The sequence below is a fragment of the Rana temporaria genome (genome assembly GCF_905171775.1).
Source record: "Rana temporaria chromosome 4 unlocalized genomic scaffold, aRanTem1.1 chr4x, whole genome shotgun sequence".
In the NCBI taxonomy this organism is placed as follows: domain Eukaryota; kingdom Metazoa; phylum Chordata; class Amphibia; order Anura; family Ranidae; genus Rana; species Rana temporaria.
In genome coordinates, this window is record NW_024404460.1 from 144247 (window position 1) to 288425 (window position 144179).

Consider the following 144179-nt stretch of genomic DNA (forward strand, 5'->3'; position numbering starts at 1 on the left):
CGCCGAATGATATCATCCCCACTAAACTGCTGAAGGAATGCGCCGACATCCTGGCACCTCCTATCACGCAGCTTATCAACCAATCCTTCAGGGAAGGCATAGTGCCCTCACAGTTGAAGGAGGGTATAATTCGACCAATCTTGAAGAAACCCAACCTGGACCCCAAGGACCCACTCCACCGTCGGCCTAAATGTACTCTCAAAGGTAATGGAAAAAGTAGTGGTACAACAGCTGCAACAGCATCTAGATATCCACAACCTACTTGATCCATTTCAATCGGGATTCCGGCCTGGACACAGGACAGAAACCGCATTGCTCAAAATATGGGACGACGCTCTCAAGGCCGCAGACGAAGGAGAATCTTGTCTTCTGGTTCTGTTGGACCTAAGCGCAGCCTTCGACACAGTAGACCACAAGCTTTTATTGACTCGGCTAGCTGAAGTAGCCATAGTCGCAGAAGGCGATTTATCTTGGTTCTCCTCTTTTTTGGAAAACCGATCGCAAATAGTGAAGTTAGGACCTTTCACTTCTGAGAAACGCACATTATCGTGCGGAGTCCCTCAAGGATCCCCCCTGTCGCCGGTGTTATTCAACATCTATCTTCGCCCTCTTTTTGAGATTATTAGCAGTCAAAAACTGCTCTACCACTCATATGCAGACAACACGCAACTATATTTCCATATTTGCAATAAAAAGGATCACCACCTCAATCTAGAGACATGCCTCTCTTTGATAGAGGACTGGATGACAAAGAGTTATCTTAAACTCAACGGAGCCAAAACAGAACTTCTCCTGTTTCACGCCAAGCGTATGAATCAACCTGCAACAACTTGGACCCCCCCGCCCATTCTGGGCAAAATCATCACCCCTAGCGCCAAAGTCAAAAGTCTTGGGGTCATCTTTGACTCTCACATGACATTGGAGGCACAAATAGGGTCAGTAGTCAGCGGATCTCACCATCTGCTGCGCCTACTACGCAGACTTATTCCCAAGGAAGACATAGCGGTCGTGGTGGGAGCAATTGTAAACTCCAGATTGGACTATGCAAATGCCCTTTACCTCGGACTCCCCAAGAACCAAATCGCTCGTCTACAAGTCGTTCAAAATATGGCCGCTAGACTTGTGACTGGGAAAAAACCATGGGAATCAATCTCACCTTCACTGAGAACCCTTCACTGGTTACCAGTAAAAGACAGAATCACTTTTAAAGCACTCTGTCTAACGCATAGATGTATCTATGGGAATGCTCCCCTTTATCTATGCGAAAAAATAAAAGCTCATAATCCCAATCGCGTTCTGCGTTCCACCAATCAAAATCTCCTCCAGATACCCAAAGCCAGATACAAGTCCAAAGGAGAAAGAAGATTCGCGGTCCAAGGTCCCAGACTATGGAACGCTTTATCAACCAGCATTCAGTTGGAGGAGAACCACTTGACGTTCAGGAGAAAGATCAAGACTCATCTCTTTTGATACCAAACGAGACAGGAACAACAAGCGCCCAGAGGCGATTAAGTTCGCATGTGCTGCGCTATATAAGTTTTCATTCATTCATATGCATTAGAGGGGGAAGGTTAAATGCCCTTTTATGAGGAGCTGGCGAGAGTATTTTTACATAATTATAACAAGGTAACACGCTAACATGACCTGTGTGCAAATATCCTTAGAAATAATACATAAAAGTTATTTACTAAGATTTTGCCGGCGCAGTGAACCGGCGCACTTGAACGTGCGCAAATGCCACTTGCGCATTGCACAAATAGACCTCACACAGTTCTAAACATACAGTGCAGTTGTTACTAAACTTCCTCACATCGCCGCATTATATTGGCACTTGCAGCTTCTTTTAATTTTGATTTGAAGATGCCATGCGCCAGGTCCATAATGGCGCACTGAGCGCCTCCTCCCGTGTGCCGAGAACACTTTAGTAAATGGGGAATAGCGCTGCGTTACCGGCGCAAATGTTTTATAAATACCAAAACAGTTGTTGCGCCTCGGCGTGCACAGCAATTCAAGGCGCAAGCGGTTCGTAAATCAGCCCCAATGTGTTCACAGGTTGGTCACCCACAGGAAGTGAGGTGGTGAAAACTTTATTCTACCCACTTGGTCATACTTGTCTTGTACAATTGCTATTTGGTTTGTACTATAAAGAGAAAATTAACAGAATGATCAATAAAGCTGATGATAAAGCCTGGGCAATCTTATTTCCAAAGTAATATGGAGGAAATGATCATATTCATGATAAAAGAGGGGATTGAATGGTTAATGACGTCTCTAGGCTGTTTCTGCTCTGTATATTTCCATGTTATTTCTATTATCTGAGTTTGACTTGGAATGTGTTTACTTGCTAGAAATGTTTAGGCTAATAGATTGCCATGGCTGGTTTCTCAGGCTGAGGACGGCCTCACCTGTACTTTTTACCAAAAATATTATGGGACTGAACATCATATGGGAGGTAAACATAATTTCTTAGGCCCCTTTCACGCGGTAAGACCGTTCAGGTCCACCTGTAAGTTTTGTCGGCGGACATGAACGGTCACTCCATACATCTCTATGGAGTGTCGGATGTCAGTGGTGACATGTTCGCTGACATCCGACCCGATCAAATCAGACGGATGGCGATATGTTGCCATCATTCCATGGTGGATCGAATCGGGTGACATAGGAGACAGTGGCACTGGACAAGCCCCTCCCCACTCCGTGAGCAGAGAGGGACCTGTCCTCTGCCGACTCAGCGGAGAGATCTCCCGCTGAGCTGGCGGACAACTGAAAGCGGATCCGTCCCCATGTGGAAGGGGCCTTAGAATTGCCATCCTTTTTCTTTTTAACCAACCCATAAATGTATTGTAATCCATCCTTCCTTTATTTTGTATAAAACAAAAGGACATTCCCCTTAATAAACAGACATGTTTTTGACCTCATCTGGTGTGTGTCATTTGGGTGTCCACAGGATCCTGGTGGAAGTTATCCAGCTGTCCGGTTCAAGTCCCCGACACCCCCCTGTGAGATCTCTGATGTGTGTAAAGACTGGACTTGTCTGAAAAACATTTCCCACACTCAGGACAGGAATACGGCTTCTCTCCCGTGTGAGATCTCTGATGTGTGGAAAGACTGGACTTGTCTGAAAAACATTTACCACACTCAGGACAGGAATATGATTTCTCCCCCGTGTGAGATCTCTGATGTGTGGAAAGACTGGCCTTCAGTGAAAAACATTTCCCACACTCAGGACAGGAATACGGCTTCTCCCCCGTGTGAGATCTCTGATGTGTGGAAAGACCGGCTTTCTGTGAAAAACATTTCCCGCACTCAGGACAGGAATACGGCTTCTCTCCTGTGTGCACTCTCTGATGGCTGAAAAGATGGTACCTACGTGAAAAACATTTTCCACACTCAAGACAGGAATGCGGCTTTTCCCCCGTGTGAGATCTCTGATGTGTGTAAAGACTAGACTTCTGTGAAAAACATTTCCCACACTCAGAACAGTAATATGGCTTCTCTCCCGTGTGAGATCTCAGATGTTTGTGAAGACTCAACTTGTCTGAAAAACATTTACCACACTCAGGGCAGGAATATGTCTTCTCTCCCGTGTGGGAAATCTGATGTCTGTAAAGATTGGCTTTCTGTGAAAAGCATTTCCCGCACTCAGCACAGGAATAGGGCTTCTCCCCCATATGGGAATTCTGATGTCTATAAAGATTGGACCTGTGTAAAAAACATTTCCCGCACTCAGAGCAGGAATACGGATTCTCCCCTGTGTGAGATATTTTATGCACATTAAAACCAGATTTAGAATGGAAACATTTCCCGCACTCAGGACAGGAATACGGCTTCTCACCTGTATGAGATCTCTGATGTGTCACTAGATCTGATTTTCGTCCAAAACATTTCCCGCACTCAGAACAGGAATACGGTTTTTCCCCCTTGTGAGATCTCTGATGTCTGTATAGATTGCACTTATGTAAAAAACATTTCCCGCACTCAGGGCAGGTATGTGGCTTCTCACCTGTGTGAGATATTTTATGCGCATTAAGTTTGGATTTAAACCGGAAACATTTCCCGCACTCAGTACAAGAATAACTCTCATCTGTTGGAAGGACGGCACCGCCCCTCACAGTCTGAGGTTCCTCAGGATAAGAGAAATACGATGGTCCATCTACACTGTGTGGTGCCGGATGGACATTTGAGGTAGTCAGGTTTTCTCCTGGACTATACTGTGTGATGTCCTCATCTTCTACTTTACAGTCTGGAGAAAAAGTGAGACAATCCTCTGAGGTTTTCCTCATCTCCCGTCCATCTACTAAAATAGAAATACAAAGATTATTACTAGACATCAGCTGATTGGTTCCCCTAAACCAGGACTCCGCCCACATCAGGCAGCTTTGTCTCTGAGGATCTTACAATTCCCCCCCCCCCCCCCCCCAAAGTAAATAGTAAATGGCTCCTCTGATCTCCTACCAGATAAATTCTTTATTCATGGACCTTAGTCATAGAGTGAGGAAACAACGAGAAACGTCTTTTATAGGAGTGACAGTGATGAGGGGATTATAGGACAAGTGTCCCCACCCCCTCTATCACTCAACCATCTTCCCAACACAAGAAGTCAACACAAGAAGTCCTGCACTTCCTTATTTAGCCATGAATAACAGCGGGGCTGATCCCCACCAGAGGTCAGAGAGTGAGGATGGGGGGAGAACAACCAAGATGAAGACTGGACTGATCCTGAAGACCACCATCATTGGGTTATTGACTCCTCCCCCTCATTATCACTTTCTGTTTAAGGTTCCAAAGTTTGAGAATATTATCGCATTATTATCACCATGTAAAAGTCTGTGCTCCAATCACATCATCAGATATAAAATGTCCAGCTGGTAGGAAATGGGTGTAAGAAAAGAGAATACATATTATGTGTATACCGTATTTATCGGCCTATTGCGCGCTCCGGCGTATAGCGCGCACCCCTACTGTGGACTTGAAATTCCTGTTTTTTTTTTTTTTATTACTTACCGTTTTGGTGTCTTGCCCGCGGCCTTGTCCGGTCCGGCATACATCTGCAGCCTTCGTGGTGTCCTCCCCGCTTCTCCCGCGCTGGTCTCTGAGCCGATCGCCGCTTCCCGTGCTGTGTTTGAATGCCGCCGCCGACATATACCTCCTCTCGGCTTCTCTCGCATAACCGGGAGGGGAGCCGAGCATGGCCAAGTGTACCCGAGTGTACTGCGCTCGGTATATGTCATCGGCCGCGTTCAAACAGCGCGGGAAGCGAGTATCGGCGTATATCGCGCACCCACGATTTTGCCCTGATTTTAAGTGAGCGGTATACGCCGATAAATACGATATATAGCAGTGGGTAGAGGGGAGAGAGCAGAAGTCAGGACTATGTAATGTACAACATATTGTATAAGATACAACAGATAGGACTATATAGTATCAGAATAATGTAATGTACAACAGAGTATATAGTGCAGGGGTCAGGAGTATATAATGTACAACATAGAGTATATAGTGCAGGGGTCAGGAGTAGGGATGACCTTCAAGTTTGAGACAAACATGAGTTTGACTCGAACATTGCCTGTTCGCCCGAACAGCGAACTATTTGGGTTGTTCGCGACAAATTCGAAAAGCCATGGAACACCCTTTAAAAGTCAATGGGAGAAATCAAAAGTGCTAATTTTAAAGGTTAATATGCAAGTTATTGTTATAAAAAGTGTTTGGAGACCCGGGTCCTGCCCCAGGGGACATGTATCAATGCAGAAATTCAGGTCTGGTATGGATTTTAAGGAGAACCCTGCACCAAAAAAAATAAAAAATGGCGTGGGGTTTTCCCCCCAAAAATCCATACCAGACCCTCATCCTCCTGAACTGTACCAGGCCACGTGCCCTCAACATGGGGAGGATGTGTGTCATTCCTCGCTGGAGAATTTATCATCGCTGGACAGACTGCATTACATCACTGGAATGTTTTTTTTTTTTTAATAAAGGACTTTTCCCAACTGTGTCTGTGTGGTTTTTAACATTTTTGACACTTTCTTTTGTGAAATGTACAATGTACCTCGTTACCAATTCACATTGGGGGGCGGAATAATAAGCCACCCGCCCGCAGACCCCCACAACCACCGGGCAAGGGTTGTGGGGATGAGGCCCTTGTCATCCTCCCCATGTTGAGGGCATGTGGCCTGGTACGGTTTCAGGAGGGGGGGACGCTCTCTCGTTCCCCCTCTTTTCTCCCCTTTAAAATCAATTTTTTGGGGGGAAACACCACAACAATAAAAAATAAAAAAAGGCGCCTGATATGGAATTTGGGGAGGCCCCCCCCCCCCAACGCTTTTTTTTTAAATTCTGGTTCGAGGTTCCCCTTAATATTCATACCAGACCCAAAGGGCCTGGTAATGGGCTAAGGGGGACCCATGCTGTTTTTTTCAATTATTTTTGTAATGGGAGGAGGGGGGCGAGCACCGCCGGCAGGCGGGGGTTGAACGGGAGCCATTCTCCCAGCCAGGGAAAGAGAGGAGAGTAAGAGTCGAGCTGGCCGATCATCAGAGGGCGGGGATTGCCCACTGTAACAGCTTTCATTCTTAATACTGCGTTCCCGGTGCCACTCACTATCACATACAGCCCTTCCTCTCCCAGCACTGCTCGTGTCACACAGTGCCGCCTCCTCACCCGGCACATTTTGTAGGCAGAACACCAGTCCAATGCTGGGAGGTGCTGGGCAAGGAGACGAGACTGTGTGCTGTGAGTGGTGAGGAGGCAGGACTGTATGTGATGGTGAGCGGCACTGGGAACCCAGCCATTCAAATGAAAGCTGTTACAGTGGGCAATCCCCGATCTCTGATGATCGCCCAGCTTGACTCTTCCTCTGCACAGGTGAAGCTGTATTGATGGGCACTGGTGAGACTGTATTGATGGGCACTGGTGAGACTGTATTGATGGGCACTGGTGAGACTGTATTGATGGGCACTGGTGAGACTGTATTGATGGGCACTGGTGAGACTGTATTGATGGGCACTGGTGAGACCTTATTGATGGGCACTGGTGAGACTGTATTGATGGGCACTGGTGAGACTGTATTGATGGGCACTGGTGAGACTGTATTGATGGGCACTGGTGAGACTGTATTGATGGGCACAGGTGAGACTGTATTGATGGGCACTGGTGAGACTGTGTTGATGGGCACAGGTGAAACTGTATTGATGTCAACATAAAAAGTGAACAAATATAATACCACACTACACTCTAAAATATGAAACAGCAGCTAACACGGCAAACAGACAATTGTAATAACAGTAGTGGAGGTAAAATTCACGTGAACGTAGACCATTTGATAGGTCTCACAATGATCAATGCAAACGATGTAAAGACGTAATTGAATAGATACACCTTAATTCTACATTGAAAAGAAAAACATAAAGTCCTTAGGTGAAATAAAAACAAGTGTGTGGTGAGTCCAAATGATCCTTAAAGCAGACCTCAAATTTTCCACTCGCCTACTCGCATTTTGCGAGTGGAAAATGAGGTCTGGCGAGGAGCTGGGCTGCCTGGGAGAGGGGGGGCGAGCACCGCCGGCGGACGTTGTTGATCGGGAGCTGTTCTCCCAGTGATCGTCTGTGGCAGAGAGCATTGAGTTAGAGGAGGACCGCGGTATAGCCCACTGTAATAGCAGAACATTGAACTTTTCTCTGCTCTGCTCGTTCTCACACACAGCCCCGCCTCCTCCTAACCCCGCGCCTGTATGACAGAACGCATCCCAGCATTGGACACGCATTCTGTATATTACAGGCGCAGGGTTAGGAGGAGGCGGGGCTGTGTGTGAGAACGAGCAGGGCAGAGAAAAGTTCAATGTTATGCTCAGGGTGCTATTGTCAGGCATCCAGGGCATGTACAGGTAAGGCATACTGTATGTTGGTGGATGCCCCCGGTCCCAACCCCGCAAATGCTCGTATTTTTTTTTCCGTTCCTGTTTTGCTTCGGGAAGACGCTCCTGTCCCCGCCCCCGCCTGTCCGATATGGGTAGCACAGAGCCGAGTGAATCGTTCCAGATCTCCACACTCTTCAGCTCTGTGTTCTTGGCGCCATTGTAAGTTCCGCTGTGTTGGGGGGAAAAAACGGCACATGCAGCACATCTAGCACAGATGTGCCAGCTGCACCCCACAAGGCTCTTTTGAAAAGGTGAGAGAGGGCAGTGGAGGAAAGTGGGGGCCTTTGCAAAGAGGTCAGAGGTGTAGTGCAAAAGTGACAGCTGGGGGAGTGGGGAGATTTGTTAAAAGGTAAGAGCTGTGAAAAAAGAGGGGGGGATTTATAAAGAATAGGGGGCATTTCTGAAGTGTGGAGGGGGGCATTTCTGAAGTGTGGAGGGGGGAATTTATAAAGAGTGGAGGAAGTTTCTGAAGTGTGGAGGGAGGAATTTGTGAAGAATGGGGAATTTGTGGAGAATGGGGGAAGTTATAAAGAATGGGGAAATTTGTGAAGCGTGTAGGGGGGGTTTATAAAGAATGGGGGGCGTGTGAGAGCGAACAGAGCGGAGGAAAGTTCAATGTAAGCTGTTACAGTGGGCTATACCGCTCGGTGATCCCGCAGCTCTCCTCTTTCTCCTGTCATGATCTGGCCAACAATGGGGGCACAGTGAGTCCGCAGTGGAGGTACAGTGAGGCTGCAATGGGGGGCACAGGTGAGGCTGCAATGGGGGGCACAGGTGAGGCTGCAATGGGGGGCACAGGTGAGGCTGCAATAGTGGGCACAGGTGAGCCTGCATTGATGGGCACAGGTGAGGCTGTACTGAGGGGAACTGATAAAGTTAATATTTATTTTTGTAACCTAATTCTGCATAAAACATTTAAGTGTAATTTCAGGAGATAATTTATGAGGGCGTGATTAGCGGCAGAATTAGGGGCAGGGCATGGTAGGGGTTGGGCGGGGAAACTGGTGGCGAGTAACCCTTGAGGCCTGGCTAGTGGCTCAAAGCTTGAAATTTTGAGCCCTGCTTAAAGGGACATGAGCCAAGTGTTCATGACATCAAAATTAGTGAGTGGATGGTGAAACAATGTGTAAAGGAGAGTAATCTGCCACCGATAGGATGAAGGTTTACCAAATGGTTTGAACTCAAAAGCACGTACGTCCTATGAGTCAAACAAGCTTGGATTGGCAAATGCCAGAGTTGGAAACATCAGACCCAGAAACCTTTTGATGGGTAACCCTTTTTACCTGTCAAAAGGTCTCCGGATCTGATGTTTCCAACTCTGGCATTTGCCAATCCAAGCTTGACTCATAGGACGTACGTCCTTTTGAGTTCAAATCATTTGGTAAGCCTTCATCCTATCGGTGGCGGATTACTCTCCTTTACACATTGTTTCCACTCACTAATCACACATCCACTCACTAATTTTGATGTCATGAACACTTGGCTCATGTCCCTTTAAGGATCATTTGGACTCACCACACACTTGTTTTTATTTTACCAAAAGACTTTATGTTTTTCTTTTCAATGTAGAATTAAGGTGTATATATTCAATTAAGTCTTTACATTGTTTGCATTGATCATTGTGAGACCTATCAAATGGTCTACGTTCACTTGAATTTTACAGAGAATGTACTGACGGGCACAGGTGTGACTGTACTGATGGGCACAGGTGAGACTGTATTGATGGACACAGGTGAGAGTATACTGACGGGCACTGATCACTCTACATTGAGGGGCACTAGTTACGCTGCATTGACGGGCACTGGTCACGCTGTATTGATGGGCACTGGTGAGGCTGTGCTGAGGGGCACTGATAAAGTTGTTGTTAATAAAGGGATTTTTATAACAGCTTACCTGTAAAATCCTTTTCTTGGAGTACATCACGGGACACAGAGCAGCATAGTAATAACTATGTGGGTTATAGAGCCTACCTTCAGGTGATGGACACTGGCACTCAAAGACAGGAAGTTCCCTCCCTATATAACCCCTCCCACACAGGGAGTACCTCAGTTTTTTTTATATACATCCAACTGGTAGAATTTTGTAAATGTGTGGACTGACGACCAGGTCGCCGCCCTACAGACTTGAGCCATGGAGACCTGATGGTGCACAGCCCAAGAAGCGCCCACTGCCCTAGTAGAGTGAGCCCTTATAGATACTGGGGGATCCTTCCCCTTTAATCCGTAGGCCTGTGAGATTGTCTACCGAATCCATCTGGAAATAGTGGCTCTAGACGCAGCCTGGCCCCGCTTAGGACCCTCTGGCAGGACAAATAAGACCTCAGTCTTTCGAATCTGGGCAGTAGCCTTCAGATAGACCATAATCACCCTTACCACATTTAAAGAATGTAGTAACCTTTCCTTCCCAGAACTTGGAAAAAAGGATGGAAGGATAAGATCCTGGTTTAAATGAAAACCCAACACTACCTTCGGGAGGAAGGATGGATGAGGCCGCAAAACGACCCTATCCTTGTGGATGACCAAGTATGGTTCCTGACAAGAAGGAGCAGCCAACTCTGAAACTTCTGGGCGAAGACATGGCCCCCAGGAACACCAGCTTCCTAGTTAGCAAAACTAAGGGAATCTCTTTCAATGGCTCAAAGGGCTGTTTCTGTAGAGCCGAGAGGACCAAGTTTAGGTCCCAGGGACACAATGGGGTTCTTATCGGGGATTAATCCGCAAGACTCCCTGCAGAAAAGCCTTGACCAGAGAGTGGGTAGCCAATGGCCTCTGAAACAAAACGGACAAAGACGAAATTTGCCCTTTAATCGTGCGGACAGCTATATTCATGTCCACACCAAGTTGAAGAAATTCTAGAATTCTGCCAATGACAAACTTACGAGGGTGCCACCTCCTGGCTTCACACCAGGCCACGTAAACCCTCCAGACCCTGTAATAGATTAGTCTAGAGACAGGCTTTCTGGCATTAATTAGGGTGGCAATCACCGGATTGGAGAGCCCTCTCCTTCTTAAGATATATGATTCAGTCGCCAGGCCGTTAAACCTAGCGACTGTAAGGAAGGGTGGAATATCGGGCCCTGGGACAGTAGGTCTGGCCGGAGTGGAAGGGACCACGGATCCCCCACTGACATCCTTACGATTAGCGTATACCAAGACCTCCGGGGCCAGGCCAGGGCTATCAGGATCACCGGCTTGCGTTCCACCCAAATCCTGCGAAGGAGCCGGGGTAATAGTCGCACAGGTGGGAAGGCGTAAATCACGGAGAACTGGGTCCATGTGCACACCAGAGCATCCGTCTGGCACGCCAACGGGTCCCTTGTTCGAGATACAAATGTGCCTAGTCTTGCATTGAACCTGGGTGCCATAAGATCGACATCCGGCGACCCCCACCTGCTGCAAATCTCTCGGAATACCTGGGGATGGAGGCACCATTCCCCTGGAGAGATCTGTTGGCGGCTGAGGTAATCCGCCTGCCAATTCTCTACCTCGGGGATAAATACTGCCGAAATGCAGGGCACATGTGCTTCTGCCCATGTGAGGACCTGATCGGCCTCCCTCTGGGCCGACCGGCTCCTTGTGCCCCCCCCGGTGGTCTATGTATGCCACAGCTGTGCCGTTGTCCGACTGTATCCTGACTGGAAAACCCAGCAGCTCCGCCGTCCATGCCCTTAGAGCTAGCCGAACTGCCCGGATCTCCAGTTGATTGATGGGCAGAGGCCCTTCTGAAACTGACCACCTTCCCTGCTGGGTCAGGTTCCCCATCACTGCCCCCCAGCCCGTTAGGCTGGCGTCCGTCGTCACTATCTTCCAAACGACCCGGCTGAAGGATTTCCCCTTCTGGAGATTCCGGGGGGTCATCCACCAACACAGACTCCGCCGGACTAGAGGAGAGAGAGACATGGGGTAGTCCAACGTTTGAGGCTTTCTGTTCCAAACAGAGAGGATGGCTGCCTGCAATTTCCTTGAATGGAATTGAGCGTAGGGTACCGCCTCGAACGTGGCCACCAGTTTTCCCAATAGTCGCATACTGAGGCGAATGGCTGGTCTTTCTTTGCTCAGGACTGATCGAATTAACACCCTTATAGCGTTGATCATTGGTTGCGGCAAGAAGATCTTTTGGTTTTCTGTATCGAACAACATGCCGAGATATTCCAATCGTCTTGTTGGCTGTAAGGTCGACTTGGCCTCGTTTATGACCCATCCGAGTGACTGGAGATACTGTACTGTCACGCGAACTGCTCTCCTTAAGCTGAGGGCTGAATGATCTATCAACAAAAGATCGTCTAAATACGCTATCACAGAGATCCCCTGGGTTCTTAAATTGGCCAAAAGGGGTACCAAGATTTTTGTAAAAACTCTGGGAGCTGTGGCTAACCCGAAGGGGAGGGCCACGAATCGGAAATGGCGCTGGCCTACCGAAAAACGCAGGTACTTGTGATGACCTGGAAATATCTGAACTTGGAGGTATGCATCTTTTACGTCGATAGATGCTAGGAAATCTTCGCCTTGTAACGTAGCGGCTACGGACCGGATAGAATCCATCCGAAAGGTCTGGATGTTCAAATACCGATTCAGGCCCTTCAGGTCTAATATTGGCCTGACGTCGCCATTTGGCTTCGGATAATGAAAAGGTTTGAATAGTATCCCTGGCCTTGCTCTTGCACTGGCACCTCTACGATCACTCCCTGACCCAGGAGCCGTTCCAAGGCTGCCAAGAGAGAATCTCTCTTTCCCAAGTCGTTTGGCATGTTTGAAACAAGAAAGCGAGGAGGGGGGAACCCTCGAAACTCCAGTTGTTAGCCTGAAGAGATCGTGGAGAGGACCCATCTGTCGGGGACCTTTTCTTGCCAGACCTCTGAAAAGAACCGGAGTCTTCCACCCACCCGAGAGAGTGGGGGCGCCCCTTCATAGGGACGCCTTTGGGGCCGGCTTGCCTGGCTTACGGGTCCAAGGTCTCCTGCTACCTGGGGCCTGACCCTGTGGTTTATTCCCCATGCCCAGCTGACCTGTAGGCCGTCGATACTGCCGGGAGGCCGAGGTCCCCGGGGCCGGAGAGGTAGGGCGTTTAAATGTGGGACACCGGATCCTTTTCTTTACCGGCAAAAGGGTACTTTTCCACTTGAGATCTTCTGAATGTACCTATCCAGATCATCACCAAATAATCTTTCACCATGAAAGGGAAAACCTGCCAAGAGTTTCTAGCAAGGAGTCTCGGCTGACCAATTCCTCAGCCATAGGAGAATCCGCATATGAACCAATGCTAACGAGAGACGGGAAGCCTGCTGGATGGAATCTTTGATGGCATCCACGGCAAAGCACAGGGCTCTTGGTAGGTCAGCCAAGTCTTGAGCCTGCTGGGCCGGAATATCCCTCAGGACCTGCTTTGCTTGGTCCTTTAAAGCCTGGCAGACCCCTATAGCTGCAAAGGTCGGCTGAATCACTGCCCCAGCCATTGTAAAGGATGCCTTTAGTAAAGTCTCCAACCGCTTGTCGGCAGAGTCCTTAAACATTTGGACATTATCCACAGGGCAAGTGAGGCTTTTATTAACACAGGACACTGCCGCATCTACTGCGGGAACAGCCCACTTTTTTGTGAACCTCTCTTCCATTGGGTAGAGTACTGCAAACCTTTTAGGGGGGACAAAGATCCTATCCGGGCAAACCCAATCCTGATACATCAGATCCTCTAACAGAGGATGGATCGGAAAAACTGAACTAGACTGTGGAGCCTTCAAGGATCCCAAAGAGGAGACTGCGCTCACCGCCGGTACAGGCTGGGGCAGCTTGAAAGCCGAGCACACCATATCCGCCAAGGACTGGATCCAAAGCCTCTCTGCCTGAGTGGCCGAGAAAGGCTCCTCTAGAGTTGATTCCTCAGATTCTGCCCCCTCTAGGTCCTCTCCCACCTGGTCCCCCCAAAAACACGGCTTCCTCTAGGGAACAATGCTCCCTGTCCAGGGACTGAACTTCAGGAGAGGGGGACCTAGCCCGTTTCTTCTCGAGCAAAGCAGCAGCAATTAAGGCCGCCAACCTCTGTTCCAACCCCCCTAGGGTGGAAGCCAAAACCTCCTCTGTTACATAGACAGGGGGTGCCTGAGTGGGACCAGCTGCAGCCCCCAGTGACCCCAATGGCTCAACCTGAGGACCAAACTCTGGTGTCTCGGGGGAGTATGGCGCCATAGAGGTCTGCCCAAGATCCTCCGAGCCCGATGGGGAGCCTTTTTGCTTCTTCAAATTTTTTGCCATCTTAGCAGTCCCTGACCTCTTAGGAGCCATGCTATAGGGACACCCACTATTCCAGATATAGCAGAGGAGGAAAACACTCCAAGGGTTAAACCCTGAGTTAGATATACCTCCCTGTCACTGGACAGTTATAAGCAGATTAGCTGGTCACTGCTGCTGGAGCTACAACAGCTGATTCAAATACAAATTTGCTGAGGAACAGTATGTTCAGGGTTAAGCTTAGCTTGCACTTTGGAGAGCCACTGCCTTGCTGAGTCCCACACCAGTCACCGCTCCAAGAGCTCTAGCCCATCCGACTGCAGTGAATACTGCATGCGCACTGTGTCCCACCTGCTGAATGAACCACCAACCTTTTTAAAGTGTGGCTGCTAACATCTGGATGGGCGTCCAAAGACATCCCTCCCCCCCACCGCACGCACGCCCATGCCAGTGCAGGCGCAAGCAGATGCACGCGTGCCCGGACACCCAGCAATGGAGGACAGCAGGAGGAGAAGGGGGCCGCAGCCCCAGGCAGGGGGAACACAGCGCTGTGGGGACCCAGCAACTTTAACCCAGGCTGAAGAAGAGAAGACATACAGGTAACAGTTTCACTTACATACAACCTGACAGCACAATGTAGGAATCAGCAAGGGGATACAATCTATATGGGTATATTATCAGCCATCCTGTCTATAGTAGACATAGTGGTCAGAATTGCCCATGCATAGAAGCATAATATAGGCCACCCATAGACCCCGAAAAAGATGGAAGACCTACCCTCGAACAAAGTTCCGTAGGTACCTCCGCTTACCTTTCCACGCCATAGGGTGTTGCATATGCAAGAGGCCCAATCTTCACCCCTCACCGTAGGTATTTGTCAAAGACCTTCAGGGACCGGGGTCAATGGACAGGAACACCACTCCCCCCCTGGACCTATATAGCACCCTGGCAGCAGAACATTTTTAGCCGTGTAATTGACTAAAGTACTGGAGCCCAGAGTCTAGCTCTCTAAAGAGAAGCATTATAGGCCAAACCTCGTTCTTCTTCACCGAGGCCCGGGTACCGTTATTTTGGCTATGAAGCACTTCGAACGGATCCTGGTTCCTAGCCTGCTCCAGTCCTAAAAGGACCCATAAGCAAAGCTTTCACGAACGTGACCAACACCTAAGACACTGGCGAAAAAACCGGGCTCTCCCGGTATGGGAGGGGTTATATAAGGAGGGAACTTCCTGTCTTTGAGTGCCAGTGTCCGTCACCTGAAGGTAGGCTCTATAACCCACATAGTTATTACTATGCTGCTCTGTGTCCTGTGATGTACAATAAATAATTTTTTTTAACTTAATTCTGCATAAAACATTTAAGTATAATTTCATAAGATAATTTATGAGGGTGTGTTTAGGGGCGGAGACTGGTTAGGTTGGGTGGGGCAACTGGTGGCGAGTAACCCTTAAGGCCTGGCTAGTAGCTCAGAACTTGAAATTTTGAGCCCTGGTGTAAGGGTCAAGACTCATAATATTGGTATTCAGTAATCAGTGGTGGATGAAATGTTTACATGAGACAAGTTGCAGAGATCCCACACCGCTGCCTCCCATCTCCTGAGACTGCACTCAGTGACTTGGGTCTGAGACTATACAGACATATCCCTCCACCCGGCACAGATAGCAAATAACAGAGCAAGTAACCCGGGAGAATTGTCTGTCAGAGATCATGCTAGACCCGGGTATGGGGCATGAACATTTTGGGGGGTAATGAACATTTTGCTGCCAGCTGAACCCCAGAATCTCCATAAATCCAGTCTAGAGACATACATTGTGTCTGCAGCACAGAGAAGGAAGATTATCCGAGAGAAATACAGGAATACAGGACGAGGAACACAGCTCAGGAAAGTGACCAGGGATTACAGGCTGATATCACCCAGTCCCCGCCCTACTCTGGACCAATCAGTGAGCAGTATGGGTGGAGGAATGGATTTAGTGTTAACCACTTCCATACCAGTCCATTGTAAAATGACGTCCACAACGGACCTCTAACGATCCGGGTGGACGTCATATGACGCCATGGGCTTTGCGGGTGGATATCTGAATGATGCCTGCAGCTAGAGGAATTATTCAGATATCCTTCTCTTGTGCCGGCGATTCTGCACAACATAAGAACGATCATAGCGGCGGTTCCGCCGCTAGATCATTCTTACAGGCGGCGGGAGGGAACATCCCCCCCCTCCCGCCGCCTTTCGGTGCTTCTCCGGGCTCTCCCGTGCCATCGGGGGCCCGGAGAACGAATCGTCCGGCGCTGGCAGGAAGCATAGAGATGAATGGTGACCAGATGGTCACCAGTCATCTCTATGACCGTCGGAGGACCCGGGCGCGATGTGATGACGTCACGCCCGGGTCCCCGTAAGTAAACAAAGCCGCAATTGCGGCTGCTAAGCAACAGTAATCATGAGATCGGTGAATTTTTTTTTAACCGATTTCATGCTTTCCAGCCTGGATGAGAGATGTGGGGTCTTATTGACCCTGCATCTCTCCATAAAGAGTACCTGTCACACACATTCCTATTACAAGGGATGTTTACATTCCTTGTAATAGGAATAAAAGTGATAATAAAAAAATAAAAATAGGCCTGGTAGGGATGTGTGTATAACAGCCCGGTATGGAAGTGGTTAATGACCCACCTGTACTGATCTCTGTAGGAGTGTCCTCCTCTATAAATGTCCCCGTTATTCCATCCTCCTCCATAGACTGCTGATCATCCCTCACATACGTCTCTTCTTCTTCTGATTTCACCTCAAATTCTATATCGATTGGATCTCCACTCTAAACCAAGAGAATGAGAGAGAATATCATCTGTAAGATATAAGCTTTATTATTGTGACATCATATAAAAATCCACACATCCCCCCACAAGTCCATGTCTAGATGATCCGTCCCACCAACCTTTAAATAAGGAGGGATGGTGTGACCTTCCTGTGTGGAATCCCGGGAATACAGAGGACGGGGACATCTCTCTGGTGGGTTCCTGGTATTAGGTGGCTCCATTATATCCTTGTGTCCTTCTGAAAACTCCTCCATCACTCCATACTCCTCATCCTCCTCTTTATACTCTTCTTTAACATCAATATTATAATCCCCGAGGTTTCCACTCTGAAAGATATAATAAAACATTCATTTTAATAAACATGATGTGTATAAATCAGAACTACCAATAATTGTTACTCATCTACCTGATGATGGTGGGGGATGGTGTGACCTTCCTGTGTGGGATCCCGGGAATACAGAGGACGGGGACATCTCTCTGGTGGGTTTCTGTAGCTGGATGACTCCACCATGGTGTCCTGGTACAGATCTTTGTGTTCTTTTAGAGACTCTGACTCCTCCATCACCCCATCCTCATCATCCTCCTCTTTTATCTCTTCTTTAACCTCAACTTTAGGATCTCTCAGGTTTCCACTCTGAATATAGAATAAAAATGACATCAATGGTAACAATGCAGATAATGTACAGATCCTAATGATACTATCAGTGATTGTTCCTCATCTACCTGATGATGGTGGGGGATGGTGTGACCTTCCTGTGTGGAATCCCGGGAATCCTGAGGACGGGGACATCTCTCTGGTGGGTTCCCATTACTGGATCCATCTGTAGGAAACACACACACTGACTGAATACATTGTTTCTATGTGTTTATCAGATGATGGGGGATCTAGGTGGAGCCTCCGTACTGCTCTCTCCTTTACAATAAAGTCTCCTCTTACCCCGTGATGTGAGGGGCGGCTGATTGTCCATCATGACGTCCTTGTAGAGATCCTTGTGTCCTTCTAAATACTCCCACTCCTCCATGGAGAAATAGACAGTGACATCCTGACACCTTATAGGAACCTGACACACACAATGATACAGTCACCATCCAGACACAACCCTTGTCTGTTACTGGATAATGTCCCAGAATTCCCAGAATCCTCCTCACCTCTCCTCCATCATCTCTCTGGTGACTTCTAGAATCTTCTTTGTATTTCTCTATTCTATCAGGGAGGGAGGTGGAGGCAATGTGATGGTCATATGATCTCCAGTAAATGTGTATATAGACTGCGCTGCCAAAAATATAAATAAAGATTATTAAACAGTTTGCCACATGTAAAAAATAAAGAAATGAATGACACCAGAAAACACAACTAATGTCCAATGTATCAAAAAGTCCCCTTCAAATTTTAGTTGCATGAAAAACAAGAGGTAGGTGATCAGGTGCTGTGTCATTAGTAACAGATAAACACGTGACCACTTCCAGGGGACCCCACATGGATGACACTCACCACAATGGATGGATCTTCTATTACTAGATAGGTCTCACTGTGCATTTTGGTTGGACCCGCTGTGTATCTTGTCACCAACTTGACCATTCATATCTATCTGGATGTGATTTCTTCCAATGCCATACACTGTCACACCCCCACTAATAGAAGTGGTATAATCTGTTTAGTATAGACCAGTGGTCTCCAAACTGTGGCCCGGGGGCCGATGCGGCCCTTTGCTTACCTTTATCTGGCCCTTGCGGTACTATTCCATCCACTGACACCAACTATGGGGAATTAAATATCCCACTGACATTAACGATGGGGCACCATTCCTTCTTACTGACATCAATGATGGGGCATTGTTTACTTCCACTGGACATTTTCTTCTCCCACTGGCCCCTCTAAAGTCTAAACTGGCCCTTTGTTTAGGAAGTTTGGAGACCCCTGATGAAGACTGATGAGGTGAGAAGGTGATTGGTGGGAAAGGTGACACATCTCCAAAATGGTGTTTTCCGGCCCTGTAAGTGGGGAAATGTTCTGACCCTGAAGGGGTTAATCTAGGTCTCCACACTATATATGTGCGTATCATCATCTGCTGGAGATAAAAGACGTCACAGTGACTATGGAGGAAGAGGACGGACATGACGGGGTTACTGGGTGTAAATAGAAAATAAGATCTTATTACCTCCTCTGCTGCCTCATCCAACAATGTCTTCTCTCTATTTCCTCCCGACTCACCTCTCCCCCGGAACTTCCTGTCTGTACCTGACATCACTTCCTGTCTTTCATAGAGACGTCCTGTGTATAAGTGAGATCACCATCTTGTGGAGATCAGAAGAACTGCAGTCCAGAGAAACATCTCGTAGTGTGAACACGGCCTTGTGCTGTGTGTGTATGTACTGTATATCCTTATAGATGGGTCATCTCCACTCCCACCAAGGGGGATAGAAATCTATTACTGACTAGTCCGGCCTTTATCAGCCAGGGATCCTCCAAAGGTTTTTAGGGGTTCCCTCAGAATTGATCAATTTCTGTCTTTCAGTAACAACAATTTCATGATAATGTAAAAATGTCCTTCTTTCACTGATCACTGATATGAGGGGATCCTTCTCCCATCGGTCACCAATAAGGGACCAATAAACAGATCACTTGTTTGGTTCTGTTTGGGTTTGGAGTGAATTTGCCCTGTTTGGGGTGAGATAACGGCGGCACTGATTGGGTATTCAGCCAAGATGAACCTTCAGTTGCAGTATGACTACCAATGCTAAATGTGCAGCTTCTCACCTCAGTGAGTGCAGATTTTAGTATTTCCTTTTAATAAAAAGTGTTACACGATGTGGGATTCCCCTTTCTCTCCTCCCTGAGTGTGTATGAAGAGGCGGAGCTCTGAGTGTGTATGAAGAGGTGGAGCTCCTAAATGTGTATGAAGAGGCGGAGCTCCTGAGTGTGTATGAAGAGGTGGAGCTCTGAGTGTGTATGAAGAGGCGGAGCCCTGAGTGTGTGTGAAGAGGCGGAGCCCTGAGTGTGTGTGAAGAGGTGGAGCTCCTGAGTGTTTATGAAGAGGCGGAGCTCCTGAGTGTCTAATTAAAGAAGTAGGTGTAAAGTGGATCTGCAGGGAACATCATCCTGAGTACAAAGCTCTTTATGTTGTATATGAATTTGCACATGGATCAGTTTACTTCATTTATTGATAAACACCATAAGATGAATGAAGTAGATGTAAAGTGGAGGCAGTAGATCTGCAGAGAATATTATTGGGGCCCCTAGCACTTTATATATGAATGTCTCCACATATTTTAGTGTATGTGTGATAATTGATGGGCGGCACACACAATAGGACAGCGCTGTGACACATAATGCTCTTCTAGGTGATAAAGGGAAGACTTACCTTTGTTACAGCAGCAGTCCGGTAGAAGTTATTTCTGGAGGTATTTGAGTTGTTACACATAGCGCAGGTTTTTTTCTATTTATATTGGGGAAATAATTGCCCAAATCTGGGGATCAGGAGCCATTTCCACCCTTTACTCTCGGCTGGGGTTCTTTGTATCCATATAACAGATGTTCTACATGACTAAATCTCACATCAATTTTACTGCAAAATCAAAGGGGCCAAAATGTCTCCCCCCCCCCTCCCCCGAGCAGTAATATATTTCTATCCCCCTTGGTGGGAGTGGAGATGACCCATCTATAAGGATATACAGTACATACACAGCACAAGGACGTGTTCACACTACAAGACGTATCTCAGGGCTGCAGTTACTTTGAGCTCCACAAGATGGCGAACCAGACTGGAAGACAGGAAGTGATGTCAGGTACAGACAGGAAGTTTTGGGTGAGAGGTGAGTCGGGAAGAAGTAGAGAGAAGACGTTGCTGGAAGAGGCAGCAGAGGAGGTAATAAGATCTTATCTTCTATTTACACCCAGTAACCCCGTCATGTCTGTCCTCTTCCTCCATAGTCACTGTGACGTCTTTTATCTCCAGCAGATGATGATACACACATATATAGTGTGGAAATGTAGAATAACCCCTTCAGTGGGCAATCCACACATTGGAGGGGGATGGGGGAATCCTCCCCGCTGCACTATTGTATTCTGACAATGGGGGGCGCTCCTCCGCTCTCAGAATACACAGATCAGTGATGAATCTATTGGCTGCAGCTGCTGATCGAGTGACTTTTATCCGGCAGTGACCACACATGGATGGAAATGTGACCGATCCCAGCTGAATCAGCTGAATTTCCATGTATATTTTGCTCAGAAGTTGCTCTATTTCTTCTCTGTTCACTTCCTGCTTGTCTGATTGTTACTCACCACCGTGTTGGGAGGCTTTATTGCGGTGGTCAGTGACCTGCTCGCCCCCTCCTGGGAACTACATCTGTGCGGCAGAATGCTCTCTACGTGTTAGAGACTTCAAGGAGGTGTGAATTACTGGGCGTGCCGCAATGCATACTGGGAAATTTAGTTCTTACATGAACGAGCGCCGCAAACCAGGAAGTGAATGAGAAAACAAACTAGAACGCCGGAGGTGATATAGATGAAGCAATTTAATAGGTATTTACTTGTTTTTTAACAGAATCATTACACTATTCTGTCTGTCTACCTTGCAAACATAAATTTTAGGCAAAAAATGTTTTTCCTTTACAACTCCTTTAAGTGACTTCCTCCCCTCCCCCTCATCTCCTTCATTATGTAAGTCATGCTGAGATGATCTCCCATTGGCTGAGCAATATTCTCATTTGTCTCTGAGCTCCTTCTTGCTATTCCTCGTCCTGCCTGTTGTTTCCTTGGATTGATTTTCTGTGTAGTGACCCCGGCTTCATCTCTTGGATGCGCTCGTCTGTTGCTTGTCCTGACCTTTATCCTGATTCCTCTCTATCACTCCTTCTGGCAATTGTGTCCTCTCTCTTTCCTCCACCCCTCTTCTCCTCCCCACACCTTATATATATCGCCCTCCTTTCTGTCCTCTCCCTATTACTGCACTCACCCGCTCCTGATACTTCTACACCCACATGCTGATAAATCCTCCAGGACGCTGGGCCATGTCCCTTCATATAAATCACACTCCCACATCACCTCCCTCACCCTTCTGCTTCTCCTAACCTCTGGTGACAGGGCCGATCCTAGGGCCACAGACGCCTGGGTGCAGAAATATTTATGGCGCCCCCACATGGGCGTGGTCATCTTAAACTCCTCCCCTCTACACATGTTTCTATGGCAACAACAGAGATGCTCCCCTAAGAAGTCTTTGTTAGCCTGGGATCCTCCCATGATCTTTTAACAATAAAGAAAATATAGGAAGAGTGTACACTAATGAAACCTGGATGGAGTCTCTCTGATGCACACAGAGGGGGATTCTGTTAGAGAGTCTGTTAGAAAGAGTCCCCAGACATGGTACAGGAGAAGGTCAGAGACTGCAGACATGATACAAGCGACGGTCAGAGACTGCAGAGATAGCACAGGAGAGGGTCAGAGACTACAGACATAGCACAGGAGATGGTCAGAGACTGCATACATAGCACAGGAGATGATCAGAGACTGCAGACAGTACAGAAGATGGTCAGAGACTGCAGACATAGCACAGGAGATGGTCAGAGAGTGCAGACATAGCACAGGAGATGGTCAGAGAGTGCAGACATAGCACAGGAGATGGTCAGAACCTGCAGAAACACTACAGGAGATGGTCAGAGACTGCAGACATAGTAGAGGAGATGGTCAGAGACTGCAGACATAGTACAGGAGATGGTCAGAGACTGCAGACATAGTACAGGAGATGGTCAGAGACTGCAGACATAGTACAGGAGATGGTCAGAGACTGCAGACATAGTTCAGGAGATGGTCAGAGACTGCAGAAACACTACAAGAGATGGTCAGAGACTGCAGAAACACTACAGGAGATGGTCAGAGACTGCAGAAACACTACAGGAGATGGTCAGAGACTGCAGAAACACTACAGGAGATGGTCAGAGACTGCAGAAACACTACAGGAGATGATCAGAGACTGCAGACATAGTTCAGGTGATGGTCAGAGACTGCAGACATAGTACAGGAGATGGTCAGAGACTGCAGAAACACTACAGGAGATGGTCAGAGACTACAGAAACACTACAGGAGATGGTCAGAGACTGCAGAAATGGTCAGAGACTGCAGAAACACTGCGGGAGATGGTCAGAGACTGCAGACATAGTTCAGGAGATGGTTAGAGACTGCAGACATAGTACAGGAGATGGTCAGAGACTGCAGACATAGTACAGGAGATGGTCGAAGACTGCAGACATACTACAAGAGATGGTCAGAGACTGCAGGCATAGTACAGGAGATGGTCAGAGACTGCAGACATAGTACAGGAGATGGTCAGAGACTGCAGACATAGTACAGGAGATGATCAGAGACTGCAGACATAGTACAGGAGAGGGTCAGAGACTGCAGACATAGTATAGGTGACGTTCAGAGACTGCAGACACACTACAGGAAATGGTCAGAGACTGCAGACATACTATAGGCAGGGCGTTTTTTCTCAGAGAATAAGTGCAGGACCTTAACCACACCACCGCCGCCTAACAGTGGGAGAGTCTTAATGGGGCATTGCTAAATACTAGTAGTGCATTCTGAGGTGTATTTAGGTTTTGTGCTGCCCTAGGCCTGACTAAACTCATGCACCCTTTAATTTGCTATCATGCTGTATTCACATTTAAAAAATAGTTATTAAGCGTGGTGGCGGGGGGGGGGAGGTGTTAGACATCAGACATCATGCTGTATTCACATGTAAAAAAAAGTTAATAAGCAGGGGGGTTAGACATCAGACATCATGCTGTATTCACATTTAAAAATAGTTAATGGGGGGGGGGTTAAGACATCAGACAGCTCTCATCGATTTGTACCTGTTATTAGATGATGATCTGAGTGCTGCTTGAACTTGGTTTTCCTCCACGGTCCACACCGTTCACCATCATTCTTCTCCTCTCTCTCTCGCTCCTCCTCCCGTCCCGATGCTATGATGCCGCGCGGAGGCTGGGAGGCGGAGCATCCACCAGCTAAACAATGTGCACTGGCAGTCGCTCCCCACAGTATGCGGCGGTGACACACACAGAAAGGCAGCTCCGCGGCAAGCAATCTCAGCGGGTGGCTGCCTCTGTATTGGGAAGACTTTTGGTTTTTTTTTCGTGCGGGGGGCCGTGAAACGCCGCCCCCGCAAAGTGCCGCCCTAGGCCAAGATACATGTCTGGCTGTATGTATAGCATTGCATGATTACATTTATTATCTGACATCCCTTTAGCATCCCCATGGGTCCCCTCTGCTCTTAAACTTTTAGGAGACATGGCAGCCTCTGCACCCTCCTCCCCCTTGGTTGCAGGTTGCTAGCTTTTCTTGTTATCCACGGTTTCCTTCTTGTTTGAATGAACACATTTTTTTTTTTCAGATTTTTTGTGATCGTTTGGTAAGGGCAAGTTGCTGGGGTCTGCCTTTATTCCTATACTGTAAGTTCCTCTTCCAGTCTTGCTAGCTATTCATGTTATCCATGGTTTGATTGAACAAATGTTTTTTTTTTTCAGATTTGGCTTGATCGTTTTGTGACCATGACCCCCACCAGAAGGCCCAGGGGTTTGAGGCTGTCAGGCCGTGGTGCGGCTGGAGGCAGGAGGGGTAGATTCTCCTTATGCCCAATGGTTCCTGCAGAAAGAATGGCGCCAAGCCTGGAGTCGCCAGGGGAGGGTTCATCCCAGCACATCGAAAGGCCACAAGGGCGTTTACCCCCCTTTTCCGAGGAGGAAAATCAAGTCCTTGTTGCAAGTTATTTCCAAAGACACTCCCAAATCCGGGGCCTGGGCATCTCCCGTGCGAGTGCTCCCGAAAGAGAACGCCTATGGGAGCAGATCGCTGTGGCAGTGAGTGCAGTGGGAGGCCGTGCTCGCCGTACCTCTGACAAGGTGCAGAAGCACTTAAATGACCTGGTGGGGCGGCTCAGGAAGTTACTGGGCACGTGGGCTCGCCAGGGGTATGTGACCAGGTGGGGTGTGGCTCCATCCCATCTGAGCCAGCTCAGGGAATATCAGAGGCAATTGCTGGATATCATCAGCCTGGAGACAGTTGTTGGTGCCGCTTCTCAGGATGACACTGATGATATCCAGCATGGTAAGTTAAAATCACATGTATCATTTTAAAAGTGTGTCTTGATGAGGAAACATGTTGGATTTGTTTAAACTTTATGTGCTTGAATTGCAGCCCAAAGTCCTGTGTCATCTTCCCCTGGCAGCCCCTCTGGCCAGCAACAACCCGAAGAGCCGCCCACACAGACTGAACAGGTCTCCCCTGGTAAGTAATCAAATGAGCTCTGCTTTGTTTGCCAAAAATACAACCGTAAGAGGAAACTTTACATTTAACCTTAAAAAATATCTTCACAGCAACACACCAGCAGGAGGATGAGGCAGCGGCGCCGAGCACCTTCCCACTGCAGCGAACCCAGGAGGAAGATCTAGGTAGGATGTTTTTAATCACTTAAGGACCGCTGCACGACGATATACGTCGGCAGAATGGCACGGCTGGGCACATCAATGTATATGTACGTTGCCCTTTAAGCCCAGCCGCGGGGTCGCGACGTGGTCCGAAGATCCGTGACTGCGGGACCCGCGGACCCAATCGCCGCTGGAGTCCCGCGATCGGTCCCCGGAGCTAAAGAACGGGGAGAGCTGTATGTAAACGCAGCTTCCCCGTTCTTCACTGTGGCGGCGTCCTCGATCATGTGATCCTTTTTATAGGGGGACACAATCGATGATGTCACACCTACAGCCACACCCCCCTACAGTTGTAAACACATATTAGGTCACACATAACCCCTTCAGCGCCCCCTGTGGTTAACTCCCAAACTGCAACTGTCATTTCCACAGTAAACAATGCATTTTTTGCTGTGAAAATGGTCCCAAAAATGTGTCAAAATTGTCCGATGTGTCCGCTATAATATCGCAGTCACGAAAAAAATCGCTGATCGCCGCCATTAGTAGTAAAAAAAAATAATAAAAATGCAATAAACCTATCCCCTATTTTGTAAACGCTATAAATTTTGCGCAAACCAACCGATAAACGCTTATTGCCATTTTTTTTTACCAAAAATATGTAGAATACGTATCGGAATGAATGAATGAATGAATGAAAAATTTATATAGCGCAGCACATGCGAACTAAATCGCCTCTGGGCGCTCGTTGTTCCTGTCTCTCTTGATATCAAAAGAGATGAGTTTTGATCTTTCTTCTGAAGGTCAGGTGGTTTTCCTCCAACCGAATGCTGGTTGGTAAAGCATTCCATAGTCTGGGACCTTGGAGCGCAAATCTTCTTTCTCCTTTGGACTTGAATTTGGCTTTGGGTATCTGAAGCAGATTTTGGTTGGTGGATCGCAGAACGCGATTGGCGTTATGAGCTTTTATCTTGTCGCAAAGATATTGGGGAGCCTTCCCATGGATGCACTTATGTGTCAGACAGAGTGCTTTAAAAGCAATTCTGTCCTTTACTGGCAACCAGTGAAGGGTTCTCAGCGAAGGTGAGATTGATTCCCAGGGCTTTTTCCCAGTCACAAGTCTGGCGGCCGTATTTTGTACGACTTGCAGACGAGCGATTTGGTACTTTGGGAGTCCGAGGTAAAGGGCATTAGCATAGTCCAATCTGGTGTTCACAATTGTTCCCACCACGACTGCTATGTCCTCTTTGAGGATAAATGGAATAAGTCTGCGTAGTAGGCGCAGCAGATGGTGGGATCCGCTGACTACTGACCCTATTTGTGCGTCCATTGTCATGTAGGTGTCAAAGATGATCCCGAGACTTTTGACTTTGGAGCTAGGGGTGATGATTTGGCCCAAAATGGGCGGGGGGGTCCAGGTTGTTGTCCGTTGACTCTTACGGCTGGCGTGTAACAGAAGAAGTTCTGTTTTGGAACTGTTGAGTTTAAGATAACTCTTGGTCATCCAGTTTTCTATCAAAGAGAGGCATGTCTCTAGATTTGGATGATGATCCTTTTTGTTACGGATGCGAAAATACAGTTGCGTGTCATCTGCATATGAGTGATAAAGTAGTTTTTGGCCACTGATGATTTCAAAGAGAGGGCGAAGGTATATATTGAACAGCACCGGTGACAGGGGGGATCCCTGGGGGACTCCGCATGAAACAGTGCGTTTTTCAGAAGTGAAAGGTCCCAATTTCACTATTTGTGATCGGTTTTCCAGAAAGGAGGAGAACCATGCTAAATCACCTTCTGCGACTCTGGCTACTTCAGCTAGCCGAGTCAGTAGCAGTTTGTGGTCTACCGTGTCGAAAGCTGCGCTTAGGTCCAACAGAACCAGGAGACAGGGTTCTCCTTCGTCTGCGGCCTCGAGGGCGTCATCCCAAATTTTGAGCAATGCTGTTTCCGTCCCGTGTCCGGGACGGAAACCCGATTGAAATGGATCAAGTAGATTATGGGTGTCCAGATGCTGTTGCAGCTGTTGTACCACTACTTTTTCCAATACCTTGGAGAGGGTGGTTAGGCCTGTTATGGGGCGGCGGTGAGTTGGGTCCTTGGGGTCTAGGGTGGGTTTTTTCAAGATGGGCTGAATTGTGCCCTCTTTCAGCTGTGAGGGCACTATGCCTTCCTTGAATGACTGATTTATAAGCTGCGTGATAGGCGGCGCCAGGATATCGGCACATTCCTTCAGCAGTTTAGCGGGGATAATATCATTAGGCGCTGTGCTGTTTCGCAAAGCGCTGATGATATTTTTAACGGCATCGATGGAGATGGGTTTCAGAGTGAACTTTGTAGATTCTACCAAATCTCTATGGGTGTTGTGTGAATGATTGAGAGGGGGGTTCAGGGGGGTATTGATTTGCTGAATGCTTTCCCGGATTCTCTCGATTTTATTGATAAAGAAATCCGATAATTCATTACAGAATTCCTGGGTGTTTGAACTGGGGGGTTCAAGACATCCTGGATTCATGGTCTGAGTGACCAGTTTGAAGAGTTCGCGAGGGCGGTTTATGGCGTTAGTAATGGCATTGGAAAAGTGATATTTTTTGGCTTTGAAGATTTCTTTATGGTATTTTCTTGTTATTGCCTTGTAGATGGTGCGGTTCTCCTCTGAAGCGTTTCTTTTCCAGGCGGCTTCCGCCCTTCTGCGCTCTTGCTTCAGTAACGACAGCTGGTTGTTAAACCAGCCGGAGTTGTTTTTCCGGATGCAGGTCTTGCGTTTCGGCGCTATTAAGTCGGCTGACTGTAATAGGGCTGTATTTATGGCGTCCAGTGTTTCAGAGGCTGTTTGAGGTGGTTGGATTATTTTTATTTTATTACCTAAGGTAGATTTGAAGAGTTCCGAATGGAGCTTCTTCTGAGATCTAGCCCAGTGTGTTATCACCGGCTTAGGTATTTTTATTAATGGTGGAATTATGGAAACTATGAATTTAATTGCATGGTGATCTGTCCATGGCAATGGTTCATTTTCCAAAATGTTTATTTTCAGATCTTGTCTGAAAATCAGGTCGAGCGTGTGACCGGAAATATGTGTGGGCCCACATACTAGTTGCTGCAGACCTAGTCCTTCCAGATGGTCAATGCAGGTGTCGGCCACGGGATCCTGTGAGGAGTTTGCCCAGAGGTTGAAATCCCCGAGTAGCAAAAGGTGTTTGATATTTAGGGTGAAAGTGGACATGAATTCTGTCCAGGGTGAGAGAAACTGCGATTTTGGACCCGGTGGTCTATAGCAGAGAAGAATATGGACGGTCTCCTGGGGGTTTGTTTGTAGTTGCAGGGTGAGGGTTTCCATGAATGGAAGTGAGTACTGAAGGGCTGGTTTAGTGATCGCGAGGTGAGTCTTATGGATCACTGCCAGGCCTCCTCCTCTTTGCCCCACTCTGTTTTCTGTTATAATGCGATAATTTTCTGGCACCAGTTCACCTAGAATGGTGTTACAGTCAGCTGTGAGCCAGCTTTCTGTAATAAAGAGACAGTCTAAGTCGCATTGTAGGATGAAATCATGGATTTCCAATCGGTGTCTTACTGCTGATCTTGTGTTAACCAAAGCGCATGATATTCGCTTGGGCTGCGGTAAGTGGATGTAATTTCGCCGTGTCGATCGTCGATCGATTCTAAAAATATGCTCAGTCCTTAGAGCTTTTTTGGTGGCGGCTAATAATCCTGAGGCAAATGGCTGTAATCTCCGTATAGTTTCTGCAGAGTATTTCAGCTTGGCCATTGTCGCCACAAGGCGTGGGGAAATGTTGTCTATTTGGGATGGGGGGGTATTTCAGGAGGATTCACCGAATCCTTCCTTCCTATTTTTTTGATCCAGAGGAAGGCAAAAAACCCCTACCTGTGCTGTGCCAATATGCTAAGGATAGGGGAAAAAATTCCTTCCTGACCCCTCGGAGGCGATCGGACGAGCCCTGTATCAAAAAAAATGTGAGAAAGCTGTGGTTGTTAGGGCCTAATGAATAGGGGGGGGGGGGGGAATATACTCTCTCCTATGTCCTATGTCCAGTAGGAGCAGCTTGTGGTTATTGGGGGGGGGGGGGAGGGGGTTCAGATAGCCCCTGATCAGGGGTCCTGGTCTGGATGGCCTGCCGCTGGATGGTTAGTTTGAGCGGGGGGGGGGGGAGAAAGTTAGAGGGGTGTCTAATGAGGGGGGAGTCCTCCTGTGGTAAGAGGGGGCTTAGTATAGGTTGAGACGGGTGCTGGCTGTTTTTGGTGCGGCGAGCCGCTAGGCCGCGGATGAAGCCGCGGTCTTTCCTAAATGCGGCTGCCGCGAATTGTTCCACGAGGTGGCGCGAGGGCCAGGATCCGGTTTGTTGGCTGTCGGAGGCCGAGGGGGGGTACCTCAGGTTCCGATTGGTGGTCGAGGGTCCGGAGATGGGGGGTGAGAAGGAGGGGGGCCGTTTCCCCGATGGTGAAAGCTTAGGCCGCCGCCGCGGCTTGTCCTGAAAAGGACGGCCGCTTGCGGGCCCCGGGGAGGTGTGGATAGCTCTGAGTAGGAGCCTACCTTGTGAGCCTCCTGGGGGTGAAGCCTGCGGAGGGGGAGAGGCGGCCAGGAAGAAGGTGGATGGTCCTGGAGCCAGGCGTGCTGCGGCTGGAAGGTGGAGACCCTGCCTGTCTGGAGCCCAGGAGCCACAACGTCCTACTGGTAGGTACGTGCGCCGATTACTGCTGGGACAGTTCTCGCCCTCGGGAGGGTCACTCTTTCAGACCCAACAGGAAGAGCTCCTGGAACACACTGGAACATGCACTAAATGTTTGATTTGGAAGGGAACACATGGGAATAAACTGAGGAATTTTTTTTTATCTATTTTTGGGGGATATTTATTATAGCAAAAAGTAAAAAACATTGCATTTTTTTCTAAATTGTCGTTCTATTTTTGTTTATAGCGCAAAAAATAAAAACCGCAGAGGTGATAAAATACCACCAAAAGAAAGCTCTATTTGTGGGAAAAAAAGACGCTAATTTTGTTTGGGAGCCACGTCGCATAACAGCACAATTGTCAGTTAAAGCAACGCAGTGCCGATTTGCAAAAAGGGGCCTGGTCCTTTAGCTGCATTTTGGTCCAGGGCGTAAGCTGGCTACATTTGTGACAAACTTATTTCTATGGGAAAAGGACAGGACCAGAAAACGGTGTAGGCATAATTAAACTAAGAAGAACATAGTGGTTTGTGTTAGGCAACAAATGGCCAAATACATCAACCACATAACTGCCAACGCCCCATATGCTTGTAGATGAAAAGAAATTTGGTGGTGGTGGGGGGGGTTAGGTGGGTGCTCATGCTTTATATCCACAATTCAGTGAATAGGGTGTCCTCCATTGCAAAGCAAACACTCACACATATATTGAGGGCAAAGGCCTCTTTACTGGTGGTTTAGGGCTGGTTTGCCAGTGCCAACATTTGCATTTGAAGCCTTTGCCAAGCAAGGTCACATTGAAATCTTTGTCCACATGATTCACGTAGACAAACTGGGCAAAATGTTTGTTTGTAATGAAAGAATATTTTGGATGTTTACTTACTTTTGTTTGTTTGAACTGCAGATCCTCAGTTGATTATGGCGGCTGCTGGAGTGGGGGGTGATCCTGCATCCAATGTGGGGGTATGTGTAAGTCAGAAAATGTGTGGGGAACATTGAAAGGAGTCCTATGTACTTGTTGTAATGCCAGACCTTTTTTTTGGGGGTTTTAGGCTTTTGAAGAAAATGCAGCTGCTTCTGCTGAGTTTCCTCCACGGGTGGTAAGTTCAAATAATGAATCTTCTTTGCCACAAGTGTTTACACATAACCCTTATATTTGTTGCTTGCCCACAAATATACCTTGGTAATTGTTCCATCAAGTTGCTTTTATCAAGGGTTGACATCGCCATGGAAACTAAGGGGTTGATTTTCTTAAATGGGACAGTGTCTAATCTGGAGCATCTGGGCAAGTTAATCAATCGTATTCTAAATTCATCTTGTTCCAAACCTTTTGTTTGAAAAACTCGTTATTTTAGCAAAGTTTTTGTAAAAAGTTCTGTTGAAGTCTCCTGTGCCAAGTAACGCAGCCTTGAACATGTTCTATTCTTCGGGCAAATGGAACCCACTTTTACTACCGTTTGTGTTCAGCAATGCAAATGATTTGTTTCCTAATTGAATCTTTTTTCTTTTTTTGTGTTTCTTTCCAGCCCACATTGGATGCAGCAGAATCGGCACCCCTGCCACCTGGGCGAAGGCAGCTTTTCGAATTTGGTGAAAGGTTGGCTGCCCAGGCGGATAGATTATTGGAGCAAGGTAGGCCTTCTACACAAATTAATGATGTAGAAAGGACACTGGAGCTCTTACAGCAAGACTTGAGCCAACAAGCTCAGGACCGCCAGCAATTGCAAGAACAATTGCAGCGTAGGGACCAGAATCAGGCTTCACAACTTCTAATGTTGACTATAGCTATTAACAACCAGACTGTAGTCCTCAGGCAAAGTGGTGAAGAGGTTCGGGCCCTGCGTTTAGCGGTACAGCAACTAAATGCAACAATCGCCAGACGCTCTCACAGCAGTGGCAGTGAAGAGCAAGGTGTTGTGTTGCTACAAGATGAGCCTGTTGCCAGGCCAAGGACTGAAAGCCAGGGGGTGGCTGATTCTGAATTACCCCCGGTGGACCCTCCCTCCCAATTAGATACTCTCCCCACTTCCTCACATGCCCCCACAGACCAAAACACCCAAACACACCATTCTGATCCTTTACATCACACAGCATCTCCCTGTTCCCATAGTTCTACCATGCCCCCACCCGACCAGCCTATATCAACTCGCATAGCACCTACCTCCACTCCACTTTTCTCCTTGCCCTCTGCCACACACACCTCCAGACAGGCTCAACCCGACCTCTCCCCTTATTCAACTTTCACTACCCCTCTTCCTGAAAGTCCAAATCCCCAAATCCGTTCTCATTTACCAGCCCAAAATGTAATTCCCTCTACTTTACCCCTTTTTAGCCTCCCGATCAACCTTGCCCCCCAAAGTTACACTCGCCTCCCTGGTTTCACCTTTTCCCTCTTGCCACAATCCACCTCTCATACCTTCCCCGCCCCTCAGGCACAACCCCTGTCCAGTAACCCACTCCAGCAGATAGCCATACAACTACCACAGCAGCAGCAGATGGCCATGCTTCTGCACCAGCAGCAGGAGCAGATGTCTCTGCTTCTACAGCAACAGCAGGAGCAGATGGCCATGCTTCGGGAACCATGCCAAGAACATTAATGCAGCCCCTGCTTTTTTATATTGTTTTCCGATCTATTTTCTGTTAAAAGTCATCCTTAAATTTACGTTTTGTTTGAATGTTTTTTTCAAATAAAATGTTGGTTTGAATAGGAGGCTTCCCTTTGTTTGTTTGTTTTTAAAATAGATATTTCACTCTGTAAATGAAAGTCCACATACACACTATTCGATTTTCAGAATATAGATATTTATTTCTTTTAACAAATGATATACCGTATTTATCACGTTATAACGCGCTCCCGCGTATACCGCGCACCCCTAAAGTTGCCCCCAAAATTCCTGTAAAAAAAAAGTTATATGATTTTATTACTTACAGTTTTGGTGTCTTCCCAGCGTCCATCGTCCGGTCCGGCGTCCGTCTGCGGCCTCGATGGTGTCCTCCCGGCTTCTTCAGCGCGCGCCTCAAGTCGAGTCCCCACTTCCCGCGCTCAGTTCGAACGCCTCCGCCGACATATACAGAGTGCAGTACATTCGGCAAGGCTCGGCTTCGCTCGCGCTCACGCTCTGTGACGTTTATGCGTGAGCACGAGCAAAGCCGAGACTAGCCGAATGTACCCGAGTGTACTGCACTCGGTATATGTCGGCGCAGGATTTCAAACTGAGCGCGGGAAGCGGCTATCGGCGTATATCGCGCACCCACGATTTTCCCCTTATTTTAAGGGGAAAATAGTGCGCGATACACGCCGATAAATACGGTAATATGAGCACAAAGCTTAAAGGGGTTATAAAGGTTTGTTTTGTATTGTCAAAATAGGTTCCTTTAAGCTAGTGCATTGTTGGTTCACTTACCTTTTCCTTCCATTTCCCTTCTAAATGTTTTTTTCCTTTTGTTTTCTTTGTCTGAATTTCTCACTTCCTGTTCCTCCTCAGTAAGGTGTTTAGTAAGCTGTTCTAAATAACTTTCCACCGCTTGGATGATGGTGGAAAGCTTACTGAGGAGGAACAGGAAGTGAGAAATTCAAACAAAGAAAAAAAAATTAGAAGGTAAATGGAAGGAAAAGGTAAGTGAACCAACAATGCACTAGCTTTAAGGAACCTATTTAGAAAATGCAAAACAAACCTTTACAACCCCTTTAAGAGCTTCAATTTGTATGCAATATGGCAGGCCCTTGCACTACAGTACATGTTTTGGGTAAAGATGCATTCCAAAATCAAAAGATTATCAAATTGTGTGTATGGGGCCTAAGTCTGCCATTGTGCTGGAGTGTTCAGGAGGGGAAGATAAGATTGTGCCAGCTAGGCACACATTGAGCAGAATACCATAGGAGCCTAACTGACCCTTTGCCAGTCTTATTAACAAATACAGTTGGGCCCCGTACACACGACCAGATCTATCCGCTGGGATTGATCCGGGGATCAGTTCCAGCAGATAGATCCGGTCGTGTGTAGGCCCAAGCGGACATTTCCCAGCGGATAAAAATCCAGCCGAAGGATTCCCAGCGAATAAAAATTTCTTAGCATGCTAAGAAATCTATCCGCTGGAATCCAGTCCAGCGGACTGATCCGATCGTCTGTACAGACTCACCGGATCAGTCCGTCCGCTCCCATCCCTCGCATGCGTCGTAATGATTTGACGCATGCGTGGAAGTATTTACCTTCCAGGGTCGCGCACGTCGCCGCGTTATCGTCACGGCGGTGGCGCGGCCACGTCAGCGCGGATGTATTCCGCAGGGATTTCGATCTGATGGTGTGTAAAGCCATCAGATCCAAATCCGCCAGAGGATTTGTCCACTGGAAACGGTCCGCCTTCCTCTCGTCTGTACGAGGCCTTGGAGTTGTTCATAAAAGGTCAATCCTCTTTACACTACAAGTGCAAACTGCACTTGGAAGTGAAGTTGCTGTAGATTCAAGTGGGACATGCTAGGAAACGGAAAAACAGCATTTTAGCTTGCAAATGATTGTATAAGAACTTCAGCAGAGCTTCCCCTCATTTCAGATCTACAGCGACTGCACTTGTAGTGCAAAGTGGATTTCACTTTCATATACAACCCCTTTTGACCACTGAGGAGTCTTCCCAATCTTGCACACACCAAACCTAACCTTTGACAAAGATTTTTGGCAAACTTGATCCCTGGCAATTTTTAGAAGGAGACAGAAGCACTTTACAATTGTTTTTCCCTGTTCGTCTTTCAGGACAGGTACTGTAGAGAGAGACACAGGCTCCTCCCCTCTCAGGAAACACCGCCTTCCAATTAGGAATTTAAGCCTCATCCTCCCTCAGCTCCTCAGTTTATGGTGTTTCCTCCGGCAGGGGAGACACCGCTGGGGGCCAAGGGCCAGACAGCTGGGGAAACTGAGGCCGGTATTCCTGAAAGGGGGACCCGCTCCCCCTGTAGCTCAGGTCCGTTTGTTTCACGGCGTCCCAGTTAGCTGGTGAAGCTACATACCTGGACACTTGCCGTGTTAGCGTCCCGTGGACATTCCTGGGGATGATTCAACCGTGGAGGTCTTTTTCACGAACGCACAGGGGTCGCGCTGCAGGCGGTGTGCTGGCTCCCTGTGTAATTCACAGTCGGCCAGGAAGCTGGACCGGATGACGAGTGACGTCAGTTCCGGGGGGGGGGGGGGGGGCTCTCTTCCGCTGGATACGCGTCACTGGTCCCAGACGCTGCAGTAGTGAAAAGGCCAGGCGCTGGGCTGGTGCGGCCTCTCTTTCAGCCGTAGGGTCAGCGTTTTTGGAAGTGGAGACTTCACGCGCACCTCCGGATGACGACAGCACCAGCCACTCTAAGGTAAGGAGAACCCTGGGGTGGTGTTCACTTACCCTGCTAGCAGCTTCACTGGTGGTTTTTTCTCCTGGTGGTCGGGGAGTTTTTGGTAGTGTATCTGGGACCCTGGTGGTGGCTGGTCCTGGGGGAGCACTCCTGGTGGATGTCTGTCTCTTTAAGCGCTGGGCTCCCTCTCATGGTACCCTCTACTCTCTTCTGTGTTTTTCAGAAATCCACAGAAAAATCAGCTCACAGTTCTAAGAAGAAGTGTCCTTCCTGCAGAACTTCCCTTAGTGAGAGTTGGAATAAAGTACTTTTCAGGAGATGCATTGAGGGGCTGAATAAAGAGAGAGAGAGGCAGAGCAGGGGTCTGAACTAGCAGCATCTATGAAAGAGCTTTCTAGCACCTTTCAATCTTTTAAAGATATTTTTGCAAACTTTCAGTTACCCCAGAGCAGCCCTTCTATAGCGCAACAGTTAGTTCCACCTAGTCCTGGGGTACTTCCCTCTGGGAGTAGAGAAAAACCTGAGGACGTCAGAGAGGACGCTGAGGAGGAGCAAGACAGTGCCGCTTCTATGTCCCAAGGGGAGTCGGATGGTGAAGGGACGGAGGGGGGGGGGGGGGTCCTCCAGGGTCTCTCGCTACAAGCTTTCCCTTGAAGAGGAGGAAGAATTATTGGAGGCTATCCACACTACTTTAGGGATAGTTGAGGAGAAGAAGACACTGTCACTCCATGATCAGATGTACAGGGGCCTGGGAGAACAAAAGAAAAAAGTTTTTCCGGTCCATGAGGTCTTGATCAATGCCATCAAAAAGGAGTGGCAGGACCCGGAAAGGAATCCTTTCTTTTCAAATGCTTTGAAGAGAAGGTTTCCTTTTTCTGAAGAGGAAGCTCTGGTATGGAACAAATCTCCCAAACTGGATGCTGCCTTCTTGCAGGTATCCCGTCATACGGACTTGGCGTTTGAAGACATGGGGGTGCTTTCAGACCCCATGGACAGGCGGATGGATTCGCTTCTAAAAAAGTCCTGGGATGCTTCCCAGGGGAACCTAAAGCCAGCTATGGCAGCCACAGTGGTAGCCCGTAATCTGGAGCATTGGCTCACACAGATTAGGGCACATATTGAGGCTGGCACTCCTAAAGAGACTATACTGTCTTCTTTTCCAACCTTGCTAAATGGCGTGGGGTATTTAGCAGACGCTTCAGCAGAATCGGTCCGCATGTCTGCCAGATCTGCAGCCCTATCTAATTCTGCAAGAAGGGCTTTGTGGCTCAAGACATGGCAAGGGGATAGCGCTTCAAAGGTTAAGCTGTGCGGGATCCCCCTTACAGGAGATTTGTTATTTGGGCCAGGCTTGGAGGCTGTCTTAGATCATACAGCCGACAAGAAAAAAGCCTTCCCCATAAAGAAAAAGTTGGGGGGACAGGCAAAGAAAAAATTCTGGACCCAAAAGAAGGTAGAAGTCTCAAAACCTGAAGGAAAGAAAAAGTTTTGGGGACAAAAGGGTAAGGGCCGTGGTGGAGCGCTTTTTCGTGCTCCTGAACAGCCCCAAAACCACAGTGACGGAGTCAAGGTGGGAGGAAGGTTGGGGGCCTTTCTCCCACAATGGGAGATGATCACCAGCAATCAATTTGTGCTGGGGATCATAAGGAGAGGATACAGAGTCCCCCCCCATTCAGGCTTTTAGTTACCAATTTACCACAGTGCAAAGAAAAATATATGGCTCTTCTCTCCTCTCTTCAAGAGTTGGAGGATCAGGAGGTGATGGGTCGTGTTCCATCAGAGGAGACAGGCAGGGGATTCTACTCCCACATTTTTGTGGTCTGCAAGCCCTCCGGGAAGTTCAGGCTTATACTGAATTTGAAGCCTCTAAATACTTTGATCACGTACAAAAGATTCCGGATTGGATTCAATCTACTCCGTAAGGACTCTTCTCCTTCCGAACTGTTTTATGGCATCAATAGACCTGAAAGATGCCTATTTACACATCCCTATAGCAGAATGCCATCAAAAATTTCTCAGACTGGCCGTAAGATCCAGAGAGGGGATGTTTCACCTTCAGTTCAAAGCGCTTCCCTTAGGGCTCTCCTCTTCCCCCCGCATCTTCACCAAAGTAATGGTGGAGGTACTGGCTTTTCTTTGTCTCAGGGGCATCTTAGTGGTGGCGTACCTGGACGATCTGTTGTTTTTTGCATCTTCCCCGGCACAGTTATCCCAGGACCTCCAGGTAGCAAGGGAGATCCTGGAGAACCTAGGATGGCTCTTAAATCTGGAAAAATCCAGTTTGACGCCCTCCCAAAAGGTCACATTTCTGGGTTATGTACTGGACTCAACCAGGCAGATGATTTATCAGAAGGTGGACAGTGCAATGTTACTACTTCAGAGCAGCTGCCAGCTCCCTATAAGGAAAGCCATGTCAGCCTTGGGGTTGCTGACGTCCACTCTTCCGGCAGTACAGTGGGCAGGTTTGCATTTTCGGCCCCTACAGCTATTCATACTAAGCGTTTGGGACCACAAACCGGGCTCTCTGGACTCCCTGATATCCATACCGGTCCATATCAAGAGGACCCTTTGGTGGTGGAGGAAGGGGGCGAACCTGTTGCAAGGTCTGGATCTCCCCAATTTCCAGAACGGTAACAAAAGATGCCAGTGGCACCGGCGGGGGAGCACACCTGAACTCCCTTCTGGTACAGGGTTGCTGGGAGAAAGAGGACTCACAGAGATCCTCAAATTGGAGGGAGCTGAAGGCAATAGATCTAGCTCTCAGGGCCTTTCAGAAGGATCTTCAGGGCCAGCATGTTCGGATCCGGTCGGACAACTCCTCCGCAGTAGCTTATGTCAACAAGCAGGGGGTCACCAGGAGCAAATCCTTGTGGGATCTGACAAAATCCATCCTCATGTGGGCGGAGGCCAATGTCCTGTCCCTCTCAGCAGTACATCTGAAGGGAGAACTGAATCAGGTCGCGGACTTCCTCAGCAGGAAGAAGCTGAGAGAGGGCGATTGGGTTCTGAATCAAGAAGTCTTCAGAGTGATCACTCAAAGGTGGGGTATGCCGGAGGTGGATTTATTCACCTCAAGAGAAATGCCAAGACACAGCTCTTTTTCTCCCTGAACAGGTGGGACGGAGCTCTGGGGGTGGACGCTCTGGCTCAGACCTGGCAGTTCTCCAGGTGCTATGCTTTCCCCCCTCCGGTCCTAATTCCAGCAGTCTTGAGAAAACTGCAGGGGGAGAGTACAACACTGATTCTAATTGCACCTCATTGGCCCAGAAGGCCATGGTTTTCCATCCTGAAGGGCTTATCGATAGAACCTCCCTGGATTCTACCAATCCGGGAAGATCTCCTTTCTCAGGGTCCAATCTGCTGTCCGCAGGTAGAGAGGTGAAATTTGGCAGCTTGGCTTATGAAGAGGAGCTGCTAAGGGGCAAAGGCTTTTCAGAACACTTGATAACAACTCTCCTAAGCTGCAGGAAGAAGGAGACGCAAGCCATCTACCAAAAAGTGTGGAAACGTTTTAACATCTGGTGCTCGGAAAGCTCTTTCAGTGTTCGTAGCTCTGTAGCCGTATTAGAGTTTCTGCAGGCTGGGGCTGACAGGGGGCTGGCCATTAGCACGCTGAAAGGTTAGGTTTCAGCATTAAGCTTTTTTCTGGAAAAACAGCTAGCGTTTGACCCTTGGGTTTCTAGATTTTTCAAAGCTGTGGGTAGACGGAGACCAGTTAGAGCCTCCAACTTCCCAGTATGGGATCTCTCATTGGTTCTACAGGCCTTTACAGAAGAACCATTTGAGCCTTTAGATAGTTGTACTTTAAAGGTGATCACACTCAAGACAGTATTTCTAGTAGCGATCACCACAGCTAGAAGAGTAAGTGAACTCGAGGCCCTATCTATTAGGGCTCCCTTTTTTCAAGTTTTTTCGGATCGCATTATTTTTAAGACTGATCCGGCCTTTTTACCGAAGGTATCTTCTAATTTTCATAGAAGTCAAGAAATTACATTGCCTTCTTTTTGCTTAAACCCTGTGAGGGAACAGGAACGCAATTTTCACAAGCTAGATGTTAGGAGGTGTGTCCTCCAATACTTAAATAGCACTAGTCAGTTCAGGAAAGCTGATTCTCTTTTTGTTTTATTTTCGGGGGCCAGGAAGGGGTCTAGGGCTTCTAGACGCACAATAGCCAGGTGGTTAAGAGCAGCCATTGTTCAAGCCTATGCTTCTAGGGGGGTGGAGCCTCCACAGGGTATCAGGGCTCATTCCACCAGGGCAGTAGCTACTTCCCAAGCAGAGTGTGCTGGTGCTTCCCCGGAGCAGATCTGCAAAGCTGCAACATGGTCTAGTTTCTCGACGTTTGTGAAACACTACAGACTGGACCTGCTTTCAGCCAAAGATCAGGCTTTTGGACGCAAAGTGCTACAAGCAGTAGTCCCACCCTAGGGTAAGGTGCTCGCTTATCCTCTCTACAGTACCTGTCCTGAAAGACGAACAGGGAAAATCGGGGTTACTTACCGGTAACATCCCTTTTCCAGGAGTCTTTCAGGACAGCACTGGTACCCACCCTTTGTAGGGGATATTTCTGAAAACTCATCATACGAGGCCGTCAGGTAAGATGAAATGTTATATTTTTATGACGTGTTCTTGTGTCTCCCCAGCTGGTCGGAGGTACTCTGGAAAAACTGAGGAGCTGAGGGAGGATGAGGCTTAAATTCCTAATTGGAAGGCGGTGTTTCCTGAGAGGGGAGGAGCCTGTGTCTCTCTACAGTACCTGTCCTGAAAGACTCCTGGAAAAGGGATGTTAGCGGTAAGTAACCCCAATTTTTTTTTTTTTTTTACCACTTAAGGACCCCTTCACGCTGATATACGTCAGCAGAATGGCACGGCTGGGCACATCAACGTATAGGTACGTTGTCCTTTGAGCCCAGCCGTGGTCCGAAGCTCCGTGACCGCGGGACCTGCGGACCCGATCGCCACTGGAGTCCTGCGATCGGTCCCCGGAGCTGAAGAACGGGGAGAGCCGTGTGTAAACACACCTTCCCCGTTCTTCACTGTGGCGGCGTCATCGATTGTGTCATCCCTTTTATAGGGGGACACAATCGATGATGTCACACCTACAGCCACACCCCCTACAGTTGTAAACACACTTCAGGTCACACATAACCCCATCAGCGCCCCCTGTGGTTAACTCCCAAACTGCAACTGTCATTTTCACAATAAACAATGCATTTTAAATGCATTTTTTGCTGTGAAAATGACAATGGTCCCAAAAATGTGTCAAAATTGTCCGATGTAATAAAAATGCAATAAAACTATCCCCTATTTTGTAAACGCTATAAATTTTGCACAAACCAATTGATAAACGCTTATTGTGATTTTTTTTTTACCAAAAATAGGTAGAATACGTATCGGCCTCAGCAAAAAGTAAAAAATATTGCATTTTTTTAAAAATTGTTGCCCTATTTTTGTTTATAGCGCAAAAAATAAAAACCGCAGAGGTGATCAAATACCACCAAAAGAAAGCTCTATTTGTGGGGAAAAAAGGACGCTAATTTTGTTTGGGAGCCACGTCGCACGACCGCGCAATTGTCAGTTAAAGCGAAGCAGTGATGAATCGCAAAAAGGGGCAAGGTCCTTTAGCTGCATTTTGGTCCGGGTCTTAAGTGGTTAACATGGGGTGGTGTTTGTGTGGGTCCCTAACACACATTCATACATATTGGGGCCAATTTAGACAGGATCTGATTTAAAGCAGGTTTTTAGCTTGAGGGAGGAAACCAGAGTACCTGGAGGAAACCCACGCAGGCACAGGGAGAACATGCAAACTCCAGGCAGATGGTGTCATGGGCAGGATTCGAACCAGCGACCCTTTTTGCTGCTAGATGAAAGTGCTAACCACTAAACCACTGTGCTGTACAAATATGTATCTAGAGATGTAGGTTCTTGTGTCCACTTATGAAAATACAAGTGGGTCATGGCACGTCTACATTCCAAATTTGGCACTTAAGCCGGTCATGCACTATGCATTCTATTTGGCCAATCTCTGTACAACTCGATATTTTGGCAAAATAGATAATAGGAATACACACTTGAACAATTAATTAAAATTTTTGGAAATCAAACAGGCTCTTGCCTAATCTAATTTTTCTAAAAGATTGCAGTGTATGGTCACCAATAAAGATCAAGATCTGAAAATATTAATTTATTGGGTTTAGAAACACTTCTCTGTTCTTTGTATTGAAATATTTGTGTGAAAATAAAACAAAAACAATTCAAAGATATATTAGAAGTAATAGGAATGAGATTAGCATCAAAGGGTTAATTAAGTGCAAACACCTACTAATTGCCTAACAAGACACATCCAATGAGATTGGTGTGCGTTATTATCAATGAGAAAACAGCCGTTACCCTGGCAACAGTTGCCATTTACATATTTATTATCGCTTTGCGCTTCAAAGTGCGCCGCTTCGCACGTTCGTTTAATGAATTTTCCAGCGCACCAATTAAGATATGAACCGGCGCAACGCATTGTTCTTAGTAAATCAGCTCCATTGTGTTTTTTTTCAAAATTTTTGCTCTATTTTTGTTTATAGCTTAAAAAATAAAACCGCAGAGATGATTAAATACCACCAAAAGAAAGCTCTATTTGTGGGAAAAAAGGATGTCAATTTTGTTTGGGTACAGCGTCGCATGACCGCACAATTGTCAGTTAAATCTATGCAGTGCCGTATTACAAAAAATGGCCTGGTCATTGAGCAGCCAAATCTTCCAGGGCTAAAGTGGTTAAAATCCCTGCTCCTCTAAAAATGATTGTTTTTAAAAAAAAATTGCATTGATATATTTCCCTCAAGGGCAGTACCGGGTCCACATACACTTTTTATGACAATAACTTGCATATAAGCTTTGAAAATGATTTTTCATGTTCGTGTCCCATAGACTCTAATAGGGTTTGCTTGTTCATTAGAACTGTTTACCTGTTTGAGGTGTTCTGGTGCCAACCGGGCGCTGTTTGGCCCATTCCTACTGACCATAATGTAACACAGTGATTTCCTATGAACGCCGACTCCATCTAGTGACCATAATGTGGTATTTTGTATCTGACAAACCTCCATTAGTAAAAAATAGCACAATAACACATTATGACCACTAGATGGAGCCAAAGAAATCAGAGTATGAAAGAAAATACATCCAATATTCATCACAGCTGGGTGAATGCCGCTCACATTCATTCAACTATTTATTTTTAAACAGACCTCTAAGGCCGCGTACACACGGTCGGACAAAACCGATGAGAATGGACCGAGGTTCAGTTTCATCGGACCAAACGACTGTGTGTATAGCCCATCGGTCTGTTGTCCTTCGGTCCAAAATTTTAAAACATGCTTTAAAAATCGAACCGATGGCCCGCTGCCCGATCGGTCCAAACCGATGGTTAGTACAGAAAGCATCGGTTCAAAACCCGCGCATGCTCAGAATCAAGTCGACACATGCTTGGAAGCATTGAACTTTGTTTTATTCAGCACGTCGTGTGTTTGACGTCACCGCGTTCTGACCCGATCGGTTTTTGGAATGATGGTGTGTACACACATGAGACCATCAGGCCACTTCAGCGGTGAACCGATGGAAATGGCCCGTCGGACCATTCTCATCGGTTTGGAACGACCGTGTGTACGCGGCCTGAGTGTTTGTGAAATCTTAGACCCAATTTTTATTTTTCTCCTGCTATCAATGGCCAACACGGTACAACACTTCATTCATGTCTTTGGTGATCTCTGATCTCCTTATGAACTCCGGGATGAACAATTCCTATCGCATGACACCCGGGACATGCAGTTCTGAGGGCCGGACAGGTAGGTTTTTTAACATTTAGCACTGCTGTGGGTGAGCAAGGAGCAGGTTTACTTGTCGGATGGAAGCATTCGGGTGGCTGAGCGAATGTTTCCACCCCCCTCAGTAAATGCCCTCCACCCCTGCACACACCCGCTATGTATCCCGGGCTCCTCTTGCCCATCTGAGGACTTGGGACCAGCATAGCGGGTGATGATGGGTAAAGGGGAGGGAGGAGAGAGGACACACCTGCTTTCCTCCCCTTCTTGGTCCGGACCGAGAAGTGTCATGTATGACATCACTTCCTATCCTGACTGGATGTCATACGACTTTCCATAATAAGCTGCTCAGGCACGCGTGGCGATCAGTGATGCCGTGTATCGCCTATGACGTAGGCACTTCACCATGTGATCAGCGATGTCCAATTAAATCTAATCACATGGTAACCAGGAAGTGACGGTTATTGGCTTTCCTTTATTCATTGCGACAAGGCGCGAGTAGAGGAGAGCCGATCAGCGGATCTCCTGACGAGGGGGATCTACATTGATATTTAGCATTGATTATCAGTACAGGCCCATCAGTGATGACCACCAGTGATGCCAATCAGTGCCCATCAGTGCTGCATATTAGAGCTTCCTCATCAGTGAAAGAGAAAACTTACTTATTTACCAAATTGTATAACAGAAACAATGATTTTTTTTCAAAATGTTGTCTTTTCTTATTTGTAGCACAAAAAAATAAAAACCTTAGTGATCAAATACCACCAAATAAAACTCTATTTGTGGAGAAAAAGATAAAAATTTCATTTGGGTACAGTGTTACATGAGCGCACAATTGTCATTCAAAGTGTGAGAGCGCTGAAAGATGAAAATTGGCAAAAACCAACAAAAACAGCTCTGGCAGTGAAAGGGAAGATGTTCCATGTTCCTGCAGCGGCTCAGCGATCCGAGTCCTCTGTGTGAAAGCAGTGCGGCGAGAAGTTCCCCGTACCGGCTGTCACTTTATGAAAAGAGCGCGGCCGTGCCATTCATTCACAGAGTTCTGTCCATTGCCGATGTCGGCTTGTAGTTTTCAATGAACTCCCACACCGCTGCTGAGCTCTCTGGTAGATGAGGGACAAGGAGATTGGGACCCCGATTTAGTCCCTTGGACAAGTCATTTTTGTTAAATGCCCCCACCCCTGGAACTGTTTCTTCCATGATGAAGATCAGCCATGGAGTATATCTGAGGTGTATATCAGGGTGTGCTTCTTCCCCACATGAGACCTGTGATGTCCAGCAACATTCATATACAAGACATTTCCCGCACTCAAGGCCCTAATACACCTCAAGGGTTGTGTGGGATCCCTGATGTACAGGAAGACAGGACTTCAGTGAGGAACATTTCCCTCACTCAGAACAGGAGTACGGCTTCTCCCCCGTGTGAGATCTCTGATGTTTGTAAAGATTGGACTTCTGTGAAAAACATTTCCCGCACTCAGGACAGGAATACGGCTTCTCCCCCGTGTGAGATCTCTGATGTGTGGAAAGACTGGACTTCTGTGGAAAACATTTCCCGCACTCAGGACAGGAATACGGCTTCTCCCCCGTGTGAGATCTCTGATGTCTGTAAAGACTGGACTTTACTGAAAAACATTTCCCGCACTCAGGACAGGAAAATGGTTTCTCCCCCGTGTGAGATCTCTGATGTCTGTAAAGATTTAACTTCACTGAAAAACATTTCCCACACTCTGGACAGGAAAATGGGTTCTCCCCTGTGTGAGATCTCTGATGTGTGTAAAGATTGGACTTCATTGAGAAACGTTTCCCGCACTCAGGACAGGAAAATGGTTTTTCCCCCGTGTGAGATCTTTTATGCACATTAAGATTAGATTTAGAATGGAAACATTTCCCACACTCAGAACAGGAATGCAGCTTCTCTCCCGTGTGAGATCTCTGATGTGTGGAAAGACTGGACATCCGTGAAAAACATTTCCCACACTCAGGACAGGAATATGGCTTCTCCCCCGTGTGAGATCTTTTATGCACCTTAAGATTGGATTTAGAATGAAAACACTTTCCGCACTCAGTACAGGAAAAGCTCTTCACAGCACCGTCCCACACAGTCTGAGGTTCCTCAGGATAAGAGGAATACGATGGTCCGGCACCGTCCCGCACAGTCTGAGGTTCCTCAGAATAAGAGGAATACGATGGTCCGGCACCGTCCCGCACAGTCTGAGGTTCCTCAGGATAAGAGGAATACGATGGTCCAGCACCGTCCCGCACAGTCTGAGGTTCCTCAGGATAAGAGGAATACGATGGTCCGGCACCGTCCTGCACAGTCTGAGGTTCCTCAGGATAAGAGGAATACGATGGTCCGGCACCGTCCCGCACAGTCTGAGGTTCCTCAGGATAAGAGGAATACGATGGTCCGGCACCGTCCCGCACAGTCTGAGGTTCCTCAGGATAAAAGGAATACGATGGTCCGGCACCGTCCCGCACAGTCTGAGGTTCCTCAGGATAAGAGGAATACGATGGTCCAGCACCGTCCCGCACAGTCTGAGGTTCCTCAGGATAAGAGGAATACGATGGTCCGGCACCGTCCTGCACAGTCTGAGGTTCCTCAGGATAAGAGGAATACGATGGTCCGGCACCATCCCGCACAGTCTGAGGTTCCTCAGGATAAGAGGAATACGATGGTCCGGCACCGTCCCGCACAGTCTGAGGTTCCTCAGGATAAGAGGAATACGATGGTCCGGCACCGTCCCGCACAGTCTGAGGTTCCTCAGGATAAGAGGAATACGATGGTCCGGCACCGTCCCGCACAGTCTGAGGTTCCTCAGGATAAGAGGAATACGATGGTCCGGCACCGTCCCGCACAGTCTGAGGTTCCTCAGGATAAGAGGAATACGATGGTCCATCTACACTGTGTGGTGCCGGATGGACATTTGAGGTAGTCGGGTTTTCTCCTGGACTATACTGTGTGATGTCCTCATCTTCTACTTTACAGTCTGGAGACAAAGTGAGACAATCCTCTGAGGTTTTCCTCATCTCCCGTCCATCTACTAAAATAGAAATACAAAGATTATTACTAGACATGAGCAGATTGGTTCCCCTAAACCAGGACTCCGCCCAGATCAGGCAGCTTTGTCTCTGAGGATCTTACAATTTCCCCCTCAAAGTAACTAGTAAATGGCTCCTCTGTAGGGCGGCAACTAATGATTATTTTCAGAATTGATTAGTTGGCCGATTATTGTTTTGATTAATTAGATAAAACCCTGAATAAAATTTTGGTGTATAATGGAGTTAATATTCTTGAATCTCTATATACAGCGGTAAATATAAATCTCCAGATATATAGTTGGATATTTAATCCACTCTGAGAATAACAGACAGATAGATGTATTATTAGAGGGTGAATCTGCTACATATCACAATCAGAGAACAACATTAATAAAATATAAAAAGAGGTAAAACGCTGTTTTGCAGATGATCAGACAGGAGTGTAATATAATATGATGGGTGACAGACTCCCTTGTCATAGACAGGTAGGTGGGTACAAGCTCCCTGCACCTGATGTCACTTATGCTGGCCGTACACAAACTCATTTTTCTTTCACAAAAACATTCATCCAATTTTCTAACCATTAGTGGGTCAAATCGGCGTTCATTTTCCACCACAGTGACGGGAAAATTGGAAGGAGCAGAACAGAAAACTTTTCTCCATAGAACAAATTCTCACATGGTGGGTGTGGTTTTTACTCAGAAGTTACATTCATTTTATAATTGAATGGTAAAATAAAGTGGAATTTTCTATCTACACTCGTCCATTCATCGAATGTACAAATCATTTTCATACAAATATTTGTGTGAATATTCTCCTCCAATAATAGACCCGTGTATGACCAGCATAGGACATTTATAGCAGCAGCATGATTTTATTTCATCATCTGTTATGATGGGATAAAAAATATTCCTTTATAGTACAAAAACATCCGATAATCACTACTATAAGGGGTTCATTTATACTGTGAGATAGGGAAAGTAATATATCTTATATCATATATATATAATAAATATACCCAGAAGTAGGATATATGGGGATTGTACCTGGGAGTCACACATAAAGATATATAGAGGTTAGAGGGGGAACCTACCTGCTCTGTGTAATTGGTTTGCACAGAGCAGGCCTGATCCTCCTCTTCTGGACCACCCAACTTCATGCTCCTCCTGCCTTCAGAGTTCCCCTATAGCAAACTGCAAAGTATAGTATAGAGTTCCCCTATAGGAAGGTACAAAGTATAGTATAGAGTTCCCCTATAGGAAGGTACAAAGTATAGTATAGAGTTCCCCTATAGGAAGCCACAAAGTATAGTATAGAGTTCTCCTATAGGAAGGTACAAAGTATAGTATAGAGTTCTCCTATAGGAAGGTACAAAGTATAGTATAGAGTTCCCCTATAGGAAGGTACAAAGTATAGTATAGAGTTCCCCTATAGGAAGGTACAAAGTATAGTATAGAGTTCCCCTATAGGAAGGTACAAAGTATAGTATAGAGTTCTCCTATAGGAAGGTACAAAGTATAGTATAGAGTTCCCCTATAGGAAGGTACAAAGTATAGTATAGAGTTCCCCTATAGGAAAGTACAAAGTATAGTATAGAGTTCCCCTATAGGAAAGTACAAAGTATAGTATAGAGTTCCCCTATAGGAAGGTACAAAGTATAGTATAGAGTTCCCCTATAGGAAGGTACAAAGTATAGTATAGAGTTCCCCTATAGGAAGGTACAAAGTATAGTATAGAGTTCCCCTATAGGAAGGTACAAAGTATAGTATAGAGTTCTCCTATAGGAAGGTACAAAGTATAATATAGAGTTCCCCTATAGGAAGGTACAAAGTATAGTATAGAGTTCCCCTATAGGAAGGTACAAAGTATAGTATAGAGTTCCCCTATAGGAAGGTACAAAGTATAGTATAGAGTTCCCCTATGGGATGGCCTTATAGATATAACCTTACATGTATATAATTTTATATTGTTAGATGGTATTTTATGAGGTTGTAAATATATGAGATTGGAGATCTATAGAATAATTTTAGTGTTGCACGTATTGCTGTGTATATGAATGATATGCGGGTTAAACATAGGGATGACAGCAATGATTTAATGGCCCTATAATGTATTAGTAATTGACTTCTCCCCCTCATTATCACTTTCTGTTTAAGGTTCCAAAGTCTGAGGATGTTATCACATTATTATCACCATGTAAAAGTCTGTCCTCCAATCACATCATCAGATATACAATGTCCCTGGCGGACACCGGGCCTAACCTTAGGTAGTGAGTATCAGTTTGTCCCCCGCCTTGGTGGGACACAGTCCCCCCCCCCCACTTATTCTAAGGGCGTCATCATTAATTCTTGTCCATTTCCTTTCCAGTATATTATGTTACAACACTTCTGATGAATGGCTGTAATGCCAGGAAACGCGTTGAGTGCCACTAGATGCCCTAAGTTACCTGTCCCTGCTATGTTTGTTTTTTAACCCATTTATCTTATGTACAATTATTATGTGAATTCCTATTTGTATTGCATGCTATGTAGCAACATATTTAGTGTAAGTCATGTGACTACCTATTTATTTGATACAATATTTTTCTACAATGTAACAATAAATCATGTCTTGTAAATTTTATGTTTCTGTCCATAGAGTATATAGTGCAGGGGTCAGGAGTATGTAATGTACAACATAGAGTATATAGTGCAGGGGTCGGGAGTATGTAATGTACAACATAGAGTATATAGTGCAGGGGTCAGGAGTATGTAATGTACAACATAGAGTATATAGTGCAGGGGTCAGGAGTATGTAATGTACAACATAGAGTATATAGTGCAGGGGTCAGGAGTATGTAATGTACAACATAGAGTATATAGTGCAGGGGTCAGGAGTATGTAATGTACAACATAGAGTATATAGTGCAGAGGTCAGGAGTATGTAATGTACAACATAGAGTATATAGTGCAGGGGTCAGGAGTATGTAATGTACAACATAGAGTATATAGTGCAGGGGTCAGGAGTATGTAATGTATAACATAGAGTATATAGTGTAAGGCTCAGCCCTCAAATTTTCTACTCACATTTTGCTATTGGAAAATGATAGTTGGCAAACGTGGGCTGCCTCAGATGGGGGAGTGCGGCGAGCACCACCGGCAGGTGGGGGTTGAACGGGAGCCGTTTTCCCAGCCAGGGGAAGAGAGGAGAGGAAGAGTCGAGCTGGCCAATCATCAGACAGCGGGGATTGCCCACTGTAACAGCTTCCATTTGAATTGCTGGGTTCCTGGCACCCCTCACCTTCACATACAGCCCCGCCTCCTCACCCAGCACCACTCACATCACACAGTCCCGCCTCCTCGCCCAACGTATTTGATAATCAGAACATCGGTCAAATGCAAGGAGGCGGGACTGTATGACGTGAGGAGGGGGGACTGTATGACGTGAGGATGGGGGACTGTGTGACGTGAGGAGGGGGGACTGTGCGACGGTGAGCGGCACCGGGAACCCAGCAATTCAAATGAAAGCTGTTACAGTGGGCAATCCCCTCTCTCTGATGATCAGCCAGCTCGACTCTTCCTCTGCACAGGTAAGGCTGTACTGACGGGCACGGGTGAGACTGTACTGATGAGCACAGGTCATGCTGTGCTGAGGGGCACTGATAAAGTTGGTAATATTTATAAAACATTTAAGTGTCATTTCATGAGATAATTTATAAGGGTATGTTTAGGGGCGGGGACTTGTTGGGTTGGGTGGGGCAACTGGTGGTGAGTAACCCTTAAGGTCTGGCTAGTAGCTCAGGACTTAAAATTTTGAGCCCCTGGTGTAAGGGTCAGGAGTATGTAATGTACAACAGAGTATACAGTGTAAGGGTCAGGACTCATAATATTGGTATTCAGTAATCAGTGGAAGATTAAATGTTTACATGAGACAAGTTGCAGAGATCCCACACCGCTGCCTCCCATCTCCTGAGACTGCACTCAGTGACTTGGGTCTGAGACTATACAGACATATCCCTCCACCCGGCACAGCCAGCAGACAACAGAACAAGTAATCCTGGGGGGATTGTTCTGTCAGAGATTTTGCTAGACCCTTTTATGGGGCACAAGACCTCTAATCTGTTGGAAGGACGGCACATGCCCCAGATGCCTCGGTAGAGCAGCACCTAAGGCGAAAATCAAAATTTTGCTGCCAGCTGAACCCCAGAATCTCCATAAATCCAGTCTAGAGACATAAATTGTGTCTGCAGCACAGAGAAGGAAGATTATCCCAGAGAAATACAGGAATACAGGACGGGGAACACAGCTCAGGAAAGTGACCAGGGGATTACAGGCTGATATCACCCAGTCCCCGCCCTACTCTGGACCAATCAGTGAGCAGTATGGGTGGAGGAATGGATTTAGTGTTAATGACCCACCTGTGCTGATCTGTGTAGGAGTGTCCTCCTCTATAAATGTCCCCGTTTTTCCATCCTCCTCCATAGACTGCTGATCATCCCTCACATACGTCTCTTCTTCTTCTGATTTCACCTCAAATTCTATATCGATTGGATCTCCACTCTAAACCAAGAGAATGAGAGAGAATATCATCTGTAAGATATAAGCTTTATTATTGTGACATCACATAGAAAATCCAAACATTGTTTCCACAAGTCCATGTCTAGATGCTCCATCCCACCAACCTTTAAATAAGGAGGGATGGTGTGACCTTCCTGTGTGGAATCCCGGCAATACAGAGGACGGGGACATCTCTCTGGTGGGTTCCTGGTATTAGGTGGCTCCATCATATCCTTGTGTCCTTCTGAAAACTCCTCCATCACTCGATACTCCTCATCCTCCTCTTTATACCCTTCTTTAACAACAATATTATCATCCCCGAGGTTTCCACTCTGAATATATAATAAAACATTCATTGTAACTTCCAGACACATCATTTTCCTGACCAATTGGATTTGTACCTTTAATATTTTATTAATTTCTTTCTGCACTCTTGTTAAAATTATAATAAAAAAAGATATAAATGAAAAAAATGTTGTGTGTCGGTGCAATGATGACAAACTTCAGTATCCAGAAATGTCTGGTAGGTGACACTTCCATATACAGCCCAAGGAAGTGACCAGTGTTGTAATATTAATATAGATGTGTAGGTATTTAAAATATTGTGTTATGTGTATGGCATGGTATATATGTGTGACATACAGGCATTCAAGGTTACACATCAAAATGTGTTTGCTGACCAAAAGGGTTAGTGGTCAAACACAGATCAAAGGAACAGCTGAAGACCCTTAGATGTGTTCATTTACCTAGGTGTGTGTGAGATGGCCTGTTAACCTCAAAGTATAACTTCCTTACATACATAAGGAAGTATTTATTGATGGTAATTAGACTTGGGGAAGTTTCCATTGACCTGGAAGAACCACTCCCTCCTATGTGAGACCAGCATTTGAGGCAGTCAAGCTGGCATTCTGTCTGGTCTTGTGACTGAGAAATATGGCACATGTCTAGGAATTATATACTCTGTTGGATTTTTGTATTGTCTGTGGACTTTGGACTTTGTATGTTATTGGAAGTTAATTAAATTTGCGTTCTCTGGAGAACCTGTGTTGCTGCGAAACAACGTAATTTATAAGTCATCATACTATACATCTATATCACTACATTTATTGCAAACACACCTTATAATAACACTACAACCAGGAGCCAATAGAAACCTTTGGAGGAACCCTGGCTGAGAAAGGCTGGACTAGGCAGTCATATTTTTATTATTATACAGGATTTATATGGCACCAAAAGTTTGCACAGCGCTTTACAATGTGAGGGTAGACAGTATAATTACAATACAATTCAATACTGGAGGAATCAGAGGGCCCTGAGCATTACAGCTTACAATCTAAGAGGGAGGGTCAAGTGATACAAAAGGTAATAATTGTGGGGGATGGGCTGATGGAGAAAATAAAAGTACAGTTGTTAGGTGGAGGCAGGATAGGCTTCTCTAAGGTGATGAGTTTTCAGCGAACACCTAAAAGTGGAAAGAGTAGGAGATAGACAGATTGGGATAAGGAGTTCCATAGAGTTGGAGAGGCTCAGGAGAAGTCCTGGAGGCGAGTATGGGAGGAGGTGATGAGGGAGCTAGAGAGCAGGAGGTCTTGGGAGAATCAAAGAGAATGATTTTGTTGGCATTTTGAGACTAGGTTAGTGATGTAGCGGGGGGGGGGGGCGGAGAGTTGTGGATGGCTTTGTCAGTTTTTGTTAGTATTTTGAATTGAATTTGTTGGGTGAGTGGAAGCCAATGGAAGGATTAGCAGAGAGGGGTGGAGGACACTGAATGGAGGTGTCAGGGAAATGGCCGTAGGAGAACTTGCAATAGAGCCAGTACTGGTAATGGACGCTTCCGGCACATTGCCATGCGCACTAGTGCAAATGAGCATACACAGGTCCCCAGTGGCAAATCAGCTAATTGGTGTACACGCATACGCACAATGTGACAAATGTGGCCACTTACTGGCCTATATAAGACTACTGCTGAGCCCATCACATTGCTGGATTGTCGTCAGCCTTCTCGTGTTCCTTAGCCTCTGTGCATATTCTACTTGGATTTCCTGTTGTAACCTGGCTTGCTCCTGACTTGTCTAATCTGCTCTCCTGGTTTGACCCCCTGGCTTGTTTTACCGACTTTGCTGCTATCTCCAGTGTCTGATCCCGGTCTGCATCATGGACTTTGCTACTACTACCTGTTCCTGGCCTGCCTTCCTGTATTTCGCCTTGGCTTGACCCTGTTCCTGCTACCTGCCTCTTCCTCCCATCGGATCTAAAGTGTTTGACCCCTGGCCTGGCTTCCACTACCGTCTCTTGCATACACCATTGCCAAGTGTTACTGAGGATTCCTCTTGACTTTGGCCAAACTGTGTATCCTGCATTATCTGGTATACTTCAGGTGACCACCGGCTCTACTCCCTGTACCCATCCGGCAACCTCTGCTTCTTTGGGCACTACACCTTCTGTACCATTTTCCGGGGTGTACTGTACTTAGCCACAAGGGAAGCCCTCTCTGCACTTAGGTCTCCAACCAGGTACGTGACAGGAGGCCAGTGGAGGGATTGGCAGGGAGGGGTGGAGAACACTGAATGACAGCCAATAAAGGAAATGGCCGAGGGGGGTGGATGACACTGAACACTAAATGGCAGCCAATGGAGGGATTGGCAGAGAGGGGTGGAGGACAATGAAAGGCAGCCAATGGAGGGATTGGCAGAGAGGGGTAGCAGACACTGAATGACAGCCAATAGAGGGATTTGCAGAGAGGGGTGGAGGACACTGAATGGCAGCCAATTGATGGATTGGCAGAGAGGGGTGGAGGACAATGAATGGCAGCCAATGGAGGGATTGGCAGAGAGGGGTAGCAGACGCTGAATAGCAGCCAATAGAGGGATTTGCAGATAGGGGTGGAGGACACTGAACACTAAATGGCAGCCAATGGAGGAATTGGCAGAGAGGGGTGGAGGACACTGAATGGCAGCCACTGGACTAATTGGCAGAGAGAGGAGGAGGACACTGAATGGCAGCCACTGGACTAATTGGCAGAGAGGGGTGGAGGACACTGAATGGCAGCCAATTAGGGGATTAGCAGAGAGGGGTGGAGGACACTGAATGGCAGCTAATGGGGGGATTGGCAGAGAGGGGTGGAGGACACTAAAAGGAAGCCAATAGAGGAATTGGCAGAGAGGGGTGGAGGACACTGAATGGCAGCCAATTAGGGGATTAGCAGAGAGGGGTGGAGGACACTGAATGGCATCCAATGAAGGGATTGTCAGAGAGGAGTGGAGGACATTGAATGGCAGCCAGTGGAGGAATTGGCAGAGAGGGGCGGAGGACACTTAATGGTAGCCAATGGAGGAATTGGCAGAGAGGGGTAGCAGACACTGAATGGCAGCCAATGAAGGGATTAGCAGAGAGGGGTGGAGGACACTGAATGGCAGCCAATGAAGGGATTGGCAGAGAAGGGTGGAGGACATTGAATGGCAGCCAGTGGAGGAATTGTCAAAGAGGGGTGGAGGACACTGAATGTTAGCCAATGGGGGATTGGCAGAGAGGGGTGGAGGACACTGAATGGCAGCCAATGAAGGGATTGGCAGAGAGGGGTGGAGGACATTGAAAGCAGCAGTGGAGGGATTGTCAGAAAGGGGTGGAGGACACTGAATGCAGCCAATGGAGAAATGTTGGAAAAGTTTTCTATGTGCATTGTGTGACTATGTATAAAAATGTAAAATGGAGTCCAGTTTCTGTAATGGCTTCTAAGGACACGTTGCTTTAGCTTGTCTAGTTCTATTGTTTGTTTTACTTCCTTAAATAAAACTTTGCTAAGAGTTGTAAAGAGACACTGTGATTGGCAATAAAGCTGTTTGCGTCATGAGCCACCGGTGGTCTTTAAGCCAATAGTACACTTCCTGTTGACCATATAAGAAGGTCATACACCTCGTGTCTGTATGGGACTTTTGCTTTTTCACTTAGCATGTAGATTTCCATCCAGTTGTACCGGTGCAACTGAAATAAAGTTATCTTGCTTCTGGAACACTTGAAGTTTGACTGATCACAGGGGAAGAATTATCCTATCATTTTGGTCCTTCGAGCCGCAACCAATGCGTGAAGCCCGGGTCCAATGGTTCTGATCGATCAGAAATCGGTGAGTATCGGATCTCAAAACTCACTGAGAAAATAAGTCCCCCCACTTAACATTAGTGGTCAAATAGGGGCCGATTGCTACCAGGACCCGGGTCCAACCATCTGGTTCCGAACCTGCCATGACCCAGTCCTTCTAGTGTGTTCTGGAGGTAAGATACTTTAAATTACATTTTTTTTCTCTCTCTCTAAGTCTATTCTTTTTTATCTTTTTCTCTGCTTGATTCTGGTTATGAGTTATAGAACAGACATTGGGACTGATTGTATGACATCTTAATAGTCCGCTGATGAGTTGTGATAATAGACATTGAGACTGATTGTATGACATCTTAATAGTCCACTGTAAAACAGGCATTTGGGGCGTTGCCTGAGGTAAAAATGGACGTCGCCTGCTGTCCGGGACAGATAAAAAAAAGATTTGAAGGGTATACCGAATGTCGTAGGTTGCGGACCCGACAATTTAAGCGCTAAAAGTAGCTGAGTTATCTAAATAGATTGCGAGGCCTACTGTTTTCTTGGTGATCACTTTTTCTCCTTTTATCTCTTTCAAATGGTTAACCTTGCTAACTTTACCTTTTGTTTGAACAACAGTACTGCTACACACAGGTTTTAACTATTTTTTGTTTTTCCCCATAGTGTGGGGTGTTTTGATATTTTTTTTTCCCCCTGTATTCTTATTGTTATCGTGGCCAAGGATTGCTACACCAGTGATTTACAAATTATTGGAAACCCCAATTAATGCTAACAACAGGGACATTTTTTGTTAAGGCAGTGTCTGCAATCTGGTGTTTAAACACTGGGCTCGCTCACCCCCCCCCCCCCCCCCCCCCCCCCCCATTCAGACATTGCTAAGTACACTTGCTCTTTTGTGTGTGTGTGCACGTGTGAATTTAGACCAGGTCATTTTTTTTCTCTCTTCTTTTTTGTTTGTTTTGTTTGTTTGTTTTTTTGTCTGTGTTTGTTTTAAACAAACTGTGCTTCTAAAAAAAAAAAAAAAAAAAAAAAAAGGGGGAGGGTTAAATGGTATAGGAAATATATGTGCGCATAGGTTTCCTGTTTGGGGAATTTAGACTTTGTTGTTTTATATAGATTTTGGTGGGATTTGTATTCTAAACTCAACACTGAAGCAAAAGAACAGAGCAGGGAATAATTTCTGTAAAGGGATGTATTGTGTGTGTTGCTGTTGTGTTCCTAAGGCACCATTAGAAGGTGATAAGAAATGTATGCATAACAAAGACCCTAAAATTGTGATATACTGTGCTAAAAGGAAAAGAAAATTTGTTTTTTAGAATAAGTTAACTGTAAAAGGTTGCCAGAATTTGGTGAAAAAAGCTTAAATTGTTAAGATCAGAGAAGGTGTAAGTTAGAAATGGCGGCATGCTGGCTTGAACATGCTAGAAGAACAAAAGAAAAATGCCAAGCCCAACTTCCCCTAGAGGATAATTTAATTTGTAGCACCCAGAGACCACCTCCTTATAATGGTCCTCCCCCTCAGGTGCAAGCCACTGCCCAGAGTACCACCCTCCCTTTGACATCCACCCCTGTCAGAGGAACCGCCTCTGAACAAGACCCTGACCCTACTTCCTTAATCTCTCCAGATAGCAGCATGATCTCGGAGCTGAACAGATCAATCCTTGAAACTTTAACTGACGCCATAACCTATACACTAGGTGCCCCTGCAGGTGCCAAGAGATCAAGTAAACCTCCTATTAGGTATGGTGTAGATGATGGTGAAGTATACCCTTTGATAGAAGTCCCAAACCCCAGGGGAGGACAGGCTGACGGGTTGGGAGGACAGCATCCCCTGACAATGACTGTTTTCAGGCCATGGACTGAGAAGGACATACAAAAGGCTACAGAACACATATAACATCCAAAATTAGGTCCAGTGGAATTTATTGAAAACATAGAGGGATTACAAGTTGGACGGGGTGGAGGTAGAGAGCCCTGAGGAGAGTGCTGGGATCAGATTGGGCTTCCATAAAGGGGGATTGGGACCCTTGCGGCCTAACAGACGGACAGGGGCGAAGAGATCCATTACCTCCAGATAGCCCAGACTTGGGAAACAGGTTGACTGCATTACTGAATAGATGTCAGCTTAGATGGATTCAAAGGACTGATTGGCAGAAAATAAATATGACAGTACAAGAAGACAAAAAGAGTGTCAGTGACTACCTAAATAAACTACGAGAGGTTTTTAAAGTGTTCTCCGGGATCCCCGAAGCTGAGGATGTGAATAGTGCATATCAGCAACAGCTAAAAATAGCTTTTGTAAATGGATTAAAACAGGATCATAAGGATTACATTGTTAAAAATATGGTTATTTACCGAACTGCATCAGTTCTAGATGTTTTACAATATGCTAAACATTCAGAGAAGTATCTGAAAACAATGGGAAACAAATGTAAAAGTAAAGGTTTTTGTGCAAAGTGTTGAAGGAGATGAGGATGTAGAGGAGTACACTGCCGAGGCGGAAACAGAGGAGTCCCATAGAAGGAAGCAGAGGAGGGTATTGCCTCTGTAATAGATACATTTTTACAAACAGGGGTGGTTATTCTGTGTCCTGACAGCCCCTGTAACACCCCTCTTTTCCCTGTTAAGAAGGCTCCGCCTTCCACAGGCTGGAGAATGGTACAGGATTTACAAGCTGTTAACCAGGCAGTTATACCAAGAGCTCCTGTGGTACCAGATCCACACACACTATTGAATGATTTGGATCCAGGGAATGAATTCTTCTCTGTGATTGATATCAGTAATGTTTTTTTTTAGCTTTCCAGTGCACCCTGACCATCAATTTTGGTTTGCCTTCACTTACCGGGGGAAAAGGTATACCTTCACGAGGTTGCCCCAGAGCTATTGAGAGTCCCCCACCATCTTTTCACAGGCAATGTCCACAAACTTGGCTCAATTTGTGCCCCTAGGGGGAAGCCAGCTCCTCCTCTATGAAGACACAGTCTAGTGGCGTCTCCCTCAGAGGAGGTTTGTAGGACTGATACAATGGCTCTGTTGTATTTTCTCCATGATCAAGGGCATAAGGTAAATAACACTAAAACTCTAGTTGTGGCAACAGCAGGTCAAATACTTAGGATATAATATCTCAAAAGAAGGTCGGCACCTGGATGAAGCGAGAATTTGAATCCTCCTACAGGTGTCGAGACCAAAAAAACAAATGATGTCTTTTTTTGGGCATGAGGAATTTTTGTACGGTTTGGATCCCCGGGTATTCAATATTGACCGCCCCGTTGGTCCATGCCTTACATGGTAACCCCATGGCCCCACAGGATGCTTTTAAATGGAGTGAGGAAACAGAGATGGCTTTTACTGACCTAAAACAAGTCCTTTCTAGTTCATCAGTGCTAGCCTTAACGGAATATGACAAACCTTTTTCAAACAAACAGTAGATTTAAGGGAAGGTCACATGACATCAGTACTTACACAGTCACATGGTGAGCGCCAGAGGCCAATTGCTTACTATTCTACAAAACTAGACAGTGTAACTAGAGCACTTTCACCCTGTGTACAGGCAGTGGTAGCTGCAGCCGAAGCAGTTAAGGCCTCAGCATCTATAGTGCTATATCACCTGCTGACACTCATAGTACCTCATGCAGTATCTGTTATTCTTTTACAACAAAAGATATCACATTTGAGCCCAGCACGACACCTTTCCTGTATGACAATACTCTTAACACAACCTCACTTAACAATACAGAGGTGTACTACATTAAACCCATCCACACTACTACCACTCCCTACTGATGGCCATAAACATAACTGTACTGCTGCCATCGCTTAAAAGGTACTGCCTCAAAGTGATTTGAAAGATGTACCTTTATCTAATTCTGACATGACGCTTTTTGTTGATGGCTCCAGTAGGAAAAATCCAGATGGCACAAATGCAACTGAATATGCAGTAGTGACACAGGATGAAATCTTGGAAGCCAGGCCATTACCAAAACATTATTCAGCACAAGTAGCAGAACTTGTAGCACTGACAAGAGCATGCATAATTACAAAAGGAAAATCTGTAACCATATACACAGATAGTCAATATGCATTTTCAACTGTACATGTTTTTGCACAACAATGGAAAAACAGGGGGATGGTGACCTCTAGTGGTAAGCCAATTTCACACACGGACTTCATTCTAGAACTTCTAGATGCAATACAGTTACCAAAAGAGCTTGCGATATGCAAATGTCAAGCACACACAAAACATACAGACCCCATCTCGGAGGGAAATAAAAGAGCAGATGAAGCGGCTAAAATAGCGGCACAAGAAACACATCAAATAATGACAGAACTGGAAATCATAGAGATAGATCATACAGTCCTTACTGATATGCAGCAGAATGCTCCCCCCGGGGAGAAACAATATTGGAAAACAAAAGGTTGCACATTGATAGAGAACATTTACACATCACCTGAAGGAAAACCAGTATTGCCAAAATCCCTATTTATGTATGCAGCAGTGTTGACACATGGAGTAACTCATGTGCCAAACAGGGGGACGACTGAGATGTTAAGTAAGGTATGTACAGCCTATGGCTTCACAAACTACTCAAAAACTTTTTGTTCTCAATGCATTGGATTTTATTGAATTGGAAAAATGTGGAAGGAATAAGGATTGCAGAGAGGTCTACCTGGACTCACCAGTCCCATTGCAAAAAGGTTTTACAGGCAGAGCAGGGTCAGTTGGCGGCAGAGCTCTGGTAAAGTCCGGCTACAAAGGGAGGTTCTGCACAAGGTGGGGCTTATCTCAAACCGGTGAAGAACTCCATTACCTTACCCCCAGGGCTCTGTAGCTGGTTAGGATGGAAGGGACAGTAATTATCTTGGGTCTACTGGTGACTCTAGGTGAGACGTCTATACGTGGAGGCAGAAACTGGAAAGAGAAGGAACCTCTAGAATGGGCAAGTACGGGGAAGGCCTTGAACTTAACCTTCATAGAAGGAGTAACTAGTGCCATTTTTTGCCAAATGGTGGACTGTGGGGACTTAACTGAAGCAAGAAGGCTCCAATGGGCAGATAAATATGTTTGTTATATTCCAAGTGGAACTGACTGTTTAGTATGGAACCAGGTCCTGTGGACCACAGCACACCAAGATTGGGGGTACAACATTCTAGGCATAAATGGTTTAAAAGAAAGACTCACCATAACAAAGGCAGCCAATTCTCCATGTACCCATGGCAGAGATTGCAATCAATCAACGGTTATATTCTATGGGAGCATGGGTGATCAGATCCTTTAGGTACATTTTTCCTCAAGGTATTACCACCCAATAAAACCAAACAGGAAAAGGTAGACACAGAAGAGAAAGAAGAAGGCCATACTAAGATAGAAGTTCTGAGTAACACTGTAAGATTTACTAACCTAACAGTAGAAGATGCCATAGCTTTGGAGACGGGTTACCAAGAAAAAAAATGAGTGGTTAGAATGGTTAAGGTACACGGTTAAAGCTCTAAAAAAAAGGAAGCTGTTTAGTTTGTGCCGGAGCTAGACCACATTTAGCAACAGTCCCTTTTCCTCTAGATTACAATACAGATCCAGAAGGTTTAAAATGTATGTTGCGGTTGTATAATAAGAATTCTAAACCAGAAACAAATTCTACCTGTCACACATTGAGTTTGTTGTCTCCCCCAGTGCAGAGACCTCAGATACCTCCAGCGGTTGCTACGTATCCGGGCAATTTTACTTGTTTTACACTCCCAGGGAACAGTAGCGCGGTGGATCTTGGGTCACTACCTGATGACTGCTGTATGGAGAGGATTAACAAGGAACGTGGTGACTGGGTGGAACATGACATTCAGAGAGCTGATGTCTGGTGGATGTGTGGGGATAAGAAACTGCGAGCTAGGATCCCAGCCAATGCCCAAGGGGATTGTGCTATGGTCCAGCTGGTTATGCCCCTGAGAATCCTGTCAGAACACCCGTGGACTAAGAGTCACCAACGGTATCGAAGGGACACCTCTCCCAAAGGGTCATTTGACTCCCATATCTACATAGATGAGATTGGAGTTCCTCGAGGGGTGTCGAATGAGTTTAAGGCCAGGAGTCAGGTAACGGCAGGGTTTGAGTCTCTTTTTCTGGTGGGTGACTATAGATAAAAATGTTGACTGGATTAACTATATATACTACAACCAACAATGATTTGTAAACTATACCAGGGACACTGTAAAAGGTCTAGCAGAACAGCTGGGCCCCACCTCTCTAATGGCATGGCAGAACCAAATGGCTTTAGATATGATCTTAGCTGAAAGAGGAGGGGTATGCAAAATGTTTGGTAGCATGTGTTGTACCTTTATCCCTAATAATACAGCTCCTGGAGGGACTGTGACCAAAGCCCTGGAAGGACTAACTGCTCTATCGAATGAATTAGCAGAGAATTCAGGTATTAATGATCCATTCACAACCTGGCTTGAAGGATGGTTTGGTAAATGGACTGGACTCATCGCATCATGTTTGATCTCAATTGCTGTGGCTTTGGCCGTCCTGGTCACTTGCGGATGTTGCTGCATTGCCTGTGTTCGAGGACTTTCACAAAAAGTGATCGAAACTGCAATCTCAAGAACAATGTATCAAACACTTCCTACCTCCGAGGAGACCTGTGTGGACGTTGAAGTTCAACTTAATGACATATAGCCCGAAAGTGCATAAAACACAGGGACTATCATCGAAATGTGTTGAGATAAAATAGCCACACAAGAGGAGGGAATGTTGGAAAAGTTTTTTTATGTGTATTGTGTGACTATTTGTAGGAATGTAAAATGGCTTCTAAAGACACTTGCTTTAACGTGTTTCTGTAATGGCTTCTAAGGACACGTTGCTTTAACTATCCTAATTCTATTGTTTGTTTTACTTCCTTAAATCAACCTGTGCTAAGAATTGTAAAGAGGCACTGGATTGGCAAATAAACTTGTTTGCGTCATGAGCCAGCGGTGGTCTTTTGGCCAATAATATCCTTCCTGTTGACCCTATAAAGGTCGTTACACACCTTGGGGCAGATTCATCAATAGATACGACGGCGGATCTCCTGATCCGCCGTCGTATCTGTGAGAGACGACGGTCGGATCTGTGAGATCCCACCGTCGGAGCTATGCGACTGATTCATAAGAATCAGTTCCGCATAGATCTCCCTTAGATCCGACTGGTGTAAGTGACTTACACCAGTCGAATCTTAGGCTGTAATCTCCGGCCGGCGTTTTTTTTACCCGTCGCATATGCAAATGAGGAAAACCGCCGATTCACGTCCGTACGCCCGCCCGTCGCTCGTTTTCTACGTCGTTTGCATTCGGGTTTTTCCGGCGGATAGCTAACCCTGCTTCTATGAGGGGTAGCTAATGTTAAGTATGGCCGACGTTCCCGCGCCGATTTTTAAATTTTCTACGTCGTTTGCGTACCGCGATCGGGAATACCGATGGCCGCAAACGACGTACCCGCCGCAAACAATGACGTCGTAGCGACTTCATTTGGAGCATGCGCAGTGGGCTTTTTCGCCCCGGCGCATGCGCAGTTAAAGCGGCGCGGGAACGCGCCTGATTTAAATTGTACACTCCCCCTAGCCGCGGAATTTGCATTCCGCCGGGGGGAGTTAGGATTCGACGGTGCAGTTTGCGAGGTAAGTGCTTGATGAATCATGCACTTGCCTCGCTAAATTGCACCGGCGGATCGCAAACCAGGTAGATCTAGCGGATCTAAAGATCCGCAGATCTACATGAATCTGCCCCCTCGTGTCTGCATGTGACTTCTGCTTTCTTCTCAGCATGTAGATCTCATCCAGTTATACCGGTGTAACTGAAATAAAGTTATCTTGCTTCTGAAACACTTGAAGTTTGACTGATCACAGGGGAAGAATTATCCTATCAGTTCTTTATTAATCAGAAGGGCTACATACAATATGCCACTCTTGCCCTACAATTCATTTTATAGCAATTTATATAGACTGGGCATTCCAAGGGCTAAAATATAAGGTTTCTTCAAGCTCCTCCTTCTAATGTGCGAGGAATGAAGATGATCTTGCGAGCCGGTGGGATGTTTTCAGTGCCACTTTCTGTAGGAGAGATGTCGAGATCTTTGAGGTCCACTATGGATTTCAGGGTGAACTTTTGCAGGATAATGGTGAAGAAAAGGAAAAGCTGAATGCGCACCAGACTCTCCGCAATGCAGGCTCTTTTTCCTACAATAATGGAATCATACATGATAAGTAGGCAGAGCTAAATACACAGATAAAATACCTAGAAGGGACCTACACTCACCACCCACTCTATCAGGTTTGCCTGTTCAATTGCTTGGTAACACAAATTACTAATCCACCAATCACACGGCAGCAACTCTATGCATTTAGGCATCTAGACGTGGTGAAGACAACTTGCTGAAGTTCAAACCGAGCATCAGAATGCGGAAGAATGAACATGGCATGGTTGTTGGTGGCAGACGGGCTGGTCTGAGTATTTCTGGGATCTTCACACACAACCATCTCTCGGGTTTACAGAGAATGGTGGAAAAAGAGAAAATATCCAGTGAGCGGCAATTGTGTGGAGGAAAATGCCTTGTTGAGTTCAGAGGAGAATGGGCAGACTGGTTCCAGATGATAGAAAGACAACAGTAATTCAAATAATCACTCGTTACACCCAAGATATACAGAATACCATCTCTGAACGCAGAACACATCCAACCTTGAAGCAGATGGACTACAGCAGCAGAAGACCACACTGGGTGCCACTCCTGTCAGCTAAGATGAGGAATCTGAGGCTACAATTGGCACAGGATCACGAAAACTGGACAATAGAAGATTGGAAAAACGTTGCCGCGACATTCAGATTGTGGGGACAGAATTTGGCGCATGGATCCATCCTGCCTTGTATCACCGGTTTAGGCTGGTGGTAGAGGTGTAATTGTGTGGGGAATGGGCACACTTTGGACCCCTTAGTACCAATTGATCATTGTTTATACACCATGTTGTACCTGAGTATTGTTGCTGACCATGTCCATCCCTTTATGACTACAGTGTCCCCATCTTCTGATGGCTCCTTCCAGCAGGATAATGTCACAAAGATCCAATCATCTCACCACTGGACAATGAGGTCACTGCCCTCCATGGCCTCCACACTCACCACATCTTATCCAATAGAGCACCTTTGGGATGTGGTGGAACGGGAGATTGGAATCATGGATGTGCAGCTGACAAATCTGCAGCAACTGTGTGATGTTATCATGTCACTATGGAGCAAAATCTCTGAGGAACGTTTCCAACACCTTGTTGTATCTCTTCCACCAAGAATGAGGGCAGAAGGGGGTCTAACCCGCTACTAGCAAGGGGGACCTAATAAAGGGGGTCCAACCTGCTATTATCAAGGTGTACCTAATAAAGGGGGTCCAACCTGCTAATATAGAGGGGTTCCAACCCGCTACTAGCAAGGGGGACCTAATAAAGGGGGTCCAACCCGCTACTAGCAAGGTGTACCTAATAAAGGGGGTGCAACCCACTACTAGCAAGGTGTACCTAATAAAGGGGGTCCAACCTGCTATTATCAAGGTGTACCTAATAAAGGGGGTCCAACCCTCTACTAGCAAGGTGTACCTAATAAAGGGGGTCCAACCCACTACTAGCAAGGTGTACCTAATAAAGGGGGTCCAACCCGCTACTAGCAAGGTGTACCTAATAAAGGGGGTCCAACCTGCTACTAGCAAGGTGTACCTAATAAAGGGGGTCCAACCTGCTATTATCAAGGTGTACCTAATAAAGGGGGTCCAACCCTCTACTAGCAAGGTGTACCTAATAAAGGGGGTCCAACCCGCTACTATCAAGGTGTACCTAATAAAGGGGGTCCAACCCGCTACTAGCAAGGTGTACCTAATAAAGGGGGTCCAACCCGCTACTATCAAGGTGTACCTAATAAAGGGGGTCCAACCCGCTACTAGCAAGGTGTACCTAATAAAGGGGGTCCAACCTGCTATTATCAAGATGGACCTAATAAAGGGGGTCCAACCCGCTACTAGCAAGGTGTACCTAATAAAGGGGGTCCAACCCGCTACTAGCAAGGGGGACCTAATAAAGGGGGTCCAACCCGCTACTATCAAGGTGTACCTAATAAAGGGGGTCCAACCCGCTACTAGCAAGGTGTACCTAATAAAGGGGGTCCAACCCGCTACTATCAAGGTGTACCTAATAAAGGGGGTCCAACCCGCTATTAGCAAGGGGGACCTAATAAAGGGGGTCCAACCCGCTACTATCAAGGTGTACCTAATAAAGGGGGTCCAACCTGCTACTAGCAAGGTGTACCTAATAAAGGGGCTCAAACCCGCTACTAGCAAGGTGTACCTAATAAAGGGGGTCCAACCCGCTACTATCAAGGTGTACCTAATAAAGGGGCTCAAACCCGCTACTAGCAAGGTGTACCTAATAAAGGGGGTCCAACCTGCTAATATAAAGGGGGTCCAACCCACTACTAGCAAGGGGGACCTAATAAAGGGGGTCCAACCTGCCAATATAGAGGGGGTCCAACCCGCTACTAGCAAGGTGTACCTAATAAAGGGGGTCCAACCTGCTACTAGCAAGGTGTACCTAATAAAGGGGGTCCAACCTGCTACTAGCAAGGTGTACCTAATAAAGGGGCTCAAACCCGCTACTAGCAAGGTGTACCTAATAAAGGGGGTCCAACCTGCTAATATAAAGGGGGTCCAACCCACTACTAGCAAGGGGGACCTAATAAAGGGGGGTCCAAGTTGATATTATCAAGGTGTACCTAATAAAGGGGGTCCAACCCGCTACTAGCAAGGTGTACCTAATAAAGGGGGTCCAACCCGCTACTATCAAGGTGTACCTAATAAAGGGGGTCCAACCTGCTAATATAAAGGGGGTCCAACCCGCTACTAGCAAGGTGTACCTAATAAAGGGGGTCCAACCCACTACTAGCAAGGTGTACCTAATAAAGGGGGTCCAACCCGCTACTATCAAGGTGTACCTAATAAAGGGGGTCCAACCTGCTAATATAAAGGGGGTCCAACCCGCTACTAGCAAGGTGTACCTAATAAAGGGGGTCCAACCTGCTAATATAAAGGGGGTCCAACCCGCTACTAGCAAGGTGTACCTAATAAAGGGGGTCCAACCCACTACTATCAAGGTGTACCTAATAAAGGGGGTCCAACCTGCTAATATAAAGGGGGTCCAACCCGCTACTAGCAAGGTGTACCTAATAAAGGGGGTCCAACCCGCTACTATCAAGGTGTACCTAATAAAGGGGGTCCAACCCGCTACTATCAAGGTGTACCTAATAAAGGGGGTCCAACCCGCTACTATCAAGGTGTACCTAATTCTCCTCCTCCCCCTCCCCCTCCTGTCTCTTCCTGGGCAGAACTGCTGATTCAGCCACAATGTAGATCCGGCCCAGAATGTGATTGTCACTTGCCCAGAGCTGACACCCCGGGGGCCACTGCTGCAGGATGACCGCCATAGTGGTGCAGCTGCAGAAGAAGATGAGTCTCGGGTCGGATCCCAGAAGTTCTTCGTGACGTTCCTGCGAGTTCTGATCACGCTGAGCGCGGGAACGGCCATCGTCCTCTCCTCCATCTCCATCTGCAATGGCAATTGGCTCTCGGCCCCCAGGCAACCCCTCTTCGGGGTGTGGGACACCTGCAGGGCCGACCAGGACCCTCCGTGCTCCGAGGAGGCGGTCAGACTCAGCAAAGTGATGGTGGTGGTGCGCACCTCCACCTGCCTGGCGGTGGTCCTGGCCATCTTCGGGATGGAGCTGATGATGGTGTCCCAGCTGTGTGATGATGGCCATTGCCGCAAGAGGTGGGCCATGGGCTGCGCCATGCTGCTGGCCGCGTTCCTCCTGTCCTCCGTGGGGACCGTGACCTACGTCTTTCTGCTGAGGGACGTCGCCATCTATGGAGCCTTCACACTGACCTTCTGGGCCCAGTTCCTGGCCGTCTTCCTCTTCTTCCTCAACGCCATCAGTGGACTTTACTTGAATCGCTTGACAGCATGACTTCTGTCTGGGATAAAGGCGCCTCCTCCTCTGGGGCCCTGAGGAACTCTCCAGATAAGAGGTTCCTCCTCCTCCTCTGGGGCCCAGCCCCAGCAGAACTGATAATTATAATAAGTGACGCCTCCTCTGGGGCCCAGCAGAGCTTTGCAGATAAGAGCCGATGCCTCCTCTGGGGCCCAGTGGGGCTCTGCAGAAAATAAGTCATTCCTCTAGGGCCCAGCCCCAGCAGAACCCATAATTATAATAGGTGACTCCTCCTCTGGGGCCCAGCCCCAGCAGAACTGATCATTTTAACAAGTGTCTCCTCCTCTGGGGCCCAGCGGAGCTCTCCAGATAAGAGGTGACTCCTCCTCTGGGGCCCAGTGGAGCACCACAGATATGAGGTGACTCCTCCTCCTCTGGGGCCCAGCCCCAGCAGAACAGATAACTATTATAAGTGACTCCTCCTCTGGGGCTCAGAGGAACTCTGCAGATAAAGGATGACCGGGGCCCCCACAACCTCTGGGGGGAGGGACAGGATATTCTTCCTATGCACTGAGGAGCATACGGAATGAACACGACGCACAATGGACTGAAACGTGATTTTGTCCCCTTGGAGGATGCCCGTTCTGCTCCGCCCACACCACTCCTCCCAATCCACTCTGCTCCGCCCACACTACTCCTCCCAATCCACTTTGCTCCGCCCACACTACTCCTCCCAATACACTCTGCTCCGCCCACACTACTCCTCCCAATACACTCTGCTCCGCCCACACTACTCCTCCCAATACACTCTGCTCCGCCCACACTACTCCTCCCAATCCACTCTGCTCCGCCCACACTACTCCTCCCAATCCACTCTGCTCCGCCCACACTACTCCTCCCAATCCACTCTGCTCCGCCCACACTACTCCTCCCAATCCACTCTGCTCCGCCCACACTACTCCTCCCAATCCACTCTTTTCCGCCCACACTACTCCTCCCAATACACTCTGCTCCGCCCACACTACTCCTCCCAATCCACTCTGCTCCGCCCACACCACTCCTCCCAATCCACTCTTCTCCGCCCACACCACTCCTCCCAATCCACTTTGCTCCGCCCACACCACTCCTTCCAATCCACTCTGCTCCGCCCACACCACTCCTCCCAATCCACTTTGCTCCACCCACACCACTCCTTCCAATCCACTCTGCTCCGCCCACACCACTCCTTCAAATCCACTCTGCTCCACCCACACCACTCCTCCCAATCCACTCTGCTCCACCCACACCACTCCTCCCAATCCACTTTGCTCCGCCCACACCACTCCTTCCAATCCACTCTGCTCCGCCCACACCACTCCTCCCAATCCACTCTGCTCCACCCACACCACTCCTTCCAATCCACTCTGCTCCACCCACACCACTCCTCCCAATCCACTCTGATCCACCCACACCACTCCTCCCAATCCACTCTGCTCCGCCCACACCACTCCTCCCAATCCACTTTGCTCCGCCCACACCACTCCTTCCAATCCACTCTGCTCCGCCCACACCACTCCTTCCAATCCACTCTGCTCCGCCCACGAGGCTCTCTGGACTGGAAGTCATTCCTTATTTATTCCTGAAGTTGTTCCATTCTGACACCCTGAGGAATGCGCCCTGCCTGGCTCTATGACTGCACTTTTCTGGGACCGCACAGATTTCTGGTTGGTGGATCTCCAACTGGAAACCCTTTGAGACACTGAAGGACAAAAGTCGATATGTTTGGATTGCTATGTGTGATGACGGCGATCACTGACCTCCTTCTGAAAATGCTGGCTGCCTGGCTGTCATGATGATCCTCTGGATTCAGTATTGTCTCTGACCCAGAACAAATATGCACTTTTCACTTTCTAATCTGAGGGCTGATTACAGCGACCCGTTCGGTACGAAGGCCACCGACAGCCAGGCAAAGAGCATTTTCAGAGGATAATGACTACTGGGACCCTCAAATTCCTCTCAGTTCCGTTGAATTGAAATAAATCTCACAAAATTCATAAAAAAAAAAAAGGTGTACCTAATTAAGGGGGTTCAACCTGCTACTATCAAGGTGTACCTAAAAAAGAGGGTCCAACCCACTACTATTAAGGTGTACATAATAAAGTGCCTGGTAAATGTATATCCCAATAAAAAAGGATCATAATATTGTCAAAAATAACATCATAAATCCAAATAAAATGGAAAAAATGAACCAAGACACACGTCTAGTTTAGGAACACAGCACAACATTTGTATTCCGTTTAAAGATGGCTGCAATAGTGATCTCTGCCTTTTTGGCAAATTGTTGTTGTTGTTCAGTCATTTAGTTGTATCTGACTTTTTGCGACCTCGTGGACCATAGTACACCAGGCTTTTCTGTCCTCCACTGCCTCCCAGAGCTTGCTATCCATCTTGTTTTCTGTCCTCTTCTCCTTTTTCTTCCATGTTTCCCAGCGTCAGGGTCTTTTCCAATGAGTCCTCTCTTTGCATTAGGTGGCCAAAGAATTTGAGTTTCAGCTTCAGGATCTGTCTTTCCAGTAAATATTCAGGGTTGATTTCCTGATTTTATCTTCTTGCTGTCCAAGAGACTTTCATGAGTCTTCTCTCTCTGGACTCGTACACACGAGAATGAGAATCTCGTCGTAAAAGAAACGTCGTTTTCCTCGACGAGTTCCTTGTCAGGCTTGTCGAGAATCTTGTCAAGCTTTCTTTGCATACACACTGTCAAAACAAAATCTCGTTGTTCTCAAACGCGGTGACGTACAACACGTACAACGGCACTATAAAGGGGAAGTTCCATTCCACTGGCACAACCCTTGGGGCTGCTTTTGCTAATCTCATGTTACTGCATGTTAAGTAAAAGTTTGGTGAGAGACGATTTGCGCTTATCAGTCTGTTACAGCGTGACGAATGTGCTATTTCCATTACAAACGCTACTATTACCGAAGGTGCGCTCCTGTCTCACATTTTATTCTGAGCATGCGCGGGTTTCTAAGCATACACACGAACGTGTTTCTCGTCGGGCTGGTTTAAAACCAGCCCGACGAGAAACACGACAAGGAAATTGAGACTCTGCCGAGATCCACGACAGTTTTCTCGACAAAAAACATACACACGACCATTTTCCTCGGCAAAAAAGCTCTGCCACCAATTTTCTTGATGGATTTTGTCGAGGAAAACGAAGCCTCAGGCCCCGTACACACGACCGAGTTTCTCCGCAGAATTCAGCCAGAAACTCGATTGGAGCCGTATTCTGCCGAGAAACCCGGTCGTGTGTACACTTTTGGCCGAGGAAACCGACGAGGAACTTGGCGAGCCAAATAGAGAACATGTTCTCTATTTCCTCGTTAGTCAATGGGGAAGCTTGGCTCACCGAGATCCTCGGCGGCTTCAACACAGAACTCAACGAGCAAAACGATGTGTTTTGCCCGTCGAGTTCCTCGGACGTGTGTACAGGGCCTTAGAGTTCAAAAGCATCAATTTTTGGGCATTCAGCCTTCCTTATGGCCCAACTTTCACAGTCATAGGTTACTACTGGGAATACCATAGCTTTGGCTATATGGCTCTTTGTCGGTAGGGTGATGTTTCTGATTTTTATAATGTTGGCTAGGGATTCCATTGCTTTCCCCCCAAGAAGCAAGTGTCTCTTAATTTCATGGCTCCAGTCACCGTGTGCCATGATCTTGGAGCCTAGGAAGATAAAATCTGTCACTTTCTATTTCTTCTCATTCTGTTTGCCAAGGTGTGATGGGACCAGTTGCCATGATCCTAATTTTCTTAATGTTCAAATTCAGGCCAGATTTTGTTCTCTTCTCTTTCACCTTCATTAAGAGACTGGTAAAAAGGTTCTTCTTCACTTCTTTGGGCAAATACAAGACTTCAAAACTCATACTGTAGCTATTCCTCTACCTAAATGATGTATACACTAGCATAAAAACTACCCCTCCCACTCCTTCTTTCTTGGAAATCTAGGATGTCATCATTTGTAGTAAATCTGGGACCCACAAAGTTCCTAAATAAACATTCTACAGCACTCTATTACCTGCAGAAAATGGTAGAAATGCATTATTTTTCTGAAATTTCCCATTTTCATCCAAGAAATGCTTTATGTTGAATTCTTCAGGAGTTTCAAAATGTGTGGGATCCCGTAATGCTGTGGTCAACATGGGAAGCACATTGGTTCCCTGTAAATGAATGAAACAGGTATGTGACAGTGAGATGATAATACAAAATGTTTCTGTCAAACTTCATTCTAATGCGAGTATACAGCGAGTATGCGAGTATACAGATCTTCATGCATATAAAAGTTACAAGCGCCTGCACAGTTTCGGACAACACATGTGATATGGAAAAATTGGTTGTTTGTAGAGCACACAGCCATTTCTCCTTGTGCTAAATAAACACACATTTCGTCTTTTTGATATAATGCATCTTAAAGCGGATGTTCCGCCCAAAAAAAATATTAAAAGCCAGCAACTACAAATACTGCAGCTGCTGACTTTTAATATTAGGACACTTACCTGTCCTGGAGTCCAGCGCCGTCCGCAGCAGATGACGAGCGATCGCTTGTCACCCTGCTGCTCCCCCCTCCATCCACGCTGAGGGAACCAGGAAGTGAAGCGCTGCGGCTTCACTGCCCGGTTCCCTACGGCGCATGCGCGAGTCGCGCCGCGCCCGCCGATTGGCTCCCGCTGTGTGCTGGGAGCCGAGTGTTCCCAGCACACAACGGGGGGGGCGACGGGATGTGACGCAATGCCCGTCTTTTGCCCGTGAATGCCGGGCCGGAAGTGGGTGCAAATACCTGTCTTTAGACAGGTATCTGCACCCCCCTCCCCCCTGAAAGGTGTCAAATGTGACACCGGAGGGGGGGAGGGTTCCGATCAGCGGGAGTTCACTTTAGGGTGGAGAACCGCTTTAAGCTAAAAGTCCACTCACCATCATTCAATTTCCCATTCAATCAAGTAAAGAAACATCATCACCAGACTGTTATGTTCTCATCTCAGCATCCCAGCATCACTGACTGCCGAGCCCCTCAAGGCTCCTTTTATTATATTCCCAGCAGGAAGTGAGGTCACACCATGTGACCTCCTCCACCCAGGAAGTGACCATATAAGGATACACAGCTAATACAATACATGAATACAACACAATACAATGATGGCTGAAGTCTTATGGGCGTGTCCGGGAAGGGAAAGGGTGTATGCTTTTAATAAACAAAGCCGTATTGCTTTAAAACATGGATGCCTTCCCTGACTATGAAACGCTCACAAACTCTCATATCACCGCTGATAGGAATCCTTATTTTGCTGATCAGACACAGCAGAGATAAGAGCGCACATCCGCCTATAACCAAAAATGTCCTTGCAGAGCAAGCATATCCCCTCTTCAACGATCGTCCGCGCTAATGCACAGAAGGCCCCTCGTTGGCGGACATATCCCCACTCTGCAAACATCACACTCCAACCTCAAGAAATTTTCCACTACCAGACGAGATTCAACCAGTCTCAGACTGCCCCAGTCAGTTCTTTAGAGCGGGCTGCGGAAGTACTAACACTGGGTGACACTATGACAATACATATGACAATACATCTTTAAATTTCAATGACACATGTTGTCTAAAACTATGTTTCGGACAACTGTGTTTCTCAACCCTGTCCTCAAGTACCCCTAACAGGACATGTTTGCAGATTTTCCTTTATCTTTCAATGGCTTGGTATTTTGGACAGATATTTTATCTTAGGCCCCATACACACCATCACATTATCTGCAGATTTGTGTCTTCAGATTTACCAAAACCATATAATATGAGGTCAAACCTTAAGAGTTTCAATTTGTATGCAATCAGGCAGGCCCTTGTACTACATGGTTTTGGTAAATCTGAAGACAAAAATCTGCAGATAATCTGATGGTGTGTATGGGGCTTTAGAGAAATTCACAAAATATGGTTTGTTGGGGTTGAGAACCACTGGTCTATAAGACCCAAAATCTCACCTCAAGGTTGGAAAGCCTGAGATCAAAAACAAAAAAACAAAAACAATCTCAGCCTTTCAAGCCGAAAACATGGCAGTGTTTAAATCTGCCGGGCTGGAGGGGATTCATAATGTCATAAGGTCATAGAGATGGCCGGGGACCATCTGGTACTCGGTCAGCTCTATGGTAATCTTCACCCGCTGGCGATTCATTCCCCGGCTTGCCAATCACACTGGCGAGCCGTTAGAAGCACCGGAGGGCGGTGGCCTGTAAAAACAATTAAGTGGTTGAACAGCCGCTATGATTGTTTTTACATGACAGGGAATCACTGGCAGAAAAAGAATGATCTCTGGATGATGCCTTCAGCTGCACCCATCACCCAGATATCTCCACTGAAAGTCCAGGACGTCATATGACAGCCTACGGGCGGGAAGTGGTGAAGGCAAATTAAAACATTGAAAGGCATTAAGGGGAATACAAGAATTTTCAATTACTTTTTAGATACATCTACTTAATGTGAATATCTTCTATTTTATTGCTTTAATACCCCTTCTTTCAATGTATTGTAAAGTTGGTAATGTTCTTTATATATGAGGGCAGCTATACTTGTATATTATTTATGTCTTTTCTTTCTGCTTTTTGGTGTTATGCAATGATTTTCCACACCTTCTCATAAGTCTATAGAGTTGATTTACTAAAGGCAAAATTATGTTCACTTTTATTTTTTAATTCTTTCTATTGGAATTTCAATAACATCAGATGTTCACTTTGCAAAGGAAATTTCACATGGCTAGGGATTTTCACTAAGGCCCCTTTCAGACTGGGGCCGGAGCCGCGGTGGCGGTATAACGCCGCTAAAAATAGCGGCGCTATACCGCCGGGATTGCCGCGGGAATCAGCCGCTAGCGGTGCAGTATTAACCCCCGCTAGCGGCCGATAAAGGGTTAATACCGCGGTTTCCCATTGTTTTCAATGGGTAGGAGCGGTGAAGGAGTGGTATACATGCCGCTCCTCTCACCGCTCCAAAGATGATGCTGACAGGAGATTTTTTGGTCTCCCGCCAGCGCATCGCCTCAGTGTGAAAGCCCTCAGGGTTTCACATTGAGTCTGCAGTGAAGGAGTTTTTCAGGCGGGATAGCAGCGCTATTTTTAGCGATGTACCGCCTGAAAAACTCCTCAATGTGAAAGGGGCCTTAGTCTGGTGAATGAGGTGAAGCTCTGCTGATTCCCATCATCTAATCATGTGCAAGCTAAAAATAAAAAAATGTAAAACAATAAAAAACACACATATATATATATATATATATATATATATATATATATATATATATATATATATAAACAATAAAATCATTATTAGCAGACACAAATACAACATAATTCACAAAATTCCTGCTAAATCTAAAAAAAAAAAAACAAGTTAACCACTTGGTGCCCGCGCTATAGCCATGGAGCGGCTACAACGCGGGCTTAAAATGCTGGGAGGGCCTACATGGACTTCCTCCCATTCTCACAGTGGTGGTTGGTGGTATATTTTCACGGGGGGGTGAAAAACAGCCTGGTTGGGGTTGGTCGGTCTGTGCAACACTTACCCCTGAACAGCGCTTTCCTGCAGCTTCCCCTGTGTTTCCTTCTTGGCATCATGGCGGTGTCCTCCCGTGCGTCTCCTCTTTCCTCCTTCCTCAGCCAATAGGGTAGCTTCTCCTTTCAGCCAATCGGGAAACGGGTCTCAGAACCCACTTCCTGATAGGCTGGGAGACAGAATTAGTGTTACAATAGTGAATATTCATTTTTTATTGTCACACAACTGGGTGGGCTTCGGGCGCAGTGCCACAAGCAGAGATAAAATCCTGACAGAAATTGTACCTCTACCCTACTGTTTCCAAAACTAAAATAAATGTCTGGAAATAGGTTTTGCCAGTGTTGTTGAAAACCCTCTAAGGAGATTCATACCCAGAAATGTAGAGATACATTATTTATGAGCAGTCCTCATTGATAACTTTGACTTACCTTAGGAATGTAATAACCATGGAAAGTAATATCTCTGTCGGTAGCTCTGGGAAACCCCATTGGAAAGATGTCACTGTACCTCTGTATCTCATGAACAAGAGCGTTCATATATGGCATCTGTCTCCGATCCTGTGCTCTTGGTTCACGGGCTTGTCCAATCACTTGGTCGATTTCTTTATAAAGCTTATCTATAAAGTATCCAGAGAAAAACAGTACTGAATCGTCCTTTTTCTTTTCAAATCATTTTTATTAAGGCACAAGTGTGATCGGGATGATACATCACATTAGAATGTTCGAGTACAAGTCACATAACACAAATGCATAGTACAGATTACTGTACAATGTAACCACTTCAGCCCCGGAAGGATTTGCCCCCTTAATGACCAGGCCCTTTTTTTGCGATAAGGCACTGCATCGCTTTAATTGACAATTGTGCGGTTGCGCAACGCTGTATCGAAACAAAATTGACATCTTGTTCCACACAAATAGAGCTTTCTTTTGGTGGTATTTGATCACCAAGTTTGAAAAAAAAAACACAATATTTTTAACTTTTTTCTATAATAAATATCCCCCAATTTAACGTATTCTTCTACATACTTTTGGTAAAAAAATCGCAATAAGCATACAGTGATTGGTTTATGGAAAGGTTATAGCGTCTACAAAATAGGGGGTAGATTTATGGCATTTTTTTTTTACTAGTAATGATGGTGATCTGCGATTTTTCGGGACTTCGACATTGCGACGGACACTTTTTTGGGACCATTGACATTTATACAGCGATCAGAGCTAAAAATAGCCACCTATTACTGTATAAATGTCACTGGCAGGGAAGAGGTTAACACTAGGGGGTGATCAAGGGGTTAAATGTGTGTCCTAGGGAGTGTTTCTAACTGTGGGAGGAGGCTGATTGCTGTTTCTAATTAGTAGGAACAACAGATCAGTCTCCTCACCCCTGACAGAAGGGAGATCTGTCTGTTTACATTGATAGACCTCCGTTCTGTCTCTCTCAGGAACGATTGCGGGTGCCCAGTGGACATCGCGACCACCAGGTATTCGCTTTGGCTCTGTTGTGACGCCGTGCGCGCCCCCTAGTGCCAACGTACAGCTATGATGGCTCGCTCAGGGGAGCCAACCTGCCGCAATATAACTGCAGCAGCTGTTCCTCAAGTGGTTAATAAGCCATTAAGTTGGCAACCAGTAATGAACTCAGCATTTATAGAATTGCTACATAAAGAGTGCTAGGAAATGCTTAGGTCACTTTCACACATTGGGTCCCCTCATACAGGCGTTTCTGCTTAGTGGACTCCACTTGCTCAGTAGGGGATCGATCCACTGATCCCCACTGAGCAGGTGGATGACAGGGCTGTCTCTCCACTCAATGTGCTCTCCTCTATGGGAGATTGGATGAAAACAGACCGCCTGTCCATTTTTTCATCTGATCTAATCTGCCAGATGGAAAATAGGGTCACTACCTGTCTGACATCCGCTGCCCTATAGAGGATATACAGCAGAAAGGGGCCATATGGACCATTTATTTCATCGGTTCAGTCACGTCAAAACATTTGAAGCAGTTTTTTATCCGTTTTGCATCGGTGCTCTTCGGTTTTTCTTTCCGTTAGGGCTCTTTCACATGGGCGGACCATATGTCCACTTATTCATCCACATTGATCCCTATGAGATTGCGGGTGTCAGCGGATGAATATCCGCTGACACCCAATCTCACCCGGGGCTGCAATCCTCCGATTCTGCAGAAGGAGGAAAACCCTATTTTTCCATCCGTCTGTGGATCGAATTGGGTGAACACGGACAGACGGTCCGTGTTCATCCGATCCCCCCATAGGGGAGAGCGGAGATCTGACAGGGCGGTCCCTGCACAGTGTGCGGGGACTACCCTGTCATCCGCTGGCTCAGCGGGGATCAGCTGAGCATGCGGAGGTTCACGGGGTGGATCATCACTAATCCATCCCGTGTGAAAGAGCCCTTTCTCTTTCGTTCATGGACGGACAAGGCCTTAATCTTGACAAAGTGGGTATTAGCCTTCCTTTAGGAGTGACTAGGCAGAAACTTATAGTAAATGTTAAACACATCATACACACCCTATAGCCCCGCCCAGGGGGTGGACCCTCTGGGTATAACCCCTCTCTCTGCATCTCGCAGATCTTTTTTTTTCTACCTAGTTAAGGAGAAGACACGGCTCCCTTCAGGCCTATAGGCCTGGAGGCTTTTAGTTCAAATTTATTTTTGGATTTTTGGTTTTATTTATTCATTTAATTTTTTAATTGTTCCTGTGATCTTCGATCAACTGCCGACTGGACGACAGGCTGGATCCTAGATCCTTGTAGTCCCCCCAGTTTTGCCCATCAAGCGCGGGCCGACCATAGCTACGCACTGGGTCGTCCAGGCCCGTCGCTCTACGGGTGGCCGGTGAACTATACGCTCCAGGGCATGCATATGACCGGTCTAGAGGGCCGAATCACAGCAGCCGGGCTGACAGTCACCTCCATTACCATGCGGGAGATGGTCTGTATAGGATGCTTCCAGCATAAACCCACAGGAAGGGTAAGTAGTTACCACCTTGCTTCGGCAGGAAGACAGAGCTGGGCATTCCTGGAGAGTAGGGATGAGCCAAACACCCCCCTGTTCGGTTTGCACCAGAACCTTTGAAACGGACCGAACGTTCGCGCGGAACGCAGAACCCCATTGACGTCTATGGGACTCGAACGTTCGAATTCAAAAGTGCTCATTTTAAAGCCTAATATGCAAGTTATTGTCGTAAAACGTCTTTGAGAACCCGGGTCTTGCCCCAGGGAACATGTATCAATGGAAAAAAAAGTTTTAAAAACTGTAGTTTTTTCAGGAGCAGTGATTTTAATGATGCTTAAATTTAAAAAAATAATAATGAACAATTACTTTAAATATTGTACCTGCTGGGTGTCTATAGTATGTCTGTGATAACGTCTTTAAATAGCACAATCACCTGCCTGCCAGTAAATTAGGAAGAAATGATCTAGCTAAACTATACAGTGTATAAATATATGTACAACACCTGGGATGTATATATATCCTCTACACACTGTAACATTAACTGACTAGCCTACTTGCTCTATCTACCTGCAAAAAATGACACTCTCTCTGTTCCCTGTTAACTGCCGCAACACACTACACAAGGCCGCCCTGCAGGCGGCCTTTTATAGTGTGGTCATGTAGATATATTCGCCAGCACACCGAGGATCATTTAGAAAAACATCCAAAAAAATGTTAATGCATAGAAACGATCACAAAAAAGCAACGTTTCGAAGTCGCACAGGACCTCTTCGTCAGGCAAGTGCATGCTTGGCCAATCATCAGCCAGCGATGCCGCAGTGAATTATGGTCTGTGAAACGTAACTCGAATTTGGCGCGAATGACCCGTTTTGTTCGTATTTCGACGAACGATCGAACATACGATGTTCGAGTCGAACATGAGTTCGACTCAAATACGAAGCTCATCCCTACTGGAGAGGTGAGTAAAGGGCTCTATCCTCCCTTCTCCCCTCTCTCCCTTCCCTCCTCCCTAGGCTCTCTGAGCTAGCTGCTGGGGCAGGGGTTCCCCTGGGGAGCTTCACCTGGGGGGATCCATTTTTCTGTGGCCATGCTGGGTGGGCCTCTAGCTGCCATTCAGCGGCCATTTTTCTGTAGCCCCACAATGTATATATGGATAACACTGGCGGCCATGCTTTTGTGGCCTCAGCGCTGTTGGCCTCTAGTGTCAGATCGGCAGCCATCTTTTTCATTTAAACGACACAGTCAGACAGAGACACGCTGCTGACTAGTCAAACTGAAGAGCTGACAAAAGCAGCAGCCCTATTAAGTAGCCAGCTATCGCAGCTATCCTAACCTTTAAAACAGCACAGACCGACAGACACACTCTCTGCCAGTGTTCAGTGGACAAGAAGCAGCTCAGCTACAAAACGGCACCGTACTACTAAGTTCCTGGGTGGTGAGTCCTCTGGGGGGAACCTCTCATCTCTGCTGCAGCTAGGAGGGTGGGTTACTGTACCTTGCTTGGGAGTCCCTGTGTCAGGCGTGTGGGCAGCATGGCGTCAGAAGCAGACATTTTTTCCCCTGAGACACCTGAGCTGGCAATGAATGCCCCTGCACCCAATGTATCGGTGGAAGCTATGTCGGCAATCATAGATGCCTTTGTTGCCAAGGTGGAAGCAGCGCGTGGGAAAACGGGGGCTAGAAAGCGCCCCCTCCCCCCACATCCAATTCTGGACCTCAGGGCCCTCAATTGCTTTGTGAAGGTACAAAGATTCCGGATGGAATCGATTGGCTCTGTCGTCACTGCCCTCCAGCCGGGGGACTTTCTGGCATCCCTAGACATCAGGGACGCCTACTTACATGTCCCCATATGCACAAGGCATCAGAGATATCTGCGTTTCGCGGTCGGAGAAGACCATTATCAATTTGTGGCTCTCCCATTTGGCCTTGCATCAGCACCAAGGGTGTTCACCAAGGTGCTTGCCCCTATTCTCGCCCTACTAAGACAACATGGCATCGCTATCATGGGCTACTTGGACGACCTGCTTCTGAGGGCTGCTTCAGCCTCAGAATTAGAGGTGAGAATGTCTATAACCTGTCAAACCCTCCGACAGTTTGGTTGGGTACTGAACACTCAGAAGTCAGTAATGGTACCGACTTAACGCCTAGTATATCTGGGGTTGATTCTGGGCTCCTCAGAGGCAAAGGTTTTCTTCGCTGTGGAAAAATTGCAGAACCTTCGGGCTGCGGTGCGGCAGTTGACATCCCAGAAATGGTTGTCACTTTGCATTTGCATGTGAGTCCTGGGTCTCATGGTGGCCTCGTTTGAGGCAGTACCATATGCGCAATCTCACACGCGAGTGCTAAAGAAGGAAATTCTGTCCAGATGGGAGAAGTACCCATCATCCATGGATTATCAAATCCGGGTGAGCCACTTGGTCAGGACCTCCCTGGTGTGGTGGCTGACCTCACCGGCGTTCACCGGCGTTCCTTCCTTATCACTGGATAGTCATCACGACGGACGCCAGCCTTACCAGTTGGGGGGGAGTCTGGGGGGTTCAGTCGACCCAAGGTCGCTGGTCTCCGGAGGATTTCCACTTGCCGATCAATGTCCTGGTACTTTGGGCGATCAGGCTGTGCCTCTCCACATGGTCTCAGAGGCTACAAGGGCGTCCAGTCAGGATCCAGTCAGACAACGCCACGGCGGTGGCATATGTCAACCATCAAGGAGGAACAAGAAGCTGGGCTGCAGCGTCAGAAGTTGCTGACATCCTAAGGTGGGCAGAAAGGAGCATACTGGCACTGTCGGCCGTATACATTCCAGGCGTGGAAAACTGGCAGGCAGACTACCTGAGTCGCCAGATGCTGGACCAAGGAGAATGGTCTCTGCACCCGGATGTGTTTCAGCTCCTTTGCCCAAGATGGGGTATGCCAGACGTAGATCTCCTGGCGTTTCGACTCAATCGGAAGGTATTGAGGTTTGTGGCCAGGTCAAGAGACCCATGGGCAGACGTGACAGATGCATTAGTGGCGCCGTGGAGCCAGTACCGGCTAATCTATGCCTTCCCTCCTCTAAAGCTCCTTCCTCATCTGCTTCGCAGAGTGGAGGCAGAGGGGATTGCAATGATCCTAATTGCTCTGGATTGTCCTCAGCATCATTGGTACAACGATCTAGTGCGTCTAGTAGCAGACGTCCCTTGGCGTCTACAGCACCCACCCCTCCCTTTTATGTTTGTACTGCTTTTTGATGAACTGATCTGCAAGATGCAGAGAGAGGGGTTATACCCAGAGTGCCCGCCCCCGGGCGGGGCTATAGGGTGTGTATGATGTGTTTAACATTTACTATAACTTTCTGCCTAGTCACTCCTAAAGGAAGGCTAATACCCGCTTTGTCAAGATTTAGGCCCCTTTCACACCGGCAGATCCGCGTACAAATGAAAAAGGGACATACATTGGTCCCTATGAGATCGTGGGTGTCAGCGGGTTAACATCCGCTGACACCCGATCTCACCCGCCTCCACATTCCTCCGATTCTGCAGACGAATGAAAACCCCTTCTGATGAACACGGACATACGGTCCGTGTTCATCCGCTCCCCCCGCCCTGTCAGCTGCCAGCTCAGTGGGGATTTTACGGAGGATCCCCGCTGAGCCTTTGTGGACACACGGAGCGGATCATTACTGATCATTACTGATCATTACTGATCCGCCCGTGTGAAAGGGCCCTAAGGCTGTGTCCGTCCATGAACTCAGTGCTCATCAGTTTTTCATCCTTTTTCATCAGTGCTCATCAGTTTTTCATCCTTTTTCATCAGTGCTCATCAGTTTTTCATCCTTTTTCATCAGTGCTCATCAGTTTTTCATCCTTTTTCATCAGTGCTCATCAGTTATTCATCCGTTTTTCATCAGTGCTCATCAGTTTTTCATCCTTTTTCATCAGTGCTCATCAGTTTTTCATCCTTTTTCATCAGTGCTCATCAGTTTTTCATCCTTTTTCATCAGTGCTCATCAGTTTTTCATCCTTTTTCATCAGTGCTCATCAGTTTTTCATCCTTTTTCATCAGTGCTCATCAGTTTTTCATCCTTTTTCATCAGTGCTCATCAGTTTTTCATCCTTTTTCATCAGTGCTCATCAGTTTTTCATCCTTTTTCATCAGTGCTCATCAGTTATTCATCCGTTTTTCATCAGTGCTCATCAGTTTTTCATCCTTTTTCATCAGTGCTCATCAGTTTTTCATCCTTTATCATCAGTGCTCATCAGTTATTCATCCGTTTTTCATCAGTGCTCATCAGTTTTTCATTTGTTTTTCATCAGTGCTTATCAGTTTTTCATTCGTTTTTCATCAGTGCTCATCAGTTTTTCATCCGTTTTTCATCAGTGCTCATCGGTTTTTCATCCGTTTTTCATCAGTGCTCATCAGTTTTTCATCCTTTTTCATCAGTGCTCATCAGTTATTCATCCGTTTTTCATCAGTGCTCATCAGTTTTTCATCCTTTTTCATCAGTGCTCATCAGTTTTTCATCCTTTATCATCAGTGCTCATCAGTTATTCATCCGTTTTTCATCAGTGCTCATCAGTTTTTCATTTGTTTTTCATCAGTGCTTATCAGTTTTTCATTCGTTTTTCATCAGTGCTCATCAGTTTTTCATCCGTTTTTCATCAGTGCTCATCAGTTTTTCATCCGTTTTTCATCAGTGCTCATCAGTTTTTCATCCGTTTTTCATCAGTGCTCATCAGTTTCTCATCCTTTTTCATCAGTGCTCATCAGTTTCTCCTCCTTTTTTATCAGTGCTCATCAGTTTTCATCCGTTTTTCATCAGTGCTCATCAGTTTTTCATCCGTTTTTCATCGGTTTTTCATCAGTGCTCATCAGTTTTTCATCCGTTTTTCATCAGTGCTCATCAGTTTTTCATCCGTTTTTCATCAGTGCTCATCAGTTTCTCATCCTTTTTCATCAGTGCTCATCAGTTTCTCCTCCTTTTTTATCAGTGCTCATCAGTTTTCATCCGTTTTTCATCAGTGCTCATCAGTTTTTTATCAGTGCTCATCAGTTTTTTATCAGTGCTCATCAGTTTTTTATCCATTTTCATCAGTGCTCATCAGTTTTTTATCAGTGCTCATCAGTTTTTTATCAGTGCTCATCAGTTTTTCATCCGTATTCAACATTCCACATACAGTAACTAAAATAAGCAGAAAGTGTCTGTCAACTTTGGACAACTTTGAACAACACTTCAGTGGCTAAGAAGAGCTGGTGAATGCAAGCCAAATGACACCTTTGTCACAGGGACCCCATCACCCTAACATGAACTGTCTACCTAAGGCTGGGTTCACACTACGGTTTTCCCGTCCGTCAGCCGCATACGATTTATATGAAAAACCGTATGCGTCTGAAACGGACGGGAACGTATGGAACCGCACATATGTACGTTTTCCATTGACATTAATGTTAAAGGAAAACGTATGCGGTTGCCATACTGTTTTAAAAACGACCGCAAAACCGTGGTTGAACACGGTTTTGCGTACGTTTAAAAAACGTTTTGCCAGCAAATCGTACGCACCCGGATGCATCTGAGTGCATACGATTTGCAATGCATTCTCTATCTATACGTTTTCCCATCCGGGCCCGTACGTTTTCGATACTGAAATCGTATGCGGCTGACGGACGGGAAAACCGTAGTGTGAACCCAGCCTAATCATGAGTAGGCTACAACAATAGGTTAGATTAACTAAAGGCAAACAGAGTGTTCACTTTGCAAGGAAATTATCTATAGAGCTTAGTGAATGAGGTGAAGCGCTTCTGTCTTCCATCTTCCAATCATGTTTTTTACGAACGGCGCATGCGCCGTTCGTGAAAGAATCCCAGTGCGCATGCTCGAAATTATGCCGCAAATCGTCAATGCTTTAGACGTGAACGTAACTTACGTACAGCCCTATTCGCGAACGACTTACGCAAACGACGAAAAATGTTCAAAATTCGACACGGGAACAACGTCCATACTTAACATTGGCTACGCCTCATATAGCAGGGGTAACTTTACGCCGGAAAAAGCGTAACGTAAACTACGTAAAAAAATGCGCCGGGCGTACGTACGTTTGTAAATCGGCGTATCTACATCATTTGCATATTCCTCGCGTAAATATACGGAAGCGCCACATAGCGGCCAGCGTACATATGCAGCCTAAGATACGACGGTGTAAGACACTTACGCCGGTCGGATCTTAGGGAAATCTATGTGTAACTGATTCTCTGAATCAGGCGCATAGATACGACGGCCCGCAACTCAGAGTTAGACGGCGTATCCGGAGATACGCCGTCGTAACTCCTTTCTGAATCCGGGCCAACATTTTTTTTTCTCAGTTTAGGCTGATATGTATTCTACTTATTTTTTGTAAAAAAAAAAAAAAAAAATAATAAAAAAATCGCAATATGCGTATAGTGATTGGTTTGCGCAAAAGTTATAGTGGATACAAAATAGGGCATAGAATTCTGATTTTTTTATTATTATTTTATTTTTTACTAGTAATACGGCGATCTGCGAATTTTGTCAGGACTGCGATATTATGGCGGACACATGAATGAATAAATGAATGAATGACTTGTATAGCGCAACGCATGCGAACTGAATCCCTATGTAAAGGGACACAGCATCAGTCTCCTCTCCCTGACAGGACGTGGAGCTCTGTGTTTACACACACAGAGCTCCACGTCCCTGCTCTAAAACTGCAGATCGCGGGCACCTGGCGGGCACCGCGGCCGCCAGGCACACGCATCGGCATCGCGGTGACGCACCGGCTGCGCGCGCGCCCCCCAGTGGCCGTAGGAGCCGAGGCCTCCTGGATTTATAGAGCCACCTGGAGGCCGTCTTTTTACTATGGCCTCGAACTGAAGTAGTTAATTATGAAATTTGGTTGGACTTTTGTTCTCCAGGCAATAAATCAGAGAAAGACAGAAGTCCTATTTTTTATTATAAAGGTATTGTAAGAGGTGAGGACTACTTAGCAAGAAAGGAGGTTCACATTTAAATTGCCAATCCTTTTAAAAATGTTAGGTTTCATCATGAAGAAGAATCCCCAGTGTTTTCTGTAAGGACTCCTATTCCATTTGTGCTCTTGGGTCCTCACTTTGCCAGATAGTACTTTCATAATGGCTTACATTAAATTACCAAAAGTATTGGGACACCTGCCTTTACACGAACATGGGGGCAGATTCACGTACAGCCGCGCAAAATTGTGTGAGCGTAACGTATCTGATTTACGTTACGCCTCCGCAACTTACACGGGCAAGTGCTGTATTCTCAAAGCACTTGCTCCGTAAGTTGCGGCGGCGTAGCGTAAATCACCCGGCGGAATTCAAATTTGGCGGGTAGGGGGCGTGTATCATTTAAATCAAGCGCGTCCCCGCGCCGAACGAACTGCGCATGCGCCGTCCGTAAAATATCCCAGTGTCGCAAGGACGTCCTTGGTTTCGACGTGAACGTAAATGACGTCCAACCCCCTTTCTCGGACGACTTACGCAAACGACGTAACTTTTAAAAATTTTGACGCGGGAACGACAGCCATACTTAACATTGTTGCGCCACACTTATGCCACCATATAGCAGGGGCAACATTACGCCGGGAAAAGCCTAACGTAAACGTCGTAACTTTACTGCGTCGGCCACGCGTACGTTTGGGAATTCGCGTATCTAGCTAATTTGCATACTCGACGCGGAATTCGACGGAAGCGCCACCTAGCGGGCAAAAAAAAATTGCAGTTTAGATCCGACGGTGTAAGAGACTTACGCCTGTCGGATCTAATGGATATCTATGCGTAACTGATTCTAAGAATCAGTCGCATAGATACGACGGGTCAGATTAGGACTTACGACGGCGTACATGGCGCTGCGCTGTCGTAAGTCCTTTGAGAATCTGGGCCATGAACTTTAATGACATCCCAGTCTTAGTCTGTAGGGTTCAATATTGAGTTGGCCCCGCCCTTTGCAGCTATAACAGCTTTAACTCTTCTGGGAAGGCCGTCCACAAGGTTTAGGGGTGTGTCTATGGGAAGGCCGTCCACAAGGTTTAGGAGGGTGTCTATGGGAATGTTTGACCGTTCTTCCAGAAGCACATTTGTGAGGTCAGGCACTGATGTTGGATGAGAAGGCCTGGCTCACAGTCTCCGCTCTAATTCATTCAAAGGTGTTCTATTGGGTTGAGGTCAGGATTCTGTGCAGGCCAGTCAAGTTCCTCCACCCCAAACTCGCTCATCCATGTCTTTATGGATCTTGCTTTGTGCACTGATCCAAATCATTTGGTGAAAGGGGTGATTATGGTGTGGGGGGTTGTTTTTCAGGGGTTGGGTTGGCCTCTTAGTTCCAGTGAAAGGAACTCTTAAGGCGTCACCATACCAAGACATTTTGGACAATTTCATGCTCCCAACTTTGTGGGAACCGTTTGGGGACGGCTCCTTTTCTGTTCCAACATGACATTGCACCATTCTTTGCATAGGATACCCAAGGAAAATCATGTGTCCATGATGGAAATCAGTAGAACTTCAACACATTCTCTAAACTAACATAACATTGCCTAGTATAGGGAACAGCCTGTTATGCCCCGTACACACGACCAAACTCACATCGGAATTCAGAAGGCATTCCATCGGAAGAAAAGAGAGCATGTTCTCTATGTAAACTCCGACGGAATTCCTCGGATTATCTGATGGAAAAACTCCGATGTATGCCACACAGGGTCGGAATTCCGATCGTGTGTACGAGTCATTAGTCAAACATATCTCAGAATGCCGCATTAGACTCTTATTAACCACTTGCCACCCACCAATGACAGATTGACGTCGGCAAAGTGGTTGTAGAATCCTGACTGGACGTCATATGACGTCCTCAGGATTCTATGCCGCTGCGCGCCCCTGGGGGCGCGCATCGCGGCGATCGTTGTTGCGGGGTGTCAGTCTGACACCCTGCAACACCGATCTCGGTAAAGAGTCTCTCACGGAGGCTCTTTACCACGTGATCAGCCGTGTCGAATCACGGCTGATCACGATGTAAACAGGAAGAGCCGTTGATGGCTCTTCCTCACTCGCGTCTGACAGACGCGAGTAGAGGAGAGCCGATCGGCGGCTCTCCTGACAGGGGGGGTTCGCGCTGATTGTTTATCAGCGCAGCCCCCCCTCGGATCGCCACATGGACCACCAGGGAAGGGCAGATGAAAAAAAAAAAGCTGGAAAAAAAATAAAATAAAGCTGGAAAAAAAAATAGCATTTAAAAAAAAATATATGCCAATCAGTGCCCCAAATGGGCACTGATTGGCAACATAGGTAAATCAGTGTCGCCCCAGTGTCCATCAGTGCCACCCCACATTGTCCATCAGTGCCACTCTACAGTGTCCATCAGTGCCACCCCACAGTGCCCATCCATGCCCAGTGCCCACCTATCAGTGCCCATCTGTGCCACCCATAAGTAGCCATCAGTGCCGCCCATGAGTGCCCATCTGTGCCGCCTATGAGTGCCCATTGCCGCTCATGAGTGCCCATCAGTGCCGCCCATGAGTGCCCATCAGTGCTGCCTATGTGTGCCCATCAGTGCCGCCTATGTGTGCCCATCAGTGCCGCCTATGTGTGCCCATCAGTGCCGCCTATGTGTGCCCATCAGTGCCGCATACAAGCGCCGCCAATCAGTGCCACCTCATCTGTGCCCGTCAGTACTACCTCATCGATGTCCATCAGTGCCATCTCATCGGTGCCCATCAGTGCCGCCATATCAGTGCCCGTAATTGAAAGAGAAAACTTACTTACTTACAAAAAAATTAACAGAAAAAAATAAAAACGTATTTTTTTTTCAAAATTTTCAGTCTTTTTTTAGTTGTTGCGCAAAAAAAAAAAATCGCAGAGGTGATCAAATAACACCAAAAGAAAGCTCTATTTGTGGGGAAAAAAGGACGCCAATTTTGTTTGGGTACAGTGTAGCATGACCGCGCAATTGCCATTCAAAGTGCGACAGTGCTGAAAGCTGAAAATTGGCTTGGGCGGGAAGGTGTATACGTGCCCCCCGGTATGGAAGGGGTTAATATGATAGTAGGTATTGTACCTTGTAGCTCAGGATGCTTCATCAGTATTAAGTATCCAAAATGTACCGTGCCTGCAGTACTTTCTGTTCCTCCTAAGAACATATCAAAGACTGACGCTTGCAGGCTGCGCACAGTAAATGGTGTTTTTACACCGACATTCTTTTCCTCCTGTAAAGGAAAATAGAGAGCGGAGAACGGAGAGAAAGAGAGTTTTACAACTAGAATGTTTACATATTGTGCCGCCAAATTCATACAGTGCTAGGTCAGAGCATGTACTTATGTAGCCTGTTATGCCTCATGCGGATCGGTTTGGGTCGCTTAGAATGGAACGGGTTAGAATGGACCGGTCTATTCTGCTGAGCATTTCCACTGCAAATCGGACCATCCGGGACCATGCAAGGTTTAGAAAAAAAGCCTAGCACGTCCACCAATCAGTGAGATGTATTTGTAGGTCCGCCCTAATGGAACCGTTCCATTCTCTATGGCCCCACATCTGAAGCAGGACCCAGAATGGTCCGGTACGGTTCGCTTTTATGGCACGCTTTCATAATGGAAACACCCAAAAAAGCGTACCGTACCACTCAGCTCAGTGGAAACGAGGCATTAGTGTGTTCTCTGTGTTATGTGTTCATGGAAGTAGATGAAAACACAACTTCAATGGCCTTAGTTTGTTTATTCAAACTTTTTGTACTAGTTTTTATCCCTTATTGCAGTGTCAGCCATTCCATAAGTAGTGCATGGGCACCCCCCCTAATCCTTGTGCCCAGCCCCTTATCTCCTTGCAAAGCGCCAGACGCATAGATTTTAATGTTTTTTGTTTTTTTAAAACACATGATTAGAGCCTGAGGCTCTAATTGGCTTCAGGGTGCAGTGCTCTGAACCCCAAGCCCACCCACTTGTGTGACATAAGCTAATGTCTTCCTGCTTCTCCTCCTGGCCAATCAGGAAGCAGGTCCTGAGACCCCAATTGGTCGAGAATCTAGGACTCCTGGCCAATTGGGTCTCAAGACCAGCTTCCTGATTGGCCGGTAGGAGAAGCAATAGCTCTGTCTCTTCCCTCCACAAGCAGCAGGCCATGTGCAGCAAGGAGCAGCAGGTGGAGGGGCAGAGGGCCAGGGGCAGCAAGAGCCCTCCCCAGATCCAGCACCAACACCTCGTCATAGTCACCTGGAGCGGTGGTCAGCACAGGCTTGAGCAAGAGCAAGCAGAACACCAAGGGCAAGAAGGATATGGTAAGACCATGGATGGCCGCCTTCCCATCCAATGTCTGCCTTCAGCTGGCACACAGGGGATGAAGAACCCGGTCACAGTCACCTCTCATTCTAATCATCTCTGGGATCTGCTTCTATGATTGATCGATTGAGCGCTGGGTTTGTTTGCCACCCCCAAAAATAATTGAGCACCAGCCACCATTGCTTTATTGAATTCCCGTAGCCTCTTTTCAGCACCTTTATGTCTGTCTGAATGGATGCACTCCAGCAACTGCTGCATGTCATTTCTCATGGCGGCTTTCTAAAACTGAAAACGGTGGACCATGCCTGCAAAATGTGCTTTGGCATATCCCCTTATACTGTACCTTTTTTGCCAGTCACAGGACACATATGATCGATTCCGGCGGTGGCCAGTCTTCTTAGTTGTAGAGGGGCACTGATGTAAGGCCTTGTACACACGACCGGTTTTCTCAGCAAAAACCTGCAAGAAAACTGCTTCTTGCCGAGATTACCATTCGTGTGTACGAGGCTTTTAGGTTTCTCATCAGGAAATCTGGACAAAATCTTGACGAGAAAAAAAGAGAACCTGCGCTCTTTTTTGTCGTCGAGATTCTTGTCGGCCTGTTTCCCGACAAGAAAACCCGAGAGTGTGTATAATTACCTGTCTCCGTGGAAACCCGCGCATGCTTGAAATGACTTTGACGCATGCGTGGTAGCTTCCACGGCATAGGTAGGGTGAAGCAAGATGGCGGCGACGGCATCGAATGTGACGAGCGCATGCTAGTCCTACGCGATGACGTCACTGCGTTCTTTCATTTCAAGAGAATCACGGTTCTTTTGAAATGAGAGTCTGTACACTCGGGCGGCAAGAGATTCTTACCCGTGTGTACAGGGCTTCACACTGATGCCACATAGGATGCGACTTGTGAAAGTCAATGTGAAAATGTGAAATCAATGTGAAAATCAATGTTTCCCTATGAGAGTTTCCCTAACTGATAGTGCACAAGTCTGTCCGACTTTAGAAAAGGTTCCTGCACTACTTTGGTCTGACTTTGATGCAATTTCAATGCCGCAGAGTGTAAAAAGTCACATCAAAGTCGGACACTAAAGTTGAACTGAAAGCCACTGGACTGTTGAGTTGGGCTAGTGTGAACCGAGCCTGAGCATTTATTTTCAATCAGCCTGAAGACTGTGTGGAAAACAAATGAACAGATTCTGCCATGAACACATGCAAGGGGGATGGCGAAAACTACCTAGCTCTGCCATTGTATTCTAATAGCGGGGACTCTTCCACTGTCACAATACATTGATCAGCAGATGCAGACCATTGGCTGCAAAGTACTGATTTATAAAAGTTCAACAGCCCCATTCAACAGGAGTTGATTGTTAGTGGGAATAGTCATACATGGATCAAAATACGGCTGGTCCTTGCTGATCCAACAGAATTTCCACCCATCTAAGCATCAGTACTGCCCTCTGCATGAATAACATTGAACGAAGTCTACCACAGTGATGTCACTCATTACGTGGAGCCATGATGCTCTTCATTCATAGCATAGCCTTCGGTCTTACCTGAGGACATCTTGCATAAAAAAAAAATACTGCATGAATACACCATGAATGAAGGGCACCATAGTGGTGATGCCACCCAATGATGCTTAGTGCCATTCAAACCAGAAGACTGACGCAAAAAAGTAATACTGTGGGGGAATCCTTCAGACTTTAGGCAGAGATACTTTCGTTTATGTTACCTGGCTGGTTATTATGAAATGAACTGCCAATATCACTACATACAGTGGGGAAAAGAATGATTTGATCCAGAGTTTGTACGTTTGCCACTTACAAAGAAATGAAGAATCTATAATGTTTATCATGATACATCATAAAACACATGATACACATGGTAAAGTTGCAGTTCAGTGAGTAAAATAAGTATTTGATCCCCTTAGTAGTTGGTGGAGAAACCCTTGTTGGGAATCACAGAGGTAAGACGTTTCTTGTAGTTGGTGATCAGGTCTCCACACATCTCAGGAGGGATTTTGGTCTCCTCTCTTCTTTACAGATCTTCTCTAAATCATTAAGGTTTCTTGGCTGTCTTTTGACAACTCGAAGTTTCAGCTCCCTCCATACATTTTCTATAGGATTAAGGTCTGGAGACTGGCTGCTGTTGTTTTGGTCTTTGTCATGCTGGAAGACCCATCCATGACCCATCTTCAGTGTTCTGGCTGAGAGGAGAAGGTTCTCATCCAAGATCTTACAATACTTGGCCCCTCAATGCAGCAAAGTCCACCTGTACCTTTAGCTAAGAAACAGCCACAAAGCATCATGTTTCCACCTATGTGTGTGACTGTGGGGACGTGTTCTTAGGATCATAGTCAGAATTTTTCTTCCCCCAATCACAGCGAGTCGAGTTAATGCCAAAGAGCTCAATTTTGGTCTCATCTGACTTTGAGCACCAGCCACCACTGCATCTGACCACAGCAATTTCTCCCGATCCTTCTCTGAATTATTTAGGCCTCGTACAGACGACCGGATCTATCTGCTGGGATTGATCCGCGGATCAGTTCCAGCGGACAAATCCGGTCGTCTGTACGGCCTAGCGGATATTTATCCGCGGAGATTCGTCCGGCCGATCGATTTCAAGCGGATAGAAATTTCTTAGCATGCTAAGAAATCTATCCGCTTGAATCGGGTCCAGCGGATTGATCCGGTCGTCTGTACAGACTCACCGGATCAATCCGTCCGCTCCCCTCCCTCACATGCGTCGTAATGATTCTACACATGCGTGGAAGTAGTTACCTTCGAGCGTCGCGCACGTCGCTGCGTCATCGTCGCGGCGACGGCGCGACACGTCACCGCGGATGTTTTCCGCGCGGATTTTGACGGATTTCCGCACAAATCGCTATCGCACAATTCTGCAAGTGATTATAATTTATTATCGCTGTTTTCTAGCTGCTCTAGAACAATTTTTGACATAAAGGGACACTTTTGGTTGCTATGGACAATATACAGTTTGCAGGGAGAAAGAACCGTTTTTATTATATAAAAGTACATGTAGGACAATGGGCAGACCACTAGGGACAAGGGGGGGGGGGTGTGTATTTTTTACATACAGTACTGTAATCTATAAGATGACAGTATACTGTATGTAATGTGTTTATTTACTTTTTTGAATTTGGCGCCGATCTCCGCCCCTGTGTGTCGTAACGTTGCAGGGAACGGAGATCAGCGGCACACAGAGGAACTGTGTGAATCGAGCGAGGACCTGCTTGCTCACACAGCGCGGTGGCATCACAGGATCCAGGGATAAGGTAAGTAACTTTGTCTGTGGCTGCTGCGAGGCGATCCCGAGTCTGGCTCGGGGATACCGCTTTTGGTAAAGAAATCTTACCCCGAGCCAGACTCGTGAATACCGCCAGGGGGGTTAATCCAATACTGTGTTTGGTGACTGTGGGCCCAACTACCTTAAGATCATTCACAAGCTCCTCCCGTGTAGTTCTGGGTGGATCCTTCACTTTTCTCATGACCATCCTCACCCCATGAGGCAAAATCTAGTGTAGCGCCCCCTTACTTTCAGTATGGGCACTACGCTAAAGTTAGTGGGGAATGGGAGAGTTATTTTGTAGGTCAGTCTGCACTCCAGGGGTGTCGATTCCACCCCTGGGCGACAGGTGGCGCTAGAAGGGTTCTGGCCACTTTTCCCCAGCAGCCAATTAGAGGAGTTTCCCTCGCGGGGCATGCTGGGGGAGAGTATATCTGTGGCAGACGCCATCTTGTGTGCTTCTTCTTCAAGGGTTCCAGGTGCAGCACCCACCTTTAGGGTGTGCGCATCCAATGGACCTTGGCGATGGTCTACAAGGCCGGGGTCGCACTCTACGCAGAGCTGCTGAAAGGGGCCCCAGTGACTTACTGGGTCCCCAGCTCTATTGAGAAGATCCCAGGCTGAATGCCGTTCGATGGGGGGTCGGCTTGAGGAGAACCCGGAGACAGGTTGTCCAATAGGGCTTGAACGAACCATCAGGGATCTGGTGACCGGGACATTGACAGGTCACCCGGTGACTCTTACTTAATCTACTGGGAGGATTTGCTCAATTTGTTCAGCTCATCCAAATACTAGACCTGTGGCAGAGGTCCCTAGAGCCGGGTCTGTGGCAGAGGTCTGTTCCTCCCAGAAACCTAAAGTGACACTCCGGTTGCCAGGCTCGTGGCAGGAGTCTGTCCGGGGGCACTTCACCCACTCTGGCTGGAGTGGCGACGAACTGTATCTACTACTACTGTGCTGTTGAGAGCAGGATTGCTCCTTTCTCCTATCCAGGCCTGATACTGCAAAGTTCTCTATCGCTTCATCCACCTTTTCCCTCTACTTCACGTTGATGTTGGCTATGTTGGGCCGAAAATAAAGCATTTGAAAACCTTCTTTTATTGACTGGACATTCGCTCACTACTCTACTCATCAACTACACCCCTAGACAACACTGAGAGGTAACTTAGTATGCCGATCCCAACAACAACCAGTGGCTCCTGAGGGGGTAGCGCTACACTAGGATGGAGCTCCAGACTGAGGACAATTGATGGTCATTTTGTATTTCTTCTATTTGTGAATAATCGCTCCAACAGTTGTCTCCTTTTCACCAATCTTCTTGCTGATAGTCTTGTAGCCCATTCCAGCCTCGTGCATGTTTACAGTCTTGTCTCTGACGTCCTCTGACAGATCTTTGGTCTTCCCCATGATGGTGAGATGTGATTGGAGGAAAGAGAGTCTGTGGACAGGTGTCATTTATACACATAATGAGTTGTCGTTAGGAGAACCTTCTTAGATTGTACCACATGAGCGCCCCCTGTAGCCAGTCTGTGGGGGGAGAATTATTGTTGGTTGGTCGGGGAACAAATACTTATTTTACTCACTGAACTGCAACTCCATTTATAACATTTGTATCATGTGTTTTTTCTGGAGTTTTGGTTGATATTCTGTCTATCATAAAGAATACACCTATGAGAAAAATGATAGGCCCTTCATTTCTTTGTAAGTGGGCAAACTTACACCATCTGCAGGGGAGACAATGGGCCAGATTCACAGAGCAGATACGACGGCATATCTGCTGATACTCCGTCGTATCTGTTGTTCTAACTATGCGACGGATTCATAGAACCAGTTACGCATAGATAGCCAGAAGATCCGACAGGTGTAATTGTTTTACACTGTCGGATCTTAGGATGCAATACCGCAGCCGCCGCTGGGGGGAGTTTGCGTCGTAAACCAGTATCGGGTATGCAAATTAGGAGTTACGGCGATCCACGAAGATTTTTCCCGTCGTCACGAAAGATAGGGCACCTTTAACATTGTGTAAAAGTACTCCACCATGTTAAAGTATGCCCGTCTTTCCCGCGTCGCTTTTGAATTATTTTAAACATTTTTCTTTTTCCCGGCGTAAGTGTTTTGTTGACGTCGCGATTCACAAAACGTTGGCGCATCGTAATTTCGAGCAAAGCACGTTGGGAAATTTGCGACGGGAGCATGCGCAGTACGTCCGGCGCGGGAGCGTGCCTAATTTAAATGGTACCCGCCCCATTTGAATTGGACCGCCTTGCGCCGGACGTGTTTACGATACACCGCCGCAAATTTCCAGGTAAGTGCTTTGTGGATCGGGCACTAAATCTGAAAAATTGCGGCGGTGTAACGTAAACGGTTTACGTTACGCTGCGCCGCGGCTACGTGAATCTGGCCCAATCTGTATTTTCCCCTCTGTATAAAACAGCACTCAGAAAAAGCCAAACAGCACCTGTTTGGCTTTCCGTCTTTATTTGTGATGAGCTGCCCCTCTTCACTGAGCTAGTCACACCAAAATCTGGGCTGGTGAATCTATCGGTCAAGGTGTTGTCTGACCTGTCTCATCCTGATGAGAAAACAATCGATATAATCTCGAGGACAGGCCGGATCCAGAGTCTCCTGGTGAAGTCTGATGCTCTTCATCATTTCATCTTGAAGGGGCTCAAGAAAGGTAAAAATGTTTCTGTGTGGTCCTGGTAAAAACCTCATAATTGTTGGAAAAAATTCATACAGCTGCGGAGAGAGTTATAACACAAGTCAGTTAACTAGCAGAACACAAATCATACTCATTCCAAAAATTAAGATATAGCGAATGACAAAAGTTTTGTTTTTTGTTTTGTTTTGGATGAAATGTGGAATGGTTCTAAAGCTGGCCTTAGATGAATGGAAATGCAGTGGTTCCAACGGGGACTGACCAAATTCCCATCCATCTATGACCGATCCCACTCAACAGAAGTCCATCTAACAATTAACTTCTGTAGACGCGTTTCACACTGTAACGCAGTGCTTAATCATAGCTATGATTAAGCACTGAGTTACAGCATGAAACGCATCAGCTTGCATCTGTTTTTTTTCCTGTGGCATCTATTTTTGTGATTTTTTTTTACAATAATTTTTTTTTTTTTTTGGAGTGCGTATTCCTGCATTATCATATGCATTGCCAGCACCCGTGGTTTTGGATCCAGCAAGGAGGTTCATCAATCACACCTGAGCGGTTACTCCCTTCTTCTATTCTGTAGAACGGGAATGTTCAATCAGTGGCTTCAGCCAATCGATGTATTCTGACATTGGAGGAGTTCTGCTGTCAGAATATAATGGCATGGGGTTCATCCATCCACCTGGCGGAATCCATTTGTTTTTTTCCCTTAGCCCACTGGCTGAACAAAAAAAAGATAATTCTTTCAGCAACCTAACTCCTGTCTCTTTCTGAGTCATTTTCAGAAGATTTCTCTTCACTTTCTCTCCCAGAGAAAGAAAATGAGAAAAAATCTCTCCAACCTAACAACTGTCACTTGAACAATTATCTCCATTGGAAGATTTCCCACTCCTCTTGCCTCATTGACCTTAACATTTTGAATTTCTTATCACTTTCTGTCTCAGTGACAGTGGTCACAAGAACATTTAAAAAGGTGAATCTCTCCAGTGGGGACACAGATAATAAAGTAAGGCCCGGAGCAGAAGACAGCATGCAATAGGCGTAGGGCCGGCCATGACAGGGTTAACAGAAAACCCTTGACAAAAAGGTAGGAGGTGTTAGAGAGAGGGCAGTGGGGAGGGCAACAGAACTTTGGGAGAGATTTTGCCACCCACCCTCCCTGGTTTACGGGTTTTTCGCTGGTATGTTAGTTAAAAGGGTCTGTGAGGGTTGGTTTTTGGTTTTGGGTGCTTTCCTTGTTTTTGTTTCTCCCATACAGGTACGAGATTTTAGATGTCGTGGCGGTGGCCGGTGTTTGGACTTTGCAGGAGAAGAAATTACCCCAAAGATGGATGCCATTACCCAGAGGTGGTATGGGTTCTGAAGGGGTGTTAGTTGCCAGTTTACCAAGTGTAGCTGGAATGTTTGGTTAATGGGGGGCACTGCGGTCAGTGGTCATCTCTGAGCCAGCTTGTCGGCTTGAGGCCTATGACCAGAGGTTAGGTACCGCAGTGCCCAAAATGTTTTAAAGGGGTGTTCCAGCCTTTTTTTAAGTTTATTAAAAGTCAGCAGCTACAAAAATTGTGGCTGCTGGCTTTTATTAAACAGACACTTACCTGCTCCACGGCTCCAGCGACTCGCTGGCCGGGGCTCCGCTCCTCGCCCCCCCTCGCCGGCCGGCGTCTTCATTCCTAGTGTGGGCACCCGGCAGTGACAGCTTTCGGCTTCACGGCCGGGCACCCACTGCGCATGCGCGAGCGGCGCGGCGCCGTCCGATTGGACAGGCGCTCGCCTACAGGGAGGGGCTGCAATAAGGCGATTAAGCTAATCGCCTTAACAGCCCCTCGGCGGAAGGAGGAAGTGGGACAGGAAGTCCCCTTCTCCTGAAGCCCCCACTCCCCCCCAAAAAAATTACATGCCAAATGTGGCATGTAAGGGGGCGAGGAGTGGGTTAAGCGGAAGTTCCATTTTTAGGTGGAACTCCGCTTTAATGTTAAAATTGGTTACAAGTCAGTGTTTAGTGGTGCCTGCAAAGTCCAGCACTAGTAGGGTTAAAACGTTTTTTCTCTCAGGTATATGTGTTTACATGTTATTTATTATTTAATATTTAAAGTTAATTAAAATAAAAGGAGGCTGCTACGGCCAGTTTTTTACTCCAAGTTACAGTGGTGGTCTCTTATTTATTAAAGGTAAAGGGGGAGTAAAATATGGGGTCTTAGCAGTAAAAGGGTAAATTATGGGATACCATAGTCATGAAAACCTTTTAACCACTTAAGGACCTGCACTCGACTATATACATCCTTATAAAGAGGGATATCTCGGTAACAGCAGCAGCTGCTGGCACAACCGAGGTATCCATCTCTTCAGGCGGCGATCCTCTAAACGATAATGGTGGTCTCTGCAGCAGATTTGCCACAAGATCACCGCTCTCCACCACCCTCCGCCGCTTACTGGAGCCGTCGGCGAAGGCGATCGGGTCCTCTCTCGTGCTGGGCATGGAGACGAGTGAGGGGAAGATGGCCCCCACCATATCCATACTATAACAGGGCGGAAGCGAGGTCAAAACATCACTTACGCCCATATGTCTTAAAGGGACAATTTCTTTTTGTCATTTTTTCAAATGACAATTTAATTTTTTTTTTTTGTTATTGCATTTTAGTGTAAATATGAGATGTGAGGTCTTTTTGACCCCCAGATCTCATATATAAGAGGACCTGTCATGCTTTTTTCTATTACAAGGGGTGTTTACATTCCTTGTAGTAGGAATAAAAGTGACCCAATAAAAAAAAACAGTGTAAAAGAATTTAATCTAGTAAAATAAATAAGAATTTTTTTTTAAAGCGCCCCGTCCCGACGAGCTTGCGTGCAGAAGCGAACGCAAAAGTGAGTAGCGCCTGCATATGAAAACGGTGTTCAAACCACACAAGTGAGGTATCGCAGTGATTGTTAGAGCGAGAGCAATAATTCTAGCCCTACACCTCCTCTGTAATTTATAACATGTAACCTGTAGAATTTTTTAAATGTCGCCTATGGAGATTTTTAAGGGTAAAATTTTTAAGCCATTCCACGAGCGGGCGCAATTTTGAAGCGTGACATGTTGGGTATCAATTTATTTGGCGTAACAATATCTTTCACAATATAAAAAAAAATTGGGCTAACTTTACTGTTGTCTTATTAATTAAAAAAAGTGATTGTAAGACGGCTGTGCAAATACGGTGTGACAGAAAGTATTGAAATGACCACCATTTTATTCTCTAGGGTGTTAGGAATTTTTTATAATGTTTGGGGGTTCTAAGTAATTTTCTAGCAAAACAAAATTGTTTTTAATGTGTAAACACCGAGTCTATGTTCTGTGGGAGAAGGTCTATGTACTGTGGGAGGAGGACTATCTACTGTGGGAGGAGGTCTATGTACTGTGGTAGGAGGTCTATGTACTGTGGGAGGAGGTCTATGTACTGTGGGAGGAGGTCTATGTACTGTGGGAGGAGGTCTATGTACTGTGGTAAGAGGTCTATGTACTGTGGGAGGAGGTCTATGTACTAGTCTGTGGGAGGAGGTCTATGTACTGTGGGAGGAGGTCTATGTACTTGTCTGTGGGAGGAGGTCTATGTACTGTGGTAAGAGGTCTATGTACTGTGGGAGGAGGTCTATGTACTAGTCTTTGGGAGGAGGTCTATGTACTGTGGGAGGAGGTCTATGTACTGTGGGAGGAGGTCTATGTACTGTGGGAGGAGGTCTATGTACTGTGGTAAGAGGTCTATGTACTGTGGTAAGAGGTCTATGTACTAGTCTGTGGGAGGAGGTCTATGTACTGTGGGAGGAGGTCTATGTACTTGTCTGTGGGAGGAGGTCTATGTACTGTGGTAAGAGGTCTATGTACTGTGGGAGGAGGTCTATGTACTAGTCTTTGGGAGGAGGTCTATGTACTGTGGGAGGAGGTCTATGTACTGTGGTAAGAGGTCTATGTACTGTGGGAGGAGGTCTATGTACTGTGGGAGGAGGTCTATGTACTGTGGGAGGAGGTCTATGTACTGTGGGAGGAGGTCTATGTACTGTGGGAGGAGGTCTATTTACTGTGGGAGGAGGTCTATGTACTGTGGTAAGAGGTCTATGTACTGTGGGAGGAGGTCTATGTACTTGTCTGTGGGAGGAGGTCTATGTCCTGTGGGAGGAGGTCTATTTACTGTGGGAGGAGGTCTATGTACTTGTCTGTGGGAGGAGGTCTATGTACTGTGGTAAGAGGTCTATGTACTGTGGGAGGAGGTCTATGTACTAGTCTGTGGGAGGAGGTCTATGTACTGTGGGAGGAGGTCTATGTACTAGTCTGTGGGAGGAGGTCTATGTACTGTGGGAGGAGGTCTATGTACTGTGGGAGGAGGTCTATGTACTGTGGGAGGAGGTCTATGTACTGTGGGAGGAGGTCTATTTACTGTGGGAGGAGGTCTATGTACTGTGGTAAGAGGTCTATGTACTGTGGGAGGAGGTCTATGTACTGTGGGAGGAGGTCTATGTACTTGTCTGTGGGAGGAGGTCTATGTCCTGTGGGAGGAGGTCTATTTACTGTGGGAGGAGGTCTATGTACTTGTCTGTGGGAGGAGGTCTATGTACTGTGGTAAGAGGTCTATGTACTGTGGGAGGAGGTCTATGTACTAGTCTGTGGGAGGAGGTCTATGTACTGTGGGAGGAGGTCTATGTACTAGTCTGTGGGAGGAGGTCTATGTACTGTGGGAGGAGGTCTATGTACTAGTCTGTGGGAGGAGGTCTATGTACTAGTCTGTGGGAGGAGGTCTATGTAAATATTGTTCACCAGAATCCTTAAAATTTCACCCAGACCTGCTATTTGAATGGAATCCCAAGTCTCTGCCACTGACTTGGCTCAGATGGGAATAGAATTAGGAGTGAGACCTCTGCCACAGGCCCTTCACTCAGGAACATGGATAGTGGAGCGAATCCTCTCAATGAATAATTTGCCTGAACCTCCCTCAGGTAGACTTCTTGGTTTTGGGGTCACCGACTGACAGTTTGCAGCATTCAACCTGTCAGTGTCCGACCACCCAGATCTCCGAGGGAACGTCCAAGCCCTGTTGGATCACCTGCCTCCGGGTTCACCTCAGACCGACTCCCCACCGAACAGCACAACTCGCTTGGGATCTTCCTCATAGAATGTGGGGAACCCAGTAAGTCACTGGGGCCCCCTTTGCAGCTTTGGTTGCTCCGGGCCATGAGGGCCCAGAGTCAGGAACTCCGCGTAGCACATGCGCCCTGGCATGGTAGGCCATATCGCCGGGGCCCATGATGTTTGCACACCCTAAAGGTGGGTGCCGCACCTGGAACCAGGAACGTGCGAAGAACCCCACAAAATAGCGTCTGCCCAAGAAATGCCCTCCCCCAGCATGCCCCACAAGGAAAACACTCCTCTGATTGGCTCCTAGAGAAAGGCACCTCCGCCTGGACCCCTCTGGCGCCACCTGTCACTCAGAGAGGAAAGGTATCTCTGGAACACAGAAGGAAACCACAGGACAGTCCAGAGCTGGCAGAAACCCAATTTAAACAAATCAACACGGATGAGAGCAAAGTAACTCTCTCATCCCCCAACTAAATTTGACATAGCACCTGTACTGAAAGTACACAGGCGCTACACATAGTTAGAATTTCATTCCTTCAGTAAATTGTTTCCATCCTGCTCGTTTGCAATTTGACCCATGTAATAATTAGAAAATTGAAAGAATATTCTGATAATGTAAATTAGGGTTGTCCCGATACCGATACTAGTATCGGTATCGGTACCGATACCGAGTATTTGCGAGAGTACTTGTACTCCCGCAAATACCGCCGATGCCTAAATAGAATACTCAGCCCCCCCGCTGCCGCTACACCGCATCCCGCCGCCGCTTAGTTAATACGAGCGGGGAACATCACAGCTTTCATTTGAATAGCTGTAGTGTTTCCCGCCGCGCCGTGTAATAACACTCCCCCTTGCTCGGGTGATCTGTCCAATCCCGAGCAAGGGGGAGTGTCTATACGCAGCGCGGCGGGAAACATTACAGCTATTCAAATGAAAGCTGTGATGTTCCCCGCTCGTATTAACTAAGCGGCGCGGCAGCATGTAGGTAAGGGGGGGGGAGATGGCTGCTTATAAGGGGGACATGGCTGCATATGGGGGGGACATGGCTGAATATGTGTGGGGACATGGCTGCATATGTGTGGGGACATGGCTGCATATGTGTGGGGACATGGCTGCATATGTGTGGGGACATGGCTGCATATGTGTGGGGACATGGCTGCATATATGGGGGGACATGGCTGCATATATGGGGGGACATGGCTGCATATGGGGGGGACATGGCTGCATGTGTGGGGACATGGCGGCATATGTGTGGGGACATGGCTGCATATGGGGGGTACATGGCTGCATATGGGGGGGTACATGGCTGCATATGTGGGGGGACATGGCTGCATATGGGGGGGACATAGCTGGATATGGGGGGGACATGGCTGCATATGTGGGGGGACATGGCTGCATATGTGTGGGGACATGGCTGCATATGGGGGGGTACATGGCTGCATATGTGGGGGGACATGGCTGCATATGGGGGGGACATAGCTGGATATGGGGGGGACATGGCTGCATATGTGGGGGGACAGGGCTGCATATGGGGGGGGACATGGCTGCATATGTGGGGGGACATGGCTGGATATGGGGGGGACATGGCTGGATATGGGGGGACATGGCTGCATTTGTGGGGGGACATGGCTGGATATGGGGGGGACATGGCTGGATATGGGGGGACATGGCTGCATTTGTGGGGGGACATGGCTGGATATGGGGGGACATGGCTGCATATGGGGGGGATATGGCTGCATATGTGGGGGGACATGGCTGCATCTGTGGGGGGACATGGCTGCATCTGTGGGGGGACATGGCTGCATATGGGGGGGACATGGCTGCATATGTGGGGGGACGTGGCTGCATATGTGTGGGGACATGGCTGGATATGGGGGGACATGGCTGCATATGTGGGGGGACATGGCTGCATATGTGTGGGGACATGGCTGGATATGGGGGGACATGGCTGCATATGTGGGGGGACATGGCTGGATATGGGGGGACATGGCTGCATATGTGGGGGGACATGGCTGCATTTGGGGACACATTTAAAAAAAGTATCGGTACTCATACTCAGTCCTAAAAAAGTGGTATCGGGACAACCCTAATGTAAATGTTTGAGCATAATTCTACTGGCGTATGGCCAGGTTATACCATGGTCCGTATCTCTGGACATCAAGTCATTTTCTCACCTGACCCCAGACAGATGAAAGGATTTGGAAAGCGTCACGTGACTTCTGTAGGATTTCCATCCACTTCTTGTTATTGTAGTCATAGCGAGTTCCCATTAACATGTTAGCAAGGATATTGGAGGAGGCACAGATCAAGGTAGTGCTGGGTTCAAATGGCTCCTCTAAATACAGGAAAGTACAATGATATTGTGAATATAAGAAAAAAAGAAGATCAGCGCAAGTCATAATTGGAGCTGCTAGCAATTGAGGAAAAAACACCACCCTCTAGTGAAATATTAAAACGAAAATTTCAGTGCTAATTAACAACATACAAAACAACTGATAATCAACAACATTCAGTTTAAAAAAAGTCCTCTTTAACCACTTCCATACCGGGCACTTATACACCCTCCCTCCCAGACCAATTTTTAGCTTTCAGCGCTGTTGCACTTTGAATGACAATTGCGCGGTCGTGCTACACTGTACCCAAACAAAATGTTTATAATTTTGTTCCCACAAATAGAGATTTCTTTTGGTGGTATTAGATCACCTCTGGGATATTTATTTTCTGCAAAAAATAAATAAAAAATGACGATTTAAAAAAACATTTTTTTTTGTTTCTGTTATAAAACATTATAAATAAGTACGTTTTCTCCTTCACTGATGGGCACTGATGGTACTGCACTGACGGGCACTGATAAGGCGGCACTGATGGGCACAGATGAGGTGGCATTGATGTGGTGGCATTGATGGGCACTAAAATGCGGCACGGATGGGCACTGATAGGCGGCACGGATAGGCAGCATGGATGGGCTTGGATAGGCGACACGGATGGGCACGGATAGGTGGCACAGATGAGCACAGATAGGCGGCACGGATGGGTACGGATAGGCAGCATGGATGGGCACGAATAGGCGGCACGGATGGGCACTGATAGGCGGCATGGATAGGCACTGATAGGTGGCACGGATGGGCATAGATGGGCACTATCATATGTGTTGTACTAATGGATGCCAATCAGTGTCAAACAATGCCTGCCAATCAGTGATGCCCATTGTGGGCACTGATTGGCATCCATTGCGGCACTGATTGGCATCCATTTTTGTGTCCTTCTCATCCCTGGTGGTCTAGGGTGGCATACCTTTTTTTTGCATCCCTGGTGGTCTAGTGGGCATCCCTGGTGGTCCAGTGGGCATCCTCAGGGGGGCTGTGCTGATAATCGATCAGCACAAACTCCCCCCTGTCACAGGAGCAGCCGATCGGCTCTCCTCTACTTGCGTCTGACAGACGCGAGTGAGGAAAAGCCGATTACCGGCTTTTCCTGTTTACATTGTGATCACCTGTGATTGGACACGGCTGATCACGTGGTAAAGAGTCTCCATGAGAGACTCTTTACCTAGATCGGTGTTGCGGGGTGTCAGACTGACACCCTTCAACAACGATCATATGACGTCCAGTCAGGATTTTACAACCACTTTGCCGACGTCAATCTGTCATTGGCGGGCGGCAAGTGGTTAAAGAGAGAAGACAATCATAATTGTCCATATAATAATACATGTTAACGTCCTTCTTAAGTGAAAGTGTGGTAGAAATGGCCACTTACCAGACACAAATCAACATCTCACATGGAAATCATACTGGAGGGGCCTAAGTGTATCTTCGGAGGGAGCCCACTGTTGCTGATGAGTAATTTGGTCTCATTTCCACCATGTAGTAAAATTCTAAAGAAAAAGCTCATAGTGTATGTAGCAAAGTCCCGGGGCCCCTGAAGCCCAATGGTGATCCTCAGCATTAGGGAGATCTGACATCCTTCTGTGTAGAGTGGGATACAAGGCATGCTGGGTGTAATATATATGTAAAGATTACTAAAGCGATGTGAATAAAAGGTGAACCAAAAACCTCCCACACTTTCTCTCTGTAGATTTCCCAGACTAAAGGGGACTGCCTGACGCCCCTGGGATAAAGCTCCCTCAACCACAAGAGCCGCAAAAGAGATAGACAGCACCCAACCCATGATCCCTCGGTGGGCCCATCAACTTCCTGGGACTGATAGTGATGTCTTCCGTGGAAACTCTGGTGGTATCTGTATTCTTCTTTAGTTGCTGCAGGGAGACCCTGTCCCTATACACCGAACCCCTTCCTAGACTGACCCGCTTGACATGGCATTTGTGCCTGGACTCCGAGACTGCCCCAGATGGAATCACTACCCGTCCAATGCACCTGAGTTGCTGTTCCCGGTTCATTGCCGGACAAACATTGATGCTTCCACCCAGGCTATGGTTGGGGCTCCCCAACTTTGCCACCTTGGCCCTCGCTATGAGACTGCGAACACTTGCTCTAACTAAAAGAAAAACCCTCATCCGATCTTAGCACCTTGTAAGATGCGGTGGACAGGGGTGGGACTTCCTACCTCCCCCCCCCATGTTGGCACCTGTTCCCCACGTAGGCCCCCTCTTTAAGGGTACAGTGCCCTATTGGTACTATGGGTTGTGGTCTGGGGTCCCCACCCCTATAGTGGAGGGCCTCACACCCGGCCTACAGATGTTTTGTTTATTGCTATGGATAATACTACTTTATTGTGTTTTTTTTGCCTTGATTGGTAACTTTGTGTTTGTTTTCGAATTCTCTCCTCCCCTCTCTCTTCTCTCTCCCTTCATCTCCACCCTTCCCAGGAGCATACCCAAGAGTATCCTATAACGTACAAGGCCTCTGCTCCCCAGGTAAACATAACAAATTATGGCGGGAACTTAAGAAGTCAGGGGCACAAGTGGTTTTCCTACAGGAAACCCATTTTACTCCCCACTCCATACCCATTTCTACAATCAGTGGTTCCACAGTGCCTCCCCAACCTCCAAATCCAGGGGTACTACGGTTGTGATCCATAAAAAACTTGCCCTTTCCAGCTCACGGGAAGCAAAATAGATTCGCTGGGTCATTATGTTTTTTTTAAATGTACTATTGCTGGGAAAGTATATACTTTTGCCACAATTTATGCCCCCAATACCAATCAACTAACTTTCATAGATGCAACCCTCGAACTATTGGTGGAATTTAAAGAAGGCTTTGTGGTCCTCGGAGGGGACTTTAATGTCAGCCCAGATCCCCTTCTGGGTATGGTGTGGAAGGGTCATAAGGCAGTAGTTAGGGGAGAATTTCTATCCCTAGGTTCCAAACTCAAAAAATCACGACAAGCAGATTTCAAATGGGTTCTTGATGCCCTCCAAGAGACGGAACTCCAACATAAGCATAGTGGAGACCCTGGGGCCCCTCCTAAATGGGAGGAGTCATTTACCTTAGTGCTGTGTGAGAACGGACAGCCAAGTGAGAAGCTCTATTTATGCAACTGACCTTCTTACATGCGATCATATTGCGGCTCATGTGTGAGTGAAACTGTGGTGTATTTCATTTATTTCACTCCCAGTTTAGTCCATCTGCACAATGAGTTTGTCATTTTTTTTTTTTTAGTAATACGGGTCTATGAAGGATTGAGAAGTAATGAAGGTTTCAGAGCAATCCATTACAGCATTGGAGACCAAAATCCTGATCATCTGGGTATCGTTATCCTCCTGATTTCTATTACACCTAGCAGTGGTGTCTGACTTGGTTTATATTATCAGAACTCTGCAAACCATCTTATTTATACCAGTTTGGAAGCACTTTATTATCATTTCGGCAGCACATATTGGATCACATATTGGATCACCGTGAATAATTATTAAGGTTGATGATAACGCTGGTGAAAAGTGATTTATACTTACCATTTAGGCTTCTGAAGTGCTCCACAATATGATGTGCTTCATTCAGAATAGAGTCTTCTAAGCTTTTCTTGCCCATTCCAAAACCCTTAAGAGTCTGGAGGGAAAACTGTCTCAACTGTTTCCATGTATCTCCATTGGTAAACGATAAGCCTAAACGTCAATAAGAATATAATACTAATAAAAATGTGTAAGAAACATCGTCAGTACAAAGTGGTCCTGTGATAAAAGAAATATATTTAACTTCTCCTCACCTCCATTTGAAATAGCTAATTTCCCTCGAGTGAGAACACTAATTCAAGGACCATGAATCACGGTAAGCTCTAAACTGATAACTTGTAAAAGCTTTTAAGTTAGGTTTTAGGTATCACAGTTTTTTTGCAATTTCATGGACACATGCAATATTAAGTCTTGACATGTTTGGTATCGATTTATTCAACACAACCCCATCTTCTATATTTCATCAAAAAGTGTAATATTATATTGTGTTTGTGGGCACTAAAAGTAATTGTATTGTATTTGTTTCTAAAAATATGCATTTGATAAACAGCTGAGCAAAAAACGTGCAACATAAAAAATTGCAACTAACGCCATTTTATTCTACAGGTCTTCTGCTTACAGAAAATATATAATATTTGGGAGTTCGAAGTAATTTACTAGCAACAGAAAGTAAAAGTGACAGTCCCACCCTACCTATATACACAGTATATATTAAACCATACTGTAAACGTTCACTCATAATCATGATGTATAGCGGCTTGTTCCCACAAGTCATAAATCACAGTGCATACAATTTGTTTTGCACCTGCTAACCAACACCCTTAAATCAACAAAGTGTATATCTCATCCACATGAAAAAATAAATAATAGTGTCTTGTACCACTTACAATAAAGTTCAATAAACAAATAGATTCCATCTCTGTTATTTTCCATATTTATGACTTCATATTCATTCTTGACCACCTCATGTGCAAGAAACCATGCATCTCGATACGCAAGCCAGAGATTATAGCACAGTGATTACCTCCACCTTAATTTCTCCTTAAGCGGAGGTTCACCCGCACATAACACTTTTTCCCCTTAGATTCCTGCTCGTTTTGTCTAGGGGAATCGGCTATTTGTTTTAAAATATGATCCGTACTTACCGTTTACGAGATGCATCTTCTCCGCCGCTTCCGGGTATGGGTCTTCGGGAGCGGGCGTTCCTATTTTGATTGACAGTCTTCCGAGAGGCTTCCGACGGTCGCATCCATCGCGTCACGATTTTCCGAAAGAAGCCGAACGTCGGTGCGCAGGCGCAGTATAGAGCCGCACCGACGTTCGGCTTCTTTCGGCTACTAGTGACGCGATGGATGCGACCGTCGGAAGCCTCTCGGAAGACTGTCAATCAAGAAGGAACGCCCGCTCCCGAAGACCCATACCCGGAAGCGACGGAAGAAGATGCAGCTCGAAAACGGGTAAGTACGGATCATATTTTAAAACAACTAGCCGATTCCCCTAGACAAAACGAGCAGGAAGCTATGGGGAAAAGAGGAAAAAAAACATCATTGGGTGAACTCCCGCTTTACCTTGTTTATGGACCAGATAATATTCAGGTCAGAAGCACTTTCCCCTTTCAGGGTTACTTTACTGTTTGGAAACAGAATTGCTCTTTGATCTAAAAATGTATACACTTTATGGTCTCAATCTAGAATGAGATATTATTGCCTTTATTAACCGCTTGCTGACTGCCTCACACACATTTACGTTGGCAGAATGGCACGGGCAGGCAAAGCAACGTTATACATACTGTACGTTGCTTTGAACCTACCCCCTAGCGGGTGCCTGCGTGTGCCCTCCGCGGTCTCCGTGACCATGCCTGAGGGACTCGATGTCCGCCGGTGTCCCGCGATCGGATCACGGAATGGCAGAACGGGGGCATGTGTTTGTAAACAAGGCATATCCCTGTTCTGCCTAGTGACACAGCACTGATCATCTTCTCCCTCTCATTGGGAGCAGCTGATGTGTCACAGTAAGCCACACCCCCTAACAGTTAGAATCACTCCCTAGGACACACTTAACAACTTCCCCGCCCCTACTGGTTAACTCCTTCCCTTCCAGTCAAATTTATACAGTAATCAGTGCATTTTTATAGCACTGATCTCTGTATAAATGTATATGGTCCCAAAATAGTGTCAAAAGTGTCCGATGTGTCCGGCATAATGTCGCAGTCACGATAAAAATTGCAAATCGCCACCATAACAAGTAAAAAAAAAAATGCAATAAATCTATCCCCCATTTTGTAAACACTATGGCCTGGATTCACAAAGCACTTACGCAAACTAATCTCGGGATATGCCGCGTAAGTGTAAATATGCGCCATCGTATCTATGCGCCGGACTCTGTAACCAAGATACGCCTGAAAATAGGCTTCATCCGACCGACGTAACTTTCCTACGCCGGCGTATCGTCGGCGCATATTTACGCTGGCCGCAAGTGGCGCTCCCATTGATTTCCTATTCAAATATGGAAATGAGGGAGATACATTGATTCACGAACGTACTTGCGTCCGGCGCATAATATACGCGGTTTGCGTAAGTCGTACATCCGGCGTAAAGTTATTCCCCATATATGAGACGCAACTCTTGCTAAGGTATGGACCCGGGAACACAGCCGACGTATTTTATGTCGTTTACGTAGTACGTGAATAGGGCTGGGTGTGGGTTACGTTCACGTCGTAGGCAGTAATCCGTCGTATTTTAGGGAGTAGTTCCGACGTGATTCTGAGCATGCGCTCTGGGATACATCCACGGAACGGCGCATGCGCCGTTCGTTTTAAGTACTTGTATGGCAGTCGGCCCATCATTTGCATGGGGTCACGCCTCATTAGCATGGCTCACGCCCACTTCCACCTACGACGGCTTACGCCGAGGGAACCCAGCGCAGTTTGGGAGGCAAGTGCTTTGTGAATTCGGTGCTTGCCTCTCTGCGCTGCTTCGGAGTAGCTTATATTAGATTCGCTATGCCGGCATAAATATGCGCTAATGTATGTGAATCCGGGCCTATAACTTTTGCACAAACCAATCGATAAACGCTTATTGCGATTTTTTAACCAAAAAATATGTAGAGGAATACGTATTGGCCTAAACTGAGAAAAAAAAATTGTAAAAGTCCAAAATATATATATTTATTTAATTGTCGCTCTATTTTTGTTTATGGCGCAAAAAATAAAAACCGCAGAGGTGATTGAATACCACCAAAAGAAAGCTCTATTTGCGGGGGGAAAAAAGGACGTAAATTTTGTTTGGGTACAACATCGCACGACCGCGCTATTGTCAGTTAAATTTAAATGCCGAATTGCAAAAAGTGGCTCGTCATTTAGCAGTCAAATCTTCCGGAGCTGAAGTGGTTAATAATAGTTGAAGCACACTTGGATTTCTACCTTAGCTGTTTTGTACAGGGTCTTTTGATGCAATACTGCTTTCCATGTTTTTTCATCAAATTTGGACAAAAGACGTTTTTGTTGCCTTGCTATAGGAGTTTATTTTTTCCTGCATTATATGTATTTATATTGTTTTTCACGGAGAGGGGATTGTTTTTTTTCTTAAGATAACCATGTAGTAATAGAAATTTTTTAAGAAACATTTTGGAATGATTTATAGGTGAAATTAAAACATAAAAAGTGCTTGTTAAAATACATTTCAACATTTATGGGTTGTTTTACATGGAGTTATACCTGTGATGTCACATTTTCAGGTGTGTTATACACTTCTTAACCATTAGGGGGCTTCATATAACTCAGCTATGGTTAAAGCGGGGGTTCACCCTATGAACGCAAAAAAAAATATATTTTTTTCTTCTACCATAAAATCAGGCATTGTAGCGCGAGCTACAGTATGCCTGTCCCGATTTTTTTACCCCCGTACTCACCTTGTACTCGTACATCGAAGATACCGGGGAATGGGCGTGCCTATGGAGACGGAGGATGATTGACGGCCGGCTCTGGCGCGTCACGCTTCTCCGGAAATAGCCGAAATAGGCTTGGCTCTTCACGGCGCCTGCGCATAGCCTGTGCGCAGGCGCCGTGAAGAGCCGAGACCTACTCCGGCTGTCTTCGGGGAGAGTGACGTGCCAGGGCCGGCCGTCAATCATCCTCCCTCTCCATAGGCACGCCCATTCCCCGCGGGAGCCGAAATCTTTATCGTACAGGTACACAGTGAGTACGGGGGTAAAAAAATCGGGACAGGCATACTGTAGCTCGCGCTACTATGCCTGTCTCGATGGAAAAATCATGTCAGTGAGGGTGAACTACCGCTTTAATATATTTTTTTTATTTCGTTTAAAAAAAATTGTTTTAGCTGAAGATTGCATTTTTACGATGGTACTCCATTTACAAAAATTTTTAGTTGTTTAACCACTTCAATACCGGGCTTTTATACCCACCTCAATACCGTGCCTATTCTGGCACTTCTCTCCTACATGTACAAATCATCATTTTTTAGCTAGAAAATTACTCAGAACCCCCCAAACATTATATATGTTTTTTTTAGCAGAGGGAATAAAACAACAGTCATTGCAACGTTTTAGCTTGCACGATATTTGCGCAATCATTTTTCAAACGCCTTTTTTTGGGGAAAAAAACGGTTTCATGAATTAAAAAATAACAAAACAGTAAAGTTAGCTCAATGTTTTTGTAAAATATGAAAGATGATGTTACACCAAGTAAAAAAAGATACCTAACATGTCACGCTTTAAAATTGCACACACTCATGGAATGGCGCCAGACTTCGGTACTTAGAAATCTCCATAGACGACGTTTTGAAAATGTTTACAGGTTACCAGTTTAGATTTACAGAAGAGGTCTAGTGCTAGAATTGTTGCTGGCACTCTAACACACGTAGCGATACCTCACATATGTGGTTTGAACAGCGTTTACATATGTCGGCGAGACTTACGAGTGCATTCACTTCTGCTCGCAAACTACCGGGGACAGGGGCGTTTTAATTTTTTTTTTTTTATCATTTTTTTTATTCTACTTATTTTTTTTTATTTTTTTACACTTGAATTTTTTTTAACACTTTTATTCCTATTACAAGGAATGCCATGGAGGAAGCTGGGAGCAATGCGGCCAGCAACTATGGCTGTCCTGTGTAGAGAGAGAAGACCTGACCTTGTCTCGGAAGCCCCTTGGAGTCAGAGGGGAGCGGGGTCACCCATCTACGTCACCGGGTGGTCCCACCCTCAGCTATATGACAGCTGTCACCGAGAAGAAGCGTCACTTGGCGGGAGCCTCCCATGGAGGTGGAACTGTTGCAGCTTTTTCTTTTTCGGTCCGTCGGGCAACGTGGATTTGCATCGCTGGACATTTTTTTTTTCTTAATAAAGGACTTGTCCCAAGCTGTCTCTTGTCTTTTTTACACTTTTTTGTGAATTGGTAGGGGTACAATGTACTCTGTTACCAATTCAAATAGGGGGGCGGGATCTGGGGGTCTCCTTGTTAGAGAGGGCTTCCAGATTCCGATAAGCCCCCCGCCCACAGACCCCCACAACCACCGGTCAAGGGTTGTGGGGATGAGGCCCCTTGTCACCATCAACATGGGGACAAAGTGCTTTGGGGTCAGACCCCAAAGCACCCTCCCCATGTTGAGGGCATGTGGCCTGGTACGGTTCAGGGGGGAGCTCTCTCACCCCCCTCCAACTCTTTTCCTGCGGCCTGCCAGGTTGCATGGTGGCAGGGTCTGGTATGAATTTTGGGGGAACCCCTACGCCATTTTCTTTTAATTTGGCGCAGGGTTCACCTTAATATCCAAATATTTCAAAATCATATATATGATACGGATTTTTTTTTACATTTTGGTTGGGGGTTTCCCTTAATATTCATACCAGACCCAAAGAGCTTGGTAATGGACTGGTGGGGGAATCCATGCTGTTTTTTTCAATGACTTTTATCTGTATTGCCAGGACCCAACAATTTATTACAGCCGCTATCAATTTTAAATTACTTTTTTTGCATTGATGCATGTCCCCTGGGGCAGGACCCGGGTCCCCAAACACTTTTTAGGACAATAACTTGCATATTAGCCTTTATAATTAGCACTTTTGGTTTTTCATGTTAGTGTCCAATAGACTTGAACAGTGTTTCCGCAGCTTTCAAATTTGCCGCGAACACCACATAATGTTCGCTGTCCGGGGAACACCCGATGTTCGGGTCGAACATCAGGCTCATCCCTAGTGAGGTATTGCCGTTAATGTTATTAGTGAGAGCAATAATTCTAGCATCAGACCTCCTCTGTAACTCTAAACTGGTAACCTGTAAAGGCGTTTAAAGCTTTGCCTATGGAGAATTTTAAGCACTGTAGTTTTCCGCCATTCCACACGCAGATGCAATTTTTAAGTGCGACATGTTAGGTATCTATTTACTCGGCGTAGCATCATCTTTCACATTATACAATAAAATTGGGCTAACTTCTTCTTTTTTTTCTTCATCAAAATGTTTGTTTTTTTTTAAAAAAATTATGTTTGAAGAAAAGCTGCACAAATACTATGTAATCAATGGAAAATTCGACGCTAGCCCGACGTCCATACTTAACATTGGATACGCCTCATATAGCAGGGGTAATTTTACGCCGGAAAAAGCCTTACGTAAACAACGTAAAAAAATGCGCCGGGCGGACGTACGTTTCTGAATCGGCGTATCTACCTAATTTGCATATTCGACACGGAAATATACGGAAGCGCCACCTAGCATCCAGCGTAAATATGCAGCCTAAGATACGACGGTGTAAGAGATTTACGCCGGTCAGATCTTAGGGAAATCTATGCGTAACTGATTCTAAGAATCAGGCGCATAGATACGACCCCGCACACTCAGAGTTACGACGGCGTATTTGGAGATACGCCGTCGTAACTCGTATCTGAATCCGTTATGGGCCGTTATGTATAACCGTGCATGCTGGAGTGAGAGCAATAATTCTAGCATCAGAACTACTGCATAACACTAACCTGATGTCCTGCAGGGGCTTTTAAAGCGTTGCCTATGAAATAATATAGGGTACTGACGTTTTTGGGCATTTCATGGGTCCACACATGCAAAGCCCCTTATAGGTCATCAGTTTAGTGTTTTACAGGAATTCTGGTGCTAGAAATATTGAATTTATTTTGTTTTTTTCCTTGGGGTGGGGGGGCGCAAGTATCTGGTCTTGCCTAGGGAGTTAGATAACTCTTAATTCACCAGGACATGCTCTTATTTTACTACTTAACCCAGGCATGTCCAAAGTCCGGCCCGCGGGCCAAATGTGGCCCCCCTGTTGATTTAATATGGCCCCCTGGGGATTTGGATATATATATTGTTTGTGGCTCCCAGGGCCACAAAAATATATACTGTATTTATCGGCGCTGCCTTGGAGGGGACAGGGAGGGGGCAGGACGAGCGCTGTCAGATTACATGAAGAGAATCTCCTGTTTACTCAGCAGCGTCTCTATTGGAAGTCCCGTCTCCTGGGATGCCATTGGACGACTGTTCTGTCTATCATAGGAGGCGGGACTTTGTATTAAAGAGGCCACAGGGTAAACAAGACATTCTCCTGTTTGTAATCTGTCAGCACTCGTCCCGCCCCCTCCTTCTGCCCTCCGAGGCTGCAGATGGGCAATGATCAGGCTGCACTGATGGCAATGGTAAGGCTGCATTTATGGCACATGTGAAGCTGCATTGGTGGCACATGTAAGGCTGCATTAGTGGCAATGGTGAGGCTGCATTCATGGCAATGGTAAGCCTGTGCGTGTTATACGCCGATAAATACGGTATATCCAAATAACACGCCCAAGCTCATCCTTAGTCCTGAGCAGTGCTCTGGGATTCGTTGAGGTCACAAATAAAATATATACAGTATATCCAAATAACACGCCCAAGCTCATCTCTTCACCACACACAGCCACAAAGGCAAGAGAATTCTTTTTGGGCCGTGTATTAGAGCTCGGACAAACACACTTAGACAGAATTTTAATGGTTCAAAGAATTTTAGGCAAAATAGTCGGCCCTCATGCATGTTCACTTCATCAAATCTGGCCCTCTTTGAAAAAAGTTTGGACACCCCTGACTTAACCCATTCATTTCACTAGATCACCATGTATAAGCACTATACAACCGTTTTATCTCCTGTTCCATGTTTCTATTTTGAACTATTATAAAGCACATATATACAATGTTAACATATAAATGTTATCTTTAACCATTTCAATACAGGTCACTTCCCCCCCTTCCTGGGCCTTCCAGGCCAATTTTTAGCTTTCAGCGCTCTCGTACTTTGAATGACTATTGCACGGTCATGTAACACATTTTTTATCATTTTGTTCCCACAAATAGGGCCAGATCCACAAAGATCCGGCGTAACGCAAATTTTCCCATTTAAGTTACACTGCCTTAAAATTTCTACCTAAGTGCCCGATCCACAAAGCACTTACCTAGAAATTTTCGGCTGTGTAACTTAAATTCCACCGGCGCAAGGCGTTCCTATTCAAATGGTGCGAGTCCCATTTAAATTAGGCGCGCTCCCGCGCCGGCCGTACTGCGCATGCTCGTGACGTCATTTTCCCGCCGAGCTTTGTGGATTGCGACGGGTCAATAAAGTTGCGTCGGGAAAAAAAAAGCATACGGCGGAAAAAAAAAAATTAAAACAAAAAAAAATCGCGTCGCTGGACAGAAGGGTCTGTTTTTACAAGGTGTAAACAGTTTACACTTTGTAAAAGCAGCCCTAATTTTACGATTGCAAACTAAAACTTACGGAGAAAAAACGAAGCTGAAAAGCTTTGTGGATCTCCGTAAATGCTAATTTGCATACCCGAGGCGGCATTTTGACACGAAATGCCCCCAGTGGCGGATGGGGTACTGCATCCTAAGATCCAGCAGTGTAAGTCCCTTACAGATGTCAGATCTTCTGCCTAACTATGGAAAACTGCTTCTGAGGATCAGTTCCAAAGATAGAAACAGGGATACGACGGCGTATCCCTTTTGAGGATCTGGCCCATAGAGCTTTCTTTTGGTGGTATTTGATCACCTCTGGGGTTTTTTTTTTTGCTAAACAAAACAAATAAAAAAAAAATAGTTTTTCTTTGTTTCTGTTATAAAATTTTGTAAATAAGTACGTTTTCTCCTTCACCGATGGGCACTAATAGGTGGCACTAATGGGCATTGATAGGTGGTGCTGATGGACACTCATAGGTGGCAATGGTGAGCGCTTATAGGCGACACTGATGGGTACTGATAAGTGGCACTGATGGGTACTGATTGGTGGCACTGAAAAATGGCTCTGATAGGCAGCACTGATGAGGAGGCACTGGCAGGCATTACTAATGGGCACTGATTAGCAACCCTGGTGTTAATGGGTGGGCATACCTGGTTGGCCTTGGTGGGCATCCCTGAGGGGGCTGCACTGATAATCGATTGGCTCTCCTCTATTTGCGCGTCAGTGCAAGCGAAGGAAAAGCTAGTAAGCTTCTCTTCCTGTTTACACTGTGATCAGCTGGGATTGGATACAGCTGATCACGTGGTAAAGAGCCGACATCAGAGGCTCTTTACTGGGATCAGTGATGCGGTGTGTCAGTCTGACGTCCAGTCAGGATAACGTAACCACTTTCTGGGTGTCATTCTGCTGTATGGCGGACGGGAAGTGGTTAAGGATTTACTGTTAAATAATATGTGGTTCAGGATATATCTGTTTTATTTATATCAGTAGGAACTTTAAATTACTGATGCATTATGAGAAAAATGAAATATATGCAAAAAAAATATCTTTATTTGTACCATCTTAATAATAACATGCTTTGTACCAAAAATGTCATTTTAATGTTGCATTAAAAAACAAAAACAAACAAACAGCAGAACAAAATGTATGTTTTCCCCCAGTAATGGTACTTGTGTTCTACATATTATTGTTCAAACTTGAAAAAATACATTTTTTTTTCAGATTTCTCACATAAAATGCAAATATATAAAAACATTTTTTACAGAGGACTTTAAGTCACAAGAAAGCCCCTTTGTTCCCCAAAAAAATGTATGTATCAATTCTTTATCATGAGTAATTGCAAAGTTATAGACTCCTTAAAGGGGTGGTTCACCCTAAAAACTACTTTTTTTTATTACACTGCCCCCCCACATTACAATACGATTAAGGCTCTTATTATTATTTTTTTAAAGCTGTACATACCTTAGTACAGCATATTCACCCGTGGCTTCGGGGTTGCGAGTCCCGCGGGAGTGGGCGTTCCTAACATGTCAGTGATTGACATTTTGACCAAAAACGAGCTCCCCCCCGTCGCGTAAGCCGTGTCACGGTTTGCGAAAGGAGCCAAACGGCGAGTCAGCGCTATACTGCGCATGCGCATCGCCGTTCGGCTCCTTTCGCCAATCGTGACGCGGCTTACGCGATGGGGGGGAGCTCGTTTTTGGTCAAAATGTCAATCACAGACATGTTAGGAACGCCCACTCCCGCGGGACTCGCAACCACGAAGCCACGGGTGAATATGCTGTACAAAGGTATGTACAGCATCAAAAAAATAATAATAGCCTTAATCATATTGTAATGTGGGGGGGCAGTGTAATAAAAAAAAGTCGTTTTTAGGGTGAACCGCCGCTTTAACAGACCATAACAGAAATGTGAAATATGGTCCATAGGAGGTAAACAGGTGTGAGGACCGAATTGGGTAATAAATGAATACACTAAGGCCCCTTTCACACTGAGGAGTTTTTCAGGAGGTTTAGCGCTAGAAATAGCGCCTAAATACCGCCTGAAAAACTCCTGCGCTGCATTCTCAGTGTGAAAGCCCGAGGGCTTTCACACTGAGGCGATGTGCTGGCGGGACCGCTACAAAAGTCCTGCCAGCAGCATGTTTGGAGTGGTGAGAGGAGAGGTGTGTTTACCGCTCCTTCCAATTGAAAGTAATGGGAAACCGCGGTAATACCGCCCGCAATGCGCCTCTACAGAGCCACATTGCTGGCGGTATTAACCCTTTTCCGGCCATTAGCGGGGGTTAATACCGCACCGCTAGCGGCCGAATACCGCTGCAATTCTGCGGCAATTCAGTGTGAAAGGGGCCTAAGAGAACTTCAATACTGAACATTCACATTTAATCAGAAGGTATTTTTAAAAGTGTTGCCTCTCACCTTCAAACTTGAAAAGACGGTCATAAAAGGGTACAGATCCTCGATTGAGAAAAGTATCGCCAGAGTCAGTGAACACTTCCTTTATGGCTTGATACCCAGTGACAACAACAGTAGGCTTGGAACCAAAGTAAACAGTGCAGATGGGACCATACTTTTTGGATATCTGTAGATGAAGAATAAACATTTTAATTTGATGGATTACTTGGGGGGGGGGGGGGGGGATTTGCTGATAATCAGCGCATCAATTATCAGTGCATGACCATCAAGGATGCCCACCAGGGATGCTAACCCATACCCACCAGGGATTTCAATCAGTGCCCACCAGGGATGCCAATTAATGCCCAGCAGAGATGCCAATCAGTGCCCATCAGTAATACCTGTCAGTGCCTCAGTGCTGCCTATCAGTGCCACTCATCAGTGCTGCCTACCTATGCTTATCAGTGCCACCCACAAGTGCCCATCAGTGCTCATAATTGCCACCTATCAGTGCCAATCAGTGCTACTTATTAGTGCCTCATCATCAGTGCCGTCTCATGAGTGCCCATCAGAGCAGCCTCATCAGTTAAAGCGGGGGTTCACCCATACCTTACACATTTTCCCCTTCGCTTCCTGCTCGTTTTGTCTAGGGGAATCGGCTATTTGTTTTAAAATATGAGCAGTACTTACCCGTTTTCGAGCTGCATCTTCTCCGTCGCTTCCGGGTATGGGTCTTCGGGAGCGGGCGTTCCTTCTTGATTGACAGTCTTCCGAGAGGCTTCCGACGGTCGCATCCATCGCGTCACGATTTTCCGAAAGAAGCCGAACGTCGGTGCGCAGGCACAGTATAGAGCCGCACCGACGTTCGGCTTCTTTCGGCTACTAGTGACGCGATGGATGCGACCGTCGGAAGCCTCTCGGAAGACTGTCAATCAAGAAGGAACGCCCGCTCCCGAAGACCCATACCCGGAAGCGACGGAGAAGATCCATCTCGAAAACGGTAAGTGCTGCTCATATTTTAAAACAAATAGCCGATTCCCCTAGACAAAACGAGCATCCATCTAAGGGGAAAAGAGAAAAAAAAAAGGAATTGGGTGAACTCCCGCTTTAAGGAGAAAATGTACTTATTTACAAAATTTTATGACAGAAACAAAGAAAATCTTTTTTTTCAAAATTTTCTGTTTTTGTTTATTTGTTTAGCAAAAAATAAAAACGGCAGAGGTGATCAAATACCACCAAAAGAAATCTCTATTTGTGGGAAATAAATGATAAAAATGTAATTTGTGTACAGTGTTACATGACCGCGCAATTGTCATTCAAAGTGTGAGAGCGCTGACAGCTGAACATTGGCCTGGGCGGGAGGGTGGTAAAGTGCCCTGTAATGAAGCAGTTAAATGAGGTCCTCTATTAATTGAATGTCTATTTATTTTGAATAGTTATTCATGTGTATTCCTAGGCAAAAAACATCTGATTCTGTAAGCTGTGCTGTACATTCCTCAGCTTGTACTGCCTGTGCTGACAGATCTCCTGCTATCTGGCCTTGATTTAGGCATATTTTATGATAAGATCAATGCCAGTATTGTCACAGTAGACACAGTTATCAGATGTCACTGGGTAGCCCCATCACATTTTTTCTATGGCACCCATGATCTGTTGTTAGGCCCCTGACTCTATCCTAAACGTAATAAAATATACATACACTGGGCCAGATTCTCAAAGGCGTTACGACGGCGCAACACCATTAGCGCCGTCGTAACTCCTCATCTGGCCCCGGGTATCTATGCGACTGATTCTAATGCCGCGTACACACCATCACTTTATGTGATGAAAAAAAACGACACTTTCTGTGAAGTAAAAAATGACGTTTTTGAAACTTCAATTTTCAAAGACGAAGGTGATCTTGCAAAGTGAGGTTACGTTCCACCACGTTTTACCATTGAAGCTTGCTTCATAAGTAGCTTCTGGGCATGCGCGGATGAAAAAACGTCTTAGAAAACGACGTTTTTTGCTACACACGGTCAATTTCTGTGAAGTAAAAAGTGCACTTTTGAAAAACGACACATAAAATTGAAGCATGCTTCAATTTTTTTTGGTCGTTTTTTACAAGACATAAAACGACGTTTTCCCCCACACACAGTCAATTAAAGTGACGTTTTTAAAAACGTCATTTTTTTTCATCACATAAAGTGATGGTGTGTACGCGGCATTAGAATCAGTTGCGCATAGATAACCATTAGATCTGACATGCGTAAGGCTGTTACGCTGTCAGATCTTAAAAGTATTTTTTTTTCCCGCCGCTAGGTGTCGCATCGTCGTTTTCCCCGTCGTCTATGCAAATGAGGTAAGTACGCGAGATTCCCGAACCTACGCGTGTCCGACGCTGAGAATTTACAGCGTTTCCGTAGCGTACGCGACGCGTAAGGTTGCCCCTGCTATTAGCAGGGGCAACCAATGTTAACTATGGCCGTCGTTCCCGCGTCGAAGTTTAAAAAAAATATGTCGTTTGCGTAAGACGTCCGTGAATGGCGCTGGACGCCATTTACGTAAACGTCTAAGCAAATGACGTCGGGGCGACGTCATTTAGCGCAATGCACGTCGGGTAATTTACCCGACGGAGCATGCGCAGTACGCTCGGTGCGGGAGCGCGCCTAATTTAAATGGTGCCCGCCCCATTTGAATTGGGCGGGCTTGCGCCGAGCGAATTAACGATACACCGCCGCAAGTTTACAGGTAAGTGTTCTGAGAATCAGGATGTAAACCTGTAAACCTGCGGCGGTGTAGCGTACAGCACATACATTACGCTGCCCAGGAGCAACGTTAATGTATGAGAATCTGGGCCACTATTTTGAAAACTGTATCATCAATGTATCTTCCATATTTACATGGTGCTGAGATATTATGTAGTATAGAGAATATATTTAATACTTTCTACCAGTTCAAGCTCAACATACATTAAAGCATGTGCTGGGATCGCAGTGGTACACAGGTCCGGTGTAGTGTCACAGTTTGCTGCCTATCCTAGAATGCTGCGGAAGTCACGTTTGCGGCCAACTGCGCATGCGCGATGTGTTCCAAACGCAAGTGCAATGCGTTCCAATGAATTTTCGACAGTACACACCAGCGAACCCGGCATTCAGGGCGACGTGGATTTAGAGGAAAGTGGCCAGTCGGCCTCACGTCCTCGCTTCGCTTGGACGGCTCGCTCCGCTCGCTCGGCCTCCTGGCTCTTTTTTTTAACATCCTCCAATCCACGGGGATGTTAAGGAAAGAGCCTGGATGCCGACCGAGGTTTCACTGGTGTGCACTGTCGTGAATGCATTGGAACGCATCGCATTTGCATTTGGAACCCATCGCGCATGCGCAGTTGGCCGCCACGTGACTTCCGGAGCATTCTAGGATAGGCAGCAAACTGTGACAATACACTGGTACCTCCAGCACAGAGTTGAGAGTTAAGTTGAGTTGAGAGGTATCTTAATATAATGAGGTCTTACCCCAAAGGGTCCCTGGCATGTATGTACTAGCAATAAGAGCTTGGGTATGCTGGAGAATCAATTGATTCTGGCAGCTAGATCTATTTTTACTGGGGGCAGAGCTGCCATCAGGGGGGTACAGGCATTACACCTGTAAGGGGCCCGATGGTCCCCAGGGGCCAGGCTGGCCCCCTCTGTTTTTTCCCATTATACCTGTATGCGGCCCAATGGTCCCCAGGGCCCCTTACAGGCCCAGCTGGCCCCCTCACATTTTTTTATTTTATTTTTTATTTCTTTATTTCTTGCATTACACCTATAAGGGGCACCAATGGTTCCCAGATCCCCCCCCCCCCCCCGCTTATTATCTCACATCAGGAGAGAAGAGATTACACTTGTTTTTCTTATTCGTCAGCACCCCCCGGTTCTCTGCTCCAGGGGCGCCCTGTCTAAAGCTGTGTTATGGGCCCCAAAATTTGTGATGGCTGCCCTGACTGGGGGGGGGGTCTATTTTAGCTAGTGGGCAATCTATTGCTGCAGAGGGGGTCTATTATTGCTGGGGGGATCTACTGTTGCAAGGGGTTTCAATTGTTGCTGAGATGATTTTTTTGTTGCAGGGGTTCTATCATTGCTGGTGGGGGATCTATGTTTTTTGGGTGGGTCTATTGTTGCTGTGGGATCTGCTCTTGAGGGGGTGGGATCTATTGTTTCTGGAGGTGCAGTATTTTGTATTTGGGTGGTCTTTTGTTGCTGGCTTGCTTGCCTGCTGGAGTGACTATGTAGGTGGTAGAGCTGCACGATCAATTTTTAAAAGATTACGATCTCGATTCAACCCCCCCACACGATCTTAATCCCGAATTTCCATCATTCAGTTCCCTGCTCAGAGCTGAAAGAGAGATAAAAAGAAACCCTGTATCTTTTTGTTGATATACAGACCAAAGGGATGAACTTTGGTCTACAAACAAAGTTAGTTTAAAGCAACCTTGTCAATTAAAAACATGCATTTTTATTTTTTTGTTCGTTTTTATTAACCACTTCAGCCAGAAGGTTTTACCTTGATGACCAGGCCATTTTTTGTGATACAGCACTGCGTTACTTTAACTGACATCATTGCGGTCGTGCGATGCTGTACACAAATAAAATGTATCTACCATATTAATCAGGGTATTGCGCGCACCCCTGATGTGGACTTGAAATTCCTGAATTTTTTTTTTTATTACTTACCGTTTTAGTGTCTTGCCCGGCGGCCTTGTCCGGTCCGGCGTCCATCTGCGGCCTTCGTGGTGTCCTCCCAGCTTCTCCCGCGCTGGTCTCTGAGCCGATCGCCGCTTCCCGCACTGTGTTTTAATCCGCCGCCAACATATACAGAGCGCAGTACGGTCGGCCACGCTCGGCTCCTCTTGGCTTCTCTCGCATAACCGTGAGGGGAGCTGAGCATGGCCGAGTGTACCCGAGTGTACTGCGCTCGGTATATGTTGGCGGCGGATTCAAACACAGCGTGGGAAGCAAATATCAGTGTATATCGTGCACCCACGATTTTGCCCTGATTTTAAGGGCAAAAAAGTGTGCGGTATACGCCAATTAATATGGTAATTATTTTTCCCACAAATAGATCTTTCCTATAGTGATATTTACTCACCTTTTCAGTTTTTATTTTTTGCGCTATAAACAAAAAAAGGCCGAAAATTTTGAAAAAAAATACGATATTTTTTACTTTCTGCTATAAAACATCCAACAAAAAATGTAAAAAAATGTTATTTCTTCATCAATTTGGGCCAATACGTATTCTTCTACATAGTTTTGGCAAAAAAAAGTTCCAAAAAGCGTATATTGATTGATTTGCACAAAAGGTATTGCGTCTACAAACTATATGATAGATTTCTGTTTTTTTTTTATTTCTGTTTTTTTTTACAAATAATGACGGCGATCTGCGATTTTTAGCGGGACTGCGACATTGAGGCTGGCCAATCTGACACTAAGTGACACGTTTTGGGGACAAGTGACACCAATATAGTAATCAGTGCTAAAAAATATGCACTGTCACCGTATAAATGACACTGGCAGGGAAGGGGTTATCATCATTGGCGATCAAAGGGTTAAGGCTGGCCATACACTATACAATTTACCTTTAGATTTATCAAAACCATATAATATGAGGTCACACCTAAACACTTTCAATTTGTATGCAGGCGGGCCCTTCCAATACAGCGGGGGTAATCCACAAAGATCCGGCGTAACCTAAATTTTCCACAAAGCACTTACCTAGAAATTTTTGGCTGTGTAACTTAAATTCCGCCGGCGCAAGGCGTTCATCTTTTCATGGGGGCGATTCCCATTTAAATGAGGCGCGCTCCCGCGCCGGCCATACTGCGCATGCTCGTGACATCATTTTCCCGACATGCATAGCGAGAAATTACGTTACGCCGAGCTTTGTGGATCGCGACGGGTCAATAAAGTTGCGTTGAAAAAAAAAAAAGATACGGCGAAAAAAAAAAAAATTCAAAACAAAAAAAAAATCGCGTCGCTGGACAGAAGGGTCTGCTTTTACAAGGTGTAAACAGTTTGTACTTTGTAAAAGCAGCCCTAATTTTGCGTTTGCAAACTAAAACTTACCGGGAAAAACGAAGCTGAAAAGCTTTGTGGATCTCCGTAAGTGCTAATTTGCATACCCGAGGCGGCATTTCGACACGAAATGCCGCCAGCGGCAGATGCGGTACTGCATCCTAAGATCCGACAGTGTAATTCAATTACACATGCCGGATCTTCTCCCCAACTATGGAAAACTGATTCTGTGGATCAGTTCCATAGTTAGGACCAGGGATACGACGACGTAACAGCAGTTACTCCGTCGTATCTCTTTTGTGGATTTGGCCCTTAGTTAAAACTAAAGCTAAAGGAGGTTGAACATGAAAATTGTGTGGTGTATGGCCAGCCTACTGTGTGGGGGATGGGCTGACTTGAGGAAGAGACACATCTGTGTTTCTGATTAATAGAAATCGCAGATCTCTCTCTCTCCCTCGCCGACAGAATGACGGTCTGCCTTGTTTACATAGGCAGACCGCCATTCTGTCTCTCTAGCGAATGATCGTGGGTGGCCGGCGGCCATCGTGGCTGCCAAACCCGCATGCGTGCCCCCCCCCCCCGAACTGATGGAGGAAATGATGTACAGGTGCGTAATTTTGCAATAAAGGGTCGCCCTGCCGCAGTATATGTACGTGGGGCAGTCCTTAAGCAGTTAAATTGTTCCTCTGTTTAAACCCTTATTAACCCTTAATTGACTCTTATCAGCCTTATGTAGCACTACCCCCGAAGGAGCTGCTGGTTTAGATTTGGGCCTGCCGTTACCTTACTGTTCCATACGCTCGTTTTTAGGGGTTTCTCCTTGAAGAGTTGTCCATAAGAATGTCTGCACCAAACATGACGTCTCTTTAAAGGGTTTTATTAGGCAAAGTTCTCCAAGAGAGGGGTAGAGGGACAGGTAAAGACTCGGGCACCTTTGCTTTGCCGATCACGGGTACAACTTAGATCCAGAGGATTAATTCAGTTCCACACTGGATTTCAGCAACCACCAGATAGGCCTACTCAGACCGGCCTAGCAGCTGGTGCGAAGCTCGACAAGTCTCTGCAACAGACTTGATAAGTGTCGTCAGGCCTTCTCACTGCAATATCCGTAAGTATAAGTATAAAATCGGTAAGTATAAGTATATGTGTCTGCCGCAATATCGCAGTCCCGCTGATCGCCGCCATTACTAGTAAAGAAAAAATAATAATAAAAATGCCATAAAACTATCCCCTATTTTGTAGACGCTATAACTTTTGCGCAAACCAATCAATAAACACTTATTGCGATTTTTTTTTACCACAAATATGTAGAAGAATACGTATCGGCCTAAACTGAGGACATTTTTTTTTTTTTTTTTAAATTGGGATATTTATTATAGCAAAAAGTAAAACATTTAGATTTTTTTTTAAATTGTTGCTTTTTTTTGTTTATAGCGCAAAAAATTTAAACCGCAGAGGTGATCAAATACCACCAAAAGAAAGCTCTATTTGTGGGGAAAAAAGGACGCCAATTTTGTTTGGGAGCCACATCGCACGACCGCGCAATTGTCAGTTAAGGCGACGCAGTGCCGAATCGCGAAAAGTGGCCCGGTCATTGACCACCAAAATGGTCCGGGGCTGAAGCGGTTTAAAGCAACCTGTCAAGTAAAAAAATTTTTTTTTTGTATTGTTCCTCTGTTTAACCCTTTATTAACCCTTAATTTTCTCTAATCAGCCTTATTAACTCCTTATTCTCCTTTTCCATTTAATTTTTCTTTTCCTGATGATTTTTTTTTACTTCTATTTCATAAACTATTGAGAATTAGAAAGTTTTTTTTTATTTGCTTTGTTCATTAATATTTTTACACCTTTAACATATATTTACACGTTTCACATTGAAAAAAAGTAATTTATTTGTAAAATAACTTTTCAATGCTTTGTAGCATTGCTGACAGCTGAAGTGTAAGCAAAAAAATTGTGGTAGGTATCAGTAATTGGTATCAGCGAGTACTAAAAAAGAAAACCCTAATATAACTTAATAAACATGTGCGGTTAGTTTTGTTCCAAATTAATTTTTGGAAACATTTTTCGTTATTCAGAGATTCAGAAATATCCAAATACCCGAATTACAATATAAAGAAAGTTGACAGAATGCTCCGAATAGCAAAACTAAATTCACCCAAATTTTGGAAATTCGGACTGAAATTCAAATTGAATTTTTCATCGAACTCCAGTTAAATTCTAACTGAACACATGTTGCTGAAATTAAAAACAGTGGCCCAGATTCTCGTACGAGTTACGCCGGCGTATCTCCAGATACGCCGTCGTAACTCTGAGTTTGAGGCATCGTATCTATGCGCCTGATTCTTAGAATCAGTTCTGCATAGATTTGTATTAGATCCGACCGGCGTAAGTATCTTACGCCGTCGTATCTAAGTTGCATATTTACGCTGGCCGCTAGGGGCGTGTACGTTGATTTACGCCTAGAAATGTGTAAATCAGCTAGATACGCCAATTCACGAACGTACGCCTGGCCGACGCAGTACAGATACGTCGTTTACGTTAGGCTTTTCCCAGCGTAAAGTTACCCCTGCTATATGAGGCGTAGATGAGGCGTACCAATGTTAAGTATGGACGTCGGAACAGCGTCAAATTTTTCACATTTTACGTCGTTTGCATAAGTCGTTTGCGAATAGGGCTGTGTGTCATTTACGTTCACGTCAAAAGCATTGGCTTCTTGTGGGTTAATTTGGAGCATGCGCACTGGGAAACTTTCACGGACGGCGCATGCGCCGTTCGTAAAAAGCGTCATTTACGTGGGGTCACAATAAATTTACATAACACACGCCCACATCTTCCACATTTGAATTAGGCGGGCTTACGCCGGCCTATTTACGCTACGCCGCCGCAACTTTGGTTTGAGAATACTGCACTTGCCTGTCAAAGTTGCGGAGGCGTAACGTAAATAGGATAAGTTACGCCCGCACAAAGATGTGTGCTTCTACGTGAATCCGGGCCAGTAGGCATGTGCATTTCGTTTCGTTCCGAATCGAAATTCGGACGAATTTTTCATTATTCGGACATTCGGATGCATACGAATTCCCGAATTGCAATATTAATGAATTTACCGAATCCGAACGAACGTTTTCGATTCCGAATCGAAAACCCGCGGACGAAATTCGATCGGAATTCGAATATTTTTTTTTTTTTTTTTCGAATTCCGATCGAATTTCGTCCGCGGGTTTTCGATTTGGAATTCAAATTATTATTTTTTTTTTTTCGAATTCCGATCGAATTTCGAAATTATATTCGAAGAGAGAATTTTCGAATTCGACAGGATTTTTCGAAATTCGGTCGAAAACGAACGAGTTCCGAAAACGAATTTAACACATGTAACGAACCTAACTTAACGAAATTAAATAACGAATTAAAACGAAACGAAACAAAACAAAATTTTCCCTTTTGCACATGCCTACGGGCCAGTGTGTGTTATTAGAGTACTATTCGGAAATAATTCTGTTATAATTAAGCCAAAGGTGATTCAAAGAGTCATTGTAATTATTTGATGAAGATTTTTCTTTTGTTTGTTCACTTTGCCACGTTCGAACTGAGCAAATAAAATTATCTAAAGCTTTCGATTCAACCGATTAAAAATGCATTAATTCAAATGTTTTGAATGAAAAAAAATCTGTAATTCGAAGAAAATTCTAATTCCGAATACGAATCCCAAATACGAGTTGAACGAGTCAACCAAATTTAACAAAACTAAATAACTAGATTATCTAATCGAAACATGTCTATAACTTAATGGTAATTTTATTTTTATTTCTTTACACATTACAATTTTTTTCATGACATTTCTTTAAATTTGATTGAAGCAAAGAGTATTATGATCTGGTTTGATAACCCTGGGCCAGATTCTCCAATAATCTGCGGCGGCCTCGCGTAAGCTATTTACACTACGCCGTCGCAACTTACTGGAGCAAGTGCCGTATTCCTCAAGCACTTGCTCCGTAGTTTGCGGAGGCGTAGTGTAAAAGGCCCGGTGTATCCCCGCGTATTTCAAAGGGGGCGGCTTATATTTAAATTAAGCGCGCCCCCGTTCCGATCGAACTGCGCATGCGCCGGGCTAAAAATAGCCCAGTGCGCATGCTCCAGTTCTCGGCGGAAAATGTCAATGACGCCGACGTGTGCGTCATTGACGTAAAGTCGTATTTAAGAACGACTTACGAAAACGACGTACCCGACGGGAAAAGACGACGCGGACCCGACGCCATACTTAACATGGCATACGTGGGACTGGCGTAAGGTTACCCCTCATATAGCAGGGGTAACCTTACGCTTACGCAGACGACGTAAGCGACGGTTACGCAACACGATTTCGTTTTGCATAAACAAATGAGACCTGAACGTAAACGCCACCTAGCGGCCGGCGGCAAATTACTCTTAAGATCCGACGGTGTAAGTGACTTACACATGTCGGATCTTCAGCGTATCTATGCGAAAATGATTCTAGGAATCACTCGCATAGATACGCGGGTAAAAAAACAGAGATACAAAGGAGTTTCCTGAGATACTCCGTCGTAACTCTACTAAGAATCTGGCCCCTAATGTTTAGGGTCCTGAGCAAACTAAACCTTTTTCTTGCAGAACCCAGGTGAAACCAAAGGGCACCCAGAGTAAGAAACACTGATGTAAACAACAACAGAACATTGAACTGAGATTCACGTTCAAAGTACAGTAAACACAACTTTTTCCCTAAAAGACCATAAATTCCACAGCCACCTATAAAAAATGCTTAGCACCAGCAGTTTTATAGATATTCATATGATACTGATGTCACACTTACCTTTATCAAGCCTGGCAGTAATCCATCAGAGCAAAGTTGCAGAAAGTTCCCCAGTATAGGTAGGGGGAATGGACCAGGGGGCATCTTACTTCTCCTCCATAAGAACTTCACATAAATCAGGAATATAATAAAAGATACAAGGCCCAACAAGACAGTCGTTATACTCTGAAATTCAGTCATGACTGCTGTATTGATCGGTAGTGATGTGAGATTTAGCCTCTAACACACCGTACTTTCCTCCATACACTGGAATGTGGGCATCTGGAGGCTTTGCTAAATTAGTTGGAACCAATATTTGGAAAGGTTCTTGGCACATCATTAATGCCTCCTGGTCATGTGGATCGTATTGCACAAGCATTGATAGTTCAAGGTTTAATAAAAAGAACAGCACACAATGACATATTAACTGCTTAAGCCCCGGACCATTATGCCAGTAAAGGACCAGGCCCCTTTTTGCGATTCGGCACTGCGTCGCTTTAACTGACAATTGGGCGGTCGTGCAACGTGGCTCCCAAAAAAATTGGCATCCTTTTTTTCCCACAAGTTTTCTTTTGGTGGTATTTGATCACCTCTGCAGTTTTTTTATTTTTTGCATTATAAACAAAAATAGAGCGACAATTAAAAAAAATGCAATATTTTTTAGTTTTTGCTATAATAAATATCCCCAAAAATATATAAAAAACATTTTTTTTAGGCCGATACGTATTCTTCTACTTATTTTTGGTAAAAAAAATTGCAATAAGCGTTTATTGATTGGTTTGCGCCAAATTTATAGCGTTTACAAAATAGGGGGATAGTTTTATGGCGTTTTTATTAATATTTTTTTTTTACTACTAATGGTGGCGATCAACGATTTTTTTGTGACTTTGACATTATGGCGGACACTTCGGACAATTTTGACACATTTTTGGGACCATTGTCATTTTCACAAGAAAAAGTGATATAAAACGGGCGTGGCTTGGCGCGCGATGCGAATGGCAGCAGTGTGAAGGAGCTCCGGCAACTCGTGGGACCTGGGAACTGAAAAAAGGCCAGCTACAGGGTGACTATGTCCTCCCAACTTCGTAGAGGGTCACACAATCGTTCCCTGCGATCATTGAACACCCCTAAACGAAAGACCACGCCGACTAACCTCAGCAAATTCGGCTTCACCAGCAGCAACAAGGCCTCCAAGATGGCGCCGCCGCATAGACTGCACATGGAAGAGGACCTAGACGAGGATGATGAAGTATCCCTCCCAGCTTCTGAGGAATCTTCCAGAGGTAACGACGCAAACGACAGCCCTTTGACATACGCTATGATGGCAGATATTGCGGCGGACATCAAAAACTCTTTTGCTGTGGCCATTAGGCATGTGCAAAAGGGAAAATTTTGTTTCGTTTCGTTTTAATTCGTTATTTAATTAATTTCGTTAAGTTAGGTTTGTTACATGTGTTAAATTCGTTTTCGGAACTCGTTCGTTTTCGACCGAATTTCGAAAAATACGGTCGAATTCGAAAATTCTCTCTTCGAATATAATTTCGAAATTCTATCGGAATTCGAAAAAAAAAAAAAAAATTCGAATTCCAAATCGAAAACCCGCGGACGAAATTCGATCGGAATTCCAAAAAAAAAAAAAAATAATTTTTTTTTTCGAATTTCAAATCGAAAACCCGCGGACGAAATTCGATCGGAATTCGAAAAAAATAAATAAAAAAAAATTCGAATTCCGATCGAATTTCGTCCGCGGGTTTTCGATTCGGATTCGGTAAATTCATTAATATTGCAATTCGGGAATTCGTATGCATCCGAATGTCCGAATAATTAAAAATTCGTCCGAATTTCGATTCGGAACGAAACAAAATTCACATGCCTAGTGGCCATCACGGACATTAAATCTGAGCTCATGCGGCTCTCTGAGCAGATAGCCATGACAGAGCGCGCGGGGAAAAGACGGGACAGAGCCCTGCTCAGACTCGACGAAATAACTGCTAACCACAACCACCACCTCATTGACATGAACAGGCACATCGAGGACATTGACAACAGGGGGAGAAGACATAATATTCGGGTGAGGGGTGTACCTGAGACGGTGAACCCAGACCAAGTGAGGCCTACCCTAACCGCCATCTTTAACAACCTGATGGATAGGCCGGAACAATCCCCGATTGAGCTCGATAGGGCTCACAGAGCCCTCAGACCCAGAGCCCCGGACAACAACCCCCCCAGAGACATTATATGCTGCCTCCCAAACTTTGGTCTGAAGGAGGAGATTCTCCGGAAGGCTAGAATGGCGGACCAGGTCACGCATGAAGGAGCTGTACTACAACTATTCCAGGACCTGTCCCCCATCACATTAAGGAACAGGAGAGCCCTGAAACCCCTTCTTGAAGTCCTCCGAGAGAAAAACGTGCCTTATAGGTGGAAGTTTCCCTTCGCTCTACAGGCCAACTATATGGGCAAACAACACCTGCTCAGGATACCAGGAGAACTACTGAAGTTCTGTGAAAACCTGCAGATTGCGCCAGTGAGCCTACCGGACTGGTATGCAGAATTTCTTCTTCCCCCGCCGGTCAACAATCCTCAACAGTCGCCGGGACCACCATCATTGCTCTCCCCGCTCCAACAAAGGAACCGACGTAACAACCAGAATGACCGCTTTGGCAACTCACCTGCTACCTCTAGGAGCTCCAAAAGCCCCAGAATGAAGGAAGCACAGAGATTCTAAAACATCTTTGAGCCACGATCATCCAGATTTTTCCTCCCCGAATAGCCCTCAGTAATCTGAAGCAAGTTTGACAACCTCCCGTCCCCGATTTTGGTCTGTCCTTGATCCTCCCTTTTGTTTTTGGGTTTTTTTTTTTTGCATTTTTTTTTTCCTTCTTTTTGAGCCAAAGTCCACACAATTCAACCCATAGTACACTATGAGTGAGAATACTCAGTTCCACTACCAGATGGAGTATGAGTCCTGAATTTGACACTGTTGTTGGCTCATGAAGGAAACTTCAACACAAGCCCTATTGTCACTATGCAGGAACTAACCCTTTAACTGATGTGGTCTTTCTGCTATGATAAGAACTCCACCTCCACAGATTATTGACACCTAATACATTTCTTGCAGGGGAATGACTGAATTACTGCAGCTGACCTTAAACCTTAAACCATACACACTTAGATACATGCAGATTTATACAACATAGCCACAGGGCTCTAACTTTCTTTCCAACCCCTAGACCCCTTGTGTCCACAGGATCGGAGACATCTACCGGATACGTCAGATGCGGATGATTGGAACTGCATTACCTCACCCAGAAGGACACATACACCGCAGTCAAACAACGTTGAAAACTCGACACTCTATAAAGTCCATCTGGCGGTCCTAACCGTGAGTAATCTACCGCCACACCTACAAAATACCCGTAGGGTGTTTACCACCTCTAGACAGATACCAACACTTACTTAACCAAGATCGCACCTCACCCCACTGGGGAGGCCTCTGCGGTGGTGGTGAAGAACTAACATCTTCTGCCATGGAGATATGCACAGACTATAGCAAACTAAAGAGGAGTTAGATGACTTTACTCCCCTTACACCTCTGACCTACTATATTCAGGGGGTTGTCAAATTCAGCTATGTTTTAGGGGGGAAATTTTTCTTTTTTCCTTTCTCGTTTCATTTTTATATTTTTACAACTCTGAGTTCGTTGTTCCCTGCAGGACTGTTAGATTTTATTAGGTTCTATATGGGACAATGTTGCTGGGCACGGTTGCACAGAAACTTAAGATTGTGATTACGTAGCATATGTTACAATAGAATTTGTAAGCTATATAGGATACACAGGTTGCTCTGATTTATATACTAGCTCACCTTGCTCTTTCACCTCCATTTCTCTATCCGGCCTGAGCCAAAGAAAATATGGAGGAAAGGGTGATACCTTTCCATGACAAATCTTCCCAGGTCACACGACCCCCGATCTCCTCACGAACACACTAATACAGGTTTTTATTACCATTTACCTAGATTTCTACTAGTGTTGCTCACGAATATTCGCATTGCGAATATTCGACTCGAATATAGCATATTCGAGAAATCGCGCTATATTTCGAAATTCGCGGTGAATATTCGCAATTCCGAATATTCGATTTTTTACAATTTTTTTTTTAATCAGATCACATCCTAGATATCTCCATCGACGTCTAAAAGCATTGCTGGTATCATTAGAGACCCTGGGCCGAGTAGCTGAAGCGTTCATTGAATTTTCCAGAAAGATCGCAATGCGATTATTCGGCAAACGCAATATCGCGCGATTATTTTCCTCGCCCCGATCTTCCGCATCAGAGCGATTTTTACAGTTTCATTTTTAAAACAGATCACATCCTAGTGATCTCCATAGACGTCTGAAAGCATTGCTGGTATGATTAGAGCCATTGGGCCGAGTAGCTGAAGCGATCATTTTATATTGCCGAATATTCGCAATGCGAATATTCGGCAATAGGAATATTGCGCGATTATTTGCTCCGCCCTTTTGCATCAGAGCCAATCAGAGTTCTCCTTCCACACTCGTCACAGGTTAGCAACCAATAGGAACCTGCCTGCATGGACATTATATAAGCTCACTCCCAGCACCATTTCATTGCAGATTCAGAAGCTGGCTAGAGAGTGTGGAGGCTGTTTCTGTGTTCCTGGTTTCCTGTGTCTTTGTTCTTGATTGATTTAGATCATCACCAGCATTGCTATTTAGTGATTCCAGTGGATCTTTTCCAGTATATCAACTGCTTTTTTCAAAGCAATAGACCCAAGAGCTTTTTTCAAAGCTACGTTTTGTGCTGTTTTGTGCTGTTTTTTTCATTTGTGTTACTGTTTGATCCTGCAATCCTCCCTGTTCAGTTATATTTGCAAGAGATTTCAGAACACATTTTGCTGAGCTTTATAAAAGAGCTTTTCTAAAAGCTAAGTTTTGTTCATCTTGTGTTACTGTTAGATCTTGCAGGTTCGCTGTTCAGTGATATTTGATAGGCATCTCAGTTCAAATTTTGTTTAGTTTTCCCTAAAGAGCTTTTATAAAAGCTAAGTTTTGTGTTCAGTTTAGTTAAATTTTGTGTAGTAAGTGTACACACTGTTAGTGTACATTTATTTCATCTAGCTTAGCTTAGTGTGTGTTTAGTGTCTGTGTTTTGTGTTTAAAAAAAAAAAAAAAAAAAAAAAGTTAGTGTTTGTTTAGTGCTTTTTTTTTTTTCTTTAATTTTGTAGTCCTTGTCTGGTGTACTACTTTTCTTATAGTTTAGTAGCTGTCTGTGTACGTCTTTGTCTGCGTGCCTGTCTTGTAAAAAATACACAAAAACACATTTTGTTCACATTTTCCCCCCCCAATAAAGTTTAACCCCCCCACACACATATCAGCAATTATGAGCGGCATCCGTGGCCGTGGCAGTAGGGGTAGGGGGAGTTACTCCCAGTGCTGGATCGCTGCCAGCACGGGGTACCTCTCGTGCCCCTACTAGTGGTAGAGGATCGGGTGCAAGGGGAGTACGCCTGATCCGGGAGTTCTTCCCATCGGGCAGCCGCCCGATATTGCCATCTCAGGCTCAAGTAGTGGTGGACTACATGGGGCACAGCAGTGCCACTGAGTCGTCGGTCCCGACTCACAGTAGTACCACCATTACACCGTTGCCTGTACTACCCCCCCCCAGCCCCCAAGAGTCCAGCATCTTACTGTTCGACAGCGACAGTGAGAGGGATCTCTTGGGGGAGGCCATGCATCAGGCAGACCTCCAGCTCTGTCCTGATGGTCAGGACCTTTTTGAAGGGATGGATGAGGAGGATGGGATACCTGCTGGCAGTATCCCAGAGACATCCCTTCAAACTGGTGCTGCTGTTTTGGTGCAGGAAACAGCAGCACCTAGTCAGACCCAGGCGTGGGTGAGGGGACAGCGGAGCCAGGCTAGAGGCTCCATGTCACGTGGTTCCCTCAGACCAACACATCTCAGCCCTTGGTCTGACATCTCTGGGGGCGAAGAGGGTGACCCATCATGGTTGCCATCTGACGCGTCGGCTCACTACGTCAGTGACGACGGGGAAGGTAGGCACCCTGGTGAAACGGTGCGCCAGGTCACCACCAGGGAGACCATCGTCAGGGTCTCCACTGGTGATGGCAGCAGGAGGTGTCAGGAGGAGGAGCAGCAGCAGCAGCAGCAGGCAGCTCCACCTGTGCGCACCGAATCCCAGCAGGTGCAAGTAAGCGTCACCCCATCTGACAGGAGGGCGGTGCTGAAGTCACCTGTCTGGAATTTCTTTACCCTGGTGGCAGACAACCCTACCGTGGCCATCTGCCGGATTTGTAAAGTGAGGGTGAAGAGAGGGAAGTGTTTGGCTCGGGTGGGTACCACAGCCCTGAACCAGCACCTGAGGATAAACCACTGGGCGTTGTATGACGAGATGAAGCGTGGTGGTGGTAGCAGCGCCACCACCACAAGTGAGCAGGGTACAGCAGCCCCTGCCACATCTTCATCTGTTTCCAGCAGGTCATGCCCCCCCGCTCCCTCTAGTAGAGGTACTGGTACCGGCAGCCAGACCTCTACTTCCACAGCACCCTCCACGTCTGTGTCCCGCACTGCCGTCCGGCGCCAGGCGTCGATTTCAGACGCCTTTGACCGCACCACTCCCTTCCCCCCTGGAGACCGACGTGTGCGTTCCCTCAATGGGCTCCTGGCAAGGGTTATTGCCCAACATCTGCTGCCCTTCAACATAGTTGACAGCAACCCCTTCAGGCAGATGTTGGAGCAGGCCCAACCCCAATGGCGTGTCCCCAGCCGCCATTTCTTTGCCAGGACTGGTGTCCCTGCCCTACACCAGCACATTGTGCAGAATGTAACCCTGTCGCTGGATCACGCTGTCAGCGACAGGGTTCATCTGACAATGGATGGCTGGACCAGCAGGCATGGGCAGGGACGCTACATCAGCTTCACGGCCCATTGGGTTTCCCTCCGAGGCGTCGGTGAGGGATCGTCGGCAACCGATCTTGTGTGCCGCCCCGGGGTGTCCAGGGGAGAACTGCTGGTCTCCCTCAAGCCACTGTCTCCGCAGCTGCTGAGCCTCCCAGCAAGCGCCCCCGTAGCTACTCAAGTGTGGGGCACGTGCGCTGTCAGGCCGTGCTCCAGCTTGTTAGTTTAGGGGACCGGAGACACACTGCAGAAGAAGTGCTGAAAGCACTTCAAGCTCAGGTCCAGAAGTGGCTGACACCCCGAAGGCTCCAGCCAGGTATGGTTGTCTGCGATAACGGCAGCAACCTACTCGCCGCCCTCCATGCTGGCAGTCTGACGCACGTGCCCTGTCTGGCACATGTCCTCAACCTGGTGGTGCAGAAGTTCCTGCGCACTTATCCAGGGTTGAGTGACATTGTGGCAAAGGCGCGTAGGATTGCCAGCCACTTCAGGCGCTCCCCAACCGCTACCGCGTCCCTGTCCAAATTGCAGCGGAAGTACAATCTGCCCCTTCACAGGCTGATTGTGGACAGTGTGACGCGGTGGAACTCCACCCTCCACATGCTGAAGAGGTTGTGGGAGCAGCAAAGGGCGGTGAGGGAGTACCTGATGGAACTAGGCACTGAGAGGGCTTCACCACAACTCCCTTTCATCGCCTGTGCGCAGTGGGGGCAGATAAACCAGGTCTGCCAAGTGTTGTCCTCCTTCGAGCAGGCGACCAAGATGGTCAGCAGTGAGCAAATTGGCCTCAATAGCGTGCTGCCAATACTGTTCATGCTGGAGAGGACACTAGATCGCCTGCTCGAGGCTGGGGAGAGTGCCTTGGTGGAGCAGGAGGAGTCAGCAATGCTCCACCGAGACCAGGGCCAGGACCAGGAGGAGGAGGAGGAGGAGGAGGATGATGATGAAGAGGAGGAGGAGGTGGTTGCTGGTGTCGTCCCGGAGTCAGGGCCTGGTCAGGAGGGAGAGCCGGTGTTGGGGGCACCGATAGTCCGGGGGTTGGGCATGTCTGAGTTTGACCAGCAGCGCCTCAGGGAAGAAGAGTCGCACCTCATTCACCTGGCCAGCATTGAGGAGTCACAGCGGGCTGTGCTCTTCCCCATGGCTGCCCACATGCTGAGATGCCTCAGGAGGGACCCCCGGGTTAAGACCATCAAGACGAGGGATGATTTCTGGATGGCCACCCTTTTGGATCCCAGGTGCAAGGGGAAACTGGAGCAGTTCATCCCAGCCAGCCGGAGGCAGCACCGGATGGAGGAACTGCAGGCAGCCATTGTCAGACGGTTGGAGCAGGCAACTCCCCGGCCTCCAGTTGTCCCCCCTCATCTCACCCAGCAGGTGGCTGCACCCAGCTGCAGCCGAGCAGGGGACCTAATGGAAGAGATGAGGATGTTCTTCCAAACCGAGCGACCCAGTACCACCACCAGCAGCAGCAGCAGCAGTCACCACCAGCGGCTGGCCCACATGGTGGCAGACTACATGGCGTCCGTCGGTGCTTCTGACAGTATGAGCACCGACGACCCCATGGAGTACTGGGTTGCCAGATTGGACACCTGCCGCGAGCTCGCTCAGTATGCGCTGGAGTTATTGTCTTGCCCCCCCTCCAGCGTACTATCTGAGCGGACATTCAGCGCGGCAGGTGGGGTGGTCACGGACAAGAGGACCCGTCTGTCCACAGACTCCGTGGACAGACTCACATTCATAAAGATGAATGAGTCCTGGATCGGCGGTGACTTTCTGGCACCCGTCGTCGGTTCAGGGCGCTGAAGGGTCCCTTGCCATGCATTCCCTGATGAAGCCCCGGACCTGATGTATTTACAGTGCTGAATATAACTATTTCAACATCAGAGAAAATCAATGTTAATATTTGGTACAGTAGGCTTTCTTTGCAATTACAGCGGTCAAACATTTCTTGTAGTTTTACACCAGCTTTGCACACACTGGAGGAGGGATTTTGGCCCACTCCTCCACACAGATCTTCTCTACATCAGTCATGTTTCTGGGCTATCGCTGAGAAACACGGAGTTTGAGCTCCCTCCAAAGATTCTCTATTGGGTTTAGGTCTGGAGACTGGCTAGGCCACGCCAGAACCTTGATATGCTCCTTACAGAGCCAATCCTTGGTTATCCTGGCTGTGTGCTTTGGGTCATTCTCATGTTGGAAGACCCAGCCTCGACCCATCTTCAAAGCTCTAACTCAGGGAAGGAGGTTGTTGCCCAAAATCTTGCAATACATGGCCCCGGTCATCCTCTCCTTAATACAGTGCAGTCACCCTGTCCCATGTGCAGAAAAACACCACCAAAGCATGATGCTACCACCCCCATGCTTCACATTAGGGATGGCGTTCTTGGCATGGTACTCATCATTATTCTTCCTCCGAACACGGTTAGTGAAATTATGATCAAAAAATTATATTATAGTCTCATCTGACCACATGATTTTCTCCATGACTCCTTTGGATCAGTCAAGACAATTATGTCAGCAGTTATTTCACACCCTATATACTCTTATTAAGACTGCTGTACATCATGGCAACTCCTGCCCATGTGATATGACTCTGTATCAACTACTACTGTTAATACTACTACTGCTGCTTCTGCTGCTGCTGCCGCCCAGTCAATACACCTGTGTCAGCAGTTATTTCACACTCTATATACTCCTATTCCTACTGCTGTTCATGATGGCACCTCCTGCCCATGTGATATGACTCTGTATCAACTACTACTGTTAATACTACTACTGCTGCTTCTGCTGCTGCTGCCGCCCAGTCAATACACCTATGTCAGCAGTTATTTCACACTCTATATACTCCTATTCCTACTGCTGTTCATGATGGCACCTCCTGCCCATGTGATATGACTCTGTATCAACTACTACTGTTAATACTACTACTGCTGCTTCAGCTGCTGCTGCCGCCCAGTCAATACACCTATGTCAGCAGTTGTTTAACACTCTATATACTCCTATTCCTACTGCTGTTCATGATGGCACCTCCTGCCCATGTGATATGACTCTGTATCAACTACTACTGTTAATACTACTGGTGCTTCTGCTGCTGCTGCCCAGTCAATACACCTATGTCAGCAGTTATTTGACACTCTATATACTCCTATTCCTACTGCTGTTCATCATGGCACCTCCTGCCCATGTGATATGACTCTGTATCAACTACTACTGTTAATACTACTGCTGCTTCTGCTGCTGCTGCCCAGTCAATACACCTATGTCAGCAGTTATTTGACACTCTATATACTCCTATTCCTACTGCTGTTCATCATGGCACCTCCTGCCCATGTGATATGACTCTGTATCAACTACTACTGTTAATACTACTGCTGCTTCTGCTGCTGCTGCCCAGTCAATACACCTATGTCAGCAGTTATTTGACACTCTATATACTCCTATTCCTACTGCTGTTCATGATGGCACCTCCTGCCCATGTGATATGACTCTGTATCAACTACTACTGTTAATACTACTGCTGCTTCTGCTGCTGCTGCTGCCCAGTCAAGACACCTATGTCAGCAGTTATTTGACACTCTATATACTCCTATTCCTACTGCTGTTCATGATGGCACCTCCTGCCCATGTGATATGACTCTGTATCAACTACTACTGTTAATACTACTGCTGCTTCTGCTGCTGCTGCTGCCCAGTCAAGACACCTATGTCAGCAGTTATTTGACACTCTATATACTCCTATTCCTACTGCTGTTCATGATGGCACCTCCTGCCCATGTGATATGACTCTGTATCAACTACTACTGTTAATACTACTGCTGCTTCTGCTGCTGCTGCCCAGTCAATACACCTATGTCAGCAGTTATTTGACACTCTATATACTCCTATTCCTACTGCTGTTCATCATGGCACCTCCTGCCCATGTGATATGACTCTGTATCAACTACTACTGTTAATACTACTGCTGCTTCTGCTGCTGCTGCCCAGTCAATACACCTATGTCAGCAGTTATTTGACACTCTATATACTCCTATTCCTACTGCTGTTCATCATGGCACCTCCTGCCCATGTGATATGACTCTGTATCAACTACTACTGTTAATACTACTGCTGCTTCTGCTGCTGCTGCTGCCCAGTCAAGACACCTATGTCAGCAGTTATTTGACACTCTATATACTCCTATTCCTACTGCTGTTCATCATGGCACCTCCTGCCCATGTGATATGACTCTGTATCAACTACTACTGTTAATACTACTGCTGCTTCTGCTGCTGCTGCCCAGTCAATACACCTATGTCAGCAGTTATTTGACACTCTATATACTCCTATTCCTACTGCTGTTCATCATGGCACCTCCTGCCCATGTGATATGACTCTGTATCAACTACTACTGTTAATACTACTGCTGCTTCTGCTGCTGCTGCCCCGTCAATACACCTATGTCAGCAGTTATTTCACACCCTATATACTCTTATTAAGACTGCTGTTCATCATGGCACCTCTTGCCCGAGTGATTTGACACTGTATTGTCAATGTCTACTACTACTATTACAGCTCAGTCAAGACACCTGTGTCCCAATTTTTTGGTACACTATTGACTACTATGACCACTACTGATGCTGTAAAGTATTCCCCAAGTGTTTTTATGCTATGTATTACTATTACCACTACTGCTTGTAAATCATGCCTGTGTGATACTTAGTGGGAATGCTTTAATAAGCATTCCCAGTATGGATACCCGTAAATGTATTAATCTTAATTAGTGTGAATGCTTTAATAAACATTTCCAGTATTGATATACGTAAATTTAGTAATCTTATTATTCCTTACGTTTTTTGGTTCTGCGTAACTTCGGCATACTTTCAGCTATTGAGACATTCAACTGTAAAAATGTTCGTCTCTTTCAGCTAATGATGGGACTTCTTCAAGTTTTTTTCTACTTTTTACACTTTTATAAATTTTAAGCTTTTAGACCCTTTTTTTAACATTGAAGTCAATGAGAACATCCTTTTCCCTTTGAATTCACATGCCATGCCAAAAGTTTCAGCTACTTCATACTTTCACTTACAGACACTGAAAAAACTGTAAAGCGGTCACAAAATATTTAGCTATCCGGCTATGACTTTTCAGATCGTCATCGTTTACAATTTTTTGTTGAAAACGCAATTTACGTTTTGCGAATTTTTCACAAAAATGCGATAGGTTATAATGTAATCCTAATGGAGGGGATTTAGAGTCTGTCATGTGACCTTAACATTGGGAGATCTTTGTAATTAAAAATATCTTTACAAAAAGGGGAAACAAAATGGTCTCACGCCCACAAGATCTACTTTTCATACACAATTTTTATATCAAAACGTAGCTATGCTTGTCTGTTTCTGGCAATGTGATCAATTCTGCGATACGTATTTTAGTTTTAGTTATTGGAGCAACAGCCAGAAAATTATGTCTCATAGACTCTCATGTTAAATTATCTAAAAAATGTTGCTGCAAAACTCACAAAGACGCTCTTTTCTAAATCGCAGACATGGCCACATTTTTAAGTTTATCAACATAAATTTCATATCAATGCGTTCACAAGGGCCGTGTATTCAAACGGGTGTAGTCGTTGTATCGATCGCATGTACGGTTGAGGATTTATTAAGCTTTGTTGGTGGCTTAAATCATGTATTTGATCTGTGAATTAAAAGCGTTTGTAATGTTATTTCTTTCCATAAATAACTTTCCTGACCTCAGTGCAATATTCCTCCTCACTGACCTGGGGGGGAGGGGAAACCTCTTGAGGGGGAGGGGCGACCAGGAAGTCAGCATACTCTATACTTTGCAGATAGAGAAAGAAGCTGTGTGTCCTAAAGATAGTGTAGTGGTTATGGTGAATGTCTTTGGCAAGGGGCTCAGCAATTAAGCTATTCAGCATTCCCACTCGCATTTTCCTCAGGAAATGCATTGTCTAGTTACATTATATTTTAATACTACTGCTGCTGCCTCCATGCTGAGTAAAGCTTCATGACCTCTCTGGCACAGCGGATTCACCAACAGCCTCCGCTTCAAGCTACCAGACCGGATCGTAACAGCAAGGTAACTAAAACAATTACCTTATGTTAAACCCTGGTTTGCGGCCTTTATACTGCCAACCATTAGGCTGTCTGCAAGAGCAAATCTGCACTCTCTCTCTCTTTCTTGCCTCTCTCTCACTCTCTGTATATATATATATTTATTGTTGCTTTTGTTATGTTCATTTTTCAACAGTTTATTTGTGTTCGTCGTGTCTGTGTCCGTGTGCTTTAGTTTGTCCTAGGTTTGTGTTTAAATAAAATGATAGTATAAAATGTTTTTGCTTATATGAAGATAGATGTGTTTGATGTTGATTTGTTCGATGTGAAGTTAGATGTGTTGAAAAACCTAAAAATCGATCTCAAAAAGAAATGAAACATTTCCAAAAAATAACATTTTTTAATCAAAAAATTAATTCAGACATAGCTGAGCATGAGCTTCTGAAGCATTCCAGCTCAGCAAGATATTCTAATTGCTGCTGGTCTAGCTGCGTATTTTGCTGGACCAGGTAGCGAATTTGTTGATGATTTCCCTTAATCCTCAGATGTGTCTTCTTTAGCAGCGCGTGCTGCTGCATCATCTTCTTGCTACTGTTAGGATATAATAAAAAACATTTGGATTTCAAAGAACGTTACCAAATAAATAAAATATTTTTTTGCTTATTAATCAATCATTCTCAAGTGTATACACTTGTTATGTGTCTAACACATCCCGGTGAGTGCAGATTATTAGGCAAATGAGTATTTTGGACCACATCATCCCTTTATGCATGTTGTCTTACTCCAAGCTGTATAGGCTCGAAAGCCTACTACCGATTAGGCATATTAGGTAATGTACATCTCTGTAATGAGAAGGTTTGTGTGGTCTAATGACATCAACACTCTATATCAGGTGTGGCATATTATTAGACAATTTCCTTTCCTTTGGCAAAATGGGCCAAAAGAAGGACTTGACAGACTCTGAAAAGTCCAAAATAGAGAGATATCTAGCAGAGGGATGCAGCACTCTTAAAATTGCAAGCTTCTGAAGCGTGATCATCAAACAAAGAAACGTGTGGAAAAACAAAGGCGCAAATAACTGCCCATGAACTGAGAAAGGTTAAGCGTGCAGCTGCCAAGATGCCACTTGCCACCAGATTGGCCATATTCAGAGCTGCAAATCACTGGGGTGCCCAAAAGCACAAGGTGTGCAATACCCAGAGACATGGCCAAGGTAGAAGGCTGAAAGACGACGACCACTGAACAAGACACACAAGCTGCAACGTCAAGACTGTGCCAATAAATATCTCAAGAAAGATTTTTCTAAGGTTTTATGGACTACTGAAATGAGAGTGAGTCTTGATGGGCCAGATGGAAGAGCCCGTGGCTGGATTGGTAAAGGGCAGGGAGCTCCAGTCCGACTCAGACGCCAGCAAGGTGGTGGTGGAGTACTGGTTTGGGCTGGTATCATCAAAGATGAGCTTGTGGGGCCTTTTCGGATTGAGGATGGAGTCAAGCTCAACTCCCAGTCCTACTGCCAGATTATGGAAGAGACCTTCTTTAAGCAGTGGTACAGGAAGAAGTCACCATCCTTCAAGAAAAACATGATTTTCATGCAGGACAATGCTCCATCACACGTGTCAAAGTACTCCACAGCGTGGCTGGCAAGAAAGGGTATTAAATAAAAAAAAGTAATGACATGGCCTCCTTGTTCACCTGATCTGAACCCCATTGAGAACCTGTGGTCCATCATCAAATGTGGGATTTACAAGGAGGGAAAACAGTACACCTCTCTGAACAGTGTCTGGGAGGCTGTGGTTGCTGCTGCACGCAATGTTGATGGTGAACAGATCAAAACACTGACAGAATCCATGGATGTCAGGCTTTTGAGTGTCCTTGCAAAGAAAGGTGGCTATATTGGTCACTGATTTGTTTTTGTTTTGTTTTTAAATGTCAGAAATGTGTATTTGTGAATGTTGAGATGTTATATTGGTTTCACTGTTAAAAATAAATCATTGAAATGGGTATCTATTTATTTTTTGGTTAAGTTGCCTAATAATTCTGCACAGTAATAGTAGTCACCTGCACACACAGATATCCCCCGAAAATAACTAACACTAAAAACAAACTAAAAACTACTTCCAAAAAAATTCAGCTTTGATATTAATGAGTTTTTGGGGTTCATTGAGAACATGGTTGTTGTTCAATAATAAAATGAATCCTCAAAAAATACAACTTGCCTAATAATTATGCACTACCTGTATACTTCTAGCATCAATACCATATTATGGTTCTACAATCTGACAGGTGCGCTTTATATGTTGTCCATTTTTATATCTACATTTTGTTGTTGAAATGTTATTAATCATTGTGCACATATTTACCTTCCTGAGCGAGGCTCACAGGACCGCTCTCTTCCTCCTGCTCTTCTGCTTGAGAAGTTGGGGTGGTGGGGGGGGGAATCTCCTCAGCTTGCTCCTCAGCAGGAGCTGGGGTTGGGGAGTGGGAGGGCCCTGGCTGCTCCTCTTCATCCATCTCCTCCTCTGCCGCATCCTCCTCTGCCGCATCCTCCTCCTCCTCCTCATCGGCCTGGCGCCTTCTGCGCTTGGCGCGGATAACTGGCATTGGAGCTCCTATAATAACACAATGTTCATATATTATAAAAATGTTTTCTAATGACGTATGCAAATTCTGTGTACTCTGCTGTATTGTATATGAATACAAATTGATTTATATAGACAGTTAACCAATGGGACAATGTTATATTAAAGGGTCTTGTGGGCACTACAGGGGACTGAGCGTGAGCTGGGATGCAACCATGTTAAAATGAGCTGTTTTTGTCTCCTTTGTTTTGTTCAGACCATCTCATGTTAAAAAAAGGGCCTGATGGAGCACACGGGATTACTATAACAACCCCACTCCTAACACAGGAATTTAGTGGTAATCTATATATATAAACTCAACGTGTGTGTGTGCATAAATGTATGTATGTATGTATGTATGTATGTATGTATGTTCCAGCATCACGTACAAACGGCTAAAGATATTTATATGAAACTTGGCACACAGGTTACTTATATGTCAGCCACAAACATAGGATAGGTGGTTTAAACCTTACCCACCCCCACTTGCCATGGTCGGGGTTTTTCTTTAAAGTCCCATGCAAAGCAATGGGAAAATTATGTTCCCACATAACTTCTGTGTTCCTGTCTGCTGCCCCATGTCTTTTTTCAACAGTACTATGAATACCTTGGCCGGTGGTGATATATGTTAGCACAACATGGCATCTTGGTTAACAACATCTGACCTTACATGAATTACATATGACCTTACATAACTGTCACCAAAGGAGCTGCGGTGGCTCCACGCGATTGCCACTGCACTGACAACTGATTCACCTCTGCAGCTAGGGGTTCGGATCCCGCTCTCGGCTACCTGTGAATTGAGTTTGGTGGTCTCAGCCCCGCCCGTGGTGGGTGTGCTATGCGAGGTTGGGTTGGGAGGACCCCCTCACACCCGCCATTGCCAACCGGGGCATGGAGAAAGGTGGCAGATTGCCTCTGGGGGAGGCCTCCCAACTCCTGCAGGCCGGCTCCTCTCTCTTTCGAGTTCACGCACAAAATACACTTTTTAAAAAAAAAACATA